The 144,179-nt window shown below is 36.2% G+C and overlaps 5 protein-coding genes and 1 long non-coding RNA gene across 10 annotated transcripts in view; 3 read left to right on the forward strand and 3 right to left on the reverse strand.

Moving 5' to 3' along the window:
• Nucleotides 1-20,380, forward strand: part of LOC127849137 (muscle-specific protein 300 kDa-like) — a 24,197-nt gene extending 3,817 nt beyond the window's left edge. Inside the window, exons 4-10 of the mRNA XM_052381857.1 lie at nucleotides 2,910-3,092; nucleotides 3,532-3,861; nucleotides 9,125-9,171; nucleotides 10,627-10,664; nucleotides 10,826-11,383; nucleotides 11,492-11,622; nucleotides 12,647-20,380. Coding sequence (XP_052237817.1) covers nucleotides 2,910-3,092; nucleotides 3,532-3,861; nucleotides 9,125-9,171; nucleotides 10,627-10,664; nucleotides 10,826-11,383; nucleotides 11,492-11,622; nucleotides 12,647-12,814 — 1,455 coding nt within the window. The 3' untranslated portion in view covers nucleotides 12,815-20,380. The remainder of the gene's footprint in view (nucleotides 1-2,909; nucleotides 3,093-3,531; nucleotides 3,862-9,124; nucleotides 9,172-10,626; nucleotides 10,665-10,825; nucleotides 11,384-11,491; nucleotides 11,623-12,646) is intronic.
• Nucleotides 20,381-23,779: 3,399 nt separating this feature from the next.
• Nucleotides 23,780-47,430, reverse strand: LOC127847654 (uncharacterized). The gene is made up of 5 exons (XM_052379707.1): nucleotides 47,266-47,430; nucleotides 35,921-36,127; nucleotides 33,046-33,141; nucleotides 30,515-30,619; nucleotides 23,780-27,225 (listed from the first exon to the last, which is right to left on the reverse strand). Exons 1-5 carry the CDS (start codon nucleotides 47,366-47,368, stop codon nucleotides 27,053-27,055), a joined length of 684 nt encoding a protein of 227 aa, XP_052235667.1. The 5' UTR covers nucleotides 47,369-47,430; the 3' UTR covers nucleotides 23,780-27,052.
• A 997-nt stretch (nucleotides 47,431-48,427) lies between these two features.
• Nucleotides 48,428-84,961, reverse strand: LOC127847648 (AP-3 complex subunit beta-2-like). Its single transcript, XM_052379689.1, has 23 exons — nucleotides 84,771-84,961; nucleotides 83,878-83,953; nucleotides 83,220-83,294; nucleotides 82,489-82,584; nucleotides 79,205-79,365; nucleotides 76,177-76,243; nucleotides 75,838-76,020; nucleotides 74,868-75,053; nucleotides 73,373-73,470; nucleotides 71,400-71,589; nucleotides 69,482-69,614; nucleotides 67,737-67,789; nucleotides 67,126-67,293; nucleotides 65,850-66,102; nucleotides 64,721-64,939; nucleotides 63,973-64,130; nucleotides 62,123-62,269; nucleotides 61,211-61,289; nucleotides 59,579-59,703; nucleotides 57,104-57,286; nucleotides 56,668-56,710; nucleotides 55,585-55,767; nucleotides 48,428-50,643 (listed from the first exon to the last, which is right to left on the reverse strand). Exons 1-23 carry the CDS (start codon nucleotides 84,899-84,901, stop codon nucleotides 50,357-50,359), a joined length of 3,294 nt encoding a protein of 1,097 aa, XP_052235649.1. The 5' UTR covers nucleotides 84,902-84,961; the 3' UTR covers nucleotides 48,428-50,356.
• A 16,609-nt stretch (nucleotides 84,962-101,570) lies between these two features.
• On the forward strand, nucleotides 101,571-102,439 carry LOC127847666 (uncharacterized). Its single transcript, XR_008034109.1, has 3 exons — nucleotides 101,571-101,622; nucleotides 102,076-102,161; nucleotides 102,394-102,439. It is a non-coding gene; the product is annotated as an uncharacterized LOC127847666 (long non-coding RNA).
• Nucleotides 102,440-102,441: 2 nt separating this feature from the next.
• Nucleotides 102,442-119,647, forward strand: LOC127849138 (mucin-5AC-like; the record flags this gene model as incomplete). The annotated part of the gene is made up of 4 exons (XM_052381858.1): nucleotides 102,442-102,886; nucleotides 108,978-109,114; nucleotides 109,722-110,006; nucleotides 119,183-119,647. Coding segments are annotated over 4 exons (1,332 nt in total), but the record flags the coding sequence as incomplete, so codon positions are not given.
• Nucleotides 119,648-137,553: 17,906 nt separating this feature from the next.
• LOC127847653 (uncharacterized) overlaps nucleotides 137,554-144,179 on the reverse strand; it is a 16,481-nt gene continuing 9,855 nt past the window's right edge. For 2 of the 5 annotated variants that reach the window (XM_052379706.1, XM_052379705.1), the window contains exons 2-5: nucleotides 142,121-142,447; nucleotides 141,199-141,525; nucleotides 139,925-140,041; nucleotides 137,554-139,431 (exon numbers count right to left, since the gene is read on the reverse strand). In XM_052379706.1, the coding sequence (XP_052235666.1) occupies nucleotides 139,340-139,431; nucleotides 139,925-140,041; nucleotides 141,199-141,525; nucleotides 142,121-142,447 (863 nt within the window). In that variant the 3' untranslated portion in view covers nucleotides 137,554-139,339. The remainder of the gene's footprint in view (nucleotides 139,432-139,924; nucleotides 140,042-141,198; nucleotides 141,526-142,120; nucleotides 142,448-144,179) is intronic. The other 3 variants (XR_008034102.1, XR_008034101.1, XR_008034103.1) reach the window with 3 other exon arrangements.

A 144,179-nucleotide genomic window follows, 5' to 3' on the forward strand; every position in this document is an offset into this window, starting at 1 on the left:
TGAAAGTGTTTTCTCACGATCTTTCCGTTACATGAAAAAAAATCTGTTTCTTTTATGCGTCTTTTTCAAGAAAATACTTTACATCATTCTGTTTCCCTTTCGCTAAAACGTTCTCCTTTCTCCCGTGGTGTGCAATACATTTCAAAACACAAAATGACGTCATTAGTATGACGAAATGACGTCATTATACCAGCAAATTCTCCAGTTAAACTCTTTTACCATGTAAATAAACGGTGAACAAAAATAAAAAAAATTGTTGGAATACGTGGAATGTCCGTTTTAATTCACTCGTGATCATAATATATATATATATAATTATTTATGATAATCTAAAAATCGAAAAGGTAGTTACGAAAATTTGTTATTTTCGACGGTGAAAATAACGATTTGTTTTTGTCCCCTACCGGTTTCACCGGAGGGGACTTCTGGTTTGCGCTCTGTCTGTCAGTCTGTCAGTCAGTCAGTCACACTTTTCTGGATCCTGCGATTACTTTAAAAGTTCTTTTTCATGAAACTTGAAACATGGATAGATGGCAATATGGACATTATGCACGTCATTTCATTTTGTTCCTTTATCAAAAATTCTGGTTGCTATGGCAACAAATAGACTAGAATTACTGCTGAAAATGGTGGTTTTCTGGATCCTGCAATAACTTCAAAAGTTCTGAATATTTTTTCATGAAACTTAGAACATGGATAGATGGCAATATGGACATTATGCACGTCATTTAATTTTGTTCCTAGGTCAAAAATTCTGGTTGCTATGGCAACAACAAAAATTCTGACAATGGTGAAATTTCTGACAATGGTGGAGCCGGTAGGGGACTATATTGCTTGGCAATAGTCTTGTTTTTACTGCTGTTATTTTACTGCAGAAATGTCGTATTTTATCATTAGGTATAAAACAATATATTTTTATCAGTTTATAACGTTATTTGGTAAGTTGTATTTGTTCCATTATATCAGTTATATGCAGGATATTGCTGTTTTTGGTATGATGGCCTGTTATAGCAACGTGTGATAATATGAGTGTTAACTTTCTTAACCCTTTCCTGCACAAAAGCAAACTAAAAATTAATGGCTTTATGCCAACAGCAAAAAGAACAGAATAGCCTGTGAGTAACAGGTTCAGGTTTTTTGCTTCTCATCAGTACTTACGTGTTGGAAAAGAAGCCTTTAAAATTTGAATATAATAAGTAAAGTCTTTAATTATACCCCCACAAACGAAGTTTATGGGGGGTATATAGGAGTGAACTTGTCTGTCTGTCGGTCGGTCGGTCTGTCGGTCTGTCTGTCGGTCCGTATTAAGTGTCCGCTCTCTAATTTAAGTAGTTTTCATCCGATCTTCACCAAACTTGGTCAGAAGTTGTATCTACATGATGTCTACGCCAAGTTTGAACATGGGCCTTGCCGGGTCAAAAACTAGGTCACGGGGTCACTTAGTGCGTTTTAAACATTCAGCATGTTGTCCGCTCTCTAATTCAAGTAGTCTTCATCCGATCTTCACCAAACTTGGTCAGAGGTTGTATCTAGATGATCTTAAGGCCAAGTTTGAGCATGGGCCTTGCCGGGTCAAAAACTAGGTCACGGGGTTACTTAGTGCGTTTTTTAACATTCAGCATGGTGTGCTCTTTCTTATTCAAGTAGTTTTCATCCGATCTTCACCAAACTTGGTCAGAAGTTTTATCTAGATGATCTGAAGGCCAAGTTCGAACATGGGCCTTGCCGGGTCAAAAACTAGGTCACAGGGTCATTTAGTACGTTTTAAACCTCACCATGTTGTCTGCTCTCTAATTCAAGTAGTTTTTATCCAATCTTCACCAAACTTGGTCAGAAGTTGTATCTTGATGATGTCTAGGTCAAGTTTGAATATGGGTCATGCCGGGTCAAAAACTAGGTCACGGGGTATCTTAGTGCGTTTTAAACCTCACCATGTTGTCCGCTCTCTAATTCAAGTAGTTTTCATCTAACCCTCATCAAACTAGGTCACAAGTTTTATCTAAATGATCTCTAGGACAAATTTGAACATGGGCCGTTCCGGGCCTTAAACTAGGTCACGGCCCGGGTCACTTAGTTCGTTTTTGAACATTCAGCATGGTGTCCGCTCTCTAATTCAAGTAGTTTACATCCGATCTGCACCAAACTTGGTCAGAAGTTTTATGGAGATGATCTTAAGGCCAATTTAGAACATGGGCCTTGCCGGGTAAAAAACTAGGTCAAGGGGTTACTTAGTGCGTTTTAAGAATTGAGCATGGTGTCCGCTGTTTTTTTGTGAAGACGATATGCAGAATATTATGTGTCAATGCGGCATCTGGGGGTAATGGTCACGTGTGTGACACAGCTCTAGTTCAATTTTTATTTTTTTAGTTTGGGAAACATGTTTGGCTCATTTTGAATTATTATTTTAGTAGCCTTTTCCCTTTCTCGATCAGAAGTAACCAGCATAAAGCCAGAACAGCCTGTGATTAACTTGCAGTCTATTCAGGTTTCATAGTGTTTGCTGCTCATCAGTATCTTAAGAGTTGGAAATGAAAGCTTGAATCTACAATGAAGTAAGGAAGGTTTTAAATCCAATTTGATTTTCTAAGGGACTACAAATGGGACAAAGTGTGTACCAGAGTTGTGAAGGGCTTAATGCATTTGCCTTCAATGTTGTCCCATATTAGCCTGTGCAATTTACACAGGCTTATCATGGTCAACACTTTCCACGTATTCGTTTTTGGTTTGAAGGAAGTCTCTTTCTAGCAAAAATCAAGTTAGGGGAAAAGTGATGTCCCTTATAAGCCTGTGCGGACTGCACAGGCTAGTCTGGGACGACACTTTACAAACATGCATTTATGCATGTTAAGGCTCATATGCAATTTATTTTCTATCTTTATGTAGATAGTTTCCTTTATATCTGAAATCAGGAACAAGTGGAGAAGTGTGAACAGAACATTGCGGACCATGAGAGCTACCTGCAGCGGTACAAGGAATGCCTAGAGTGGATAGAGTCACAGCAACAGGACCTTGAGGACTGTGTGGACATGCCCCAGGATAACGAGATGTTAGACGCTAAACTTACAACCATGAGTATGAGTACAACCTTCATAGTAATTCTAGGTGAATGTAATGGTCAAGCATCTGTTACTTTCTGCTGTGTGTCATCAAGTTCCCTGTACTGCATATGTTTGGAAATTAAAAAAAGATTAGATTGTGCAAAAATTATTTGACCACAAATCCAAATTGTTGAACAATATACACGTTTAACGTTTGTTTAACAATATACAAATGATAAGGTCAATCAGTTTATCAATTAAGTTTTACTAAATTTGTTTGGTGGTCTTAGATGTATGTACTGATTTGCCACAGTTACTGCTAGATTGACAATTTAAAAAAATCAGTGAAAAATGGCATTCAAGAACAAATCATTGAAACATTGTAGAAAAAAAATGTAGTCAAAAAAATCATACATTGGCCATTCTAATCAATTTTCTCAAGTTTTATGGTCTAAATTATCCACTTTTAATAATTGTTAATATTTCTCTGCAGACCCTGACTTCCTCTACCGACTCTGGTCTTGGGACTTTCAATTCTGCCCTCGAGTCCGGAGAACGACTTTACCCGAACACGTCCAACGAAGGCCGCGAGGCGATTTTCAATGACCTTCGCTCTCCGAGAGACAAGTGGGAATCCTTCAACGATAATCTGAACGAGACTCAACGAAAACTCGAGACCTTGAGAATGCAGTGGTCAACGTTTGATGAGAACTTTGAGCAACTCGAGTATTGGGTCGCTAAATCGGCGAAGCAGTTGAAGCATGAAGATTCCGAGCCAAAGATTACTCTTCAAGAGAAGAAGGCTGCATTGCAGCACTACAGGGTACTTGTTAATAATGAAGTTGTAGAGTATTGCGGTATTCCTCTTAAAGGAAAGTTACTTTTGGGGCTTTGTCTGATATTTTTGTGAAAAATTTCTTCTAATCAACAATTTAAACAGATTCATACATGGTTTTGGTTTAAATCAAGTTATACTACGTTAGCTGAATTACTTCTTAACATTTACCTACACTCTAAATTTGACTTTCAACCTAGAGATTTTTCTGTTCAACTTTTTTGTATAATTGTTTGTTTTAATGGGTGGGAAAATGTCTGTCTTTTCATTTGTTGGTGCTACGGTTGGTGTGAGTTAACCCACACTGGTATTTTCATATGACATCAATAATGCTTCCCACAAAGACTTCATTCTTGAATGTATATTGTTTTTGAACACTATCATAACATCTACATCAAATGACCTTATGTTTGCCATGACCTTAACCCACTTTACAGAAAGTATACATTCTTTGATAAACCAAACTGATGTGTTTTGCCAAACATCAATGCTACTTCCTATAACGCTTTAATGCTTGAATGAATGATTTCTTATAAAACTTTCTACACACCCACATCATCTGAAATCATTTTGACCTTGATATTGACCTACTAAATGCTTGGTTATCCCAAATTTACCATTTACCTACCATCAATTCTACTAATTTTAACACTTTGATGTTTCCATTCAACACATGGAGAGTATTCGCATAATGATCTGACCTCATTTTGACCTTGACCTGTTTAGCTAGACTCTTTCAAATGTGGAAATCTATCAATACTGATATGGCTTCCACCATAAGGCAGCTTCTTTTAAAACATGTCTTTAGTGAATTTGTTTGAGAATGGCCAAAGTTTTGATGGCTTTGGTCTTTTTATGCCCCCTTTCGAAGAAAAGGGGGCATATAGTGATCGGACTGTCCGTCTGTCTGTCCGTCCGTTGGTCCGTTAACATTTGCTCGAATACACTCTAGAGGCCACATTTCTTGTCCCATCTTCATGAAACTTGGTCAGAAGCTTTGTCCCAATGAAATCTCGGCCGACATTTCATGCCCAATCTTCATGTAACTTTGTCAAAATGTTTGTCTTAATGATATCTTGGTTGAGTTCAAAAGTGGTTCCGATCCGTTGAAAAACATGGCCGTCAGTGGGCGGGGCAGTTTTCCCTAATTTGGCTATAGAGAAACCTTGTAAACACTGCAGAAGTCACAATTTTTGCCCAATCATCATGAAAGTTGGTCAAAACATTGGTTTTATTGATTTCTCAGACGAGTTTGAAATTGGTCGGGATCGGTGAAAAAGCATGGCCGCCAAGGGGGGGGGGCATTTTTCTCTATATGTATATAGTGAAAACATGTGAACACAGTAGAAGTCACATTTTTGGCCCAATTTTCATGAAATTTGCTCAGAAACATTTGTTTCCTTGAAACGAGAGTTGAGTTCAAAAATGGTTCCGGTCAGTTGAATAACATGGCTGCTGGGAAGGGGGCAGTTTTCTCATTATGCCCCCCCCCTTTCGAAGAAGAGGGGGTATATTGTTTTGCTCATGTCGGTCCGTCCACCAGACGTTTCCGGATGATAACTCAAAAGCGCTTATGCCAAGGATCATGAAACTTCATAGGTTCATTGATCATGACTCGCAGATGACCCCTATTGATTTTCAGGTCACTAGGTCAATAGTAAAGGTCACGGTGACTCGAAAATTAATAGTAAAATGGTTTCCGAATGATAACTCAAGAACAATTATGCCTAGGATCATGAAAATTTATAGATACATTGACCATGACGCGCAGATGATCCCTATGTTGTTTTTGATTTTTATCGAGTGCACCGGGATTGTCTCCCATATGGCCATCGCCCCCAGAAAGACGTGTTAGTTGGTTACGGGGGATAGTGCAAGATACAGGAGACACCCAGTTCCAGAGGTGACCCTGGGTCTTTTAGTGCCCGGTGTATAGCACCTAGTACACTGCACCTCGGTTTAACGTCTCATGCGAAAGACGAGTTAGAAGGTTAGGTGCAGCGGGGGATCGAACCAGCGATCTCTGGATTGTGAAGCCAGTGTGTTACCACCAGACCACGGATCCGCTACCGAGATGATCCCTATTGATTTTCAGGTCACTAGGTCAAAGGTCAAGGTCACGGTGACCCAAAGCAGTTAAATGGTTTCCGGATGATAACTCAAGAACGCTTATGCCTAGGATCATAAAACATCATAGATACATTGATCATGTCTTGCAGATAACCCATATTGTTTTTCAGGTCACTAGGTCAAAGGTCAAGGTCACGATGACCCGAAATAGTAAAATGGTTTCCGGATGATAACTCAAGAACGCTTAGGCCTAGGATCATGAAACTTCAAAGGTACATTGATCATAACTCGTAGATGACCCCTATTGATTTTCAGGTCACTAGGTCAAAGGTCAAGGTCACGATGACCCGAAATAGTAAAATGGTTTCCGGATGATAACTCAAGAACGCTAAGGCCTAGGATCATGAAACTTAATAGGTACATGGATCATGACTCGTAGATGACCCCTATTGATTTTCAGGTCATTAGGTCAAAGGTCAAGGTCACGGTGACCCGAAATAGTAAAATGGTTTCCAGATGTTAATTCAAGAACGCTTATGCCTAGGATCATGAAACTTCATGGGTACATTGATCATGACTCGGAGATGACCCCTATTGATTTTCAGGTCACTATGTCAAAGGTCAAGGTCACGGTGACCTGAAATAGTAAAATGGTGTCTGGATGATAACTCAAGAACGCTTATGCCTAGGATCATGAAACATCATAGGTACAACGATCATGACTCGCAGATGACCCCTATTGATTTTCAGGTCACTAGGTCAAAGGTCAAGGTCACGGTGACCTGAAATAGTAAAATGGTTTCTGGATGATAACTCAAGAACGCGTATGTCTAGGTTCATGAAACTTCATAGGTATATTGATCATGACTCGCAGATGACCCCTATTGATTATCAGGTCACTAGGTCAAATGTCAAGGTCACAGTGCCAAAAAACGTTTTCACACAATGGTTAACGGTGACTTAACTTAGAAAAATTGTTTCCAGATGATAACTCAAGAATGCTTACGCCTAGGATCATGAAACTTCATAGGTACATTAATCATGACTTGCAGATGAAATAATGATGAAACTTGACCAGGATGTTTGTCTGGACAATATCTAGGTCAAGTTTGACATTTGGTAAAGATTGAATGAACCGACTCCTCTCAGGTGAGCGAACTAGGGCCATCTTGGCCCTCTTGTTTAATTAAATGTTTGATCACAGGCTTAATAAAACGATCGAGTCAATCACTTTTTGGTGTTACCGCACGTCTATTATAGACATTCACAGTTTGTTTTACATTACTAAATCGGACTTCCATAGCGTGGTAACGACTTGACACCTTTATGGCATGTTTAAGCCAGTTATCGATAATTGCGCGAGCAAAATGTCTGACACCGCTCGCGCTGTGCTGACTAGGTATTGTAATTTTCACGCTTCGGGCATCTTGAGAATTTAGACCGTCCGGTATACTCAATGTATTTTACGTTGAAAATGACCAAATTCACGGAGATATCCGTTCGGTTTCCGGTTTTGAGAGAGTTCGGTTTATTCAACATTTTTTAACAAAGAAATAGAAGGAGAAAATAGACTGGCCCGACCGTTCGGAATCAGGAGAGTTCCGGTATTCAGAGAGTCCGGTATTGGAAGAGTCTACTGTATAACAAAGATCAAGTGATGTTTTGTTTTATAAAAGAAGATCAATATTGATTTTCCAGTAGCTGTACATATTCTCATACTCATTTACTTTTTTATAACTGACTTTGATATATGATAACAATTCAACATATTTTATTTAATTATGCCAAAACTATTTTACAAAAACACAATCTCTTGAACAAATACGGTTGTTTTCAGTATCTAAAAGTGTTCTTGCTAAACAGATTGTAACAGTCATCCCCTATAAGATGCTTAGATGCTTATCTTATGATCTCAAATTTGGACAACAATTTGTTGAAACATGTACTTCCATTTTCTTTTGCTGATGCTCATTATTAAATTACTGTTCTCATATTACTTTTATCCAAAATAAGAGCTTTGTCGCAACGGGAAACAAATGTCTATTTAAAAAAAAAATCACACACACACAAAACTACTGATAGCGCATATATGTATACATCTGCTGAAACAGCAAACCTTTTCTTTTCACAAAATAATGTTAACAACCCTTTTTCCTGGATACGACGGTTGAGTTCAAAAATGGATTTGCTTCATCTAGTAACATGACCGCCGTGGGGGGGGGGGTCATTTTCCTTATATTTATATACTGAAAAAGCCTGTGAACACTCTAAAAGTCACATTTTTTGGCCAATCATCATGAAACTTGGTCAAAATATTGGTTGTATGTTGGATGAGTTTGAAAATGGTCGTGATCAGTGGAAAAACATTGCCACCAGGGGATGGGGCAGTTTTCTCTATATGCTTGTAAGAAGCATTTTCCTTATATATATTTTTTGTTTAATCTGGGTATTAAAATCATGGCCGCCAGAGTGGGTGGGGTAATTTTCTATATAGGCCTATTGTGAATACTTTGCAACACCTTATTTTTAAAGTCAGTCTTGTAATACTAATAACTTAAAATATTTGCTGAAGAGTTTTAATCTTTGTTTCTTTCCATCCAAGTCTCTCAGGTGAGCTACCCAGGGCCCTTTGGGGCCTTTTGTATTTATTAATTTATATTTATTTTTATTTTATGTTGTTTTTGTTTGTGTTTTTTTTTTCACCAAATGAATAAGAGTTCATGATTCCAAGATACGTATCACAAACATTATAATTGAGGACCATGTATTACTTTCCTCGGCATTATTGTGATTCCTTTAAAAATATCTAGACCACCATGTAGCTGTAAAATTGCCATTTTATTGCTATACGCATGTATCATGAGTGATCTGCAACTTTATTCATTTAAATGTTACTAAGTTTGAGTCCATGGAATAAACTTTGTATACATAAATGTTGCTCTTGTGAGCATTCTTCTTAAGAATTGTAAAGCTTTGCGTGTTTTAAGAGCCAGAACATACAGTTTTTTTAAGGAAGGAAGAAAGCGAAGTTTGCTTACGTCTCCGTCTGAGAAAACACATATATATATATATATATATATATATATATATATATATATATATATATATATATATATATATATATATATATATATTGCATACTTGTTCATGTTATATTGACCTAGTTGCTAATTTTTATCAGGTGACGTGTAATGAAGGCACAGATGGGCAGGAATATTTTCCGCAAGGGTATGTATATAAATACATTTTGGCTGGACTAATAATTTCAAGTATTCTGTATCTACCATTTAAATGCGGCTAGGATAACCTTCCGTCCATCATGTCTGACCGTTTCCCGTTCGTTTAAAAAACTTATTACTGCGAGTTCTCAATAACTGCTAAAAATACTCGGAAAAAAAGTATATCGGGACGTGTAAACAAATGTCTAAGATCGAGTTGGTGTTACTTAAAATAGAACAGAACAAACGTGGAATACTTAAAAAAACGTTCATAAGATAGTATAATGAAACTTGGTATATACTATAGGTTGGCTATTGGCGTGTTTGTCGAAATCTTCATCTGTTCATAGTTCTATCGTTTTGTCTGTCGGTAAAATAAAATAACTAGAAAAGTGTTATTTATAAAACTGTGCCACGCGATTTTTCAGAAAGTATTATACAGATTTTTGGAAGAAACTTAGTATAATAAAAGAAGAACCATTTTTGCACTCTGCAATACCGTTCGAATTTTTATCTTTATTCAAAGGTCAGGCCCTAGTCACATGAATATAACAAAACTGAATAATATAATAAATGGTCAATTTATGAGATATGATGATGAATCATGGTAACCACGTTTTAATATATGTGTGCATTTTGTCCGTCTGTGAATATGTTCTTCTGTTCACACATCCGTCCGTTTATCTGTGCGCTTAAAAATGCGATACGTTGAAACGTACGTCTAATACTATGATGAACATTAGTTTACATATAACAGTGAATGGCGGATTATGCGTGACTGTTCATTTATGAAAATATGTTTCAGGTAGGTTGTATAGAAATGGAATAACACAAAATAAGATATATGACTAGCAAAGTGATGGTAATAGGTTCAAACTTTCTTCGTCAGAGGCGAATCATGTAGGGAATGTTTCACGAATATTTATATTGATGTGCTACACGGATTTCGGATTGTAATATGAATCATTTTAGTGAATGAAGCTGTAAAGGTACATTCAAAGGTTTTGAACTTTTTAATTAATTTCGGTTTTCACTCAACAGGTATGGGCTACTGTATTGCGTGCAATACTTTCAATGAGATATTTATAATGTTTTGCTGCGTGGAAAAAACATCATACGACATGGACTCAATACATCGTTCCTGTGTACATATGTAAAGAAATATAAGGCTTATGTATTGTGCTGTTTTGTGCTGTTTTGTACTGTTTTGGCAATTGGTCACTTGCCTTAAATAAAGGACCAACTAATTGTGTATAATGAGAATTGAATACTGTTCCAGCAGCTGGAGTTTTCACTTCTTTATATATTGTAGAAAGATAGATCTGTAAAACGCAGCACTAAATTAAATAACATTCTGAATTTAATTGTTGGTCTTGAATAATTAAAATCACATTGTAAAAAATGCGTGTGGCTTTTGCTCTTAACCATAAGCAACATAAGACAAACGTGTGTGCATACTTTTCAGCAATAAGACCACAATCCTTTCTACTGGGTACTCAGAAAGTAAGTAAAGTCTTTATAATAATCAACACTTATAATAACTTATTCGTAATAATAACTTATTTTGTTTATATCAAAACAGTTGTATTTTTTTTTTCATAATCATGGAAATATATTCCAGATTACTTTTATCCTATTACATAAAATTTAAATCTATACTTCAGGTTGGGAATCAGTTGAATATATGGAATATCAATGTGACACTAGAAGGCTTCCGGCATTTTCATACAGCAAAAGTTTCATTAAAGGAATAGAAGCACGATGTATGAATGGTCTATCTGATATTGGTTTAATGAAACATGAGTCGTCCAAACTCTTTGCGATTGATGCCAATGTCTTCGTTCCATCGCGACAAAGCTTAACTCAAATTTTTGACACTATTGCTTTTGAAAAATGCAAAACTTGCGTTATAAAAATTCTTGAAAAATCCCTTTCTCCCACAAGACCATGCGTGTGGATTGTTGACTATGAACATTCAAATGAAGCGTGCAATAGTTTATACAAATACAACAGCTCGAACGAAATAATATGCCTTTTATTACTCGGAGATGCTGCAACAAGCCAAAAACTGTCTACACAACACAATGTGATTATCGCATACACATCTCACGATAACATACTTGACGCCATGGACGACTTGCTTGAAAGATTCGCATTCATGACCGTTAGACCATTGATGCATAGAATTAAGGAGAAATATAGAGCACAAGAAACAGTATCTGGTATGTAGTTATTTAGTAACTCACAACAGATATTGTATGCCGTTAACACTTGAAGTAAAGAAAACCTTGTTTGCTTTCTTGAAGTTTAGGCGTCCATTTTTGTTTCAGACAATGTCAATGAGGCGCTACACGATGTTTACGATTATGTACGCACGGCTTACGAGAAAAGCGCGGTACCATATGATGAGTGGCCAGAAATTCCAGAAGCGAATTGTAAATTTCCAGCAAACGTAGATGATGTATGCATATCAATCGATGTCATTCTATAGTTTACTAACAATTGTATCGATTCACGTATAATGTTATAGTTTAATATTATGTATTTTTGGTTACTGCAAATGTTTCAACCGATGTGTAGCTTAAGAGATACCAAGGAACAAAATAGGTTTAATGTGACTTTTTTCAAGATTTTGACTTTTGATTTTAAAAGCATTTTAAATTAAAAGCTTACGTTTATCAATAATACAAATTTACAAAAAGGTTCAACCATGATTCATGCCGATGTCTTTTGTATTAAAAGGCTATTCCTTAACGTCAAGGCCATCCGAACAGCAATGTTGCGCCATGCATTTGATGTTTTATGCAAGCGGTCCACGGTTGTTACAAAATATAACGAAAAAGCAATTGTTTCGTTCCGCTTTACAAACGACGAATACTCAAAAACATATTCATAGTATCATTATGTTAGTTGTATTCGAAATTATGTACAAATGTGTGTGACAGTCCGCTAGTTTGGTGGGTGTGCCTTATTTTCTCCGGCATTATAATCGTTATATTCCTTGTATACACCTGCAAAAATAGATTAGCTCTCTACAGCCATGACTTCTCTAATTAGCATGTATTTGCAGTATTGTTACAAGCATTTATATTTTTATCATTTTTAGCTCGGCTGTTTTCGGAGAAAACCCGAGGTATTGTCATAGCCAGCTGGTCGTCCGGCGTCTGCCGTCCGCCGTGCTAAAACCTTAACATTGGCTCTAAAATCAAAGTGCTTCCACCTACAACTTTGAAACTTCATATGTAGATGTGCATTGATGAGTTCTACACGCCACACCCATTTTTGGGTCACTTGGTCAAAGCTCAAGGTCACTGTGAACTCTAAAAAAATATTCTGACAAGCTTTCATTTATTTACAACCGCACCCGCAGCCGAGCGTTGGCGCCCGTAATGCGATGCTCTTGTTATCTAATTAATATAATCATAATTGCAGAATGTGTTTACAAAAAATATCTTTTACAAGTCTGGTATCAATATATTTTGTAGGTCGTTGAGTCCGTTATTAAAATACCTGGAGTGTTATCCTGTATTAAGAAACTGCAGCGACTCGAGATATATATCGACACATCTGTAGCTGTGGAAGGATTTTGCAAACAGTCTGTGCTACAAGTTTTGGATGGATACAACATTAAAAACGTATTATTTATGTACTGAAATTTAATTCCATTTTGTAATGCTGGATCTCCAATTTTGGATGGTTTAGGGACACTCGGGGGATTTGCCGATAAGTTTTCGTGCAATAATACTGCAAATAATCAAAAACAAATCAACTGCAAAGCTGTAAACAGTCGTACTCAGAATCCCAACTTGGTAGCACTTATTTCTAAGCATGTTGCTATGGTTTCACTTTTACGACAGAAGAAATCAAAGGCATCTCTAAAAGTGTCTGAAAAGGTTATTGGTTATATTGAACATCCTGATATTCTTCAACCTGCATGGCTAGATATAGTTCCTGTTGACGTTTTAGAAGATGTTCAAAAGGACTGTGTGACACAATTTAAAACCAAGGAGGGGTTATTAAAATTTGCCACTTTGAATGACAAGAACATTTGCAAAGGAGATCCTGTTCACATATGGGGGGCTGTGTCTTCGCCTGGGTTGGCTTATGTTCGTGAAAACGCTTACGGGAAAGATAAAAACAGACACATTATATTAACAAACTATAATGACGGAACTGTGTTTTGCCAACCCGGTGATAGTGGATCAATTGTTTGCAAAAGCGATCGCAAGGGCGTGGATTTGTACGCAATAGCAATGCTTGTTGGGGAGTTTATACCAATGCACACAGAGGAGTATACAACAGTCGAGGGAGATACACCAAAAACTGAAGAAACCCCATTAGAAGGAAATGGAAAGCAACAGCCACCATGTAAATTGAAAAAGAAAATTCAAAATACTACAGATCAAGCTCGTACCATAGATTCTGAAGTAAAACCTGACGATACCCAAACAGCTCAGAATATCGTCGAAAAATGTATACTACTGCGTTCTGACGACGTAAATGAGAATAAAACGGATACGGAAGAACATGCTAACATTAGTATTGAAAATCCTCAAGAAAAGAAGATAAAGCAGTCAAATATAACGGATGATTGTGCAAGTTCTAGCGATAACTCAAATATTTCGGAAGTCAAGACAGAAGTGCCAGACCAACAAAGACAGGGACAGTCGCTGTATTTAGCGCTCATACTTGGGAATGCGTTTCAAGAATTATCAAAAGTGAATGAGTCAAATTTTAGTCTATGTCAAGAAACAAAATAATTATTCACTCTTTATTAACACCGATACTTTGGTTCATGCATTTTCTGCAGAACTGACATCGATTTCTTGGAGTATAATTTGTAGCCATTAGTACTCGTAAAAACACACACACAAAACAACGTTTTTTTACTCTTGATAACCAATATTTTGAATATTTAACTTTCAGACTTTGTTCTTCTGTTTGCTAAGCACAAAAGATGCATTTTCGTATTTTATATATGTTTCTGTTAGCGTGTTTTTCACATTTAAAAAAAAAGTATTATAAACTTATAGATATGTATGTTACTAATTCAAATGCTGTTATCATTCATACATAAATTAAGCAAAATTAAGCACAACGATATACCTTCTAATTATGTATATAATGGTTAAATCCATATTATTTACATATTTTGTTTTGTGTATTCATGTATTACCAAATTGAATGATCATGTCAATGAACGTATTTTATTTTAGAGAAAATGTGTTTATATTTTATTAAACAAATGTTTAATTATCATATTCTGAATAAAAAAATTAAGCTTAAGTTATTTAACTATCATTATTTTGTTTAATTTTCTTATACTTATTGTCGTGCTCTCAATTTTAGGTGTAGATCTTTTTGATTTGACAGTCTGATAAATGGTTTACACGTTGCGTTACTATAATTTTTACATGTGTTATGTATTTTCTTAACAAAATATTGTATGTTCACCTGTGCACAGCATGCACATGGTTAGCTTCTGGAATCGCCTTTTGTCTGGCTTGCGGCATGCGTCATCCGCTGGGCGTCCAGCGTAATTTGTTTAATTCAAACGACATAACTCGTGAGAAAATTTAAGCGACAATTCAAATGCACCCATTCTTTAAAATTGCAAGGATTAAACATATGTTATTTTGTATAGTAGTCGTGTACTTCAATTGTTCAATTCAGTTTTTAAATTCAAAACCACGCCCAAGTGGACACACGATGTGTAAAGACTTTTAAAGGAACGTGAATAGTAAATACTTTTTGAAGTCATGTCTTAAACTACAAGTGAAACAGCTTTTATATTTGGTATCAACATCAGATATGAGTCTTTTAGGACGTGTGGGAAAAGCATGCCTCTTAGCATGAGCACTGACAAGCCCCAGGTATAACATGATTTATACAAACTTGCTTTGTTTTAGTAGTTCATAAGGAACAAATCGTTTACCCAAAAACCGCTTTGGTATGTAACATCAAATAGTGGTTATTTGCAAAGTTTGTTCAAATCATATCTCGGGAAGATTACAACTGGCAAAACCAAACAGGTCATATGATAGATAAAATCTGGTATGTACAATTATTGTCCATGGTTTGTATCGCATGTAACCAATAAAGCAGCGCCAAACATGGTTATCATCTCGGTCACTATGTTGGACGTGAAAAACATGTTTATCTCACTGGTCTTCACGTTGTAAGAGAACTCGATGGAAAACGTCAAAGATAAAAAAAAGTTACAGCAAACACAATGGTTATTATCGCGTGCAATCAATGCAACGGCAATAACAGGTGTCATTATTGCGGGTCACCCAGTAAGAATTGAAGACCGTGTGTTCATCGTGGGTCACCATGCCAGCAGCCCAAAATATAATCATCATTTTTACATTGTTTACTCGTGGTCTAAGAATATATTTTACATTTGTAAATCAAAACAGGTATTCTTTATTTTTCTTTAATTATAACTATTTAATTTCAACATGTGTTCCGTAGTTATTTCATGATCTAAATAAAGATTCCTGAGCGTGATTGGTGATGTAATACTGCTCCTTGGATAAATCCCACAGCGCGTTTCATGGTCAACCAACTCGAGGTAAACTTTCTTCGTTTCGCTCGTCAGTCTTAGTTGCCCTCTCTATTAGACAACGCGTTTATGGGCTGCGCGGTTTCCTTAGCTATGCTGAAAATCTTCGGTACATGACATTGAACTGTTAGAAACAAGTCACTGATGTAATATCAATGCAGCGTTCATGTCATCTTTACATGGTTACTCGGTTACTCTCGATGTAATGAATTGGTATTATCTTTTAACTTTTATTTTATTAACGTTAATCGTATTTCGACGTTGCTGCTTAATTGCATGCTATGTGCTAAATTAATTTTAGATATTTTGATACGCACAAATATTGTTCATAACATCTGACTTAAAAGTGTGTTCATAAACTCGTACAAATGTGTCACCTAATGACGCTGTTTATATTTTGATTCATTGATTTCTAAAACCGTATATCCAAATGCCATGTACTGCGCATGACTTTGTATTTTAACAGGTCTAGTGAAAATATTGTTCTGTTTAAAACTTTACATATACTGTAAAAATATGTCATTTTACACGTACTTTATTGACTGGTTTTGTGATTGTAAATAGTTCTTCGCTATTTTATTGTGTAATTTGTAAAAAAGATATAGGGTTGCAAATGTACATTTGCATTTAGTACTGTGTCATGTGTTGTTATGATAATTGATAATATGCTTTTCCAGTTTGATCATGTATCTAATTTAGTGACATTTTGATGTAAATAACAAGAAATGCGCTATTTCGAATTAACTAATACATACATAAAGGGTAATGAAGGCATACGCAATGTATATAGAATGTAAATGCCAAATATATAATATTTGTCAATAAATATAATAGTTATTATATTTTTCTATCTCAATGTAATGAAAGTGTTCTTTTGCTTCAAAGTGTAAAAATACTGCACACAAAAAAGTGTAACTGAACGCGTGGAACGCTGTATAGCCGAGTTGTTAAATGCTTGTCTCCTGTAGTTTTGACATGATTCATTGAGATCGTGTACCTTATTTATTGATTTCTGTTACACCATTATCGGTGTTTCGACAACCAATATAAAATAACGTATAAAAATGGAAAATTGTACATATACTGTAAACGCTTAAGTATAACTGGTTAGTTGGACATAAACGCGTCGTTACCATCAGTATGCAACTCAGTGATGAAATTGGTTTTTGTTTAATTTTTAAGATTTTGCATATAAAATATGTGCACGTCATTTCAAATTACCATGTAATGATGATGTATAAGATGTTTCTAGACGGTAGATTTCTTATTATAATCGAAAAAACAGTTAGTGTTTATAAATCATTTGTTTCTATATGTTTGCGATTTTAATGCATTTGAGATTAATATTTACTTTACTCAAGTCGATGAATGCTAATACAAGAATTAATTCAATTATATTGAGACATTTTTAAAGCGGTACAATGCCACTCATCAGTCGCTTTAGTCTTATTATTTAAAAGCTAAACAACATACCATTTTTAATCAACTAATTAATAGCTTAGAAGAAAACCCTATACCTCTAAGTGTAATACGGTGTGCGTTAATTCTAGAACTGTGATTCATGTTAAATCGCTGCATGTCCTTTGCAAATCGTAAGAAGAAAAAACATATTAATTTAGATACGAACTAATTGTATGTGCAATTGTTATCGGCAAAGGATTTAAGTTGTATCCCTATATTCTACATGTAATATGAATGTATGCGACATGTAAAGCATATTAATAAATTGTGGCTGAATATAATAACAAGCATACATTTTGTGTTTTAATCATTTTTGTTTGAATAGTGTGTGTTACTTGCCTGTTAATAATGCGTTAGGTCCGATCATTTACAATATGCGATTATAATTACAAGCATACATTTTGTGTTTTGAATCATTTTTGTTTGAAAAGTGTGTGTTACTTGCCTGTATATAATGCGTTAGGTCCGATCATTTGAAATATTTTGTCAAACTAGACAAAATTGTTTTTCGTTGGTATAAGTTCTAAAAATAATCCCTGTGCGCTACAATGCAATTTGGATTTCATATCTGTTTTCAAAGCAGCATTTAATCGAGCGTATTTTCAATTTATTATTGCGTTCCAAATGTCGGTTCGGCGATTTCTTATATAGTTATATTTACCGAAAGCTTCACAAAAGTTTCCACTGCATTTTTATTTATGCGTTCTAAATTTATGCGTTTTAAATTTATATTTTATAGAACAATTTGAAATTTATACGTGTTATCAGTGTATTGACAGTAATAATATCTGAAGCATATTGAAAATAACAACAAAGTCTGTTTAATTATTGTGTAACTAGATGCATGATGACAAGACATAACTGAATCGCAAACTGAGTGTTTGCTATAATTAATTATTATTAATGCCTGCAAGTACATACGGTTATACAGAATCATTTCCGGGCAAATTTACATTCGCAAAGTATGGGATGCTATACCTACGTCACACCGGACCGGCGTCCCTACTACGACAGAAAAGCCTTTTTTCTCTAATGAAAATATATTTAACCATCGGTCCGGGGTCCTGTTATATGTTTTCTTTGCGAGTCCGCATCGTTCTCTCCACCTCCTTAGCGTAAAATTGAACTGAATGAATGCACGCGCGTTAAAACTGTTATTTTAAGATTTAATTGTATTGCTGTGTAATGATATGTACTGTTACGACTGTTTGTGTCTGTAGATTGCGTAAAATGTGTTGTATTTTATTATCTTGTCAGCTCAAGCCATTCATAGCACATGAACAACTTTTTTAAAAATAATTAGGTCATATGTACCCAAATGGAATTGGAGGAATTTTTAATTGCGCATAATATATCGATGTAACGATAAAAAAGTGTGTGTGTGTGTGTGTGTGTGTGTGTGTTTGTGTGTGTGTGTTTTCAGAATAGATAAAACAATATCCATTTGTTTCGCTGTAATTTGTGTTTGGTAATTATATTGGATTCATACATTGTCGTTTTACCATTCCGATACGTACTTTGCATGAAAATTAATTGATGTTAAGAGTTGTTGACTGGTTGCATTATGAATTGATGGTTAATTAAGGCTTTGTTCCATTCAAGTCCACATTGATTTTTTACGCATAATTTGCTTGCCTTAAATTTGCATTGCTGTAATTCTGCTCTTACTACTTCCGTTACTCGGTTGGTCTACGCCAAGGGAAGGTAATGTCCCCTTTGCTCTTTTCTCTGTTTGTAGAGGATCTAGAGTTGTTTTACAACATAATATAGATTCTGGTTTAACTATAGACGATGTTTTACTTATATTACTCTTTTTCGCCGATAATATGGCCATATTGGGTAAAAATCATGAAGAAGACCATACCCATTTGGATAATCTGCTTTTATATTGTAATAATTGGGGCTTTGAAGTAAACACTTCAACAACTACAATTACGGTTTTCCGTAAGAGGGAACGTTAACGCAAAAATGAGGCATGGGCATACGATGGTCATAACATCGTAACAGTGAATAACTTTAAATTCTTAGGTACTGTTATACATTATACAGGTAGTTTCACGTTAAATCAAGAATATTTAGTAGGTAAAGCCCTTAAGGCTATGAATACTTTTCTCTACAAGTGTAAAATGTATGATCTAAAACCTACAATACGTTGTCAGTTCTTAGATGCATTTGTGGGTTCGATTCTTAACTATGCCTCCGTAATATGGGGTTTTACAAAGATAACAGAAATATAACGTATTCATTTAAAGTTTTGTAATAATGTTACAAGTACGACTCAACAGTTGTAACGCATGCGTTTACGGAGAGTAGGGTAGATACCCACTTTACATTAATCGTTTCATAAGAATATTGGTTTAAAATTAGATTGAGTAATCATATTATGCTCAATACTTTGTATACTATGAATGTTGAAGAGTGTCATAAATAACACATCAATTGGTTCTCACATATTAAACAGTTCTTAACCGATTATGGTTATGGATATGTGTTTAATAACCCTTACTATGTGTGTGTTACTTCTTTTATATGCCAGTTTAGAAATAGACTTATAGATACATTTAAACACGAATGGTATGGTACATTAAGTAACAGTCCTGTGTTAGACATGTTTTCTTTTAATTACAATAGTGTGTGATTCTTATTTTGATTTGTTACCAAGAAATTTGAGTATTCACTTAGTTAATTTAAGAATTTCTGTACAACAATACAGAGTCCAAACAGGGAGGTATGCCCGCAATAATACTCCTCTCAATGACATTTACTGTGTTTGTTTCAATAGTAGAGATATAGAAGATGAGTTTCACTTCGTTTGTATTTGTCCATCATTAGTGTTTTACGACAGAAATACCTAAAAGGTTATGTAAATGTAATTCCATCTGTGTTTTAAGGGCACTTTTCACGGTTTGGTAAATTGACAAAATTAAAAAAAAATGTTTCAAATCGGCAAAGTTTCGTGTTAGTTATGATATTTGTGAGGAAACTATACCATATAACCTTTATCACTTACAAATCTTTCTGTCATTATATGTTTAGGAAGTTTACTATATGCATTTTCTTCGTTTGTACTTTTTTTGCTTTTTTCATTTGTAATGAACTTTTTTGTATTGAAAACGTGACATGTTTACTTCTATACTATATGTATTAAGACGATGTACTTATTTATAAGTCTAAATAAAATGTCTGTTCTGTTCTGTCTGTTCTGTTGTATGAAACATATTTCATACTATATCTATTTAATTGTAGACGATATATTAAAAAGCATCAATATGTGTCCGCTTATACTAGGTAAAACATTTCTAAACCGGAAAGTGGATTATTAATCTATGTAAGATTTAATCAAAAGAAGTTTTCAATACGACCAACTTAGATCCCCACTGCGGGGGCGTCCTTTAGATCTTCCCCATAGACACCAAATTATGGTTCTAGGCCCAGGAAACAGATTCGAGAGCTTTTTATGAGTCAGTGGTTTACAGAACGCATCAGATATATATGAGTGGTTTACAGAACGCGTCAGATATATATGAGTTGTTTGCAAAAACATTGTAGACAAAGGCTTATATTATATACAGTATGAAGTTTCTGTGAATAAGTTATGCAGACATGCCACATACCAGATTTAATTTCAAGAATTATCTCGTGGTTTGCCTCAAGACGTGTAAGATCATACCGGTATATATATAGTGTAAATACAGATTTTGCTAGCCTGCTTTATTAGAATTCTTGAAATATCAAGTTTCTAAATATCTTGCAGAGGTTCTGCATTGATTCAATGTTTGATATCCATTAACTTGAGCATGCTTTATATATTCATGTAGTACTACTAGAGATATAAAAATTTTGTTCGGATTTTTCAACCAAATGTAGTTTTATTATTTTATGGATATATAAAGCTTTGCTACGCTCCCGTTTTTAGAGGTTGTGGGTGTGGAGGAGTTACATATTTTCGCATGTCCTCCCTTTTCTTCCTTCCGTCTGTCTGATTAATTGTTGCGAGCCTATCCTAAAATGTATTCGTGCTAAGAAAATTAAAACATGTAACCACCATAAAGAGTTGCAAACCTCTTTATACTTTTTGTTTTGCATTAGCAAAGTTAAGGCCCATTTGTCAGTAAAAAGACTGTGACATGTTTGAAACAGTTTGGCTTATGGATAGTTGAAATTTTAAAAGCGTACCTCTATATTTTACTTTCGACTTTTTGTCAACAGAATCTGAATTAGGGCCCTTTTTGGCAATTTAATTAGATATGAACGAGCATATGAACACATTTTCATATCTTGGTCTGGATTTATTCGATATAACCACAGTTAATGTACTTTTTTGCCAGAAAATGCCATTTTAACATGTCGCGTATATAATTTTCTAATTACGATATATGAACAATTTTCTTCGCCAAATCAACTTTTTATAACGTGTTCGGGCATTGCTTAAAAGGCTGAATGCGAGTCATATTTCAAATTCTCGTTCTTATAATTACTTCCGGTACCGCTTAAAAAGTTACAAACGATTAACATGCTCAAAACGACTTATGACATTCATTTTACCCTCCAATTCCTTTTTACAACCATTCCAGTACAGCTAAATTACAAATAATTATCAAAATTACTTCAAATAAGGTGGGCCGATCCTTAAGTATAGGAATAACAGGTTTTATCAAGTACATGTTGCACGAAGACAACAAGTGATGATCGATTTGTTTGACAATGAATTAAGCAATTCAGACCGTGGGGTTTAATTGTTCGACGAAGCTGTCTTCTTAGTTTCACGCCTCTGTAAACAAGAGCACCGCCTTGCGGGTGCAGACCGCTCATCTATTTTCTTTTTAAAGGTGAAGGGACTCTCATTTTCAATCACAAAGCAGGGAGGGGTGGAGTGAAGAGCGGTGCATTGTGTGGGGGTGTGGACATTTATTACATTTTCTTCCAAAAATGCGAAAAAAAGGAAAAAAAAATTGGGGGGGGGGGGATTCTTGGGTGCGATGGTTGGACGGTATTTCAAACATAAAATAATAAAAATAAATATTTGTGTTTTTTAACCGTTTCATAAAAAAAAATGGGGGGGGGGGTGAGGTAGGGGGGGTATAGTGTGAGGGTGTGGTGGTAATTTGTGAGATGATCTTAAAAAAAAAAAAAAAAAAAAAAATAGGGGGGGGGGGGATTCGGGTGGGGGGAGGGGGGGGGAGGGGGGGGTGGAGGGGGGATTCTTGGGTGCGATGGTTGGACGGTATTTAAAACATAAAATAATCAAAATAAATAGTTTTGTTTTTTAACCGTTTAAAAAAAATTGGGGAGGGGGGTGGGGGGGGGGGGGGGGTATAGTGTGAGGGTGTGGTGGTCATTTGTGAGATGATCTTAAAAAAAAAAAAAAAAAAAAAAAAAAATAGGGGGGGGGTTGGGGGGGGGGTTGGGGGGGGGGGGGCACGGGCAATGGTTTGGGTGGAGTCTATTGTGGTATGTCAGGTAAGAGTAGTTTTGTCAAAGTATCAATCAAATCTAATCATAAATAAAGAAGTTATGGCAATTTTAGAGAAATTTAATAATTTGACCTTGAGAGTCAAGGTCATTCAAAGGTCAAGGTAAAATTCAACTTGCCAGGTACAGTAACCTCATGATAGCATGAAAGTATTTGAAGTTTGAAAGCAATAGCCTTGATACTTAAGAAGTAAAGTGGATCGAAACACAAAATTTAACCATATATTCAAAGTTACTAAGTCAAAAAAGGGCCATAATTCCGTAAAAATGACATCCAGAGTTATGCAACTTGTCCTTTTACTGTACCCTTATGATAGTTTGCGAGTGTTCCAAGTATGATAGCAATATCTATGATACTTTAGGGGTAAAGTGGACCAAAACACAAAACTTAACCAAACTTTCAATTTTCTAAGTATAAAGGGCCCATAATTCCGTCCAAATGCCAGTCAGAGTTACATAACTTTGCCTGCACAGTCCCCTTACGGTAGTTAGTAAGTGTTGCAAGTATGAAAGCAATAGCTTTGATACTTAAGGAATAAAATGGACCTTAACACAAAACTTAACCAAAATTTTCAATTTTCTAAGTATAAAAAAGGCACATAATTCTGTCAAAATGCACGCCAGAGTTATCTTACTTTGCGTGCCCAGTCCCCTCATGATAGTAAGTAAGTGTACCAAGTTTGAATGCAATAGCATTGATACTTTCTGAAAAAAGTGGACCTAAACGCAAAACTTAACCAAAATTTTCAATTTTCTAAGTATAAAAAGGGCACATAATTCAGTCAAAATGCACGCCAGAGTTATCTAACTTTGCCTGCCCAGTCCCCTCATGATAGTAAGTAAGTGTACCAAGTTTGAATGCAATAGCATTGATACTTTCTGAGAAAAGTGGACCTAAACGCAAAACTTAACCGGACGCCGACGCCGACGCAGACGCCGACGCCGACGCAGACGCCGACGCAGACGCCGACGCCGACGCCAAGGTGATGACAATAGCTCATAATTTTTTTTCAAAAAATAGATGAGCTAATAAAAATAATATTAATCATTAGGCGCTTTAAGATACACATCGGCCCAAATGCTGTTGAGCAACGATGATACAATAGAAACCACCCTAATGCACGCTACACAAAGCTTTATTTCAAACTCATAACCATCAATATTTTAATCACAGCATCTTAAATGAATCAGGTTAACAAAAGATCCAGAGCAGTAGCTGTAAGATAGGTGTATAGATGCATTAGTAGATTTGAAAAAAAGGATCTATAACGTTTAGTCATTGTTTAGTACTGAATCGGCTTTCGTTTTATGGTGCTCAAAACTATTCATGTAATGCCTTTAAACAACGATTAATCTATGAATTTGTTCAATAATGGTAATAGAATATGCATACCAATAATGCTAAATACACTTAGGCTAAATGCTCTTTTCAAAGACAAATTCTGTTACGAAGCAAACATGTGTGAACTACATGTACCAAACAGCCATATAATGCTCGTCTGTTTAACCCTTTGCATGCTGGGAAATTTGTCGTCTGCTAAAATGTCATCTGCTGAATTTCTTAAATTAGCATTTTCTTCATTTTTTCTAAAGAATACTATCAGAATAGCAAACAGTTTGGATCCTGATGAGACGCCACGTTGTGTGGCGTCTCATCTGGATCCAAACTGTTTGCAAAGGCCTTCAAAATTCGGTTCCAGCACTGAAAGGGTTAATTAGATTATAATATCGGTAAAGTCACTTACAAAACATATTGGAAATTATGCAGGAACGGGAATGCCAGAGATAAACGCAAACATATAAACTTTCATTACATTAGAAAAGATAATTTATTTAAACAAATCATGTATTGATATTTAATCAAGAAAAATATTTATATGTATTAAATGAGCATTACATAAATTAAAGACTTCATGTAAAATGTGTAAACAGCATCTGAATATTTTCACCATCTACAAGCTCATCTTGAAATTATTTACATAAAAGGATAGTTATTAAAAGGCACTTTTATGTAATATAATAATATACTACGTTTGATTCGCATAAATATGTTGTGCAATTATAATACAAATATGTATGACTGTTAATAAAAAAATGTAAGTTCTGGTAAAGTATTAAAAAACGTTTCTAACATAAAAAGTCATCAACAAAACAGCTTATATTTAAAATTGGCACTTAAATATCATAATACTATTGAACTGTTTTAATATTTACTGGGACACTATCTGGTCTGTTGTATTATATACTAAAATTAAACCAGTATTTATGTATGATTAAGTATAGGAGCAAAATAATATGAAGTACACAAGCAAAATGCTTATAGTTTGAGAAAAACTAAATGTTCAAACACATGATAAATTCAAAATTAACAGTAAATAATCTTTTTTCTAAAACATGATAAAGAAATATATTTTAATGCCCATCTGAAGGCAAATAGTAAACCATCAAATGGTTAATAAGAACACTGCACACCCGCAATATTAATTAAATAAAAAAGTAACTCACATCATAGAAACAAGGAATGTCAGAGTACAAAGACGAACAGTACAAAATGTAATTTTATTAATTTAACAAGCAATTCATTGAATTGGTATCCCTGCCAAATTTCGTCATTGATTTCTATACACCCATGAAGTTTCATGTTGATATCTTATATAGTTTCAATTTGAGTGAGTTTCTGAGATAAAGCCCTGAAAAGTTTGTGACAGACGGACACGAAACGCCAATTCTATATCCCTTCGCCTTTGGCAGGGGTTTAAAAGCTGAAACGATAACTCAAGTCCCTTGACATTGAATTATAACCTTGACTTTAGCTGTTAACCTAGGGGCATAAGAATTGCACATCACTCATCTTATGGAATATGTATTCACATAAGTAGTATATACCCTCTAAAGAATAAAGGATACAAAATAAAGTCAATGACCTTTGACTTTAATTGTGACCTTGGCTTCACTCTGGTAAATGTATCTGACACATAATTTGGGTATGGTATTAACAATCAGAAGTAATATTAATTAACTCCATAGCAGTGAAGTTACAGAAAAGAATTTTTTTTATTTAATGTTACATTTTATAGTGACCTTTACTTTAACCTTGACCTTTAAACAAACAGCACAGAAGTTGTGTGGTTCACAACATATGGTACCATGAAAGGGAATTATTATCCACAGACATATTAAAATATTTTCTGACATTAATAGCAGCAACATAAAGTCATGACCTTTGACATTGAATATAGACCTAACCTTTCACATAAATAGAATCATCATAAAGTCCTGACCTTTGACCTTGAATATAGAACTAAACTTTCACATTTATAGCAGCATCATAAAGTCCTGGCCTTTGAACTTGAATATAGATCTAACATTTCAATAAGAAGCATGATAGCTCTATAGACACATGGGAACTCATTAAAACTTGTAAAAAAAAAATTCAGAGACATTCAAAAACTCAGAACAGAAACAAAACTTCATAACTTTCACCTTGTTTTGTGACCTTTACTTTTCTTCAAAGCGCATAGGCATCGCATAGAATGCATTGTCTGGTAATGCAGGATTATAATACACATACTTATAAAAAAATCCTTCCAGGCAGGTAAATGTAACAGAGCTGCAACTTAATCTGGTCATACGGATCACCCACCAGACACCCAGCCCTAGAAAGGCAGTGATACTACCTACATGCCCTCCTTCAGACGCAAAGCATTGATCAAGAGGTCAAGTTGAATTACTATTTTTCATGCATACCAGTTATTTCAAACAAGTATTAATAATTACCCTGATGTGTAAACAAAACACGCACAACAATAATCTTTTGCCTTTGGCAGACAGGATTTTATCAAAAACTACATGTAAAGTCAGAGTGTGCCATTTATTTCACTTAAAATATCACCTGAATATTAATTTGTTATAAAAACAACCTTAATTGAACTATAGACGTTTAATGAAATAGCAATGAATTATACAATCATTCGCAAAATGTTGTTTAAAAAAATTGCCTTTTTTTTTAAGTTAACATAATTTGGTGACATTATTTTTGCAAATAAATTCTGAAATTACAAGCCATGTTAAAAAAACAAAACTGCAATTGTTGTAATTTAAGTTGTTCTACCAGAATCTTGGCACTTGTTGGTTTTGATGGTAGCGTTTCCAAAATCATCAACAATAGAGCAGGCATAATAATATTTATATTGTAATAACTATTTACAAATATCAAGTCCAGATCTGAATTATCATGAAAAGAGACACGTTAAGAAAATAATCTAAAAAACAACACAGAAAAAAAACTAAATATTACTGAAGTGTTCTCCCTCCTTTATATAACGAACAACCTTCAAACCCCTTTTGACAATGTTCTTTACTCAGCATCATTTTTGGACAACATTTTATCTGATCAGAAAGGAACATCTTTGAGAGCATCCACGGACTTCAGGCTGCCCTTTGACCAGAGGAGAGGACCATCTGATGACCCCTGGGTGACCTTGACATTCGGAGGAATAGTGAAACATCCCAGATTTATCTCCTCGACCTTGATTTTGAATACCTCTGCCTCAATTGATGCGCATGCTGAAAAAGATACGATGGACTGTACCTTTGAAATTGCAAATATTTGTGTATAAGTGATTTAAAACAAGGGCTGTTTGTAAAACATGCATGCCCCCCATATGGGCCCTCCGTTGTAGTGACAGCCATTGTGTGAATATGTTTTTTGTTACTGTGACCTTGACCTTTGACCTAGTGACCTGAAAATCTATAGGGGTCATCTGCGGGTCACAATCAATGTACCTATGAAGTGTCATGATCCTAGGCAAAAGCGTTCTTGAGTTATTATCCGAAAATCATTTTACTATTTCGGGTCATCGTGACCTTGACCTTTGACCTGGTGACCTCAAAATCAATAGGGGTCATCTGCAAGTCATGATCAATCTACCGATGAAGTTTCATGATCCTAGGCATATGCGTTCTTGAGATATCATCCGAAAACCATTTTACTATTTCGGGTCACCGTGACCTTCACCTTTCACCTAGTGACCTCAAAATCAATAGGGGTCATCGACGAGTCATGATCAATGTACCAATGAAGTTTCATTATCCTAGGCCTAATTGTTCTTGAGTTATCATCCGGAAACCATTTTACTATTTCGGGTCATCGTGACCTTGACCTTTGACCTAGTGACCTGAAAATCAATAGGGGTCATCTGCAAGTCATGATCAATCTACCCATGAAGTTTCATGATCCTAGGCGTATGTGTTCTTGAGTTATCATTCAAAAACCATTTTACTATTTCGGGTCACCGTGACCTTGACCTTTGACCTAGTGACCACAAAATCAATAGGGGTCATCTGCGAGTCATGATCAATGTGCCTATGAAGTTTTATGATCCTAGGCCCAAGCGTTCTTGAGTTATCGTCTGACAACCACCTGGTGGACGGACCGACAGACAGACCGACCGACAGACCGATGGACCGACAGACGGACATGAGCAAAGCAATATACCCCCTCTTCTTCGAAGGGGGGCATAATAACAGAGCCATGATCAGAGGGCGTAATCACATTACAAACAAGATGACGACGCCCATGCCAAGACAGTTATTTTTCGCCATTTTATGCCCTTTATTACTTGTATTAATTTTCTAAATGCCACTCACTTTCCAGCCATATCAGCAAAAACCTGATTAGCTTTATTTTGTATTAATATTCCCTTTTTTTCTCAACTTTACTTGCTGCGAATTTTCTTAGACAGAGCTGATATTTAGTGAAACCCAATATCTTTCTGATATTGCTGGAAAATGAGTGGCATTTTAACAATTAATAAAAGTAATAAAGGGTATAAAAAAGAAGAAAACAAGCAAATTTGTTGAATTGATATCCCCTGCCAATATGCTTCTGGACACAAAAGTGTTATATTTGACACTCAAAAAAGCATTTTTTCAAAATACAAAAGGCCATAACTCCGTTATTAACAGATGTTGTACAATGCCATTCTCTTATCCATATATATATACTCATACAAAGTTTCAATGAAATTCCCCAAAGCACTTCCAAGATATGGCTCCGGTCACACAAAAAGCATTTTTTCAAGATACAAAGGGCTATTACTCTGTTATTAACAGATAGTGTACAATGTCATTTGACATGCATCATCTTCTTATCCATATATATACTCATACCAAGTTTCAATGAAATCCGCCAAAGCACTTAAAAGATATGGCTCCGGACGGACGGACAACGCCAAAACAATATCCCTCCGCCTATGGCAGGGGATAAAAACAGTCGAGGCATGGATGTCACCATCTTGTTTGTCACCTGATTACACCCTCTTATGATGGCCTGGTACACATATGTAAAGCACACCTAAGTACTCAAGGTTCACTTTTGAAACTACATGATCCAGATTCCAACTTAACATTTATGGTCTATATATGCATTTTTACTAAGTTTCATCAAGATTAAGTCCTAAATGTGGCCTCTAGATTCTACATTGCTAAAAAGATTTTTGTGAAAATTGATCTTTGACCTTGTTGTTTGATTAACATGACCAAGATATGAACTCTGTCTAAACATTGTCAAGATAAACATTCTGTCTCAGTTTCATCAAGATTGATTCACAAATATGGCCTTTCTAAGATTTGAGCTGTAATCTAGTTGTTGGTACCACTTAACCCAGATATTAATCAGTAAAGATGCTGTCAAGATAATAATGAGAACATTTTTATCAAGATGATTTTTAATATGTGGCCTCTACAGTAGAGCAATAGCGAAAGAAATTTAATTCAAAAATGCACAACAACAGACGGCAGACATAGTCTAACCACAAAAGCTCATCTTGAGCCCTTTGAGCTCAGGTTAGCTAAAATCAACCACTTGGTACACAATTTCAAAATAAACAAGATATGTGTTTGTCAGAAACACTATGTCCCCTTCTGCGCCGCTTTGAAGCTATATATTTGACCTTTGACCTTGAATGATGACCTTGACCTTTCACCACTCAAAATGTGCAGCTCCATGAGATACACATGCATGCAAAATATGAAGTTGCTATCTTCAATATTGCAAAACTTATGGCAAAATGTTATCATTTAGTTGCCGATCTTTTTATGACTGACATAAAACTTCGGACTTGAACGTTCATGGGATATTTGATGTCATGGTTAAGGGGACCCATGAATATCCACAACAAATAAGTGTTAGATGAATATGATTGGTTTCATGGTAATACGGTGTATTAACCCCAAAAATGAAGGCTGTGCAAGTATATTATTCCCAAAATGTAAGGTTATGCCAGAATATTATTCCCAAAATGGAAGGCTATGTAAGTATATTTTTCCCAAAATGGAAGGTTATGCTAGTATATTATTCCCTAAATCTAGGGCTGTGCTAATTTCCAAAGCATTAAAAAAGCCATGTAATTATTTTGTAGCCACCATTATTGTATTAAAGATCAACGTTCTCGACCTGTGTTGTAACAAAAAATGATTTGTGCACATATCCCAATAATTATAAAACTTGATTATTTTCAGATTCAACAATTAATGTCAAACTGAAAAAAGTGCTTGATCTTAACTTTTATTTATATCACAACATGTCTGTTAGAATTGCATATCATTTATCAAAAGAATAAATCAAACCCTGCATGCCGCAGTGGTTTAGTGAATACTGTTTCCACCTAGTGATATGGAGGTCAAAAGTTTGATCCCCACTGTGAAAGTGTTCTTAATATTTCTCCATAGACACCAAGTTCTGGTTCTTTTCCCAGGAAACAGACTTGAGAGCATTTCAAATAGGCCTGAGGCTTTCTATGCAATCGAGCTAAAATAAAAAGGTTAAGAAAACACACACAAAAAACGTGCATACCACTGAAGGACCTGGGGGTGACTGTGATCTGGCTGAGACGGATACACAGACTGGCATACTCCTTTAGGTAGGGAACATCCACACACAGGGGTGGTGGGTTGCGGGCTGAAATAGACGAAGTCAAGAAGGTTAGGTTCATCCACACACAGGGGTGGGTAAAGTGGGGATGCGGGCTGAAATAGACGAAGTCAAGAAGGTATACATCCACACACAGGGGTGGGTAGAGTGGGGGTGCTGGGCCGGGCTGAAAAAGACAAAGTCAAGAAGGTAAGGTACATCCAAACACAGGGGTGGAGGGTTGCAAACTGAAATAGAGCAAGTCAAGAAGGTGAGGTACATCCAAACACAGAGGTGGAGGGTTGCAAGCTGAAATAGAGGAAGTCAAGAAGGTGAGGTACATCCAAACACAGGGGTGGAGGGTTGCAAGCTGAAATAGAGGAAGTCAAGAAGGTGAGGTACATCCAAACAGGGGTGGAGGGTTGCAAGCTGAAATAGGGCAAGTCAAGAAGGTGAGGTACATCCAAACACAGGGGTGGAGGGTTGCAAACTGAAATAGAGCAAGTCAAGAAGGTGAGGTACATCCAAACACTGAGGTGGAGGGTTGCAAGCTGAAATAGAGCAAGTCAAGAAGGTGAGGTGCATCCAAACACAGGGGTGGAGGGTTGCAAACTGAAATAGAGCAAGTCAACAAGGTGAGGTACATCCAAACACAGAGGTGGAGGGTTGCAAGCTGAAATAGAGGAAGTCAAGAAAGTGAGGTACATCCAAACACAGGGGTGGAGGGTTGCAAACTGAAATAATGCAAGTCAAGAAGGTGAGGTACATCCAAACACAGAGGTGGAGTGTTGCAAGCTGAAATAAAGCAAGTCAAGAAGGTGAGGTACATCCAAACACAGGGGTGGAGGGTTGCAAACTGAAATAGAGCAAGTCAAGAAGGTGAGGTGCATCCAAACACTGAGGTGGAGAGTTGCAAGCTGAAATAGAGCAAGTCAAGAAGGTGAGGTGCATCCAAACACAGAGGTGAAGGGTGGCAAGCTGAAATAGAGCAAGTCAAGAAGGTGAGCCTCAGAGGTACATCCAAACACAGGGGTGGAGGGTTGCAAACTGAAATAGAGATAGAGTAAGTCAAGAAGGTGAGGTACATCCAAACACAGAGGTGGAGGGTTGCAAGCTGAAATAGAGCAAGTCAAGAAGGTGAGGTGCATCCAAACACAGAGGTGGAGGGTTGCAAGCTGAAATAGAACAAGTCAAGAAGGTGAGCCTCAGAGGTACATCCAAACACAGGGGTGGAGGGTTGCAAACTGAAATAGAGATAGAGTAAGTCAAGAAGGTGAGGTACATCCAAACACAGAGGTGGAGGGTTGCAAGCTGAAATAGAGTAAGTCAAGAAGGTGAGGTACATCCAAACACAGAGGTGGAGGGTTGCAAGCTGAAATAGAGCAAGTCAAGAAGGTGAGGTACATCCAAACACAGAGGTGGAGGATTGCAAGCTGAAATAGAGCAAGTCAAGAAGGTGAGGTGCATCCAAACACTGAGGTGGAGGGTTGCAAGCTGATATAGAGCAAGTCAAGAAGGTGAGGTACATCCAAACACAGGGGTGGAGGGTTGCAAACTGAAATAGAGCAAGTCAAGAAGGTGAGGTACATCCAAAAACTGAGGTGGAGGGTTGCAAGCTGAAATAGAGCAAGTCAAGAAGGTGAGGTACATCCAAACACTGAGGTGGAGGGTTGCAAGCTGATATAGAGCAAGTCAAGAAGGTGAGGTACATCCAAACACAGGGGTGGAGGGTTGCAAACTGAAATAGAGCAAGTCAAGAAGGTGAGGTACATCCAAAAACTGAGGTGGAGGGTTGCAAGCTGAAATAGAGCAAGTCAAGAAGGTGAGGTACATCCAAACACTGAGGTGGAGGGTTGCAAGCTGAAATAGTGCAAGTAAAGAAGGTTAGGTACATCCAAACACAGGGGTTGCGGGACAAAATAGAGCAAGTCAAGAAGGTGAGGTACATCCAAACACAGGGGTGGAGGGTGTTGGGCTGAAATAGAGCAAGACAAGAAGGTAAGGTACTTCTAAACAAAGGGGTTGGTAGGGGGGTTATGGGCTGAAATAGAGGAAGTAAAAAAAGATACTGCACATCCACACACTGGAAAGGGCGTGTGGGGGTAGGGGGCTCAAATAGAGGAAGTCAAAATGGTAAGGTTCATCCACACACTAAGGGGGGGGGGGGGGCTGAAATAGGCAAGTCAGTCACATTCTGAGCTCCAGATATGACAGGTTCGGTTGTTATAGCATTTATTCTAAAACAATAGTACAATATTAAATAGATGGTATGGGCAATTAAGTCTGGTGAATATGTTAGTTAAACTAAGTAATTTAGACCAGATAGTAAGGTAAAAAGCATAGAATTGTTGAAGTGCAAAAAGTTAACTTGTGATGATTGAGAGACTAGCTTGTGAATCCTAGCTTACTAACAAAAGTTCCTGAAATAGTCTCCTGTGCATTGGATTATTCACTTAACACAAACCAGTACTTACCAGACACAGTTTCGTTGATGATGGTTTTACCATCCACAGTCAGAGTAGCAGATATCCCATACTCAGGTGCAGGCAGATATGACACATTCACGCACACTGGAAACAAAACATCATACCTTTAAAAAGCAAATTCGTTGAATTGATATCCCCCACCTTTTCCTCATTTATATCTACACACCTATTAAATTTAATGTCGAAATCTAATATAGTTTTTGAGATATAGCCATAAAAATTTTGTGACAGACAGACGGACGGACTGACGAACAGACAACACCAAAACTATATCCCTCAACCTTTGGTGGGGAATAAAAAAACAAACTTGATATGCTTAGAAATTACTACAAGAGCTGTCAGAGGACAGCGCGCTCGACTATTCAAGTGCTTGACAGTATAACGTAAGCCATCATGGAGAAGGGGGGGGGGTATAATATGGGTGTGTGATCATTTAATAGATGATCTTGCAAAAATAAGAAAAAAAAAATTGACAGGGGGGGGGGAGTTGGGGGGAGAGGGGGGTATAATTTGGGCGTGTGATCATTAAATTTTAATAGATGATCTTGAAAAAATAATATAAAAAAAATTGGGGGGGGGGGGGGGTTGGGGGGAGTTCTGGGGAGCGTGAGGGATGGTTTGGGTCGAATGCATTGTCGTATGTAAGGTAAGTGTTGTTTTGTCAAACTTTAACATAGATTAATCAATAATATGCATATTCTAAGTATAAAAGGGGCAATAATTCTGTCAAAATGCTTGATACAGTTGTCTGCTCTTGTTTATATGTGTGGGGTCATGATTGTTGACAAGTATGCAAAATATGAAAGCAATATGTCAAGGGAAACAGGAAATATTTGGGGAAGTATGCAAACTTTAACATAGATTTATCAATATTATAATATACATATTCTAAGTATAAAAGGGGCCTTAATTCTGTAAAATGCTTCATACAATTTTCTTCTCTTGTTTATAGGTTGGGGTTATGATCCTAAACAAGTACGCACAGGGCCCTCAATCTATCAAATCTGCCGCCGAATTTCGGTGGCAGTCCCCCACCTGAAAAGTATACTTTTTTCCCCTTTTTGGGGGAAAAATTCCCCCTAAAAAAAAAAAAAAAAAAAAAAATTTTTTTTTTTTTTTTTTTTAATAGTAAGATGTGTCTCATATTATATCTCAGTTCTATTTCAATTTAATCTTTTCAAACATACTAAATTATGAAAAATGCAATGAATATAGACAGTAATTATAGTGCAAACATGTACAAATGAAATAATGAGAGAGTAAGTAAAAAAATGCCCTAAGAAGGTAAATGCCGCGAAAATTCCCCCTCTTAAGGGCAGCGGACCCCTTCCCCCAAAGTAGTGTGAGGGCCCTGACGCAAAATATGAAAGCAATATGTCAAAGGACATTGAAAATATTTGGGGTATATGCAAACTTTAACATTTGCACGCAAACGGACACGGGAACGGCAACGCCGGGGTGAGTAGGATAGCTCCACTATATATATTTCATATATAATAGTCGAGCTAAAAATGTTTGTTTTTATCTTCTTTCAAAAGATATTAAACGGTTTTCTTGTTTTTAATGCACTTTACCCAGATTTAAACCCCACCTAGATACTGTACAGGTAAACATTCTCACCAAGTTTAATAAGAATTAAGTAAAAAGAGTGCCATCTAGAGTTTTTTTCAGGTTTGTCTCAAATTTGACCTGATGCTCTAGTTTTTTATGAATGTGACCCAGATTCCAATAAGGCCTACATGTTTGTCAGATAAACATTCTGACTATGTTTCATTACAAATGAGAAACAAATCTGGCATTTTGGGGATAGCAGGTGTTTCCTAAGATCTTATCTTGTGATCTAGTGTTTTGACCCAAAATAAAACTCAGCTTACATTATGTGTCTTGATAAAAAATCTTACCAGGTATCATCAAGATTGAGTCAGTCACACATGACATGTAGCCTTTAAGGTGGTTACAAGATTTTTCTAAGATTTGACCTTGTGCCCTAGTTTTTTAATGCACTTGACCCAGATTCAAACTTGGCCAAGAAATTGTCAAGATAAACTTTATTATCAAGTTTCATCAAGAATAAGTAATAAGTCTGGCATCTGCAGGAAGAATACAATTTTACTAAGATTTGACCATATGACCTAGTTTTTAAACATGTGTCAATAAGATTCAAACTCAGCCTCAACATTGTCAATATCTACATTCTTACAAAGTTGTTCATCAAGTTTGAGTTATAAATGTGACCGTTAGAATGATTACCAGGTCTTCCTAAAAGTTGACCTGATCACATTCACAGAATAATGACTGCGCAGAATAAACAGTTTCTCTATTTTGTTTTCTGCCAATGCTGCTTTTCATTGAAAAAATGATAAGGTAAACACAAAACACCACAAGTGAGAACACAAGTACTATTTTCAAACACTAAAGATGGAGCATTCAAAGTTCACCATATACATCTGGCTTTTATTTTGTTTTTTGTTTTTCAGATTTTTCAGTTGTTTTTCAAACCACAGCAGTCTATTAAGTGACAACTGCCTATTTGAATGTGAGGTATAGGGAAAATGGATGCACAAATAATTTAATGACCAATCACTTAACAAGTAGTTGGGTCGGGAATCAAAACCTCAATCATCTGATTTATTATCTCTACCAATTGTGCTAGCCTGCCAAACCACAGGTGGCAATTCTTCAATCAAAGCTTTATTGACAAATTACCAACTATAACTTCAGAGGACAAAAATAACACAAAGTTGCATTAACTTTCCTTCAACGAATAGCCTTACATGGACAAAAATGTAGAGTGTTACATACCGTATTATAATTTGGCAACCAGTAAATGTTATAGAGAAGAAATAAATAAACATATAAGTGCCTGTATCATCCAGATGTATGACATCCCACTTAAGATCTGCACAGCAACCACAGTTGTATCCACTGCATACGCAAGAGCTTCCATTGGCCTGCACACTTTGAAATGATTCGAAATTCCTCACATACTTGTTCACATCCCCTTCGCGGACTGATTGAATCTCTCTTAAAACTTTCTGGCTGAATAAGTTTTCAACTCTCTTGGAATCAACTGCAAAGATTCATTGGATGATGTTTAATTCTCAGCAAAACAAGATATTGGGTTAAATAAAGGCATATGCCCATAAAAGAAGCCCTGGCTTATTGGCCAATAAGAACAAGCTTATGTCCCAAAATTAGGTCCATGTCAAGCTGAAGGTTAAAATTAGTTCTGGTGATGTGGCTCTGTTGAGTTTTATTGTAGCATACAAGCAAGAATCAAAGCTTTGAGAAATGTGGTGTTTATTTATGGTTAACAAGAGCTGTCACCATAGGATGACTTATGCCCCCTATAAACCCTTGATAATTGTTATGAGCTTTTTTTGAAACCTAAACGCAGATTTCGAAACCTAAACGCGGACCCTAAGTTCAAGGTCACAGGGGTCAAAATTTGTGTGCGTATGGAAAGGCCTTGTCCGTATACGTATGCATACCAAAATGAAGGTTATATCTCAAGGGACATAGAAGTTATGAGCATTTTTCAAAACCTAAACGCAGATTTCGAAACCTAAATGCGGACCCTTAGTTCAAGGTCAAGGTCACAGGGGTTAAAATTTGTGTGCGTATGCAAAGGCCTTGTCCATATACACATGCATACCAAATATGAAGGTTATATCTCAAGGGACATAGAAGTTATGAGCATTTTTCGAAACCTAAACGCACAGGGATCGACAAATCTACTCGCCCGCTCGCAATGACGAGTAGAAATCGGTTCCGGACGAGTTAATACTACGGCAGCGCTCGTCCTGCATGGCGAGTGGCATTTTTGGCCGAAAAGATTAAAATTCAAGTTTTAAAACATTTTTGCCAAACAAAACAGCGTTTAATCTGTGATTTAAAATTTACCAGATGTGGATTATTGCACACTGCGCTATTAAAATGAAAAAAAAAGAGTTAAAAGTGTGTTAAAACAGATTATTAACTTTATTGAAGTTCATGAGTTAACAATAACAGTTCTATTTTATACCCAATAGAAAATCACAATAAAACATATTAGTTACTGATTTTTTTTCAATAAATTGCAGGGCAAGTACATATTTCAGCAGGGCAAGTGGAATTCTTAGCTACTTGCCCTGCAGGGCAAGTTGCTGAAAAACAATTTGTCGATCCCTGACGCAGATTTCAAAACCTAAACTCGGACCCTAAGTTCAAGGTCAAGGTCAGAGGGGTAAAAAAATTTGTGTGCATGGAAAGGCCTTGTCCATATACACATGCATACCAAATATGAAGGTTATATCTCAAGGGACATAGAAGTTATGAGTATTTTTCAAAACCTAAACGCAGATTTCGAAACCTAAATGCGGACCCTAAGTTCAAGGTCAAGGTCACAGGGGTAAAAAAATGTGTGTGCATGGAAAGGCCTTGTCTATATACACATGCATACCAAATATGAAGGTTATATCTCAAGGGACATAGAAGTCATGAGCATTTTTAGAAACCTAAACGCAGATTTCGAAACTTAAACATGGACCCTAAGTTCTAGGTCAAGGTCACAGTGGTCAAAATTTGTGTGCCTATGGAAAGGCCTTGTCCATATACACATGCATACCAAATATGAAGGTTATATCTTAAAGGACATAGAAGTTATGAGCATTTTTCGAAACCTAAACGCAAAGTGTGACGGAAAGACGGACAGACAGACAGATAGACAGTCCGATCACTATATGCCCCCTTTTCTTCGAAAGGAGGCATACAAATCAGGGCCTCAAAGTATCAGGCCCAATGAAAAAAGTACCGGTATACATTTTTTCCAAATGAGACCTAAACATTCCCTATTAAAGAATTCCAAAAACTGATTTAGCTCATCTCCAGTCCATCTCGACAAGTTACACCTTATTGAATATAATATTTAAAACACTTTTGTTCTCATTTTTGAAGCATTTGTAAGCAAATAACACTTATTTCCCAATTTGGGTCAAAACACTAACCCTATTACAAAAATGGTAAAAAAACAACAACACTGATCTTCAATGAAACACCTCATATTGGGTTGAGCCAAATGTCCAAAGGTGTGTTGATAACTATCAAGGACATCATCCAAGTATAAAATCTTTGCAGGAAGCATTATTGATGCAGTGTTTTTTCCACCAGTTTGAGAACGGGTTGGAAAACAAATTAGGAAACTTATAGTCACTAGTGTTGCTGTTGTTTGTGCTTAATGCTTCAAAATCTTGTATGTGTGTTCAATATTGTATTAACTTAGATTCAAATTATAGAGCTGTATGGGAACTAAATGTTGAGATTTAAAAACAAGAGGGCCAACATGGCCCTAGTTCGCTCACCTGAGAGGAGTGGAGAAGATTTTTCAATTCAATGTTGTAAATATTTAATCGGTGCCCACCATTTTTATTGATAATATCACTGTGTAAAATAGTGGGTGGAGTAAACATGATGAAAAACACCGAAATAAGGAGAAGAACATTTAAATATAGGGATTTCTTGTATGAATCTTCATTTGTAAGGTAATATAAGATGATTAAACCATCAAACTCGAAACCATGTTGTTTGTATTCGTCAAATATTCGGTTCGGGAGGTGGTGAATAACGAATACAATTTGTCCACAGCCGTATTCGAGTAATTCGAATGTATCATTACAGCCCTAATCTAAGGGCAATAATTATGGCATTAATTATGTGATTTTGCTAATCATCAATTTTGACTGAGATCTTTCAGCATCTTTCATAAAGAATGCTTGAGAAGTGTGAATGCTAGAGTGTTTACAAACCAAATGTGGACAAACGGATGGCGGTCGATTCTAAAACCTCACCTGAGCAATCAGGTGAGCTAAAAAGTGTGTTTCACCGATCTGAACCATTTTCCAACTAGTCCGAGAAATCAATAAACCAATGTATTGACTAAATTTCAGAATGATTAGGCAAAAAATTAGACTTCTACCGTGTTCGATCACAAGGTTTCCCTCTAGTCACATAAGGAAAACTGCCCCCCCCTGGCCCCATTGTTTTTTTACTAATCGGGACCATTTGCAACCTCATCTGAGATATATATAAAACCAATCCGACATTTCCCCAAGTTTCATGATGATTGGGCAAAAAATGTGACTTGTAGAGTGTTCACAAGCTTTTTTTTTTAATATTTAAATTCTGGTCATTAGTTGCTGAAAAATAGCCCTGACAAAAATTTTGCACGGACAGACGAAGCGGCGACTATATGCTCCCCCAAAAATAAATTTTGGGGGAGCATAAAAATTATCTCCTGTCTATTAAATGCGGTGAGTAGCATCAATTTTCGAGAAGAAATTGAACATGGATAGTCAGGTCAATGTTGCTATTTGAAACAAACTGCGACTCTATTTATACACTCAGAAGAAAACATATTGCATTGTTAAACAAATACATTCACGTCATTATAACGTTTCATAAAAGAGTAGTTTTATTTTAACTCTTAATTTCTTTCAACTTACACAAATTATAAAAAATGTCTGGAAAATACTCTTGTACAGTGTAAAATCAACTCCATTTACTGACCCCCAATACAGGCCTGGTACATACGCACATGCACACACAAAACTGTTTTGTTTACATTCACTCGTAGAATAACAAACCTGGATGTATCATAACATTTTCATGACATTTATTAGTAACGATCTCCGGTCTTTTCTCCCCCTGGACGTTTCTCCCCTGGTCTTTTCTCCTCCCAAAGCCTAGACTTTTCTTTTTTTATTATCTGTATATTTAGGTAGGAGAAAATGAAGTATGTGATTGAAGAATGGTTAATGAAGGAGCAATTTAGTTATACCAATAAATGTTGGTGTTGTTATTGCGTAATTAGTGAGTAGTGTTATTATTAATTAATTAATTTTTGATAATATCATATGCTTTTTAATACTAAAAATATGTCTTGGTATAGATCTAACTTCTAAAATTGTATTATTACAATTTTTAATTCTTCGTATTTTTTCTTCATTTAAATTATAATTTAATACAGAATATTATTTAATTAAAAAAATGTCTTGGCACAGATCTAACTTCTAAGATGATATTATAACATTTTTAAACATTCATATGTTTATTCTTTATTTAAATTATTATTTCATCCAAAAATGTCTTGGTGCAGATATAACTTCTGAAATTATATTATTGTAACAATTTTGACACATTTATAGTTTTTTTTATTCATTTTAATTAATATTTATTACAAAAAAAAATTATTGAAACTTTCATTACATGTTTTTCAAAACTAAAATAGATTTTGCTGTATACCATTATATTATGAGTAAAAATTGATGATTTGAAATAAAATAAATTAATTAGTAATTGTGTTGTGTTTCTGTTTAACATATATTTAAACTTCCATTAAATGTTTTACAAAACTAAAAATTATTTTTATGTATACCATGATATAGTGAATAAAAATTGATGATTTGAAATAAATAAAATAAATTAATTATTAATTGTGTTGTGTTTCTGTTTATGTTTTATGATCAGTTAAAAATGAGCTAATATGTTGATTGGCACATTCTTTCAAATAATCAAGGACAACGCATTCCAATGGATGACACATTCCACCCATGTAATATATGCAAGAATTTTTTACAAGAATGTCTTAGGGATTCACACCTGACCATTTCCACATCCTGTCCATATCCTGCCCAGTCCCAGTGTCATGAAACAAGTTCATTTTGATTTGACTTTCATTGCTTAATGATTATTTTAAAATTTTATATTTTACAATTTGGAAATATTTATATTAAATTCAAAATTAATAATCAATATTCAAAATTTGGGTTGCTACACATTTAAATCACACACTTATTTTAGCAATTTATTTCAATTTGCTATCATTTATTGTGTGATCTAAATCTTAAGCAGGTAAACTTGGAAAAAAAATTAATTCACTTCAATAATTTAGTAACTTTTTACATTTTGTACATAAAAACTTTGGCATTAGTAAATAAAATAGCTTAGAATATGTTTAAAATAAATGTACATACTTAATTCAAATTAATGTATGAATTTATTTTCAAATATAATTCTTAGTTATTTTATTGTTAATAATTTTTAACTACCGATATTGGCTTATAAGTCTAAATGTTCAAAAATAAAAAAATATACTTAAGTCCTCAAGTGGATTTTTTTTCAGAAATGCAAATAAGTTTTTTGTTTACATTTGAGTCTGGTTATGTAGTATCAATTTTATCTAAATATTATATAAAACAAGATGTGTTTGTGAAACACAATGTCCCCCTATATGACGTTTGACCTTGAAGGATGACCTTGAATTTGACACTTCACCACTCAAAATGTGCAGCTCCATGAGATACACATGCATTTCAAATATAAATTTGCTAGCTTCAATATTGAAGAAGTGACATTACATGAGCAATTTTGACCCATATATTTGACCTTAAAGGATGACCTTGACCTTGACCTTTCACCACTCAAAATGTGCAGCTCCATGAGATACACATGCATGCCAAATATCAAGTTGCTATCTTCAATATTGCAAAAGTATTCATATAATAAGCGATATGGACCACATATATTTGACCTCTGACCTTGAAGGATGACCTTCACCTTTCACCACTCAAAATGTGCAGCTCCATGAGATACACATGCATGCCAAATATCAAGTTGCTATCTTTAATATTGCAAAAGTACTCATAAAATGAGCGATTTTGTCCACATAATTTTGACCTCTGACCTTGAAGGATGACCTTGACCTTGATCTTTCACCTCTAAAAATGTGCAGCTACATGAGATACACATGTATGCAAAATATCAGGTTGCTATCTTGAAATACTGCAAAAGTGTACATTAAATGAGCGATTTTGACCCATATATTTTACCTTTGACCTTGAAGGATGACCTTGACCTTTCACCACTCAAAATGTGCAGCTCCATGAGATACATATGCATGCCAAATATCAAGTTGCTATCTTCAATATTGCAAAAGTTATTGCAAATGTTAAAGTTGGCGCAAACCAACCTACAGACCAACCAACCAACCAACCAACAGACCAACCAACCAACAGACCAACCAACCAACAGACAGGGCAAAAACAATATGTCCCCCACTACTATAGTGGGGGACATAAAAAAAAGATACAACATAAAAATACTCAATTTCAATTAAATGCAAAGACTGTTTTAATAAATTTAACATTATAATGTCGAAATGACATAAACACTATTTCATTGACAAATAATGAAAATGAAGAAAACTTCCTTTCTCTATTGATGAGCTTGATTGCTCACTAATTGAATTAACATTGATAATTCAATCAGTGACTAATCAAGTTTATCAATAGAGGTGTTAAAAGTAGCAGATTAATCCCCCAGTATGAAATATGCTGGGAGGAGAAAAGACTAGGGTATTAGGAGGAGAAAAGACTAGGGGGAGAAATGTCCAAGAGGGAGAAAAGACAGGGGGAGAAAAGACCAGGGGGAGAAAAGACTAGGGGGAGAAATGTCCAAGAGGGAGAAAAGACCAGGGGGAGAAAAGACCTTACAGCTTAGTAACAAAGTAATCCAAGAAATTCCCTATATTTTGACTGAGAAATACGTGCGAACCATTTGGCTGCAAAATCTGAGAGTTATTGACTCTTTGATAAAAGCTTCAACTTCTCAGGTCATCAAATCAGTATATTTCCTATATTTTTAAGTAAGGATATTTATCTGATGTTTGATGGATTTGCTGGGAATGCATCCGTAAAATGTGTTTTTTAATGTATTAGCCTCTACACCTATAAGTGTGTGCACCTTAAACTTCAAAGGCATATATTTCATGAAAAAATCATTTAACAATAACTAAACTTGATATATACTTTATTAATTATTTTTTTAACAAATTACGAGTGAAATATGTAGGTTTTCAGATAATAATAATAGAGTTGCGTACCTTTAATGATTCAAGTACATCGTAGTCTGCGTCACACAGAATTACCCTATAAGATCGTGCACTGATTTTGATGACGTCATAGCGAGGTCCTGGGATGTGTTTATAGTAACCAATATATGTTTTTGTGAATATGTGTTTACTTGTATTAAATATGTGTTGTTTTAGATATATTTCGTGAATAAATTGTATTGAACAGAATGGTTTCAGGCTTTTTCCGCCCCATGCCACGGGTCCGAAATTCGGCCCCATTCCCAATGCAAATCTGGTTGTTTTTTTCCCAAATGAAAAAAAAATCCCAATTAATAAAAAAAAAAATTTTTTTTTTTTTTTTTTTTTTTTTTTTACCCTTAAAATATATAAGTTGACCTGATCCGGTGTAGAAAATAGAAAGTATTGCATAATTAAATTATCTGTTGCCTTGAATTTGCTTTAAAAACTGTAAAATATGTTAATGATTATTTAAGACTTTCCTTATTTTCCTCAATTGCTCCTCGCGATTTTTTTCACCTAAAAACAGCCAAGCCTTTTCCCCAAATTCAGATTAAAAAACCTGCCCTTATCACACATGTTCATAATATTTTGTAAAATTTTAATAATAAGTTATCCAAATAGTCATTATTTACCAGTTAACGGCTTCTTTGAAATATAAGAAACACTATTTACATGCGATAATTTTTCCCAATTGAGCCAATTTTGCGATTAATTTTTTTCCCAAAATAGGGGTTTTCACGCCGCGAAATTCCCAAAATTCCAGTGTGGCGTTTTCACAAAATGGAGCGGAAAAAGCCTGGGTTTAAACAAAACTGGTTTTCAAAAAAACAAAATATGAACTGTGATAAGTTATCATAACTGTATTCAGAGGTCTAGATAAAGTGTATTTACTAACGGAAAATAGCTAAATAAAATTCTATTCACAATTAGGGCATAAAAAGCTGTCACCCATTCTAATGACAGTTGTTTTGTGACAAAATCCCAAATGGACGCAGTAAGAACATTTATCAAAATAAGCCCAGGTCACGATCTTAACATATGGTCTCGTGTCATCATTTGGTGGGTAAAATTTATCGCATACACAGCAAACTTTAATTATATTGTTATGCAAAGTACTCATAACAGAGAGCACAATACAAAATTTGAGATGGGCCTCTTAGTGAAACTACCCTTACAAAATTTTACATCAAACATTGACAAACATGGCCGAGTCCGTCTGGTGAAAGATTTTATACATTGTCTATGGGAAGGAGGTCAGAAAAACGGTCAATTTATATCATATTTATTTTTTTTCCTCATGATTGTTGTCTTATTGGCTGTGGAAATTCTCACGTTACATAAGTGAACAGTTTTCGGGCACATGCGTTCGAATGTTGCTTAGAAGTTTATGTCATAAAAAAATACACGATCTTATAGGGCTGCACAAAGTTATTGAGATTGCGACATTATTTTAAGGGAGACAACTCTGGGTGGATTTAGTGAGGTCTGGTTCTGTGTTGAAGCAATTATAATTTCCCAATAATTTGCAGATATAACTTATATGGTATATATGGTATGATATTTTTTGTAATATTTTAGTCATCCTTAATTGGTTGTGTGTTGGGCTATCCCAATTAACTACCCGTCATGGCAGATTTGTTCAAAAGAAGACAAGTATCAATGTATGAAGAATTGTTGAATTCTTGTTGACTTGTTATTTGGCGTAGCGAACCTCTGCGCATCAGTTTCCTGCTCAGGTCAGTCTACGACCTGCTACCTTCACCAGCAAACCTGCACAGATGGGGAAAACGTGACGACCGAACCTGCCAACTTTGCGGAAAGATAGGCACGCTAGAACATACACTATCAACTTGCCAGACAGCCCTTACACAAGGAAGATACAGGTGGAGACACGACAAGGTCCTCTAAGAACTGGCAGACATAGTGGAAAGGGAGAGGCGAAAGAAGAGGACTGTGAAAGAGACCGGGAAGATGCAGTTTGTAAAGGAAGGGGAAACCATCAAGAAGCCGCAGTCGCAAGCAGCATCGATCCTAGATCGTGCGCAGTCATGGGAGATGGTTGTTGACCTGAAACGGAGGCTGGTTTTCCCAAGTGTAGTTCAGACAACACAACGCCCCGACATGGTGATCTGGTCGGCAAAGGACAAGTGTCTGGTGATGGTTGAACTCACAGTTCCTTGGGAGTCGCGCTGTGATGAGGCAATGGAGAGGAAAACGGCAAAATATGCTGATCTGCAGAGGGAATGCAAGGAGAAGGGGTGGCACACATGGCTATTCCCAGTGGAGGTCGGCGTCCGAGGCTTTCCGTCAAAGTCTCTCTGGAGACTTTTCACTAAACTTGGCCTGACAGGAAGAGACAGAAAGCAAGCGGTCAACAGACTTGGGGATGCAGCGAAGAGAGCATCGAGATGGCTTTGGCTAAGGAGAGAAGAGAGAAGCTGGCAGCCGTCTACTGACACGTAGGGAATTGATCAACCCCTGCGGACCCACCACCAGGAGAATGTATCAAGATTAATGGGTCGAAACATTCAGTGATCGGTGGCTCTCGACTGAGGATGTCAGTTGTCCAGCAGTTTAACGACTGTTTACATCTCGTTATTGCTCTTACAGTCTTGACGCTAACCCCTAGCCAGACAGCTCGAAGCTAGTGATATGTATTAAATTTGGGCTATTAAAATTTCCTGATTCATATAGTCGGGCTAGTGGGTATTTTTATCTGTTCTATTAAAGCATAAAGATTCAGGCTGCCGTTAGTTGTTCAAAAATGCTAAAGTGAAGACTGCTTGTATATGCTGGTAAGTCTGAGACATTCCAACCAACAAGCAATAACTGTGACAGTCCAAATACTTTCTCATTTAAGTGTATGTGCAGGAGCTTGTGTGTGTGTTTGGTACAAGCTCCTCTCAAAAACTGATTCACTATTTAGTTTTTAACCTAATAGAAGTAAAACCTGACTGTTAAATGAATACTATCATTGTAAAATTTTGTTGTTGGGATGAAATATTATAAACTGTAATCTCTATGATTAACACAGAAAACATTAACCGAAAGCTTATTTTTGTTGATGTAGCAGAGCCAAAAGACCTGGAAGTATAGATGGTTAATGGGTGATGTTCCTTATGATAGTACTAGTAGGTACTAGTTGGTTTGTCTTTTTGGATACATCTACCCGGTAATAGTATTTATTTTTTTTTCATTAATAAAATGGGGTTTACGTAGTAGTCCTGCTCAGTGGTTGAATCTTCAGGAAATTTTAACATCAGCACATAGTTACAATGTATTTGATACATGTATGCCGGTGACCCTCAACTGCAATTTTGGTAACAGACAGGGTAGCCTAAGTCGTAATTATATCTAAGAGATGAACCCGAGTGGAAGCTTAAACTTACCAACCCATGAGTGAGTCAGAGATCAGCACTCTACCTGTTTAACTGGCCGGGGTAAGCTTGGAATTGTGGACTTACTTTTGCTTAATAATGATCTTAAATACTATTATAGTTGTCAACAAGAGATTTGTATGTATTTTAAAAGCACAACAAGTTAGGCTTTCAACAGAAGTAATAAAAATATATAGATTATTATACAATTTATAAATTTAACAATAAAGTAGTCTTATGTTTACTGAAATGTGCAAATACATGTACCAATTGGTTTTTATTTCTGAAAATTTAGAAAAATGAGCTAATATAATAAAACATGTTTATTTTTAATTAGTAGGTGTGTTTAAATTAACTTGCACTCAAAAATTATAAGTCTGGGGTTGTTTTAATTTCTGACACTTCAGCACACAGTACAGTAACATGAGTAAGGTATGATCTTATTATTTTTGTCAGTACCGGTAGTTAATTACGTAGTTCTTCTTGAATGCTCTGAGCTTTTATGAGTACATACGTACAGCTCATACCCGGATATCCGGAGGGTCAATAGCTGGGAGTTGGATTATTGCAACTAGTTTATTACAATGATACTGAACTATTATCGAGAAGATTCAAGATGGTCGTTGAACGTTATAATAAAAATTATGATTGTTTTTATTAGTAATAAATCGGCAATTTATCTCTTTTATTCGATTTATAGTCAATATAGCGGATAGGTAAGGTGTCTACTGTAGAGCTGTCAGAACCCCGCCCCCCTCCCGAACCCGTAATCTCGGCAGTCTCGTTACGCGTAATTTAACAGTGTCAAAAGCATGATTAGGAATAGAGGAATCATCACATCCAGTTTGAAGGACAAAGTTGCTGTTTTTAACAGTTTTCTTAAAACTTTTCGCGTTACAAGTTGTGAAAAAATACTTTACTTACCTTTGAACTCGTTGTTTATGTTCGTCAATGAGTTCAAGGCGTCTACTGGTAAAATTACATTGATAAATACCAACAAAACCAAAGCGAAAGTTGTCGACTCCATTTTCCTCACTCGAAAGCTACTTCCGGTATCGCAATATAGGCTACACGACACTAAAAATTAATGAACACGTAGGTAACACATTACCATCTGAACTTTACCAATTTATATTATTCTAACTATTTAATTTTTGTTTTAAATTGTACATATATTGAAATGAAAAATATATAATTTCTTACGATATTAAGCCTGTGTTGTGTTCTTTTTTTTCTGTGGCCACTGTGCAATCTATTTGTTAAATAATTTTGAAATATATTGAGCAGGGTCTCTCATGTACGTGGCATTGGTATTGACACCCATATTCGGCATGTTAAAACTTTGACAGTTTTATAATAGATTTAGCACAAAGTCTGTCATAATTGTATGAATTAAACATGACATACTTTCAAATGTTAAATCATCAAAACTTTATCGTCATATCAATCATTAAGAAACATCAAACATTAAAACTTTTGAATATTTAACAACATTAACTGTCAAGCTCTACTTAAGGGTTATTTAAAGTGAACATGTCACACTCACAGAGTGATGGGAAGGTCTAGAACGATGGTCGCGGTGGTGTAGTGGATGAGGTGTCCGCCCAGCGATCAGGAGTTTGTGGGATCGCTCCCTACTCGTGGAGCGTTCTCATTATCTCCTCCATAGACACCAAGTACTGGTTCTTCCCAGGAAACGGACTCGAAAATGTCCATATCTGCCTATAATGTTCTAAAGGGCGCATGGCAGTATACATAGATAGATAAATGACGATTAGGACAAATCTTTCTAAAATGTATTATTCATTGTCCTCAGGATTTTGCAAGTTTTTTTTATCACTGTAAGACTGTCGCAAAATATTCACAACTTTATTTTGTGTTGTTTTGTCAAACATTTGATTTAAAGTAGGAAGTTAAAATCTGTTGAGTGTTCGATAAATGGCTGGACACATTATGGCATTATCCAAAGGTTGATGCAAGAAGAAATAGTAACTAAGTCCAATCGAAAAGGTACTCAATGACGGTTATAGAAACAACCAAATGGAAGGTGTTTTGTATTACTATGCATAAACAAAACTCAAAACAATTTCATTTAAAATAGAATTTATTAAATACTTATACAGTGATTGGATTGGTCCACATAATGTATATAATTAGTTAAAATTTTGATAATTTAACAACTTACTAATTAACACATTTAAGTAGATGAAAAGTATGTAACCAATTAGTTTTCAGTACTGTAATCAAAATGAGTATACCTTATACAGCCAACCATCATAAACACATTTTATCATAAATATGAACGTTCAATTATGAAGCACTTTGGACAAATTAAATATTGCACAATAAACAAAATAACTCTCACAATTAATTAACATTTTCTGAACAATTTGTGTTAAAAGCATCAGGCATATAGTTTTAAACCATACCCAATGGAGAAGAACCCAATAAGATCGTGATCTTTCGTTCTAATCCTTTTTTGGAATAACATGACTCAGTTGTAACTGTATATGTTATCGAATGTTTACAATGTTTGTTCATTAAATAAAATATTTTAAAACTAAACCGTGCAAAATCATTCAACAATAGTTTTTCTAATGAAGAGAATAATATTCTAAAACCCAGATTTTAACGACTATTGTTTTGGTAACAAGTGATAACAGGGGAACAATACCTTATTATGCTAACAGAGGCTGAGAGACACTGTCAAGATGTATCAATACATTATAAGAATAGTTAAACTAGATAAATGAAGTTAATACCTGATTGTGCATTTGAAACAATTAACCCAAAATTAAATTTCTATTACTATCTCATCTCATTTGGTTAAACAGATGTATTGTAGTTATTTCCATAATGTCATTAAATAAAAGTAGAACTGACTATTAAGTATGAATTTATACACATCAAAATAATTCACACATGCACTAGACTTCAGAAATATTGACTGCAATTCACAAAGCATTGATATTTTGCAGAATTTCTCACAAAATGTCAAAAGTAATGACGTTTGAAAAGAGCTTTGATATAATTTTAATACTACACAATACATTGGAGCATCTCTACATAAGTATTATGATCACAAGACTAGAAATCTTTAGAACTGCAACAACTTCTGCATAAATGAATCCACTTAAATGTGAACAGACGACTCTTCCTTTAAAACGGGTCATTGAATAAATCCATGTTGATATTCACACAATATTTGAAAAACAATTAGATGTTTGCAGCACAAAACATCAAAAGCTATCACAATTTTCGAATGCATTAGATTTAAAAGCTGCAACGAAAAAAAATTTGGCAATAGGTCGTACAAAATTATTCCTTTCTTATGAAAAACATTTTATCATTAATATGCTCAAAAACACTTGGTACAAACCAAATAATAGTATCATCTACACATGCATTGTTGAATCAAGTAGTGTTACCACTTTAATACACAGTATCAAATACAGAAATGATGCAAACAAATTAACACTAAGAAATAAGATGTTAATTAGATACAATTTCCTCACATTCCTTTCAATTAACTACTTTGTCCCTTGTTCTTAGAGAACTGGGCATAATGCCTGAGTGGACACTGTCCCCCTGTGCAGTCTCCTTAGACTAAACATTCCTTCTGGACTTTCATTTAACCCTTTCAGTGCGGGAACTGAATTTTGAAGGCCTTTGCAAACAGTTTGGATCCAGATGAGACGCCACAGAACGTGGCGTCTCATCAGGATCCAAACTGTTTGCTATTATGATAGTATTCTTTGAAACAAATCAAAGAAAATGCTAATTTAAGAAATTCAGCAGACGACATTTTAGCAGAAGACAAATTTCCCAGCATTCAAAAGGTTAAGTAAGACCTCCTTGAAATAAAAGAATACCATAAAAGATGAAAGTGTCGTACCGCATTAGCCTGTGCACAGGGTAATCAGGGATGACACTTAACGCATGAATTAATCCCAGTTTTCCCAGGACATGGCTCATATATAGGCTGCTGCATTAAGTCAATAATTTGTATAATTTGCTATCCCTCCAGTGACCCTTTCACGTCTTTCATCAACATTGCGCCTATCACCATTTTCTCACAATTGGTTGTAAGTTTAGCAGCCCCGTTTTTAGTATCCACGGAAATGAGCACCAGAGTTTGAGTTGCCAGGGTCCGAGCAGCGAATAAGAATTTATTTTCTTCTGCAGACGGCACTTGTAGAACATTGGCAACTTTAAGAACTGCTGTGACTATTGACTTCATGTCACTTTTATCTGCGGGAAGTTTCACTTTTGTTGAGTTCTCATTCATTCCAGCCAGTTTACCTGAAAGACATTATTACGGGCATAATGTGATTATATAACAACAACAACAACAAAATTAAGCTACAAATAAGCTTCTAGCCTCAAGCAAATGATCAAGCAAATGGTAATTCTTCAGGTATTCAGGTTTACATGTACACCTGCAAAAAACAGCAACATTATTTCGAGCATAATTATTTCAATATAAAATACATGTGAAAATAAAACAAGAGGGCCAAGATGGCCCTAGTTTGCTCACCTGGGAGGACTCAATTCATTTAATCTTTACCAAATGTAAAACTTGACCTAGATATTGTCCAGACAAACATCCTGGTCAAGTTTCATCATTATTCAACCAAAACTCTGGCGTATGGAGTGTTTTTGTTTTTGTGAGATTTTACCTGGTGACCTATATTTTGAGTTGACCAAACATCAAACTTTGCTTACAGAAATATATGTATTGACCAAGATTCATAAAATCTGAAACAAAATTGTGACCTCTAGAGTGTTTACAAGGATTTTGTATCATATAATGAACATTTGGACAATCTAAGGGCACTAATTATGGCATTAATTATGTGATTTTGCTCGTTATCAAACTTGACCTAGATCTTTCAGCAACTTTCATTAAGAATGCTTGAGAAGTGTGAATGCTAGAGTGTTTACAAATCAAATGTGGATGAACAGACAGCGGACAAAGACCAATTCTAAAACCTCACCCGAGCAGTCAGGTGAGCTAAAAAGTGTGTTTCACCGATCTGAGCCATTTTCCAACTTGTCCGAGAAATCAATAAAACCAATGTATTGACTAAGTTTCACGATGATTAGGCAAAAAATTAGACTTCTATAGGGTTCGATCACAAGGTTTCTCTCTAGTAACATAAGGAAAACTGCACCCCCCCCCCTGGCGGCCATGTTTTTTTAACGGATCGGGACCATTTGCGAACTCATCTGAGATATATATAAAACCAATCATTTCACCAAGTTTCATGATGATTGGGCAAACAATGTGACTTCTGGAGTGTTCACAAGCCTTTTAACTATATAAATACAAGGAAAACTGCCCGTCCCCCTGGCAACCATATTTTTAAACGGACCGGAACCATTTTCGAACTCAACTCTCATATCAAGGAAACAAATGTTCTGACCAAATTTAATGAAAATTGGGCCAAAAATGTGACTTCTAGAGTGTTCACATGTTTTCACTATATACATATAGTCTATATAGAGCTAAATGCCCGGCCAACTGGTGGCCATGTTTTTTCACTGATCTGGACCATTTTTGAACTCGTTCAATAAAACCAATATTTTGTCCCACTTTCATGATGATTGGGCAAAAATTGTGACTTCTAGTGTGTTTACAAGGTTTCTCTATAGCCAAATAAGGAAAACTGCCCCGCCTACTGGCGGCAATGTTTTTGAACGGACCAGAAACACTTTTGAACTCAACCAACATATCATTAAGACAAACATTTTGACAAAGTTACATGAAGATTGGTCATGAAATGTGACTTCTACAGTGTTTGCAAGGTTTTTCTCTAGTTTTTGACCCAGCATGACCCAGTTTCCAACCCCATTGAGATATCATTGGGACAAAGCTTCTGACCCAGTTTCATGAAGATCGGAAAAGAAATGTGCCTTCTAGAAAATACACTGCATTATTATGAAAACATTTACATACCAAGGGGAGTAACTACTGTAAACTTAAATGCAAAATTTAGAAGAGTTGTCTTGCTAGTTACATGACCTTAATTCATGATGGTTTACAAGCCTTTTTACTATATAAATATAAGGAAAACTGCCCGTCCCCCTGGCAACTATGTTTTTCAATGGACCAGAACCATTTTCGAACTTAACTCTCATTTCAAGGAAACAAATGTTCTGACCAAATTTCATGAAAATTGGGCAAAAAATGTGACTTCTAGAGTGTTCACATGTTTTCACTATATACATATAGAGCAAAATGCCCTGCCCAATGGTGGCCATGTTTTTTCACTTATCTGGACCATTTTCGTACTCGTCTGGGAAATCAATAAAAACAAAGTTTTGACCAACTTTCATGATGATTGGGCAAAAATTGTGACTTCTAGAGTGTTTACAAGGTTTCTCTGTAGCCAAATAAGGAAAACTGCCCCGCCCACTGGCGGCCATGTTTTTCAACGGACCGGAACCACTTTTGAACTCAACCAACATATCATTAAGACAAACATTTTGACAAAGTTACATGAAGATTGGGCATGAAATGTGACTTCTACAGTGTTTACAAGTTTTTTCCTTTTTTTGACCTAGTGACCGAATTTTTGACCCGGCACGACCTAGTTTAGAACTGGACCGAGATTTCATTATGACAAAGCTTCTGACCAAGTTTCATGAAGATCAGACAATAAATGTGGCTTCTAGAATGTTTACGAACAAATGTGGACGGACGGACAGACGACGGACAAAGACCGGTCACAAAAGCTCACCTGAGCAATCAGGTGAGCCAAAAAAAGGTTATTACGGGCATGTGATGTGAATCCTGAAAGTCACAGGCATAATTGATTCCATTTACAATTTAAAAGCGGATGGTGCATTAAACAATTTTTTTTATAAATCCCATTGTCATTTAAAGATATGTTTTCAAGGAACTGTTTGTACACGGTATAACAATATGACAGGTCAGCTTCAGCTGATCCAGTTAAAACTGATTTAGGAATATTAAATAATGTGGGGCCAGGGCACATAATCACCAAACAATTCTTTGACTGAAGTTAAAAGAACAGACTTTGAACCAATACATTTTACTTCAGACTTTGAATTGATGTGTGCTATCAATGGAGCTTATGTCCTCAGCACACTGTTCTAAATGAACAGTGATGAAATTTGAAGTGTCAAATGCCAAGTTTTACTAAATAAGAAAGAATCTTTTTAAACATTATAATTTCAAGAATATTCTTCATTGTACGACTTATTAAGTCAAATAATTAGTTGGTTTATGAAGGCCTAGATGTAATAACTGAAATCACAATTTTCATTTAAAGATATGTTTCTAATGAACTGTCAACACTATTATAAAAATATGACATTTCAAGTATCCAGACAATTGCTTCCACGGACAATCACTCTTTTGCTGATTTTGAACAGGGCGGACGTTCGCTCCTACTTTGTTTTGACAACCTGCACAGTCGCTCCTACATTATTTTGACAACCTGGACGATCGCTCCTACATTATTTTGACAACCCGGACAGTCGCTCCTACATTATTTTGACAACCTGGACGATCGCTCCTACATCATTTTGACAACCTTGACAATCGCTCCTACATTATTTTGACAACCCGGACAGTTGCTCTTACATTATTTTGACAACCCAGACAGTCGCTCCTACATTATTTTGACAACCCGTACAGTCGCTCCTACATTATTTTGACAACCTGGACAGTCGTTCCTACATTATTTTGACAACCCGTACAGTCGCTCCTACATTATTTTGACAACCTGCACAGTCGCTCCTACATTATTTTGACAACCTGGACGATCGCTCCTACATTATTTTGACAACCTGGACGATCGCTCCAACATTATTTTGACAACCCGGACAGTTGCTCCTACATTATTTTGACAACCTGGACGATCGCTCCTACATTATTTTGACAACCCGTACAGTCGCTCCTACATTATTTTGACAACCCGTACAGTCGCTCCTACATTATTTTGACAACCTGGACGATCGCTCCTACATTATTTTGACAACCTGGACGATCGCTCCAACATTATTTTGACAACCCGGACAGTTGCTCCTACATTATTTTGACAACCTGGACGATCGCTCCTACATTATTTTGACAACCCGTACAGTCGCTCCTACATTATTTTGACAACCCGTACAGTCGCTCCTACATTATTTTGACAACCTGGACGATCGCTCCTACATTATTTTGACAACCTGGACGATCGCTCCTACATTATTTTGACAACCCGGACAATCGCTCCTACATTATTTTGACAACCTGGACAATCGCTCCTACATTATTTTGACAACCCGGACAGTCGCTCCTACATTATTTTGACAACCCGGACAGTCGCTCCTACATTATTTTGACAACCCGGACAGTTGCTCCTACATTATTTTGACAACCTGGACAGTTGCTCCTACATTATTTTGACAACCTGGACAGTCACTGCTACATTATTTTGACAACCCGGACAGTCGCTCCGACATTATTTTGACAACCCGGACAGTCGCTCCAACATTCTTATAACACCACGGCCATTGGTTCATACAATTAGATACAATTCTTCAGAGTGTTGGGCATAATATTCGTCTCGGGAACTAGAATGTGTTGTGAATAATCATTATTGACTTGTATGCATCCAGCTGTGTGTATAAATATACATAAAGGTTTCTTTTCGTTTTAATGTGTTTTGTTTTGCATATTTTATTGTGTTTATATGTATATAAATGTTAATACATGTATTTGCATATTTCCTTTCTATACATCCATGTGCATAATATCATAAATACAAGTTAATTAAAGACCAACATTTCCATTTCTCCTGCCGTTTTGATATTTTATTCGCTTCGCAAAATCGTCACTTATTCCAATAAATATAATTTACGAAATAATGTCTCTGATAGGAATTACGTACGAACAATTGTCCAGGTTGTCAAAATAATGTAGTAGCGATTGTTCAGGTTGTCAAAATATTGTAGGAGTGACTCTCCGGGTTGTCAAAATATTGTAGGAGTGATTGTCCAGGTTGTCAAAATAATGTAGTAGCGATTGTCCGAGTTGTCAAAATAATGTAGGAGCAACTGTCTCCACCTTGTCAAAATAAGCGTGGGAGCGATTGCCCGTGGGAGCGATTGTCCAGGATTCAACATTTTAGCTTAGACTGACTTACTCCTGCAAAAACAGACTAAAGAATATTCCAGAAAGTGAGCCCAGATGTCATTACTCAACCCCCCCCCCCCCCCCATTCTCACCCTGCTCTTTAATGAACTCCTTCTCATGCATGTTGTATGGCTGCAAGATCTCCCCCACAGGTGCCGTGATCTTGACATTGTATTTCTTCTCCTCGGTGATGACCTCGAAGGTCGCTGGCTGGGTTGTATCGTTAAAGTTCACACCCATCAGCACTGATGTGGAATTCTTGGTGGCTAAGGCAGCTGTACGGAAAGATGAGATTCAATAGGCTTTCTTTAAGACTGTACCAGGAATTTTATACATGCAATGTGACTGTATATTTCATAAGTTAGTCCCTGGCTATGGCACACCTTGGAAGATAAGAAAGGATCTCAATGCCTGATTTTGTTGACAAAATATCATTGCCTGATTTTGTTGAAAAGATTCTATTGCCTGATTTTACTGACAAGATTTTATTGCCTGATTTTACTGACAAGATTTCATTGCCTGATTTTGTTGACAAGATTTCATTGCCTGATTTTACTGACAAGATTTCATTGCCTAATTTTGTTGACAAGATTTCATTGCCTGATTTTATTGACAAGATTTCTTTGCCTGATTTTGTTCACAAGATTTCATTGCCTGATTTTGTTGACAAGATTTCATTGCCTGATTTTGTTCACAAGATTTCATTGCCTGATTTTGTTCACAAGATTTCATTGCCTGATTTGGTTGACCCCTTTATCACTCAAATACGCACTTTAAAGAATTAAGAAAAGTCCCTTAGAAAAATCTTATTTAATTTGAGACCAATCTTACAACATTCAAACTGTAAAGATTTCATTTCATACTCAAAGTAAACATCATAAAACCTGAACAGCCTGCATATTACTCACAGGCTGTTCATGTTTTATGCTGTTTGCATAGAGCCATTTTCACTTTTCTTCCGAGGGGGAAAAGGTTAAGATTAAACCTGGAATTTTTTACTCGGTAAATTTTTACAAACAGTATGCCGTGTAAAATAGTAAAAATTACAGAACAAAGTCCATTCCTACAGGGCTGAAAAGTAACTGAACATGATCACAACCCAGTATAATTGCTGAAAGCACTGTGCTTAAAATCCTTAAAATCAGAATTGAAGCAAGCAAAATCAAAAGCCTTACCAATTTCAGGGAAGTCTTGTACCTCCATATCAGGTTGGATTTTCTGAAGAAAAAGTTTCAAACTTCAATATTCATAATTAAAACACTATCCTTAAAAGTAGTGCCTAAAACACTTGAGCCTAAGCTACATGTATGTATGGAAGTGTACTTATGATTCCCCCCCCCCAAAAAAAAAAACAACACCAAGTACTGGTTCTACTATGGAAACAAACTTGCGAGTGTCTAAATCAGCCTTAGGCTTTCAATGCAATCAAGCAAAAGGAGTTTTAAGGAATTTTCTTTTTGAAGGGAGTAAATATACATGTAGCTTCTAATCCATTAGTGTTTTTTAATCTGAATACCTAGTCTAAGTTCTCCACTATTCACGATTTGCAGTAACCCTAAGTGTCTGCATTATCCATATACATATAACAACTCTAAGTACTCATGTACTCACCTTCTGTCCTATCCTGATATTGGACACTATACTTTCACTGCTGTTAGTGAACGTGAGCTCAATGGAGACCATTTTTGGAGTGAATATGGATATTGTTCGGGTGAATTTGTATGTGATGCCCAGGCCATCGCCTGACAATTTATTCAATAACTCGTACGTCTTTCCCTGGACTTGTGGTGTGAACTAGAAAAATGAAAGATAAACTAAGATTTGTTTACGCTTAAAGCACTGTAAAAAGCTTTCGTAGCTGTTTATTTATCAATTGATTACATCAATATTTTTTTTGATTATATAATAGAAAAGCAATCTAAGCAATTAAAAGGCTTTACAAACAACTTTTATCTAAAAAAAAATGTGATGAATTACTATGAAGTAAAAGCTTAAGTGACATATATTCTGATAAGTTGTAAAAAATTTTATGTACAAAGAGGTTGCACAAAAATTACACTAAAAATGTGTGAAAATAATTCCAAAATCAGAGACAAGGAAGCCAAGGCTTTCAGTGTGCCAAAGTTAAAAACAAGAGCACCGCCTTGCGGGTGCAGACCGCTCATCTATTTTCTTTTTAAAGGTGAAGGGACTCTCATTTTCAATCACAAAGGAGGGAGGAGTGGAGTGAAGAGGGGTGTATAGTGTGGGGTTGTGGACATTTATTACATTATCTTCCAAAAAAGCGAAAAAAAAAAAAAAAAAAAAAAAAAATCCGGGGGGGGGGGGGGGTTGGGGGGGGGCGATGGGGGGGGGGTTTGGGTGCGATGGTTGGACGGTATTTCAAACATAACCATTTTTAAAAAAAAAATGGGGGGGGGTATAGTGTGAGGGTGTGGTGGTAATTTGTGAGATGATCTTAAAAAAAAAAAAAAAAAAAAAAAAAAAAAAAAAAAATTAGGGGGGGGGGTGGGGTGGGGTGGGGGGGGGGGGGGTATAGTGTGAGGGTGTGGTGGTCATTTGTGAGATGATCTTAAAAAAAAAAAAAAAAAAAAAAAAAAAAAAAATAGGGGGGGGGGAGGGGGGGGAGGGGGGGAGGGGGGGGAGGGGACGGCACGGGGGATGGTTTGGGTGGAGTCTATTGTGGTATGTCAGGTAAGAGTAGTTTCATCAAAGTATCAATCAAATCTAATCATAAATAAAGAAGTTATGGCAATTTTAGCAAAATTTAATAATTTGACCTTGAGAGTCAAGGTCATTCAAAGGTCAAAGTAAAATTAAAGTTGCCAGGTACAGTAACCTCATGATAGCATGTAAGTATTTGAAGTTTGAAAGCAATAGCCTTGATACTTAAGAAGTAAAGTGGATCGAAACACAAAATTTAACCATATATTAAAAGTTACTAAGTCAAAAAAGGGCCATAATTCCGTAACAATGACAACCAGAGTTATGCAACTTGTCCTTTTACTGTACCCTTATGATAGTTTGTGAGTGTTCCAAGTATGAAAGCAATATCTATGATACTTTAGGGGTAAAGTGGACCAAAACATAAATCTTAACCAAATTTTCAATTTTCTAAGTATAAAGGGCCCATAATTCCGTTCAAATGCCAGTCAGAGTTACATAACTTTGCCTGCACGGTCCCCTTATGATAGTTCATAAATCTTGCAAGTATGAAAGCAATAGCTTTGATACTGTAGGAATAAAGTGGACCTAAACACAAAACTTAATCAAATTTTCAATTTTCTAAGTATAAAAAGGGCACATAATTCTGTCAAAATGCCAGTCAGAGTTACATTACTTTGCCTGCACAGTCCCCTTATGATAGTTAGTAAGTGTTGCAAGTATGAAAGCAATAGCTTTAATGCTTAAGGAATAAAATGGACCTAAACACAAAACTTAACCAAAATTGTCAATTTTCTAAGTATAAAAAGGGCACATAATTCTGTCAAAATGCATGCCAGAGTTATCTAAATTTGCCTGCCCAGTCCCCTCATGATAGTAAGTAAGTGTACCAAGTTTGAATGCAATAGCATTGATACTTACTGAGAAAAGTGGAACTAAACGCAAAACTTAACCAAAATTTTCAATTTTTTAAGTATAAAAAGGGCACATAATTCTGTCAAAATGCACGCCAGAGTTATCTAACTTTGCCTGCCCAGTCCCCTCATGATAGTAAGTAAGTGTACCAAGTTTGAATGCAATAGCATTGATACTTTCTGAGAAAAGTGGACCTAAACGCAAAACTTAACCGGACGCCGACGCCAACGCCAACGCCAACGCCAACGCCAACGCCGACGCCGAGGTGATGACAATAGCTCATAATTTTTTTTCAAAAAATAGATGAGCTAAAAAAGTATATCAACGACAATTTTGGGGGTTTACATTTTTACTTATTTGTCTTTTTTTTACCATTTTAACCTTGACATACATAACCAGTGTGTTGACAGCACCTTTTATCGCATAAGCAAATCACAAAAAGCTCTCCAGAAATTAAATATAAACTTCAAATAATATTAGGCTATAAAATCACATAATGAAACTCACCATTTGCGCTGAAGGTGTTGCTGCCTTAGGCTTGGACGTCTGGTCAAGACTTAGGGCACTCATTGGGGTCAAAAGGTCACCAGCCCCTGACCCTGGCATTGCACTCGAGGTCATCGGTGGTAGCACTGAAAATACATGAGACCGTACAGAGATATGATTAGAAAGCAGTCAGCAGAATCAGCAGTAAAGCATGGCAGTCTTGACTTTGTATACGAGCCTTGCTCTTTTAAAAATTGAGCTCAGTGCATGAGCATAAAGTGTTGCTCCAGATTAGCCTGCGCAGTCAGCACAGGCTTCATCACCAAACCTCAGATACTGATGAGCAGCAAACAGCATAAAACCTGAACAGACTGTGAGTTACTCGCAGGCTGTTCTGGTTTTATGCTGTTTGCACATAGCAATTTTCACTTTGATTCTGAGTGGGAAAGGGTTAAACAAACAATAACATAAAAGCAGAAAGTGTTGTCCCTGAAAGCCTACGCGGACTGTCCCTGAAAGCCTACGCGGACTGTCCCTGAAAGCCTACGCGGACTGCTCATTACACTCATGTATTAAGCCCAGTTTTCCCAGAATGCTGCACATATGGCATGAGATTACTAACATGTCTATGGCTCTCCAACATTAACCTTCTATGACCATTATTCATTATTACATTAAAGTAACAATATTAACAAAATAACAGTTGTATTACAACAACTGCAATACTTGTTAAGATTTCTCACAGTAATTTTTTTTTTTAACTTTCATTATTGTATACAAAACACACAGTATTATGACAATAGACCCTTTTAACATTACAGATAGTAACTAAAATAGCAGTAAGTGCCCATCATGAAGTACTGGTGTATTCCTCAATGATTCCATTAACAATAACGCTTATCTGCTATAACCATTATTATATTCATTTGCACATCGTTTGATTTAAGAAAAAATAAATTTTACATACAAAATTTTCCTTGCTTCAATATTAGTCATACCAAGAGAATAATTTCAATGATTTACACTTAAAATAATAATGTTTATGAATATTTTTTTGAGTTCTTATAAAAATACTACAGGATTGATGTTCGACTAGATGTTTGACTTGGTCTTGATCGATGAGGTACTCAGATGGTTTGCCACCATGTTAACTCGATAAGAAAACCAACTGCTGTCTCACAAAAGGCACAAAACACATAAGGATTAGAGGACGTTTTTTGTATTAGAGAATGAGAGCATCGTTCTGCTTGAGATGATGAGAGCATCTTTTCAATTTAGATGATGAGAGCATCTTTTTGTTTTAGAGGATGAGAGCATCTTTTTGTATTAGAGGATGAGAGCATCTTTTTACTTGAGATGATGAGAGCATCTTTTTGTATTAGAGGATGATAGCATCTTTTTACTTGAGATTATGAGAGCATCTTTGTGTATTAGAGGATGAGGGAATCTTTTTGTAATAGAGGATTAGAGCATCTTTTTACTTGATTGGATGAGAACATATTTTGTTAAAGAGGATTATAGCATCTTCTTTGTTTAGAGGATGAGAGCATCTTTTGCTTGAGAGGAGGAGAGCACCATTTTGTTTTAGAGGATGAGAGCATCTTTTTGCTTGACAGGCTTTGTCATATTGTTTCATCAGTTCTGTTTTCTCACCATCTCCCAAGTCCAGTAACAGGTCAAGATCCTGAGGTTTACTAGGTGGCGACTTCTGTTGGGCCTTCTTCAAGGGCTCCTGCAAAAACAAGTAACAAGCATAATTTGTCTGAAATACCGGGAAGCCTATGCCTGCAAAACAGTACAAGTATGGGGTTAAAATGCTGCTCTCTAAGAAAAAGATAAATACTATCAAAGCATACAATAAAACTGTGAAAGATTAACTAGACTATTCTTAACAAAATGTACTTAACAAACACAAAGCACAAATGGTGATCAGTATTTGTTATCACAAAAACAACAAGACTTTTGCCAAGCAATATATGTCCTCTACCAGCTCCACCAATGACAGAAATTCCACAATTGTCAGAATTTATTTAGTTTTTATTTTTTTATTTGTTGCCATAGCAATCAGAATGTTAAACGTAGGAACAAAATGAAATGATGTGCATAATGTCCATATTGCCATCTATCAATGTTTCAAGTTTCATGAAAAAATATGAAGAACTTTTAAAATTATCGCAGGATCCAGAAAAGTGTGACGCACAGACAGACAGACAGACTGACAGACAGAGCGCAAACCATAAGTCCCCTCCAGTGAAATCGGTAGGGGACAACAACACATATTTCCCAACTTCAGTAAAAACAAACCAATTTTTGCAATCCAAAGCAACCCAGCCTCATTCCCAATCTGCAAAAAACACACTGCATTTAATTCAGGGGCGTGATTTATGAACCACCTCAGGGAAGGAAAATACACTACCCCTCCCCCTCTTTAAAGGGTTCAACTTAACTCTTCATTTGTATATAGATCCTGCACACTTAATAATTACTTTTAACATAACTTTGACATTGAAAGAGAGGAAATCAGCTGAAAGGAGGAAAAATTACACCCCTATGATAATAACCAACCTGTTTGGGTTTTTTCTTGACTTCTGGTTCACTTTCAGAGGTCGACTCCTCAGAGCTTTCTTCATCTGAATCCTCAGTGCCGCTGTTACTTTTCACAGCAGGCCTCGTCACTGCCACTTTCTGAGTGGGCTTTTTCTGTGGAGTTGACTGAAAAGATGATACTGATAAGTTGACTGAAAAGATGACATTAATGAGCTGACTGAAAAGATAATACTGATAGTTGACTTAAAAGATGACACTGATAGTTGACTGAAAAGATGACATGTATGAGTTGACTGAAAAGATGATACTGATAGTTGACTTAAAAGATGACACTGATAGTTGACTGAAAAGAAAACACATATGAGTTGACTGGAAAGATGACACTGATGAGTTGACTGATAAGATTACAATTATGAGTTGACTGAAAAGATGACACTGATCATTTAACTGAAAAGATGACACTTATGAGTTGACTTTAAAGATGATACTGATCAGTTGACTGAAAAGATGAAACTGATGCATTGACTGAAAAGATGACACTTATGAGTTGACTGAATATATGATAATTATGAGTTAACTGAAAAGATGACATGGATGAGATGACTGAAAAGATGACACTTATGAGTTGACTGAAAAGATGAAACTGATGAATTGACTTTAAAGATGATACTGATGAGTTGACTGAAAAGATGACACTGATGAGTTGACTGAAAAGATGACACTTATGAGTTGACTGAAAAGATGACACTGATGAGTTGACTGAAAAGATGACACTGATGAGTAGACTGAAAAGATGACACTGATGAGTTGACTGAAAAGATGACAATTATGAGTAGACTGAAAAGATGACACTGATGAGTCGACTGAAAAGATGACATTGATAAGCTTACTGAAAAGATGACACTGATGATTTGACTGAAAAGATTACAATAATTGGTTGACTGAAAAGATGACACTGATGGGTTGACTGAAAAGATGATACTGATAAGTTTACTGAAACAAGAGCACCGCATAACGGGAGGTCACAGTGACAATGACCTTTGACCTAGTGACCCCAAAATGGGTGTGATGTGTAGAACTCATCAAGGTGCATCTACATATGAAGTTTCAAAGTTGTAGGTGGAAGCACTTTGATTTTAGAGCCAATGTAAAGGTTTTAGCACGACGCGGACGGCGGACGACGAGCTGGCAATCACAATACCTCGGGTTTTCTCCAAAAACAGCTGAGCAAAAAATGACACTGATAAGTTGACTGATAAGTTGACTGAAAAGATGACACTGATAAGTTGACTGAAAAAATGACACTGATGAGTTGACTGAATAAATGATAGACATAAATAAAAGCACAAAATAATCAGATTTACAATGACCTCAAAATCGACTCTGGACGGCTAAAATCCGGATATCTGGATAATTGACACCCCTGCATTTAAGCCCCTCTAAAACAATTTACCCCGTATAATGTGAAGTTTGGTGAAGATTCAGTGGAATATGAATAAGATAAGAGATCCGAAATGGAAAATTTTGCATTTTTGGGTAACCCTTTCCCACTTAAATGCAAAGTGAAAATGGCTATATGCAAACAGCATAAAACCAGAACAGCCTACGAGCAACTTGCAGTCTGTTCAGATTTTATGCTGTTTGCTGCTCATCAGTATCTATGGGTTGGAAATGAAGCCTTTAAAACTTGAATCTACTAAGAAAGGTCTTGAATTAAATATAACTTTCTAAGAGACTACAAATGCGTCAAAATACGTATTTAAGGGGTAAAGGGTTGAACAAATGGCAATAACTCTGACGTGTAGGTGCAATTAGACTGGTCATCATTATCGATTGCAGCCACTAATTAGTTTTTTATCTCCCTTTACCTTGTCATCACTGTCCTCAGAGGAATCTGTGACGTCATCAGAAGAATCTTCTTCCGTATCCTCACTGTCCGAGTCGCTCTCTGCTTCACTCCCTGTCTTATCCTCATCTGAATCATCACCTGAGTCTTCCTCATCATCACTGTCTTCGTCTGAACTCTCTGTTACTCAAGTAAGATTTTATGTTATAGACAAATTTATTCTTAGACACAAAAGACTGACATTTCATATATGAAACTTTTACTTCCTGTCATAAGCCTCTTCTTCTGAACTCTCTGTTACATCGAGTTAGATTTTATATAATGAAAAAGTTTACTCCTACACAAATGAGCGCCATTTTTTGCATAAAACATTGACTTGTAGTTTTCGAAGAACCATTAAAAAATGCATGGATATGATGCAGATTTGTAAACTATTGCTAAACATTTCTTGTATTTTTAGATTGTCATTACTTGGTAGAACACGTCAAAAAGACCAAAAGACAAGCTGAATATTCATGGTAATACATGTTGAAGGCTTATTGTATGCGTCTTCAGTAGCAAAGGTTGACACACAAATAAGGGTTTAAGTCAAAACTGAGAATATCACAAACATGTTAAACCCTTACGCAGACTCTCAATAACAATCATATATTTCGTGTGTAGCCTGCGACATAAAAATCTCAGACACATACATGGAATGTACATTGGAAATATAATCCCATCTGTTTTGAGCATATGGTAAAAAAAAAAGATGTTATGTTTTCACTTACCATCTGCGCCGGAGGTCTCAGAGCTCGAATAGAACGCCTTCTCCTTCTTTGGTTTGCCTTTCTTTGTCAGCGGCGTCTTCTCGGTCCAGGGCATGACCACCTCGACATTCCTCACTGCTGGGTCAGGGGCCACTTCTGGCCATTCAGGGAGCTGCTGGTACCCGGTTGCTCTGCTATTGATCATGTGAGAAAGGGTACCGAGCTGGTACTGATCGCGGTCTGAAAACAGAGATGTGAGACAGGGATCCAAGCTGGTATTGGTCATGATCTGAAAACAGGGGCATCTTGCAGAAAAAAGCTAAGATTAGAATGAATGCAGGTCATTCACTGGTGCTTATAATGATCATAAAACAGAGGCATAATGTAGAAAATGATGACAGTGGGACAGGGTAGCGAGATGAAAATAGAGGCACAATGCACACAAAATTGCTATGATAATAATGTCTGCAGGGTAGAAGACTGGTGCTGGTTATGACCAGGAAATAAATGTGGTACTGGTCATTATATACAATTTTTATTGGATGAAACAAGAAAATCCAAACACAAATATTTTACTCAACAAGGGACAATATTGTCACAAAAGCTGGTTTTCAATCTGAAAAAAGTCTGATAAAGGGAGACAACTCAAACTGAACTGATTGTTTATAATTAACCCCCTTTGTTTCAAAATAAATCTATTTTTAGTTGTGGCGACCCTGACCTTGGAGATATTGACATAATTCTTTCGTGTGACACACCGTCCCATGATGGTGAACAAATGTGCCAAATGATTTTAAAATCTCACAATGAATGACATAGTTATGGCCCGGACAAGCTAATTAATGCCCATTTTTGACCTTTGAACTCAAAGTGTGACCATGACCTTGGAGATAGTGACGTCATTCTTTCGCGTGACACACCTTCTAATGATGGTGAACAAATATGCCAAATGATTTTAAAATCTCACAATGAACGATAAAGTTATGGCCCAGACAAGCTTATTCCGCCCGCCGACATTCGCCAATCTAATAACCAGTTTTTTCCTTCAGTAAACCTGGTTAAATATTTGCAACCAGCTGTTATGGAAAAGGCATTTCGGAAAAATAATAAAGCAAATTAAATAACTTTTCCGTCATACCACCAAACTGACCTTTAAACTTCGACTCCAGAACTGGCGCAGGCTTAGTTGCGAGGAAAATCTTCTTGGCATGCTTGGCCAGGATCCCTTTCTCCCCTGAAGGCAACACTAGCTGGCGGAGGAACCGTGAGCGGTCACGAATGTCGTAGTTCTGATCGTACTTGGCGAGGTTGAACACGTACTGACATAGAAGCTTGGTCTGCTTGCTGTTGGTTATGACCAGTTTGGCACCGAGATTGAGAATCTGCAGCTTTACTATGTCCTCCTGCAATCCAGGTCAATCATAAATAGTTCCTTTACCTCTTAGATATGTATTTTGACGCATTTGTAGTCCCTTAGAACGTTAAATTTAATTAAAGACCTTTATTACTAGATTTAAGTTTTAAAGGCCTCATTTCAAACTCTGAGAAACTGATGAGCAGCAAACAGCATAAAACCTGAACAGACTGCGAGTGACTTGCAGGCTGTTTTGATTTTATGCTGTTTGCACATAGCCATTGTCACTTGGCTTCTGAATGGGAAAGGTTTAATTGAATCCTTTTAATTTTAGCTCAATTGCAGAGAAAGCCTAAGGTTTATTGAAACAATCTCAAGTCAGGTTCCTGAGTAGAACCAGTTCTTGGTGTCTTTGGGGGAGATTTAAAGAACGCTCCCACAAGCCTTGAAGTGGGATCGAACCTGTGACCTTTTTGTTGCTAGGCACACCATATTCACTACCACCTTTTTGTTGCTAGGCACACCATATTCACTACCACCTTTTTGTTGCTAGGCACACCATATTCACTACCACCTTTTTTTTGCCAGGCACACAATATTCACTACCACCGTTTTGTTGCTAGGCACACAATATTCACTACCACCTTATTAAATCACAATTACACTGTCTGTCTTCTTTGGTTTTATTACATGTTTGGTTAACATGTCCATAAAAGCTCTGCTACACTCAAAATTATTTAATCAATTTTCATAACAAATTAGTTGTCGCCACTTTTTCTTTATGTAAAAACCATCTAACCTTATTATAAATGACAATTATTTACGAAAGCTTACAACTAAATTAATGCCATTGGCTATATTATTACTTTAATTGCTATGATTTCCAATAATCACACAAATTTGTTACTTCATAACTCTTAATATGCTTTCTTTTTTATATAATTAACATTTTGATAAACAATACAGGTGAACTAAATAATCAAATAATGTTAACATTGTTGTAACTGTACTAAGTTGATTAGTAGATTCCTATTTCTCTATGCAAACTCAACCACACATGCTTTATCCTTACCTCTTGTATGAAGGTCTTGGCCATCTTTCTCAGCACATCAGGGGCTATTTTGGGCACGCGGTCGCTATACTCGCCTATCAACCAGAGAATGCTGGCCCGCGCCATGGGAACAGTGATGTTGTCGACCATACGGGCCATGTGCACGATGATGTCTTTGTGGGTTGATGTCTAGAAAAAATCAAACAATTGTATAAATTGCTTTGTTAATTGAGTTTCATTTGGCGTAAACTGGGCTGTATGCATGTGTGCAAAAAGCCATCCCAGAGTAGCCTGTGCAGTCTGCGTACAGACGGACAATGCAAATTATATCTCCCTCCTCCTTTGGCGATGGATAATATTAAATGATATAAATAATGTTTTACTTACCTGTTTTGAATATATTTGCCCAAATAAATTTGAAAATCTGTAAAAGCAGTAAAAAGAACACGCTTTTGTTTATTTTTGTCCTGAAAATCATTTTGATATTTGGAAATAGCAAAAAAGGGCTCTATAAACCAATTTTACAAAAAAGTAATGAGTGGATATTCTTTTGTTATATTATTTCCGAACATTTATTTATCACTGATTTTTTTTAACAACGAAAAGAATATAAAATAGAACAGAGAACCAACCTGCATTTGTAGTAACTTCTTGATGACAACAACACTTTCTGCTACCACACTCTCTGAAACATACAACATAAACAATTTACATAGAAATGGATGTAGCATATGAGTGAACAACGTAGGTACAGATACATGTACTGTATATTTAAACAAGATGTGTTTGTGAAACACTATGTCCCCCCCATATATTTGACCTTTGACCTTGAAGGATGACATTGACCTTGACCTTTCACCACTCAAAATGTGCAGCTCCATGTGATACACATGCATGCCAAATATCAAGTTGCTATCTTCAATATTGCAAAAGTTATGGCAAATGTTAAATTTTGACACAAACAAACCAACAAACAGACAGGGCAAAAACAATATATCCCCCAGTATATAACAAGACACCGTCGGAGACAGGTGATACTCCCCAAAGGTTTTTTTTGTCACAATATTGCACTATATATGCAGACAAGGCTATTGTCAAGCAATATGGTCCCCTACCGGCTCCACCATTGTCAGAAATTCCAACATTTTCAGATTTTGTTTTGATTTTTTTTGGTTGCCATAGCAACCACAGTTTTTGACGTAGGAACAAAATGAAATGACATGCATAATGTCCATATTGCCATCTATCCATGTTGCAAGTTTCATGAAAAAATATTAAGAACTTTTAAAGTTATCGCAAGATCCAGAAAAGTGTACAGGATCCACCATTTTCAGCAGTATTTCTAGTCTATTTGTTGCCATAGCAACCAAAATTATTGACGTAGAAACAAAATGAAATGACGTGCATAATCTCCATATTGCCATCTGTCCATGTTTCAAGTTTCATGAAACAAAATATGAAGAACTTTTAAAGTTATCGTAGGATCCAGAAAAGTGTGACAGACTGACGGACTGACGGACACACAGAGCGAAAACCATAAGTCCCCTCCAGTGAAACCGGTAGGGGACAATAAAAGGAAACCTCTTGAGGGGCATAACTTTGTACAAAATAATATGATGGATGGTTTAGCAACTTAAAAATTTCAAAGGGCCTTAACTCTCTTAATAAATCATCTAACCAGAACCCACAAATAACATGCGCATCTCCTCAAGGTAGTTAAGCTTCCCATAAAGCTTCATTGAATTCCAGTCAGTAGTTGGGAGGACATGAATTGCACTATATGTACAGTTAATGGAAAATTTCAAAGGGCCATAACTCTGTGAAAAATCATCCGACCAGAACCCGCTGATAATATGCACATCTCCTGGTAGTGAAGCTTCCCATAAAGTTTCATTGAATTCCGGTCATTAGTTGCTGAGAAATAGCCCAGACAAAAATTGTGCACGGACGGAAGGACACACGGACAGACGAAGCATCGACTATATGTTCCCCCCAAAAATTTTGGGGGAGCATAAAAAACTGTAAAATTTGACACATTTGTTTAATAATTATCTTACTGTATGCTTATAACCTGCAAAAGAACACAAACCCCTTCACATTATTAGTTCAGTGGTTTAATTATGCTTCAAAGCAGGCACATGATTCACAAAAGAAGGAAGGGAATTTATGTTTCTCTTAAGTAGGCAAGTCATGTTCAATTTAACAAAAAAAATAAAACAAGATATTTATCTGCCTCTCGGTATAAAAAGAAAGACCTTTGTATTAAAAGAAAGTTCCTGTCATATTTCAACATTTCATTATTTATACAGGATACCCTTGAGCTTTCAATCAGGGCTCTTCTAAGAGACAGACGCTCATCAGCACATGGAACGCATACCGTCTCTGTTAGACATGAGCAGGACAAGACCATTCAGGCAGGTATCTGTGACCTCTGCAATGTTGCTGGCACAGCGACCAATGGCTTGTATAGTGGCCGCTGCAAACTCCTTGTCTGGGCTTGTCACAAACGTCTGGAAGATTAAAGTAATGAGAATAATGGCTCTATACTATTCTTCCACTTTGCTAGTATGATGTACACAGTCAAGCTGAACTGATAAATGAAAACAATAAATACCACCATGCAAAGACACCAGTTTTCAACTTTTTACCAATTACTTTAATTGAATTTAATTAACTGCAAAAGCAAGGTCTGCATCAAAGCCACCAGTGCACACAATTACATCACAATACCTCCATCCAAGTTTAAAGAATTGAGCAGAAACCAATTATCATTTTTTAAGAACTGGACACTAGTTGCCCAAAATAAATGCAAAGCATGTAAAGCATGTAAGCTACCCACAACTATAATTAAAGCACAAAACCTCCATCCAAACTTAAGTTATCAAGCAGAAACTTTATCTCTTACTTTAGTAAGTGACCTTGCCCCAACTGGTCTCAAATGCAGTCCCAACTTAGACCAGCCTGTAACAATCCTACACAAATGATTTCAGTACAATATCTCCACCCTTACTGCAGTTATTGAACGTAAACTTTTATGATTGTTTAAGATACATTGACCTTGAATCCACTGGCCCCAAATATAACCCCAAGCTAGATCTGCATGTCAGCTAGAGATATAAGATGTTGGATGTAACCTGAATTTCCTTAATTTACTTTGTATAATTAGCGGCATAATTCTGCAGGTCAGCGTTGCAGGACTTCCAAATAAACAAGTATGGAAACTCCTGGACTTTCAAACTTGCCGTAATTGAGATCTATCATGGAAGGCTGAGCATTTGGAGAAAAACAAGAGATGTGTTCATCAGAAACACAATGCCCCTACTGCGCCGCTTTGAAATAAAAATTTATTTGACCTTGAAGGATGACCTTGACCTTCCACCACTCAAAAGGTGAAGCTTCATGAGATACACATGCATGCCAAATATCAAGTTGCTATCTTCAATATTGCAAAAGTTATGGCCAACATTAAAGTTTTTTTTCGGACGGACGGACAGACTGACATACTGACGGACAGTTCAACTGCTATATGCCACCCTACCGGAGGCATAATAAAAGTTATCTATTAACCTGTTTTTTTCGTAAATTTGGGTGTAAATACTTACTGGAGAGTTCCTGTCATTAATCAAATTCTAAAAATATGCTATATATAAATTATGATCTGCTCAGGATTGTGTCCCCTACTTCACATTGTAATTTTACCTGGAGCTCCCTGACAATGGTGGGGACGTAAGTCTCGGTTGCGAGGCTGGTCAGTATCTCCAGCTTCAGTAGATTTACGTGGGTTGGGTCGATGGAGCTCACGTAGAAAAGGGACTTTCACGCATGTGCGTCAAGTGTTGACCCAGATTAGGCTGTGCAGCCTGCACAGGCTAACTAGGGACAACACTTTCCGCTTTAATTGTATTTTTTTGTTAAAAGGAAAAAAGTTCTTGATGAAAAGCCATCAGCAAATGTAGTCCCAAAGAAGATTGCACAGGCTAGTCTGGGATCACATTTACGCATTATGCATTAAACTCACTTTTCATGGAGCGAGGCTCATATCTTAGTGATAAAATGTGTCGTGTTCTGAGAAAATTGGGCTTAATGCATCCGCACAGGCTAATCAGGGACAACACTTCCCACTTTTATGATATTTTAAGTTTAAAAGAAGTCGCTACTTACCAAAAATCATGTTTAAGCGGAAAGTGTCGTCCCTGATTAGCCTGTGCGGACTGCACAGGCTAATCTGGGACAACACTTTACGAACATGCATTATGCCCAGTTTTCTCAGAACAAGACACAAGTTATAGTCTCACCTGAAGCTCCCTGAGAATGGTGGAGATGTTTGTCTCGGTGGCGAGGCTGGTCAAGATCTCCAGCTTTAGTAGCTTCACGTGGGTTGGATCGTTGGAGCGAACGTAGAAACTCTTGAGGAACTGCTCAAACATGCCCCGCTGCTTGATTGACATCGTCGCGATGTTGCTTAGAACTACGTACTGAACTTCTCTGAAAAATCAACAGAGGAATATAGAGTTTTTATCCAATTTTCATGCTAATATCTATAACATAAAACTGTAAGAAAAACATACCCCGCTGCTTGATGGATAATGTCGCGATGTTGGTTGGCACCCAGGGGTTTTTTTTGACAAAGGGGAAGACGCTGGATGCTAGGTGAAAGGGGAAAAAAGATTGCAAAAGAGACATTTGGGTAAAAACTAAAAACTGTTTTAATCAATGTCTATAACTCATCTTCTCTGATTTCAGTTTTTTTCACCACTGTCTGGAAAAAAAGCTAAAAAAAAATTGGCCCCCTTCCCAATCAAATCTAGATGAAATTTTTCCCAATTACAACAAGGAAGTTTTCTGTCAAAATCATAAAAAAAACGTTAACAAACACTAATGACATTTAGAGTGACTTCCCTTTATCTATTACGTTATATAGCATGCACTTTACGACTCAGATGTAAGCATGTTTAGTTTGAGGATTCTTCTATCAACATTTACGGAAATAAAGTGCGAAATGATCTGCATGACTTTGCAAAAATTAACAGGAACCTCAAACTACACATTCTAATCCAACTCCGAAGACGCTTATTTCTATTTTAACGTGTTTTCGCGACCAACGCAAATGAGCTAGTATTGCGATGGATAATTAAGCAAAGAAAATTAACAATAATAAATTTGATGCTTAAATAAATGCTACTAAAGATGTTTTGGTGAAAAATTATATTATTGGAGGGGAAATTGAATTTGTGGGGAAAAAAAATCTGGTAGGGGAAGACGCCGACTATCGGCGTCACTTTCTTAGTAAAAAAAAAACCCTGGCACCACATACTGAACTTCTCTACATACAATTGTTTTGTTGAGTAAAATAATGACTATGTAGTCTATTTGTACGAACAAACTTTAATAAAGCCTATTTAGGCAAAATCTATCAGAAATTAGTGAAAAATATTTTGTAAATTGATTTTTGGATACAAAACTGAGTATTCTTTACAAAAAAAAACAGAGAAATTTTCAGTTTAAATCCTATAATCATGTTAATATTGATGAAATTACTCCTAGGATAAACTTGGCGGTGTTTCCGTTTTCTATCCTCTAGAAAAAAAACACAAACTTTTAGGAGTGTTATCAATAATAGGATAATAAAAATTAACAGGATGAAATTACAGTTGAGAAAATGTTGGACATACAGAGGCAATCGCATACCGGTAAACTAAAAGCAAAACGTTCATAATTCGGATACACTTACAGGGAATATGTAATAGATTGTTTAACCTTACAACATCTTGATAAAACTTATGGGGAAGATGTCAGAAACTAAATAAACTTACAAGGAAGATCTCGTGAAGCGAAGTGGATAAACTAATGGTTCAGATTTAACAAATCAAATAAACTTACACAGAAGATTTCAGAAACTGTATAACCTTTCAAGGATATACATATCAATTCAATTAAATAACAGGGAAGATCTCATCAACTACATAAACTTTAAAAAAAAGTTCATTAATTGATTAACTTTAAAAAGAAGATGTCATCAACTGGAAAAACATATGGGGAAGATCTCAGAAACTGCATAAACTTATGGTGAAGACATCAAATAAATAAACTGACTAAGAGATCTAAGTAATCTGGTTCACTTACTGGAAAGATTTCATCACATGGATAAACTAAAAAACAAGATCTACTCCAGTTAAACTTTTGGGGACAATCACATCAAAGAGATAAAGTTCAAGGGATTCAAATAAATAAGAAACTGGAGAACAAATCAGCAAGAAGGTAAACTTACGGAGATGATCTCAGCAATCTGATAAGAGATTTAGCCACCACAATCACTTCAGAGCGTGGGGCACAGTGGTGGTACAGCTGGGCCACAGCCATCACAACCTGAAGCAGGATGGGATGAGTCTTATATTGGAAGCAGTGATGTTGTCAACAATCCGAGCAATGTGAACAATATGTCCTTGTGGGTCGATGTCTGAGACATTGCAACAATTGTTTGATTTCTTTTGCTATTTGATGTCCCCAGAAAATGTTAATTTATTTAAATTTACTTTAGAAGACCTGTACTGTAAAGAAGCAAGATTTTCACAGTAAATATATTTAAGACTTCATACAAATTAAAAGATATCCAAATCACACAGTAAATACCTTATAAGTTCTAATATAGTCAATTCATAGGTTTGAATCAATATTCACTCTCTTACCAAAAATAAATACAACATCTTACATTAAGAATTTAACTGTCAATGTGTTATTATTTACACTAAGTTATAACCTATTTATTCTTGCTCAATTGCATCAAAAGCCTAAGGCTCATTTGAAACGCTCTTGGGACTAGAACCAGTACTTGGTGTCTTTGTGGGAGATTTAAAGAACGCTCCCAGTGTCGAGATTCGAACCCATGACCTCCCAATCGCTAGGCAGACACCATATCCACTACACCACAGTAACCCGTGACCTCCCAATCGCTAGGCAGACATCCTACATTAGATCGTTTTCACTTATCTATCAATGTGAGAAATGATAGGTACACAACAGTGGGAGGTTTCTAGTTTTATATGCAGAATACAGAATTTAACATTTTACAACTCAAATACGCGTGGCCAAGTGTTGTCTAGGATCATTTTCTATGGAGATGAGGTATTGCAAATGTACAGTTATTTCCAGGATTCTGAAATTTGAAGTATGATTTGTTATCATTAGATCACCCCATGCAATGCTTATGGTGGGCAATTGTAGTTTTTTGTTGTCCATAGTCATTATTGTCATCAACAATTACCAATCTTTATGAAACTTGGTCACCACATTTGAAGAAACAAAGTTTACGTAAATTAAAACTAGGTAAAATGTGTTCAAAAAGTTAGTTACCTGATCAAAGAACGACATCCACAGTTATGTACTTAATATACTATGAATTATCACAGACAGATTCAACAATTTCATTTTAACAATAAGGAGACAAAAGCGTTAACAGTTTATATCTGACAGCTAAATGATTTTATAGATGCAAACTCTTTGTTTCACATTAATGTGTGCTTTGAATGCCAAGTATGCTTTATCCTGCATTTAAATATACATAGGGGCAAGCCTAGCCATGTAAACCTTTCTTAAACTCGACAGATAAATTTAGGCACACAAAGACGCTTACATAATTATAATACTGAATTCTTAAGTTTTGCTGTCCATGAGAGGTTTACACTGGCGCAGACTCAATATGAATTATCATATTGTATTTCATTTTTAACAATTTAAGGAGACAAAAGCATGGTCAGCACACTCACTGCAGCGTTTCTGCTGTTTAGGAGAGGTTTACACTGGCGCAGAATCAGTCGATGGTCCGCGTCCATGATGTAAGGCTTGTGTTTCTGCTTCCCGTCCCCAGCCCCCGTCTCCTCCTTATCCTCCTGGTCTTCTTCCTCCGACTTCTCTGACTCATAAAAGGGCTTCTCAGTGTCCCCAGCAGGATCCTGAAAAAATGCGAGACAATTTTATTGGTGAATGCAATCAGTTCATAGCCGTATAAACACAGCACATACCAATTCAAGAGCATGTCAAGGGAATGCAATTAACAGAATTAAGTTTACTTACGGACATGTTATATAAGGGTGTTATATTTGAAGTCAAAGTATTGCTAAAACAAAATGAGTATTAATTATTCAGGGCCCTCAATCTATTAAATCTGCGACGGCAGTCCCCCACCTGAAAAGTATACTTTTTTCCCCTTTTGGGGGGAAAAATTCCCCCTAAAAAAAGAAACGCCGCGAAAATTCCCCCTCCTAAGGGCTGCGACCCCTTCCCCCAAAGTAGTGTGAGGGCGCTGCTATTACTTCTTCTATTAAATACCTTTTAGCCATTCCAATAAAAAGATAAAAACAGCAACAAAAAATAGAAGCATGGAGACAATAGCAACATTGTCTTTATTAACTGATTGCCATTGAAGTGAGTCGCACTCAAAAAAGTGGGCTTTAGGCATGCGCGTTAAGTGTCGTCCAAGACTTCAACATAAAAAGGTTAAAACCCCTGACATTCTCAAACTCATATTAGCCACTATTGATGAGAACGGTCGTAGTAGGGGTAGTGGAGAAGCATGAAAAACTGTGTGAGTGAAACACAATGCCTCTGCCTTGTAACTTTCTTATATCAATGGACAAGAAAAAAAAAGGAAGTCATGCGGGTAGACTCACACACCATAAATCAGGTGAGTATCTGAGAGGGTCTCCGAGACAAATCTGGAACATTAAAATCACATACCCCAGTGTTAGGGTTGAGGAACTGCGTGCGTGCGTATCGGGTGAGCATGTTGATGATGACGACCTGACCCCATTCCTCCACATCCACGAGAAGGTTGCACAGTTTGCGGTAGTTCTTGTGTATCAGGTCGATACGCTCCGGGCACAACTCCTCGAATGCTTGAATTGCACTGCCAGCAACCAACTATATGGAGGAAAACAACTGATGTGTTGTGATACATGAGCAGAGTTATGAGAAAACTGGGCTTAATGCCTGTGGGTTAAGTGTCATCCCAGATAAGCCTCTGCAGTCCGCACATTTAAGGCCAAACTATACTTTTAAGTAAAAATATTCACTTACTGTTGTCTTGTCTGCCAGGAGTTTCTCTATCACTTCCACCAGCTGGTCCTTTTGTTCAGGATCAATACTATAAAAAACAGTTAAAATAAATATGGATGGAGAATTTAACATATTAACAAGCAAATTCGCTGAATTGATATCCCATGCCCAATTAATCTTTGTTTATGGATAGGAGCAAATCAACTGATGTACAATATAATAAAACAAAATGAAGTATAGGGTAACTATTTTTATGCAAGGCAATACTCCTCATAGATATCTTTACATCCATAAAGTTTCATTTGGAAATCTTGTATCTTATCTGCGAAAAAGCCCTGGGGCCCGTCTTATCAAACATCGTACGACATTCTCACCTTACGATGCAATTTTTGAAGCGCCATATATACCTTACCATCAAATATATTTGAATAAAATATTACTTTTGTTGAACATTTCCATTCATTTCTAAATAAGCTGTCAAATATCTAATATATAACATACAGATCATAATCACTTTTATTTTAAAATTAAAAAAATTCAATCATAAGTTTACAATGTCGTACGATCTTTGATAAGACGGACCCATGAAATGTAACATCATACGAAATCAGTGTAAGCTTATCGTTCTTAAGCATTGCCATTCTCCTAATGGATATCAATACAACCATGAAGTCACATGTTGAAATCATGTATGGTAACTGAGATATGGCCCTGAAAGGTTACATCATACAAAAAAACAACTCCAATTCTATATCCCTCTGCATTTTTTTTGGAAGGGGGGGGGGGGGGGCGGGATAGATATGCTATGTTCAAAGATGGAATATGCTATGTTCAAAGATGGAATATGCTATGTTCAACGATGGAATATGCTATGTTCAAAGACGGAATACTGCTACGATCAGTCACAGTCCAAAGTAAACAATAAGATCAATGTGAAGTGAAGCCATACAGTCAAAGTGAGGTTATTTGGTCTCTGCCAAAGTGTGGCTAGTAGGTCTATTCCAAATTGAAGCCATACGGTCAATGTCAAAGTGTGGCTATTAGGTCTATGCCAAAAAGTGGCTATTAGGTCTATGCCAAAGTGAAGCCATAGGGTCAATATCAAAGTGTGGCTATTAGGTCTATGCCAAAGTGAAGCCATATGGTCAATATCAAAGTGTGGCTATTAGGTCTTTGCAAAAGTGAAGCCATACGGTCAATGCCAAAGTGTGGCTATTAGGTCTATGCCAAAGTGTGGCTATTAGGTCTATGCCAAAGTGTGGCTATTAGGTCTATGCCAAAGTGTGGCTATTAGGTCTTTGCAAAAGTGAAGCCATACGGTCAATGTCAAAGTGTGGCTATTAGGTCTATGCCAAAGTGTGGCTATTAGGTCTATGCCAAAGTGTGGCTATTAGGTCTATGCGAAAGTGTTGCTATAAGGTCTATGCAAAAGTGAAGCCATACGGTCAATGTCAAAGTGTGGCTATTAGGTCTATGCCAAAGTGTGGCTATTAGGTCTATGCAAAAGTGAAGCCATTCCGTCAATGTCAAAGTGTGGCTATTAGGTCTATGTGAAAGTGTTGCTATAAGGTCTATGCAAAAGTGAAGCCATACGGTCAATGTCAAAATGTGGCTATTAGGTCTATGTCAAAGTGAAGTCATACGGTCAATGTCAAAATGTGGCTATTAGGTCTATGCAAAAGTGAAGCCATACGGTCGATGTCAAAATGTGGCTTTTAGGTCTATGCCAAAGTGAAGCCATAGGGTCATTGTCAAAGTGTGGCCATTAGGTCTATGCCAAAGTGAAGCCATATGGTTGATGTCAAAGTGTGGCTATTAGGTCTATGTAAAAGTGATGCCATAATGTCAATGTCAAAATGTGGCTATTAGGTCTATGCCAAAGTGAAGCCATAATATCAATGTCAAAGTGAAGCCATATGGTCAATGTCAAAGTGTGGCTATTAGGTCTATACCAAAGTGTGGCTATTAGGTCTATGCAAAATTGAAGCCATAGGGTCAATGTCAAAGTGTGGCTATTAGGTCTATACCAAAGTGAAGTCATAAAGTCAATTTCAAAGAGAAGCCATAAGGTCATTGTCAAAGTTAGGCAATTAGGTCTAGGTCATTGTCAAAGTGAGGCTATTAGGTCTATGTCAAAGTAAATCTTTAAGATCAATATCACAGTCAAGCCATAAGGTCAATGTCAAAGTGAAGCCATAAGGTCGATTTCAAAGGGACGCCATAAGGTCAATGTCAAAGTGAAGTTGTAGCGTTAATGTCAAAGTGAGGCTATAAGAACTATGTAAAAGTGAGGCTATAAGGTCTTGGTCAAAGTGAAGCTAATAAGATTAATGTTAAAGTGAAGCTATAAATTCATGGCAAAGTCGAGATATAAGGTAAATGTCAAAGTGAATTTTGAAGGTAACTGGCAAAGTAAAGCTATAAAGTAAATTTCAAAGTGAACTTTTGAGTTCAATGTCAAAGTAATGCTAAAGATATTGGGGTCACAAGCTATCTGGCTACAATGTCAAAGTGAGGATATAATATAAGTGTAAGAAAAATTAAGTTATAGAAGTCATTTTCAAAGAGAAGAATAAGCCCAGAGGCAAAGTGAAAATATAAGGTCAATAAACACAGTTCAAGAGTATAAAGACGCTATAAGTTCAATGGTAAAATGACTCTAGATAAGGTAAATGTAACAGCAAAGCTAAAAGGTCAGAGTGATGCTATGAGGTTACTTAACAAGTGAAGTTTCAAAGTCAAGATGATGCTATGGGGTGAATTAACAAGTGAAGTTTCAAGGTCAAGATGATGCTATGGGGTGAATTAACAAGTGAAGTTTCAAGGTCAAAATGATGCTATGAAGTAAAGTAAAAAGCGAAGTTTCAAGGTCAAGGTGATACTATGAGGTGAATTAACAAGTGAAGTTTCAAGGTCAAGGTGATGCTATGAAGTAAAGTAAAAAGTGAAGTTTCAAGGTCAAGGTGATGCTATGAGGTGAGGTAACAAGTGAAGTTACAAGGTCAAGGTCAAAGTAAAGCTATATTCCAGGAAATCTGCTACCATTTACCTGTAGAGTTTAGGAATGGCGTGTGCGGCAGTTTTTCTCACATACGGTGACATATCCATCACTGCCTCCTTGATTGACAGCATCATAATCGGTGCAATCATCTGAACCCGAATATTGGACAGGACACGTAGGGCACTGGCTCGAATCAACTGGTTAGGGTCCTGTAACAAAAATTGCATAATGGAATAGTAAGGGAAGAAAAACGTTGTACATGTATTATATGCAGGTTTTGTTGTCTGCTGTAGTTTTGTGTATTTTTTTCTACACAATTTAAAAAGTACAATATCATTTGTACATGTATTACCCAAAACCCTAGCCACCCCCCCCCCAAATAAAAAGGAAAAAAAGCTATTGTTTTGGTAAGGTCACAATTTCAATGGATTCCTTGTTAAATTTCAAATTCAATTTTTTTTTACAATGACACAAAAAACAATTACATACATGTATTAACATAATTGTATTGTCATTTGGTTAACAGTCGGGTTTGCGCCTACTTCTGCTAATACCTGTTCGACATAATAGCAGCTAACTTTCAGTTCACATAATGTGCACAGACTTTGGAAACCTTAAAAAGCAAACTGGTAAATACCTACATCAAAACTCAAAACTTAAATAAGACAAGGGCTGTTTGTAAAACACGCATGCCCCCCAAATGGGCTGTCAGTTGAACCGGTAGTGGCTTCAGGTCACTGTGACCTTGAACTTTGACCTAGAGTCCTGAAAATCAATATGGATCATCTGTCGGTCATGACCCATGAACTTTCCTGATCCTAACCCTAAGCATTCGTGAGCTATCATCCAGAAACCATTTTACTGTTTAAAGTCACTGTGACCTTGACCTTTGATCTAGAGTACTGAAAATCTATAGGGGTCATCTGTCAGTCATGACCAATGTCCCTATGAACTTTCCTGATCCCAGGCTTAAGCGTTCTTGAGTTATCATCAGGAAACCATTTTAGTGCTTCGAGTCACTGTGACCTTGACCTTTGACCTAGTGACCTGAAAATCAATAGGGGTCATCTGCCAGTCATGATCAATGTACCTATGAAGTTTCATGATCCTAGGTGTAAGCATTCGTGAGTTATCATCCGGAAACCATTTTACTATTTCGAGTCACCGTGACCTTTACCTTTGACCTAGTGACCTGAAAATCAATAGGGGTCATCTGCCAGTATTGATCAATGTACCTATGAAGTTTCATGATCCTAGGCGTAAGCATTCTTGAGTTATCATCCAGAAACTATTTTACTATTTCGAGTCACCGTGACCATAACATTTGACCTAGTTACCTGAAAATCAATAGGGATCATCTGCCAGTCATGATCAATGTACCTATGAAGTTTCATGATCCTTGGCCTAAGCGTTCTTGAGTTATCATCTGAAAACCATTTTACTATTTCGAGTCACCGTGGCCTTTACCTTTGACCTAGTGACCTGAAAATCAATAAGGGTCATCTGCCAGTATTGATCAATGTACCTATGAAGTTTCATGATCCTAGGTGTAAGCATTCGTGAGTTATCATCCGGAAACCATGTTACTGTTTCAAGTCACTGTGACCTTGACCTTTGACCTAGTGACCTGAAAATCAATAGGGGTCATCTGCCAGTCATGATCAATGTACCTATGAAGTTTCATGATCCTTGGCGTAAGCATTCTAGTAGAATCTGATGTTCAAAGTGACTTATGATTGGAACATTACGATCATAATATTTTACAAGGGTGGGGGGGATTAAAATTAAAATTTGTAAAAGTAAGGTTTAATAAATTTTAAAAGACTCATAACTTTAAAGCTGTCATAGAATTTATCAGCGTAACAAATGTGAAAAACAAAAAATAATGTTCCTAAAGAATAATGTAAAATATGTTTTTATAAGATATAAGTGAGTTTTGACAAGACATTTAATAATTATTTTTTCTCAGAGAGGCAAATTTGAGAGTTTAAATGTAGTTCCTGAAGATATAATATAATTTAAAGGCAGACTAAACTTGTGCAAAGGTTTGACTTTTTTCAATCACACTTACTTATACAAATCAAAACTTTGTGATTTGATGGATTTTTGAAGTTAATTTACATTACATGTTTGGTTAGCATATTCTTCAGTATTACAACAGTGAACCCTTTCACTATTTAAACATAATATAATACATGAATTAGCATCAACCAGTGCTCCAGCTAGGCGCAAATGGAAGGGCGCCCTCCCCTGCCCTTCTGAAGCCCCGCCCTACCTTTTTATCTATAAAAAATATAAATAATTTTTTTTTTGACGTATGATAATTTATAAATCTTTTCTTTCATTGTTATTAATTTATTCCTCATTGTAGACATTTTATTTGAATGGTTTAATAGTAATGGGATTAATATATACTAACAATTATTAATAACATGTAAATTAATATGCAACAGGGAGCATTCCAGATACGCCCGCGCACTCTAAAGTGCCCTTTTGCCAAAATAGCCCCCCGTGTTCTTTTCAAATCCTAGCTGCAGCACTGCATCAGCATAACGCATTGCATTGTGTTTGCAGATTTCTGTTTTCCAATGTTTTGAACTGCTTGCATTGGTTTAAAAGTACGCACACACACGCCCTAAAACCCAAAATCCTGCACATGGAATTAAGCCCTGCTCAGGAAAAATGTGGCTTAATGCATGTGCATTAAGTGTCATCCCAGATTAACCTGTGTCATCTGCATGTGCTTATCAGGGTCGACACTATCGGCTATTATGTTATTTTTCGTTTAAAGGCAGGCAACCTTCTCTTCGGAAAATCCTGTTTAAAGCAGAAAGTGGCGGAGGGCACAGGCTAATAGGAAACAACACTTGACACACGTGCATTATACATGATTGTTTTTCCCACAATGTGCAGGTAAGGAATTACGGGCAACCATCTTAAGATTTTTGGTTGCCCAGCTTAAGACTAACGAGTCCAGTACCATGCACATGTAGTGTCATGTGTATACTTATACTTTCTTTAAATAAAGTAATAGATAACTACATGTATACAACAACATTGCTTACATGACACTTTCTGTGTATTATGTCTTAACATGAGTCTGAGTTGAATCATTTCCTTGGCCTTTATAAATTAAAATTATAAAACTAATTATTAATCAACAGTTGCCAAATTTATTAAATGTTGAATTGCACTGAATTATTTCAAGCTTAAACAACCAAGTTGCCAGGGTGGACTACCATCTTTTGAATATAGGTCGCCTGGGCCAAAATCTACCGGCCCCCGGGCTCACAGGCAACCACTAATTTCCATCCCAGGTGTGACTGAATTACCTTAAGAGCCCTCTGGAATGTGCTGATAGACAGGAGAGCCAGGTCTTGCTGTTCTTCAGCATACCTCGTCAGATACACATAGACCAGTTTCTTCACCTAGATATCATTAAGCAAGTGAAAAATACAGGGAAACAAAGAAAGTTTTACAGCGCAAACAACATTCAATCTGTTTTATTAGTGGCTTTTTAGTGGAATATAGGATTGTAATAGAAACAAAATAAATTTTACCACATCAGATACACATAGACCAGATTTTCACCTGGGGATCATAATACAAGGGAAAAATAAAGTAACAGCAGTAAACTTCAAAACATGATACAAATTAAATCTGTTTTATTGTATGCAATTATCTATTTATTTTATATTGAATATTATTTCAACTTTTTTGTTATATTCATTAGTTTTATATCTTTTTTAAATTATCTTTTATATTATTTATCACATTAAATGGAATATAGAATTGATTCATTAAAAAAAAGCCATTTCAGGGGCGAAAAATGCAATATTTGTCCATATAGTATATCCGTCTACCGGTTACTCAGTTACTTTTTATTGATATGTATTCTTTGATCTGAATAATATCAACTGAATACATCAACATATACATGGTTGATCAGCTATTCTAAAGAGCCAGAATTCTTTCCTGAATTATCCATGGAAACTTTCCACAAAACTAACATATACTCATTTAGCTTCTCATATAATAAAGTAAATGTCATAAATGTCATTACCTCTAAGTTTTTAGAAACTACATTTTTCACAACAGCTGGAAACAGTTCCGATGCATCTTTTCCTTTTGCTATCATCTGAAAGACAGTCATTTCATCGCATGATGTTCAGATATCAATGTGTATTTCAAATATACATTATCAAGATGTGTCAATATGGCATGTATGCCTCCACTTTCTTTTTGTGTTTCAACACAGTTTTTGTCATCAACCAGCTGTTTATGGCTTAATATAATATTTGAAGACTTGACCGTTTAGGTAGTGAGACAAATATAACAGGTGACAAGTTGTATTATTATGGATTGAATTCGTCCCAATCCTTTTTAAACAATCAATAAATGGCAAACTTATGGCCGAGACAAGAATTTTCTAACTGGCAAAATTTTAATTTTGACTTAAAAATGTGACTTATGTCTTTAGGTAGGGAGATTCGTCTTATAATGGTTTGCATTAACGACACAATATTTCAAAAATAAAAATCTGGCAATATATGGCAAAGTAACAGCTAAGAAAAGAATTTTCAAGCAATTTTATTCCCTTACAACAACAACTTTAATAAAGAAAAGAAAGAAAGGTCATCATCTGGGTTTTATATTGTTGACAATTTGAAGATTAATGTTTAAATAGACAAGAATTGCCAGTGTCTAAGTCTGTAACTTACACCAACTATCCTTTTCATGGCATCTAATTTCTGTGAATCTTTGTTGCTGTCAAGCATAACCTTCAGGTCATCATGCCTAAAATTAAACATAAACAATGTAAGCACAGCAGCATTTAGGTGTGGAATAAATCCACTATGAATATGCAGCGAAACCCTTCATAAAAGATGTTACATCACAAATATTTTTTAAATAAACGATAATTAGTCGTATTAATATATTTGCTTTTTTTCCCAAATGTGTATAGTCTGTAAACATCAAAACAATTAATTGTGTTGATAGTCTCAAACTGCTATCTTGAAAATTGTGGTTCTTCTTGAGCTGTGGATTCTGATTGGCTGTCTGAATTTCAAGTTTGCATGCTAAATATAATCTTAAAACTGACATTTCAGGGGAGATTTATTTCTTGTGAAGAAATGTAGACAGACAATGTAGTATGGAGAATACTCATAGATAAACAAAGTTTTGTTACTTAAAAACCCTATATGAGCAAAACATTAATAATGAAATATTTTATAAGAATGTATCGTGTTATGATGAATTACGATCTTTACCTTTAACTTTTATTTTTTAACAACAAACCAAAGGTTACGGAGTCAAAACTTTTTCTGCAATAACTGCATCATATGTAAACGTTCTATCAAGGGATATCGCATAATATTAATAATTTATACCCGCGTCTCAAAAAGAACCCACAACTCCACAATAACCCGGTATGGTCTTAACGTCTTAACATCGTTTCACAACAATGACATACATAAATACAATGCAATGAGTGTCTAACTGTGCTCATTAATTCGAAGAGATCACTAAATGAAACCTAAAAAATTAAAAAGTAAAACCAATTTTAAAAATATCACATGATTATATTCCCCACCCACTCCCAACGCATTACTTTTTATAATCATTGTTGAAAAAGCTACTGCTGGCTGGGTCTACCGCGGTGTCAGCCTCCCCACTTCCGGTAGACGACGGTGGTCTCTCATTGTAGCCGCTAGACGCCTGGAAGCCTCCGTTTGCAGCCATTTGTAGGCAAAACTCGAAAAAAATACACCGCCAGCTGTCAAACTCCGACTTACTTCCGGCGTGAAGTGTAACCAATTAGGTTATAACAAACTAAATCCTATTCCATTAAAGATTTTTGTTCAAAAACATACTTATATGATATATTCTATAATTGGAGTTGCTACCTAGTTTTCGGGCAAAATATTGCTTGATAACCATGTATAAAGCCATTAATATCATGATAAAATAATGTGTAGAAAGTACATTATATCCCTTATTCTCATAGCATCGGCCTTCCTCAAAATATCGTGACTTTAACCAAAAAAAATAAAGAGATCTGGAAAGAAAGTGTCTTCGCTTTTTTAGAAGTTATGATTTATTTGATGGTTATCCATGACTATAAAGACGACCATTCTCATGATTTCCGATGTTCATTGGAAAAAAGCTCGTGTTTATTCCAGGGTGATGCTATGTTTCGTTTTTCCATTACGATACTTTAAATTAAGAACAAGCCCATGATGTGCATAGTAGCAAAATTACTACAGGGAGCTAAGTGTTGGAAGTATTTCGACAAAAAAAAATCGATCAACATGCAGTTTTCGTTGTTATGTCCTAGAATACACATTTATCTATAGATATAAATATAAAACATGCGTGTTTTTGTATTTGTTCACTTCCAAAATTCGTACGTATTCATTAAGAGGACCAATACTACGGGTAAACATGCTAATGCTTTCAATAAAAAGTAACTCAGCCAAACAATTTAATTTGATTTCTTGATGAAAAAAATGCTATTTTACATCTTCCAAGCCGTTAGAACTTATTTTATTAACTTGGTTTGTGGTATTTTAGCGTCATGAAATCAAACCTGCCTAGGTCGCTTTGACATTGCGGATATGGTACTGTCGCCTGGCCATCATCATCAGCAGCAGCAGCAGCAACAGCAGCAGCAGCAGCATCATCATCATCATCATCATCATCAATCCCTTAACCGGTGTAGCCGTTGGGAGAGATGACGGACGACGATTCAGAAATCCTCCTCAAGTCAGGTCTGCTGTGTGCTGCTGAGAGTAATTCATCTATGGGAAGGGATGTGTATTTTTTAACATTATCCATCTAGCGTTTTTTTCTGACGGCCTCGACGTTGACCTGCTTCTAGAGTGCCCTGTAGAACAGTCTTGCACAGAGAGACGTGCCTGGTGACGTGTCAAAACCAAGCCAAGCCTCGTCGTTTGATGGTCACCAGTAGGGGCTCTTATGGACCAACAAGTCTTGCAGTCATGTTCCGGACGTAATCGTTTGTCTTGTGCTCCGTATAAGACTTCGGAGCAGTCTTTGGAGACCTTTATGTTCAAATGCCTGTATCCTGCGTTCTGCGTGAAGCGTCCAGGTCTCGCAGCCGCAGAGTAGGATGGAGACTACGAGGAAATTGTAGAGCCTGTACTTGGTGGGGGAGATGATGGAACTGCTTGTCCAAAACCTACCATGGCACTTCTTATTGGGACCTCAGCGGTATTGGTACCATCCTTGGCCAGATTTACGCCCAAGTACTTCAAGCTGGTCACTTCTTCTAGATTCTCGCCGTTTATGGTGATCTCTGTTCTGGTGTTGGTCGTGCTGCTCTTCGACTTCTCCGTGCTGACCTCCATCCTGTATGCTCTAGCTTATTTATAGTCTGTGGGTATCTTGAAGTTCACTGCTAGTGCCACCAGTGAGGTCAATATCATCAGCGAATCTCAAGTTGGATATACTCTTGTTATATTGTCCAGTTTCATAAGACCAATATACAATGGCAATCCAATCCAAGATTTAAAGGAACGCATGTTTGTTGGAGCAGCATCCGGTTACCACATGCAGCGTAAAATAATTATAGTAGCTTTCTCCCAAGGACCATTTAAACTTAAGGCACTGATTCGGTACTGTTCTTAAGAGCTCCGCAGCTGTCATATTTTGGTCCCGCGGGTGGTATTCTCTCAGGACTGGGCTTGCAGCAACCTAGTATTCAACTACGCGTTGGTTTTCTGTCAACTGTTCACAGATTTCGTTGTTGGTGTAATGAAATGAATTTACCAACAAAGCTGTATTATTAATAGTAAGTACAGAGTACACAAAACTTTTAAGAAAAAATATACTACTGCCTCTTTGTGGACTATCGAAAAGCATATGAATGTATACATAGGAGCAGCGTTTGGTACAAGCTAATTAAAGCAGGAATGGCCGGATAATTACTATCTGTTTCAAGGTCAAAGTATTTAGTTAAACTTCGTGTAAAACATTTACGAACATTTTTTAATAGCAATTTCAGATTTTTGTATGGTAATATAACCTCTCCGATCTGTTGCTCTCCCTTTCGAAATGCAATTACGAGACAATACAGATGTGGTATTAATATTGACCAAACCGCTTGTTTTGTTTATTACTGTTCGCCGACGACACAGTGCACGTGACGGAATCTAAAGACGGCTTACACAACTCCCTTAACTGTCTACTTTGTGATTGTTAAAAACGGAACCCAACAATGAATACCGAAAAAAAACCGCTTAGGTCATGATCTTTTAAAAAGGGGGAGAATAAGTGTACACGACAAATGGTCTTATAATTACCAGGAACTTAAGATAATTAACTCGTTTAACACTTCCTGGGTTGTGATTACCAGCGGTGGGTCATTCGCTCTAACTACGAAACCACTGGCGGGGAAAGGATTGCCATTATTATATTCACTAATGTATTTAATTAAGTTTAACAAAGTACCTCTAAATGTACAGTTTAACCTATTTGACGCTTATGCTGTATCTGTCTTAAATAGCTGTTCAGAAGTTTGGTTTCATGATCAAGCAGATACTTAAGAAAGAGAACACAAACGTTTTGGGTAAATGGGTTCTTAATGTTTAACCATTTACGAATGCTCTTTTCATTGTATAGCGCATCGCGTCGATTTCCATAGTACATCGAAAGATATATTATAATTATTATTAGTACATGCATTTTAAAGATTCGCCCTGGTAAAGAGAACATTGTATTTTGCATACCATTTTGAATGATGATTTAAATATCATACATGTACAAAATTCTCGTACAAAGAGTGACTCACAGTTAAGCTTTATACTTCAATCATCTGGTTTAAATGAAATATGGCTATATCCTCACTCCATTAAAAAAAGAAACATGAATCCCAAAGCTACTAACTCGACAGAAATTTAACTTTGACTTATCTACCTGGCTTATTTAAATTGGAAATCTTCGATGGGTATATGAATAAGTTTGCTTTTCTGATTTAAAGGTTTCACTTAAATTCAAAAGGTTTATAATGTATGGTGTTCTTTTTGCCTTCGCTCAGTTATTTTTTCATATATAGAGGTTCTCATGTTAAAGGTCAGAGTTACCATTACATCCCGCAAAGCAGCAAAGTTCTTGCTCCATCATTGCTTTTCGGGTTTCACTTGCTTTTAGCTATTGAACCTTAACAATGCGAGAACTTTTGAAAAAAAAGCAAATATAAGCCATTTAGATATTTCAGAATACATAGATACATCGGCATATTGAAATCGTTCGGCAATATAATGTAGCAAGGCAGGATAGAACAGGTACTCTCTGCGATCTAAATGGTATTGAAGACGAATTTCACTAGGGTTTTTTAGTGAAAATATACATGTGTCTACTCGAAAAGAACATATTCAAAACACACGCATATGCTTACATATATTTGTTGAATGCAAAGCGAAAAATAAACAACTGCATGTATGCACAAAATTCGCAACATACTGTCATTAAACCTTTAGATTAAGAGCCATATTAATTATGCAGTTTAAAAATTATACATCTTGGAGTACTCAAACTGTTCAAATACCATAGCCTTGTTGAATGTTTTTGTTATGGTACCTTTTAGATGCATGTGTATGTTCTTTACAACAAAATATTGAATACTTTGTTCTATTGATGCTGTAGTAATTATGTCGCTTTTGTTTTCTAAACCGTACGCTATTATTTAATTTCTTACAATGAAGTATATCTTTATAGATCATCTTATCAACGTATATAAAGACAGCTACGGAAACGTATATGGTACACCACAATAATGTGGTCATGCCGGAATATTTCATGTCGACTTTCTGTGAAATAACATGGTATGTCGACATAGTTTTGTAGCTTTTCCCATCTTAATTCTACTCGTCATAACGACATTAAGTTGAAGTCTCGACGTAAATGTTTCCGCCTTTTCCCGAAAATATATTTGGTCGACATGATCTAAGTCGACAAATCTACATAATTTTTGGCGTCATGCTCTTGCGAAAATGACTTGCCATCATAGTTTTAGTCGACACGATGAGTTATTTTTTTCGCCATGACACCTTGTATATCATGTCGTCGTAGAATTTTGACATCATAACTTTATTGCAACATTGGTTCCGGCGTCGAACAGATTTCTAGTTTCTGGTATATTCTTTCGAAACACGCAAAACCTCAGACAGTCCATTTTTACAGCTGGAATGCTTGGTATAAAGGTAAAAATAGCATACACTGTTTGCAAACAATAAATACTAATGTGTTCGTTGGATTTTTTGAGCTTTAAGAGAGCTTAAATCTCAATTGATTCATTTAGATATTTCTCTTCTACTAATACATGCAAAACGTGTGTTTAACGACTCACAACTTTTTTATATTGCAGATTTGCGTGTCAGTGGCACTGATATATGTTGACTCATCGTTAGCTGTACTTTCAAATCAAGAAAGGGATGTTTTGATTTCGCGTTTTTCACATACAGAGCTATACGCGTCCGGATATATGTGGAGTTTTGCTTTTCCTACACAACATTGCTCTCAGTTAGGGTCAACTGAAACGGCTACTGCGTAGGTTAGGGCTCAAAAGACGCAACGCGTCGTCTCCTCTTCCAGACGTTAAACGAGCGATTCGTTCAGTATATAAAAGAGGGATGGATGAATGTGGTTATAAAACTATATGGAAACTGGTCAACACAACCACAAATGTCAAAGTAACCCAAGAAACAACAAGATGTGTATTGAAGATAATGATCCCGAGGGTGTTGCTTTCAGGTCTGCACATCGCCTGCGACGAAAAGAGTCTATACCAATAAAGGTCCTAATTTTACTATACACATTAATGGGTATGTTAAGCTAAAGCCTTTTGGAATTGCTATACACGGGATGGTTGGTGGATTTTTCAGATGCATATAATGGCTGGAGGCATGTTATTCGAATAACGACCCTCGAATTATCGCGGGCTTCTTTGTTAACGTTTTGAAACGGATTGGTCGCGTTCCAAGTCTGGTTCGTGGCGATGCAGGGACAGAAAACGTTTGGGCACGGGCTATGCAGACAGCGTTTAGGTTTAATGACAGAGATAACATTTCTGGAATGAACAGTTACATGAATGGGAGATTCACTGGCAATCAAAGAATTGAACATTTTTGGGTGAATTTACGAGTCAGTTTTACTGAAGGAACTATTTTAAGGATATGGTAGACAGCGGCTTGCTTCGGATTGATGATCCTGTGCATTTAGAATGCTTGAGATTCTGTTTTATACCATTAATACAACGTGATCTGAACTCTTTCACCCATCTATGGAATTCTCATCGGATTCGGCAGCAAAGACATGTGGGAGCACCAAATAGGATACCGATTTTAATGTACTATCAGCCTGAGGCGTATGTTACCCGAAATTTTTCATTTCGGCTTCCTTGCGATTTGGAAACCATTGATCGTATTCAAGAGAAATACTTTGTAAGGACCAGTTTGGGTGTAAAGATGACTTCATACCCGCCCTAGAACATGTGTGTGAAATGCAGCGGGAGCAACTGCCAATTCCTGAATCGATTGAAAGTGCGACTTCTTTGTTCTTGGCCTTGACTGAAATATTGGATGGTTACTAATTACATAAGGAAAAAAATTTGCTTAAAAAAGTAGTAATATTTTGCAAATTTAATCGTTAAGTTAGTTTAGTTCAAGTGAGTTTCGTTTCGAGTTTTATTTACAATGTGTCGTTAAGCAACACACAATTGATATTCTTGTTATTGGAATTGATCATGACGTAGAAAACTTTTTTTTTTCTTTGTTAAATACATTCACTCATATTGTTGTACATATTTACAGACATTGCAAACTTGGTAAAAACAGATTAATCATGTTCTTCATTTAATTGTTAGTTTGCAAAAGAATGAATGAAACGTCACTAACTGTTTGAAAACATGGCGGTAATTTAGTTATGAAATCTTTGTTAATTGTGGAATGATCCTTTCAAAATATGGTTCTTTCAAAAGATTTATTAACATTTCTTTTCAAACTTCAATATATTAAACGAAATGACTGTTGTTAATCTTATATTTAATATTTACACGGGCGCAAATATATGATATGTTTACTTTGTATTTTCTTACTTGAATTTCTGTTCCTGAAACTCTAGTGTACATGTATAAAGTACATGTTTCAAATAAATGTTCATACTGAAATGCGATCTCCATTTCTTTTAATGGTCAAATGATTCGTTTATGAGGAAATGGAAAATTATACAAATGTGACACAAAATTGGGCTATTTGTAGATCAATTTTAGGGCTAGTTAATGTGATCGGTCTTTCTTCGTCGTCCGTCAAAATTTTCACTAAAGCGAAATCACCTACTCAGCTGTGTCAATAATACCAAAACATGAACTGTCTTCAAAGCTAGTAAGGTTGTAGTTTGCTTTTATTTCCATATTATGTCCACTTCGCACTTTATTTATCAAAATATTTTCAACAAGAGCTGTGTTTATGAAACACAATGCCCCCTACTGCGCCGGTTTAAAGCCATATATTTTACCTTTGACCTTGAATGATGACCTTGACCTTTCACCACTCAAAATGTGCAGCTCCATGAGATACGCATGTATGCCAAATATCGAGTTGCTGTCTTTAATATTGCAAATTTTGACCCTTGACCTTGAAGGATGACCTTGACCTTTCACCACTCAAAATGTGCAGCTCCATGAGATACACATGCATGCCAAATATCCAGTTACTATCTTCAATATTACAAAAGTTATGGGCAATGTTTAAGTTTTCGGACGGACGAACGAACGGACGGACGGACGAACAGACAGACTGACTGACGAACAGACAGACGGACAGTTAAAAAACTATATGCCACCCTTCAGGGGCATAGAAAAGTTAAAGTTTTCGGACGGACAGACGCCATATATTTGACCTTGAAGGATGACCTTGACCTTCACATTATACCACTAAAAATGTTCAGATCCTTGAGTCACACATGCATGCAAAATATCAAGTTGATATCTTGAATTATGAAAAAGTTATGGCGAATTTTAATGTTTTTGGACGGACGGACATACGCCATATATTTGACATCTGACCTTGAAGGATGACCTTGACCTTCACCTTTCACAACTAAAATGTGCAGTTCCATGGTATGCACATGTATGCCAAATATCAAGTTGCTATGTTCAATATTGAAAAAGTTATGGCCATTAAAAATTTTGGACGGACGGACTGACGGCATATAGCAGTTGACTGACTGACGGACTGTTCAACTGCTATATGCCACCCTACCGGGGGCATACACATTTTAATATTTGTTTACGAGCCCGAATAGTTTTATATGAGTTGTGATACACTTACCCTTTGACTTGCTCGGTCTATGTTCTGACCCTTTATATATAAACTCAACCGGATTATTAATGTGTTATTGAAAGCGAATTATGCATTTGATCGCCAATTATACGTGCAGTCATCATTGTAAAACGACAAAAATGCACGGCGAATATAAAAGTAACGCTTGACTTTAATGGCATTTTATTTTTCTTGCAGTTGGTTACATAATTACAATTGCCCTATGTTTCACTAGTGTAAATTATTCTGATTGGCTATAGTATATCATTTGACTTGGCTTTAATATTCAATGAAGCGAGCTGCCTCCACGAAGCGCACGAGGAAATCAAGCGTGGGACTACTTGGATTTATGATGCCACGTGCGACATGTACACAGTCGAAATGGAGGCGCTTGCTAATTTCATGCACCAATAAATCCCAAATTATATTGTCTTTTAGCCAAACCATTGAAAACATATGCACATGCAGAGTGATAATTGTAATTACATATAGAAGGATTGAAACACTCGTTTCTTTGCTTCATTGATGTAAGTAGGTTAGTTTTGGTTTTTAATTCGGCTTTATGCAAATTAGTTCCTCACAAAAACATGCACATTTTCAACTAGAGACAACTAAACATCCTACATTTAAAAGACCGGAAAGCGCGTTCAAGATAACACTTTAATAGCTACAGTGAAGCATCAAGCAGATACTATAATGGTGAGCATTAAAATCCGATTCAATAAAAACTTTATTCAGAATTAACAAAAGTTGAGCTTTAAATCTTCGCATAGAAGCTGATAATTTAAATTATAAATCTCTAATTCTAAATATCAAATTTAAAAAGCTGATTTATAAAACAACATAACAGCTAATGAGTTTCCGTCTGTTCTTCAGTATTTATTCAGAAAAAGTAAGACAAATGAAAACAAAGTTAAGAACATGTCCTTAAACAACAAAAACAAGTTACACAAACAAGAGGGCTAAGAGGCCCTGGGTCGCTCACCTGAGGGAATGAGGTGAAAAGAAAGACGATCGAATTAAACTCGTGTGCAAATAATTCAGAACATTTATATGACAAAGGCTGACTTCAAGTCAAGTTAAAGGTCTTCCAAAGTATTAAATATAAGCATATATACAAAATTACCCGACCCCCTGGTAGACATGGTTTTAAAAACTGATTGACCATAACCATTTTACAATACAAAAGTATCAAGGAAACATACGCTTTGACCAAAGTTCATGAAGATTGGGCTAGAAATGCAACTTCTAGAGTTTTCACATGTTTACATTATAAACAAAAATAGAAAACTGCCCCACCCCCTGGCGGCCAATTTTTTTCCCCACCTATCAGTACCAATTTCGAACTTGTCTGAAAATTCAATTATACCTATTTTGTGACTAAGTTTCATAATGATTGGCAAAAAAAGTGTTCACATATCCGGAAAACTGCCCCGACCATGGCGACCATGTTTTCAACCGACCAGAACCATTTTCGAATGACCTTGTTTTCGACCCAACATGACCAGTTTAGAACTCAGTTGAGGTATGACTTGGACCAATGTTCTGACAAAGTTTCATGAAGATCGGACCTGAAATGCGGTCTCTAGTGTTCACAAGGCAAAGGTTCACGACGGACACAGGTCGATCAAATATCACCATGAGCACTAAAGTGCTTATATGAGCTAAACACTGGGCAGCCAATTTGTTGACAAAGGCATTGAAAGGACCAAAAGCTGTTGAAGGACGGAGCGCTCTATTTTTCCGTCACGTACGTATACGTATGTATGTATGTATGTATGTATGTGTGTGTGTGTGTGTGTGTGTGTGTGTGTGTGTGTGTGTGTGTGTGCGTGCGTGCGTGTGTGTGTGTGTGTGCGTGCGTGCGTGCGTGTGTGCGTGTGCGTGTGCGTGTGTATGTATGTATGTATGTATGTATGTATGTATGTATGTATGTATGTATGTATGTATGTATGTATGTATGTATGTATGTATGTATGTATGTATGTATGTATGTATGTATGTATGTATGTATGTATGTATGTATGTATGTATGTATGTATGTATGTATGTATGTATGTATGTATGTATGTATGTATGTATGTATGTATGTATGTATGTATGTATGCATGTATGTATGTCGTACGTACGTACGTACGCACGCATGCACGCACACACGCATGCATGCATGCATGCATGTATGTAGTACGTATGTACATATGTGACCATATGAGCATCTTGGTACTTCTATATGTTTTAATACAAATTCAATTAGTCGCTGCTGAGTGCTGAAACCTAAAAAAACATTTGAACGTCAATCATTTGGAGAAAAATATATCATAAACATAAAAAACACTCTTGGTAATAACTCATCGAATCAGAATGATTACATTGACATGAATAACAGAGTTTTGTACTTTCATTCAAATGTTTTGAGAATTATGGAAAAGGTTAAGGTTGAATAAAGAATAGCTGTCTCCATAGGATGAAATATGTCCCTGAAAAATGCTTTGATAGAAGTTATTAGTATTTTTCGAAACCTAAACGCTGATTTTGAAACCTAAACGCGGACTCTAAGTTCAAGGTCAAGGTCAAGTCAAAGGGGTCAAAAATTGTGTGCGTATGCTAAGGTCTTGTCCATATACACATGCACACCAAATATGAAGGTTACATCTAAAACATAGAAGTTATGAGCATTTTTTGAAACCCTAACGCAGATTTTGAAACCCAAACGTGGACCCTAAGTTCAAGGTCAAGGTTAAAGGGGTCAAAATGTGTGTGCGTATAGAAACGCCTTGTACATATACACATGCATACCAAATATGAAGGTTACATCTGAAGCGACATAGAAGTAATGAGCATTTTTCAAAAAAGTATGACGGACAGTCCGATCACTATATGCCCTCCTTCGGGGCAATAAAAAATACAAAAAAAAAACAACAAACATTTGGCCTCCATCATTTGGAGAATAATATATCATAAACATAAAACTTTATCCTTGAAATGATATCCCTGCCAAATAAATTGTGTTTATGGATAGGTGTAGAACTAAAAGAAAAGGTATAAGTAAAGGGTTGTGCCTTTCCTCAATTTGTTTTTTAAACTCATTTGTACCTATGATGGGTTTGCATCAATAAACTGCAGTTATTACAGATTCTCTTGGTGCATATCAAAGGAATGACTTAATAATGAATCAAATTAATGACCTTTGACCTCAATGTGTGACCTTAACCTTAGACACTAGGATTATGGGTGTTGAATGTGAAGCACCCCCAGATGATTGAGAACAACCATGGCAAGTTTCATAGCTCTGACTCATGTGTTAATGGAGATAAAGCTCTAAACTTATATTACAAAGCATTTTTTTTTCAAGATAACAAGGGCCATTACTCCATTATTAACAGATGGCGTACAATGCAATTTGGCGTGCATCATCCTCTTATACATATATATACTCATACCAAGTTTCAATAAAATCCGCCACAGCACTTCCAAGGTATGGCTCCGGACACAAAAGTGCCGACGGACGGAAGGACGGACGGACGGACAGCGCCAAACAATATCCCGCCGCCTATGGCGGGGGATAACAAAATCAAGATTAACAAAAGACATATCATGTTTAAACTTTAAAAAAAATGTCCCTCATTTGGTTTATCTAAAAGAACTGAACAAAAGTGTCACTATATATGTAAAAGCCATACAGCACTAGTGATTGGATGAATCGTGCTAAACGTACTGAAGAACGCTCAATAGAACATTTGCGTTAAAAACTGAACTAAAAATGAGTAAAAATAAACAAAACAATATAGCACAATAAAAACTGAACTAAAATGTTATTTCACAGTAAGTCGATATAAACTAATCCGGCATGACCATATTATTTGGGTACCATATACGCTTCCATAATTTTTAAACAACGCCATTTGTCCACATATATTATATCGACTCCTTTAGTTATATCGCCATGTCAACATTATGTTACTTGTAAGTCATCAAGATATATACCGTCATACAGTAAACAACACAGAAATAGTTAAATTAACAAGACGGATAAAGGTTAAAATATCGTCAGAGATTTAGGCTCTTATGCCAACGTGCGGGTTGTTAAAGTCTTGACAACTTATCTTATGTCGACAAATCAACATAGTTTTAGGCGTCATGCTATTTTGAAAATGACTTGCCATCGGAGTTTTAGTCGACATGATGAGTTATTTTTGACGACATGACACCTTTTTCATATCATGCCGTCATATAATGTTGACATCATCACAGTATCAGGGTGTACCATATACGTTTCCATACAGCAATATGTTCACAACATAATTATCCCGAGGCGACACCTTGTATAAACATGCGACAACATTCCGCACCCAAGTCACTGCCCTAGAGTCTGCATTATAGTTTTGACACGCTTTCAAATCTTTAATTCACATTTTGTCATTTCATGGATTTAATTATACTTGACCGCATCAGCTATGCTCCGTTTTCAAGTTGATTGCCTTTTTATACACTGACATTATGGGCGGAGTGTTTAGGTAAACACCAATAATTAATGCGGCTTTCTTAAGCTATTAAAACGCTTAGTGTTACATCGGTGACATTTAATTTCAATACGTTATTGTAGCGAAAACTGAGCTAGCGTTAAGATTTTTATTTTTTTTAAAGAAGGCAAATTTGTTAGTTTGGCCGACAGATTGTCGAAATTGTATCGTCTTATACATAAAATTCGTCTTCTTCGTCGATCGTTCACATAAGTATTACACTGCTAATCGGACGCAGCAGGGGTTTAGGAATCGGCATTTAATTGATGCGCGCAAAAACAAACGAATGTGTTCGCATCTCAACGGTTATTTCTTACGCTATCCTATCCGCGCATCAATTGACTGACATCGTCAAAGAGACAAGTACAGCCGAGATGTCATCGTTAAAATGAACAGTTGGGGGGAGTAATGCGAAATTAAATTTGTGACATGATAGGTTTTACATTAATTTAAATTGTAATCTTGTGATGAATTTAATACGGGTGCTGTGTTATGAACATAATCGTTTATCAAGTATGCATTAAATTTTATAACCTTGTAGCATAAGTTTCGTGTTCGTATTTGAATGCAGTCTTTTACTTCCAAACTGTGTGCAATTATAGAAATGTAACTCTAGTACATTTATGAGACAAAATTATTAAAGTGAAATAAAACGCCTGCACATTAGCGCCTCTAATAATCCACCCATTAATCAGTCTACAAAATAACAAGATAAGGACCTATATGCTGAACATACTTGGACTACTATTGCAATGGACAACGTAAGTACATGATTAATACTTTTCATTTAGGTATGCTTTGGTTTGGTTTGAATCTATACAGTCTCAAAGTAAGTTTAAATATTACTAGTATATCATATGCAAAAAAGAATTTTGTTTTGAAATCTACTGGAGTGTATTGACAATCAAAAGCATATAATTGCATCGAGTAGATTTCTGTTGTGTTCACATAATTTTGTAATAGAAAGAGGAGGATTTAACCCATTTATGCCTAGCGTCTAGAAAAAAGGCCTTTGCAAACAGCGTAGACCCAGATGAAACGCCGCATGCGGCGTCTCATCAGGGTCTGCGCTGTTTGCTTAAATGAATTTCTGTAAGAAATATTATAAATATAGAAATACATTTACTAGACATCCCTAATTTTGGAAATAAATTGATCCAATTTAGAAGGAAGGGAGAGTCCACTAGGCATAAATGGGTTAATAATATTAACGTCGATGATCGTAAGTGTATAGAATGTACCACAGTGAATCTGAATATTATTTTCTATAATTTTCATTTTCCAATTTATATAGATCTGAGGTTAAAAATAAAAAACAACAACATAAGGCTATCATTTAACACATGAATTATTTCGAAAAAAATATGCCGCCAAAGTCTGTAAAACGTATCCGTACACTATCGAAAGTATCAATTTTGTAATGTTTAAACGAAAAGATATTACTGTTTCTGTTGCTTCTTAGTTGTTTAAAATTCCTTTATATTATATACAAATGCTTTTATTTTGCTTTTGTGTGTGTTTTTATTATCTATATCATCTATCGTTAGACATTATGTGTATGCTACGAATTACTTTTCTATACTTATGGGATAGTAATAATCACTATTGCATACATTAACTCTCTGTATAGCCGAACTTCATTTTCCGGTGTAGATCTTTATGTATTTATGATATTATTTATTTTGCCAAAAGCATGTAATGCCGACACTGCGAAAAAATAAACCATAAACAGTATAATTATTTACTTGCATCATATATCAGCGTTTTAATTATATAACTGTCTTTTTTGTTATTATTATTATTATTATTATTATTATTATTATTATTATTATTATTATTTGTATTATTATTATTATTATTATTATTATTATTATTATTATTATTATTATTATTATTATTATTGTTATTAATTAATTAATTTATTTATTTATTTATTCACTTTTTTCATATTATTTTTTTTTTAAAGATCAATTACTAACATGTTTGCACTTTTGGCAATAAGAGTTCGACCGGAAAAGTATTTTATTGAACTGTCGCGTTGTTCAAGATCAATGTTTTGCTTAAATTATATGGGGTTTTTTGTTTGTGTTTTGTTTTCAGACTTTATCATAACTTTTGTACAATGTATTATTCCGCTCTTACAGATTCGACGAGCAATGAAGTGGTTCCTTGCAGGCGTTGTCTTAATTTCAGCAGGTCAAATACATATGTTTGTTTTTGTATAACAAGGGGTCGAAAATGTTATGTTCAGTTCACGCTTCTCTTACAAAATAGTTAATATGCAATTTAATAATATAACTATTTGCATACATTTGGTAATATACCAGTGAATATTATATAATGATAACAAAAACAATCACATTCACAGTCATGTAAAGGCATTGGAATGAAAAGGTAATGGAAGCTGACAGACATACAGAAAGACGAAAGGACGAACCGACCGACCGACCGACCGTCAGACAGACAGACAGACCGACCGACCGACCGACCGACAGATTGACTGACTGACTAATTCATTAATTATTTCAATAACTCATTCATTCATTCATTAATTCATTTATTAATTGAATTCAATTCATTTATTCATTCGCTCATTAATTCATTCATTCTTTCATTCGTTTATTCATTCGCTTAGTCTCTCAATCAGTAAGTCATATATTCATTCATAAATTCATTCATTCATTCATTCATTCATTCATTCATTCATTCATTCATTCATTCATTCATTCATTCATTCATTCATTCATACGTTCATTCATTCATTCATTCATTCATTCATTCATTCATTCATTCATTCATTCATTCATTCATTCATTTATTCATTCATTCATTCATTCATACATTCGTTTATTTATTTATTCATTGATCTGTTCAAGCATTGTAATATCCTTTACAAATTTTTGTTGTTGGTTAAACTCCTTATCACGTGTGTATGAAATAGACAAATTATTTCATATATCGTATTTAATAAATATAGCAAGTACAGATTTGAAGATGCGCATTTAATAGAATTTGATACTTGGTTTCAATCATCGGCCATATGACAAACACCCCGTGTATCGCCCTGTCAGATCTCTGTCAGTACGCTGTTCTCTTTTGGTTGACAAGCCGGTCAATGTTGACGACATACATGTACTTTCTAAATCAATAGCGATTTCACGTTAAGCAGTTTACGGTCTTGCAAAGGCAGTGACTCGTTTTGTTAAAGGGACTGTCAACCACGAATGACGAAAAAAGAAAAGTTAAAAAAACTGTATTTGTTTACTGGCGTTATTTAAAGTTAACTGGTAGTTACCTGGTAGACATACCCAGTAAAATTTATTACCAAATATACCGAAAATATGAAAACTTAACAACTTTTTTCAAGTATTGTAGTATACCAGTCGTGATATTTTAATCAATATAAACTAATAATTTTAAAATAATACGGTATTTTACAACTTTTCTTTTCGCCGTCGTCGTGGTTGACAGTCCCATTAAAGATCAAGCGTATTCAATATGTCAGTTTGATTTATCACACTGTAGTATATTTTTTTAAGCTTGCAGTTTAACAACTTATATCTAGCAATGCTGGCAGTTTAACAACTTATATCTAGCAATGCTGGCAGTTTAACAACTTATATCAAACAGTATAAACTTATTTTAGATGTAGTACAATCAAAATGACACATATTTTCTAAAAAGCTTTAAAAATTTAATGCTATATTGTTTAAGGCTAAGCAGACTGAAGCAAAACTTTTTACAATATCATTTTTTATAGTTATGCATAAGAAATTTGTATTCATAAATCATAATTGATTTATTCAACAAATACTACATTGGCTATAAATCAAAGCGTTTATTTTGATATCAGATTCTACGAATGCACTGCCAAGATAAGTTTTTTTTCTATCCAAACATTAAGATCAATATAATGTAAATATCAAGTTGGATTATCATATTTTGTTTCCTCAATGTTAATACAGTTCTTTGAAACAAGATTTCGTAACAACACTATCAATTAACGATAAATAGTTGATAATTGAAGAATTCACCCTGTCTGTCTGTCTGTCTGTCTGTCTGTCTGTCTGTCTGTCTGTCTGTCTGTCTGTCTGTCTGTCTGTCTGTCTGTCTGTCTGTCTGTCTGTCTGTCTGTCTGTCTGTCTGTCTGTCTGTCTGTCTGTCTGTCTGTCTGTCTGTCTGTCTGTCTGTCTGTCTGTCTGTCTGTCTGTCTGTCTGTTTGTCTGTCTGTCTGTATGTCTGTATTGTCGTTCAGTTAACGAATCAATCAAGGAATGAATTTATAAATGATGATTTAATTGAACAATGAAACAATAAATCAATTAATCAATCTATCGGTTGGTAGTTAAGCCAATTAATCAATAAATCAAATAGTCAGTATTAATCAATAAATCAAAAAGTCAGTTACCAAATCAATAATAAGCTGCACATTATATATTATTTGTATTTGTTCCAGTGCAGGGATGCGATGACGATCCAGCGTTTGTAAAAGACGGAAAGACTTGCGCAGCACTTATTTCTAGCGCCGCACGCCATTGCTATGACGTCACAGTGGAGAGTGCGTGTTGCGCTTCCTGTGCAACTGTAGAGAGAGAAGTCCAGGGTACTTAGTCGGGTTATTCGTCCTAACTGTTATATTAAACAACATTGATTGTATATGCAAAAAATATATGAAACATAAAAATGTAGCATATACCCAGCACAGTGTCTATAACCTTGCTATCGATCTGTCCGTATATAAAATAAGTAATAAACTGTTTCAAGAAGTTCTTCTGTAAAATTGAGAATGAAACTATTTTAATGTTGTTTCAACGATCGAATTTCTATATTTGTGTTTCATTGGGCTTTTGTATACCAATAGAAGTACACATACGTCATTGCCTCACTTCAACCGTGTTAGCATTTGACCTAAAAATTCCATCCCAAGAAAAGCTTTTCTAAACTTAATCAACGCAAGCATGCCCTTTACGACAATGAAGAACGTGCATAAATTGCTTACCTTTTATATATGCTGAAAATGTGCATTTATGCACGCATTATGTTTAATCATGTCTAGGTTGTGAATATGGCGATCGGACAACGGGATGCGTGTTATTCCTCTGCCCTTCTATTGTGAATCCTGCTGACTGCTGCCAAACCTGCGTGCGTACCCACGAATCATTTACTTGTTTCAAAACACTTTGTTTTTTTGTACAATATTGAAATAACATGACTAAATAAGTTAACCAAGGAAGTAGATCGATAAATAAAATATGTAATATATAAATAAATAAATAAATAATAATATAATACTATATGAAATATTTAGTATTAAAAAAATAAAATAAATGAATTTACATTATTAATTAATTAATTGCCTATTCACAAACGGCAGACGATAACAACAACCCAGGCGCCCACAACAAATCAGGCGTCAATAACAACCCAGGCGTCCACAACGCAGGCGCCCACAACCAGTCAGGCGCCCACAACAACTCAGGCACCCACAACAACTCAGGCACCCACAACAACTCAGGCGCCCACAACAACTCAGGCGCCCACAACAACTCAGGCGCCCACAACAACTCAGGCGCCCACAACAACTCAGGCGCCAACAAACAGTCAAGCGCCCACAAGCAGTCAGGCGCCCACAACAACTCAGGCGCCAATAACAAATCAGGCGCCAAACAACACTCAGGCGCAAACGGTAACCCAGGCACAAAATACAACCATTTTGCCACCAACCACTCAATTGAACAACCAATCTACTGAAAATCAGACTTTTACTGAGGTGTCAATTACAACTGTGCCAACAACAGCACAAGAAAACAGTACAGTAACCTCTACGGATATTTCTGGTCAGCGAGGCAGTCTCATATCAGATGAAGGTAAGATCTTCCCTATTTAATAATAATTAAGGAAGAAGTAATATATTTTATGAGTCTTACTTACAGATGTATGGATTGTTTGAAGTATGTTTGAAGTATGAAGTATGAGTTCGCTTTAACCAAATAAGTTCCGCAACTGAAAAGCCTCATTGTTCAAAAACCGAGAAACAACTTTTGTTATTATACCATTAAACACGCCTTGCAATCATATAATTGTTAAAGATTACACATACACAAAATATAATTGTGCAAGGGTCGTTGTTTAATTTCTTTGTCATTTATATCAGAAAAGTTTGGAATCTGTAAGAGAAAGTCCGCCTTTTCAATTTGACAATCGGTAATCAGGTAACCTATAATTTAAATTATATATGCAATTTCACACATTGCATGCATTAAGATTACACCGTTGTGCAAACTGAAATTACATGATTGGGAAAAAATTAAATATTACGTGTCCATACAATTGTGGTTGCGAAATCCTTCGTTTCGATGCTTCAAAACGGAGTTACGAGAGAGCCCGAATGTCATTAATACAACCCGTTTACTATTCGACCTGGTAGGTTTAAATGTGAAACACCAGACATTGTTCACAATAATCTTTCTTCGGAATGACATGAGCTAAAGTTTTTAAATACAAACACCAAACCGGGGTACAAAACTCAATTTAAAATCACATACCGCTTTAACTATTTTTATCTGATCGAAACTACCATTTGTGCACAAAATGTGTATGCGTTGCAAGTGCAAGAAGATTATAGTAGGTTTTCCAAAAATAGTCGAGATCCGGATTAAAACTCTTTAACTAAGATACGATCTACTGCCTTCACTTAGATGTTGAGAGGTTAAGAGTACGAATTAATCGTTTTGCATAGTAAAGTAAATAGCCCGTTTATAGCTGTGCACAAACGAACAAGTATTTTTTTTTGTACTCGATATTGAAAAAATTAGGTTCTTGTAACGGAAAAGGCGCGCATTATTCCAACTTATTATCTTTTGATGTACAATGAATGTGTCTGATGCGAGTGATACGCTAAGACGTATGTTTTCACTTTAACCAAATAATTTGCCTCGAATGATATACATGGCTATAAAGTGGGTTACAAATACATCTTTAACCGAGGGAAGCGCTCTCTTTTCACCGTAGCAATGTATGTGTTCACAATAAGTAGAACATAAGATACCTACACAGCTTTTTAAACAGTTTAAAGCGGAGCTGATTTGAATTCACGCTCTAACCAAAAATGAAGTAAATAAACCGCGTGCTATGGTCACATACTGAAGTTGTATAACGTTACACAATTGACCACTCACCAAGAAAGAGATCGATTACTCAACGTAGTGTTTTTAGTTGTTCGCGTTAGCGAGGGAGTTTTCAATTCAGTCTGCTGTAAACAACGCTTAGAACGATAACCCCTGCATCTGCTGCATCCGCGCAAAGTTGTCTTCTCACAGAAATCAAATACTTCATTGTTTTTAGGTGTAATTACTTTCTAGCTTGTTTTCGTTGTGATAACAGTTTGTTATCATTTCCTTATTGAAAGCCGAGATTAAGTATATCTGGCATTTGTTAGAAAAACATTTTGTCCTGATCAAAGCCTGAATCTGAGATAACAGCGACAATTTGTGGAAACTTAGCGAACATTTATTTTAAAGAATAATTTTGTCGCACATATTGTAAACTTGTTAACTTGATTTTATGAACTTCAATTCACTATTTAATTTAAAAGAAGTTATATATTAACCCCTGTTCTCACAAGGCTGCGACTTTACGACGATCATCCCGATCAAGCCAAGATCTGAACAAGGTTTGGATCGGGACGGATCGAGGCCAATTGGAGTCTAAATCGAACAATTTGACAAAGTATGGTCTTCATTTTTACTTTTTTTCTTTTTCTTCTTGTTTCTTGTTGGCCACGATCCCGCTTCGCCTGTTTTGAGCATGTTCAAAGTAAGCGTGGCGAGAGCGTAGAGCTCTCCGATCATGCATACTTGACCGCGATCATACTGCGCTTATGAAGACTCCACTACGTTTCTCCGGCGATTTGTCACGATCGGCAACGTTTTCGGCCACGCTTGATCGTAGTAGAAGCGGCGTCTATGTGTGAACGGGGGGGGGGGGGGTAATTAAATTGAACTTCGTTCATATGGAATGTTCTATTTTCTATATACTAAGTTTAGATAGAAATATAGGAATAAACACATTTATAAGTTCACAAGGTTGTAGCACTATTGATTTTGTTCTCTGTAAAAGTAATATGTTTCCATTGATTCATACGTTTGAAGATTTAGATCCTAATATTTTATCAGACCACTGTGTAGTTAAATTTAGTATTGAATGTAAAACTGAGATTGAGACATATCCTAATAGTAATAGCCATATGGAAAATGATACCAAAAAGCTACCATACACTTATAAATGGGATAATGAAAAGACAATGGATTATATTAATTCATTTAATTGTAAAGATGTAATAAATACCATTGAAACTATTAGTGGCTGTATAGATCAAACCCAAAACAGTGATTCATTGGATAATTATTTATCCCAAGTTTGCGATGTAATTGAAAACATAACCTCACCATTATTTAAAAAAAGCTTGTTGACAATACAAAGTTTGTTGATAAAAACAATATTTTTAATGCTGCCTATGTTGATAATGAATGTAAGTATTAAAAAAAATGTTATTATATAAATCTTTATATGTACAGACATTATCCATCGGAGGAAAATAGACAAAGCATGGTAGAATCTAGGAGCCTTTATAAAAGTACAATTAGGAAAAAGAAATATGCTTATGATAAAAATCAAACAACGAAATTAGAAATGCAAGATTTATAAATGCAAAACTTTACTAGAAAATGTTAAAGAATAATGCATGCAAAGATAATAAGCAAGATATAAGTAGTAGGGGTTTTTTAAACTATTTTAAATCAATTAATGACCCTAATTCTAGATTCTAGATCAAGCTGATGAAGATGTTTTGTTTTATCAGGACTGGCACTTAAATGGAAAATTAAATATAATGATTACTGCGTTAAATGTAGCATTTACTGATGAAGAAATTATAAGTGCTTGTAAGCAAATTCATAATGGTGAATCAGGTGGCCCTGATTATCTGCTTAATGAGATGTTGTTTTTTAATTTGGAATAAGTAGTAAAAGTTTCTTAAAAGTTGTTTGTAATTTGTTTAATAAATTCGTTGAATATGGACATTTTCCTGAAGTGTGGTGTGAGGGGTTTATTGTTCCATTACATAAAAAGGTGATAAACAGGATGTTAATAATTACAGAGGGATAACATTATTAGGTACATTGCAAGATTCAGGTAAAATATGGGAACTGTTGATAATTACACGGTGTAATTAATTATTTATTAAATGAACAAAAAAGATTGTATGCCGTATTTGTTGATTACACCAAAGCGTTCGAATATTTGGTGATGGTTTTAACTGTTGAAGCTAGGCGTTAGAGGAAAAATGCTTGATATCATACAATCTATGTATACAATTTGAGATCAAGAATACAATTTGGCAATACAATAAGTAATGAAGATTTTTCCTATTTTCAGGAGTAAGACAATGAGAATCATTATCACCTTTTCTATTTTGTATATATTTTAACGACCTAGAGGAACATTATATGTTAAATGGTTTTAAAGGAATAGATATTGGTATGCTAAAATTATTTTTGTTGTTATATGCAGATGACATTGTAATTATGGCAGAACTGAGGATGAACTAATGAAAGGTTTGTATTTGTTAGAGGAATATTGGGACAGGTGGGAATTATGTGCTTACACAAATAAAACAAAGGTTATGTTTTTTTAAAAGGGGGACAACTTAGGAAGGATATTAATTTTTTTTCAAAGACCAAGCATTAGAAATTGTTGAATCATTTACATACTTAGTAATTGTATTCACTACATGAGGATCTTTTGCAAATACCTTTGAAACAATTGCAGGTCAAGCCTAAAAGGCTGTTTTTAAGCTTAACTCATATTTAATGAATTGTCCAACGTTATTAATACTTACCAAATTAGCGTTGTTTGATCAGCTTTTTTTACCAATTTTAAATTATAGGTCAGAAATATGGGACTTAAAGGGGCCTTTTCACAGATTTTGGCATGTTTTGAAGTTTGTCATTAAATGCTTTATATTGATAAATGTTAACATTGGATATAAAAAGCTCCAGTAAAAAATAAAGAATAAAATTAAAAAAGGTAACCCTAAGCAGAGCTCGAACCACTGACCCCTGGAGTCTTGGGGTAAAAAGTCTCTCACTTAGACCACTCGGCCATCCGTCCGGATACAATGAGAGGTGTGTTTTATAGTTTATATAACCAATCCTCGTCGTTTCACAAAATATAACGACAACAACAGAACTTTCCACCAATGAGTTCAGGGCAGACATGGCGAAAGACCGTGACAATTTACAGGCCAGACTGACCTAGATTAGGAGAACTAATTTACAGGCCAGTTGTTTATTTCACAGGCCTCAATTTTAATTGTTTAATCCTGGAGGGACATTGCATAATAAATTCAAAAAGTGAATGTTAACATGTGTTTGATTAATGAATGGTCAAAATTAGTGTGAAGAGACAACAACAGAACTTTCCACCAATGAGTTCAGGGCAGACATGGCGAAAGACCGTTACAATTTACAGGCCAGACTGGCCTACGAGGAAAACTAATTTACAGGCCAGTTGTTTATTTCACAGGCCTCAATTTTAATTGTTTAATCCTGGAGGGACATTGCATGATAAATTCAAAAAGTGAATGTTAACATGTGTTTGATTAATGAATGGTCAAAATTAGTGTGAAGAGCCTAATTCGAAAAAATAAATTAAGTGATTTTTTCAGTTGGGGAAAAATATTAACACATATTAACATCCATACATTATTGAGTTTTATCGACATATTTAACACAGATTTATTAATATATTAAACACTTTTACCTTTTATTATCTTCCATGTCACTAACATGCCATAACAGTATAGAGTGACAAACATAAATTTGAAAGGCGTGTGTTCATTTTCAACCTTTAACAAGTAAAAATGAATATAACAAGAGAGAAGGCAAACGCTTAATTCTTTGTATTCTATAACTTTTAAATAACGCATGTTTACGTTGATATGCCGAACTGTTTTGACTATTGTTATTGGATTTGAAATAACGGCGAGCATGATATACATGTATTACACACTTTTATGTTTTGAGACGATGTATTTATGTATAAGTCTTAATAAAATGTTTGTTCTGTTATGCTATGTTCTGTTCACAGCGATGGATCAATTACCTGTTGCTTTTGCTGTTGTTTATATCCCTACGCCCCCATTAAAAAAGAAAAATAATTGCTTCGGCGCTACATTTTCAGCTGGAATGAAGATACTGTTTGAAGTTTCATGTGTGAAAAATGACGTCATGAGCAATTGAGCTTCTGATTTTATTCTTTCGTTTCAGATTTTGATATGTCTTGGTACAAACATTTGCTTTTTTGTTTTATAGTTTGAACTTATTGTAAAAACGGTAGGATTTGAATAACGCTGAAATAAATATATTGTTTCTGAACATCTTTTTAAGATCCAGTGAGGAGTTTAAAACATAATTCGCTGGAAAAAATGCTTCTATTACATTTCCTTTCTCAGTGCGACGTATATTAAGTAAAGCATAGTGGGTCAAACTGTTGGAAAGACGTACATATACACATAATAGGATTCCGATTTCGATATTCCCCTTCCCTTCTCTTGCACGATTGTATGTTAACACGTGCACACTCGTTAGTATCATGTATACGGCGCAAGGGCACATGTTCAAAACATAAACGGGATCTTGTCTATGCGATTACAATTTTACAATAAGTTGTTCCGTCTTTCTGAGGTTGTCAATATTTTCGTTTATTTTGCCTAGAACAATTACTTAGTTCTCAAATGGAGAACAAAATTGTATCCGCCTGAAGCTCAAACGGTTTCCAAAGTACAATAGAACCTTTTGTATTAAGCATCAATACAGCAATACTTTCGTCTTTTCAGAACTTTTTTCTGATGGCTATTTTAGCAGTGCCCTAAGTAGACCGCTTTGATTTGTTTTCTAGAGCTTGCCATCATCCTCGTGGGCATTGTCGCCGGTTTGATTTTCATATTTACCCTGGTTGCTCTGGTTTCGTGGTGTATACGTGCGAGCAGAAATGACTATTGGCGCCACCAGAAGCGCCATCGACGCCATGCAAAGGTATTTGTTCATGTTGTACGCACTTGTTAGTGTTCAAATCTTTTTAAGCGTAAACTTTGGTGTACAAGTGTATCCTTAATTAATTAGAGAATTTAAACTATTCATATTTTTCATGCAAAATCGTTTTTAAACGCAGTCAAATTTGGTCAGCCTTTGTTAGTTTGTAGGTGTTCTAAACAGGTTTCTCGTAAAGGAAAGCCATACAAAAGAATAAACTACAACTTAAATTTGAAAAATAAGAGAAAAATAACATGAATATATAATACCATTAAATTGTTCAGTTCGTTTGCCTACCAAAATGTTTTAATATTGTTCTTTTTTTGTTCTGATGTAATTGTACGCAACAAGCAGTTAGCTAAAAGACCAGGCGTATACTATGGGCATAAACAATGAAAAAGACTGCACGATCAACAAAATATGGTTGCCTTTAGCTGCGACGGATGAGAGTCAACTATAGAAACTTCATTTAGTTTGTTATTTTTGTTAGCTATGTTTATATTCTCCAGCAGCAAAATAACCTCACCGATATAATCTCGACCGATGACAGGGTAATACACAAACTGGTTTACGTTGATCACAGCGTTAGCTATATATTTTACTATTTCAGCATAATGGGAACCACATCGAGTACGACAACGACGCTTACGTGGACCCTTCAAACAGCATCTACGTGCCGTATGCAGGCCCGCCGACGTTCACTTCCGGGATCAACACGTCGGCGTCAGCCGCCTCGGAACCCTACCGAGTCATAACAGCGTTCTCGAGTCAGCCATGCACACCGTACATGTTCAACCAAAGGACCGGTGAATATGAACAAGGAGACCACCGTAGACCGTACCATTCTCTCGATTACGTGACCTCATCAGACGAGTCCGTGGATTGGTACAGATCGGTACCGAATATAAAGCTACCCCGCCCGTATATAAAGCTACCCCGCCCGTACTATAGTTAATAGATTCCCCCAAAACGCAAGACCTCATCAACATAAACAATCTTTAATTAACCCATTTATGCCTAGCGTCCTGAAAAAAGGACATTGCAAACAGCGTAGACCCAGATGAGACGCCGCATGATGCGGCGTCTCATCTGGGTCTACGCTGTTTGCTTAAAGGAATTGTAGTAAGTAATATTTTAAATATAGAAATAAATATACTTGACATCCCTAATTTTTTAAATAAATTGATCCAATTTAAAAGGATGGGAGAGTCCACTACGCATAAATGGGTTAATAACTAAATAGCTGAAACTTTGCGGCTTAGTTTCAATATTTATCCCAAATTTCGTGAGTGTAGAAAGCTAGTTAAGTAGGTATACTGGGACTCACTCTTGGTCTTCACATAATACATCCTATGGCTTGGAAAGACCTCAGTAACTTTGAAACCCACATACACTATATATAACGTAGAACGGTTTTATGGCTTGTTGTTTAGATGATCTGTGTATTGTTGCACGAAGGGTGTTTCATGATTTGGAGAGAAGTCTTCAATGTATTGCACTTTTAAAATGTATCTTGTATCAATGTTTCAACAATGTATACAGAAACTTGTTTAGAAATGTTTACTTATAGCTGAATAATTAATGAGAAAAATGTTTGACACATCTAAAATATAAATACTGTCGTCATGCCGATGGGTACGTGTTCACTTTTTTGGTGCAATGAGCACATCGGTATAGAATTATACAATGATATTAATGTATTATTAGGTAATAAAGACCGTACAAGTAACTTTCTCGACCACTTTGTTTTGAACATTTCGAAGAAGACAGTGCAATTCTCAACAATAGCAACTTGCTTGTTTAAGTAATGAAAGTATTGTTTATTGTGTAATTAATACATTGTTGTTCCATGGTAACTACTTTATACGCTGGTACAAACAAGCATGATTAAATATATATATATAATAAGTATGTTTGTTTTTATAACATTGATACGAACAAATCGCATACTTTGGCGTATTATGCTCGTTTGCATTGAACGATTTATTCTACTATTGTTCAGTAATTCACTTCGAAAAAATGAGTATTCCAACTTAATCACGTGCATATGTATGGAGATACAAATGTTCATTTGTTTCCATATATTCGACGTCATTCATAAGAAATGTAGTATTAGTACAATCAATGCACCGGTATGTGTAATAAATGCTTTTATTAATGTATACTGCTACAATCTTTAAAATACTCAAAGCGTATACTGTTCATTCTTTCCCTTAGCGTTGGAAAATTCAGATTTGTGGTCTTAAAGCCTTAACTCAAGCAGCAGAGGTGAAATGCTATATTGTCCATTAGACTTTAAGAAACTCAGAGCTGTAGTTAAGAGCCAAAACGAAATGAATCCATACAACATCGTAGAACTGTTAATCTGGACGTACGTTTGTTCGCAAGACACATGTTTACAATTTTCTGCTTTAATTAAAAACGGCTGTCACGAAGACATACATTAAATACATTTAATACATACGTTTAAATAGGTAAATACATGTAGCGTATTCGATTTTCGAGTTGTGTGCAACGCAAGTAAAACCCTACTCAAACCAGGCCCCGTGTTCACAAAACATTTTTTGCAATTGAAAATCGATTTTGCTTGTCATTGAAAATGAATTTCCATTGTAGTTGTTAGGCAAAAAAGAAAATCGATGTCAGTTAAAATCGATTTTCGATTGCAAAATCGTTTTGTGAACACGGGGCCAGGGCGGCGCTCTAGGGGCGTCCAGGATACACGCAAAACGTCGAAATGCGCGCTGCGCGGTCGCTGGTGGCGCCGTGCAAATACCTGAAACGCCACATCGCGGCGATTATATTGAGCAATTTAAAATCATGGGTCGCGGCTTTGAGTTTTCATATGTCGCTAGGGAACGCGTTGGAGAAGCCGTAACGTGGTTTGATTCTTAGTGTCCTGTGTCCCATGGCATGTACATATATGTCGAAAATGGAGGACTAGGTAACCGTGTCTACCTTTGTATTGCCTTTCTTCGTCATGCTGTTGAAGCGCCGAACGAAACTATCAAATTTTGACATTATAATTTGTTAAAATTTAAAATTCAGATCATGATATGCGCCGTTAGTGCATGCGTCATGACAACGCCGTATGCTCCTTTAGGCAACGTCTAGTGGGCGGTGAGAACACATTTAATGCTGTGGTGTTTTCCGTAAGGACACGATAAGGACGTTGCTAAGATGCCGTGAGTCCGTTTAATGATACACATTGGCCCTTTGTTAATATTTTGCAACAATCGATCAACTAGATGAAAATGTTTTTTTCTCCAAAGCTTTGATACACACGGGCTTAGTCTGGGTGTGGTGTCAATGATGTCTTTCAAACAGCTAAACCAGGTCTCATAGGTAGTCACTATTCTGTCCAGAAACAAGACTCTTGTTTCGTTCATCGATGCAAAACTGACGATGAACAACAGTTCATGTGTGTAATCATTTTTTATTCTTGTTCCATACAATGGTTCATACCGCTTATATATCTTTCCGTTAAAACACAATAACATCAAGGTAGAGCAGTTCATGCCAGATATGAAACAACGGCAAGCATTAAATATGTTACATCAGAGACGACCAATGTGACCACGGGGTACAGCAATGCTGTAGTGTACCAGGTGTCCGTACACATTCCGGACGAAAACATGTATGACACAAAAAAGGCGTTCAAACCGTATGTCGGAAATATGAGATTTGATACAGTGTCGTGTTGATTCTTCAATACCGGCGAAAGGCTTCCGACAGTATGCACACAATGCGTGGTTGGTATTCGGAAAGCGTTTTGACTTCGGTGAGAAACATGTACATGAAAATCGACATTCGTATAAAACCGTGTGCACAGCATATGAAAAGCGTACACAAGTAAGATAAATACAATCATATTTAACTTGGCCATATTTAGTTCTCCGTTTTCACGATCATAAAAAGTGTAGGAATAACGTAATGATACTGCTGTCCATATTTAAATAAGCGATATATAGATTGAGTAATTTACAAAACAGCAGTTTGAAAACCTTATACGCGGATGAATACGTGTAATGCATACAGAGATGGAGTTAGACCGTGTGACATTGAAAAAAAAATCATTTTGAAAAATGGATGATACAAACATCATAAAAAATGCAATGTTTATAAACAAAAGTAATTTTATCCCACCTATATATGAGGAAAATCGAAAAGGAGAATATACCGATGATTTTAATTTCACTGCGTTCTTGCAGTGAAAAACTTAGCCTTAAGGTTTTTATTTAAAATAAAACGATAACCATTTTTGTTAGTTTGGTCGACATAATGTCGAAATCGGATCTTCTTATACATGAACTTCGTATTCTTCATCGATCTTTTGCATTACTTTTAAACTGCTAAACCGACACAGACGTGCATTGGGAATTTGCACTTGGTTGGTGCGCGCAAAAACAAACGAATGTTTTCGCCCCTCAACGGAGAATTCCTACGTTATCCTTTTTTCGCATCAATTGACTTACATCGACAAAGTTACAAGTACAGACGAGACATGATCGTTAAAATGAAATGGAATGTGACATTATATTTGTGACATGATAGGTTTTACATACATTAAAATTGTAATCTGGTGCGAATTTAATACGGGTGCTGTGTTATGCACATATATAGAATAATAGGTTAGTGTTGATTATAGATCAGGTTTATCATGCGAGACTAAGAAAACAAAAAGCACGAGCCTGGGCGAGTGCTTTTTCGTTTACGTGCCGAGCATGATACACCTGATCTATAATCAGCACTAACCTATTTTTCTATTTATCCCCCTTTTTTATTCAGTAAACCTTTTTATTTTAACAAAATAAGTTTTCATGAGTGTTTGTCGTACTTTGATAATGACTGTAGTGTAACCAAGGTCAGTGTATTACTCCGCGTTCCAAAAATAACCGCTGATCAAATTGTCATTTAAAAAAATCAGAATATCGTTCTGTGACAAAGAGTCGTGCGTTATTCATAACAATGTTATTCATATTGAATTGCAATTCTAAAAGTTGTATAACATCAATATAACATTTAGTTGTTATATATAAGGAACTACATTTGTACACAACGTAGCCAAACACCACACCCAATTCACTTTCAAAATTCAAACTATCAACTAGAACACGAGGTGCAAAATATTTTCTTCTTTGTTACAATATAGTTCGTGACGAAATAACAATAATAACCTGGATTTAAGCTTATTATACACATTAAAATTTTGAATGTGGAAAGTGGCACCAAAGAATTGTGAGGCAAAGTTGTTCGAACGAAAGAAAGACATTTGCTGATGAAGTGACTGGGTGGAGCGAACATCAAGATCAACTTTTTCAACGGTAGACAGTGGTTGTGCTGGCTGCATTTTGGCCTTTTCGGCCATAGTTTGAGTGCATGAAGGTGAACAAGAGGAAATGGTTTGGTTGTTACATTTACTGGGATAGAATGTTGGAACACTTTTGCTGCTGTTCAACAGATATGGCGGAATAATTGGTTATGGGCTGGACATTTTTGTGCCCTGTTATGGCCATGATTTCAGTGGTTCGAATGTTTGCATTTCGAAGTTTTTTGACCAGGAATTTGCCAACTGAGTGGTTTGTTATTCTCTTGTGCTCGGGAAATCCGGCGTCTTTTGCCATGGCCTTCAGCATCTGACCTAGCTTGTTGACACCCAATTTTTGACACAAGAACCACTGTGATGCAGTGTCAATTGTGCGTATTGCCACGTAGAAAGGGTGCAGATCTGAAGAAAAATCAGATTGACGCATATTCGAGTAAAGCTTGTAAATTAACACAGGATTTCTTGGTCCAGAAGTGCTGAACATCTTGTGAGACACTTGTCTTATGTCAGCGATGTTCTCTCCTGTGCGTGTTTTTGTTTGGCGTTCGTGTAACTTGAGATACTCCACACCATTCGAGTCTACACGGAGGCGAACGTCTCCCCACCTAACAAGATACAAGAATCTTTATTTTATGTCAGATATGAACAACAATAAAAGACAGCATTTAAGTTGAAGCGGATGTACTGTGTGAAATGGGGTGAAAAATAATGAGAAAAATTGGTACGTATAATGTGTTTGTGTGTTAAAAAAGTTTCTTACCGCACATTGTATTGCTCCATGGTTCCTCGCAAGCCAAAATGAAGGCAGTTGATCATCTAGATTTTATTTAACAAGGCCTTCGGAGAAACATCCCCTTCTCCCAGAGCAGATCGATGTCGGTATCACTCAGCGGATGGGCCTCCCTAGGAAGGTTTCCCTTACCATAAATCGGTGTTATACTGTTTCATTTAACTTTTCGACTATATTTTTTAATTCAGATTTTTTTTTAGTATTCTATCTTTCGTAGACTTACAGTATTACTGTTTAATGTGACTTTTCGACTTTTTTATTAATTGCAACTTTATGTCGCCAGCCTAATAGTTTCGTACAGACTACACTTGGATTTTTTCCAAATGTTGTCATAAATGATACGTTTTCTGTTCAATATGTTATTTTGGCAATTTCTTTTAATTATAACCGTTCATCTTAATTTGACCTGTTTCTTAAGACTTTTTTTCTTTGCATTGTAGTTGTCTTTTGTGAGTGTAAATTGGACTTCAGTCCCTGTCATGACTGAACATCCATAGCGATGTCGTTTTAGGTACCTGTCAACACTAGCAATGATGCCACGGAGGGAGCTTGGTTCAAAATCTGTGCCATTTGACTTTTTAAGGAACAACAGGAAAGTGGCCAAATACTCATCAAGAAGAGTTGGTTCTATGTGATGGATTTCTTTTGATTCAGCTTTTGACATTAGAAACGTTTTAAATTTGTTTATGTCAGACAAGGTCTTTGCTACAGTCTTTTTATTTTCATTTTGGACAATGAAATCATCAACATCAGTGAGGTTAACATCTGAGAACTCTTTATTGTCAGGCTAGTCTGGAATTGGATTTAAAGTTGAGGGGATGGCATTGCTACTAGATGGTGCATCAGAACCAAAGTTACTACTGGGGCTGGTTTCATTCTCAGTTGTCAATATAATCTCATTTGTAAACAAACTAGATGAATCAAACCAATATTGTTCCTGGAACTGGCTTAGTGTTAATTCCATTGTTTCATCTGCTTGTTGCACATTTTCATTATTAAATTCATCCCAAATTAATGAGAAATTGGCTTTGTTAAATTCGTCAGACATTTTGAGGTGTTACAATTTCGCAGACGATTGTTTTCTATAGTCAAAGGTTGGCAACTCGAACTGACTCCGTCAAGGGGAGCAACAGCAACAGAACCTATTTGCAACATAGTGTTAAATTTACCTAATACTAGAAGTGTAATGACAATAAATGACAACAAACACGTTTTTTACTACATTTATTTGTTTTAAGGTCATTAAGATTGACAAACATTTGAGATTGTTTTTATTTTTGATGCTCTTGGCAAATACAGGTGACGAGGTGCGTGGGGAAAAAGTAGTCGTCATTGATGACGTCATTGCGTACCGTTAATTATAGCCGTGCCGTTGATTATAGCCGAAATTTAATAAACACGGCTTTAATCAACCGAATTCGCTGTAAAGGTGGGATAAAATCGTTTATCAAATGTGTATTAAATTGTATTACCTTCTAACATCAGTTTTGGGTTCGTATTTGAATGCAGTCTTTAACTAAAAAACTGTGTGCAAGGATAGAGATGGAACGTTAGTACATTAATGAGACACAAATTATAAAAGTGAAATAAATCGCCTACACATTAGTGACTTTAATCATCCACCCATTAATCAGTTTACAAAATAACAAGATAAGGAACTATTTGCTGAACATACTTGGTCTAACATTGTTATGAACAACGTAAGTACAGGATTAATACAAATAATTCCTATTTATTTATGTATTTATTTACATCATCTATCAGCATTTTTTGTATAATTCGCATTATTATTATTATTATTATTATTATTATTATTATTATTATTATTATTATTATTATTTATCATTTATTTATTTTTCATAATTTTATTATTATGCATTTTATAATTATTATTATAGAACACATATTGCATGTAGAATAACTTACATGTATGCACTTTTGGCAATTAGAGATCGACCGCAAACGTTTTTTTAAACTGTTTTTTGTTTGCGTTTTGTTTTCTGACTTTATATTAATTTTTTTACATTGTATTATTGCGCTTTTACATATTCGACAAGCACTGAAGTGGTTCCTGGCAGGCGTTGTCACAATTTTAGCAGGTCACAATACATTTTTTTGTTTTGGTAGAACACGTACTGGAAAATATTGTGTTAAGTTCACGCTTCTCTCATAAAATAGTAAATACGCAATGTCTATATATTTTATCAGTATATTTAATTTTAACGCAGAATAATTGGCATACATTTGGTAATATACAAGTGGATATAATTATAACAAAACAATCATTTTAACAGTTATGGAAGCAGACATACGAACATAAAGACAGAAGGACGAAAGAATAGACAAACAGATTGACAGACATGCGGGCGAGCGCAAGGTCGGTTAAACGTTCGAGCGGTCGGAAGGACGGACGGACATACATACATGCATGCCGACAGACAGACAGTCAGATAGACAGACAGACAGACAGACAGACAGACACACACACAGACACACAGACGGACAGACAGAAAGACAGACAGACAGACCGACAGACAAACAGACTGGCAGGTTGACATAAAGACAGGCAGGTTGACATTAAGACAGACAGGCAGGCAGTCATGCAGGCATGCATAAATGAATGTAAGCATTAAGGCAGTAAGACAGACAGACTGACAGACAGACAGACAGACAGACAGACAGACAGACAGACAGACAAAATGAAGATATCATATTTAACATTTTCTTGCTGAATACTTCAATTATCAAATTTTTATCGGAATTTGACAAAGTGTTGTTGTGAAATCTTCTTTCAAATAACTGTATTGAAATTGAGGAATTAAAACACAACTATGAAAGTTTATTTATCGGAAAGCATTGCTAAATGTTTATCTAGACCTTAATTTTTTATCTAATTGTTGAATAAATCAATCATGATTTATTAATACGAAATCTCAAAGTTACCTTTTCACGCTTAAGTAATTTGACATCATTGAAAAAAATGTTCTAGTTTTGCAAATTTTTGTTTTATTTATGATACTTGCAAGGAAACAGTAATACTTAACATTTACGATGCTCTAAAATATCCTAAATATGCATGTTTTGAGGATTTAAAAACCATTAAATTATAAAGCGTTACAACGTGAAACGATTGAATAATTTTGAGAGTTCTGCTGTTATCGTTAGGTTTTCTTACATTACGTAGATTGCATATTTACAGTATTAAATTGACGACTAACTGTTAACTGACGGAGATCTGACAGGGCGATACATGGGTTATTTGTCAGCTTATGGTCGATGATTGAAACCAAGTATCAAATTTTATTTAGGGCGCATTTTCATATCTGTACATGCTTTACCTATTTAATACGATTTAACTTACAGTATATGACATAATTTGTCTGTTTCGTAAACGCTTGATAAGGTCGTTTAACCAGACAATTAATTTCAAAAGGATATTACCATGCTTAAACAGATGATTGACTGACTGACTTACTGACTGACTGAAAAAATAGGAAGTTAACAAATCAATTATAAGGTTCCAATTATCTTTTTTATTCACTCCAGTCCATGGATGCGTTGAAAACGATCAAATTGTTGATTACCACTATGGGGAAGGTTGCGTGGATTTTTTTTTTAAACCAGTATCTTCTTATGCAAAGACGGTGGATTTGAGGAAATCTGTTGCGCTACCTGTGGTAATGTAGAGGAAGACGTTCCAGGTACTATGACGCATTAAGCATAATAGAACACTGATTGTATATGCACTACATTTATAAAATAGAATTAAAATGTAGCATCAACCCAGCCTAGTGTCGATTATCTTCCTATTGAACTGTCCGTATATTGATTAAGTTACATCTTAATGCCGAAAGTGTTTCAAGAATATTTTATTCGCCATGTTTAAATCATTATGAAACTATATAATTTTTTCAAAGAGGCACCCACAACAACCCAGGCGCCCACCACAACCCAGGCAGCCACAACAAACCAGGCGCCCACAACAACCCAGGCAGCCACAACAAACCAGGCGCCCACAACAACCAAGGCGCCCACAACAACCCAGGCATCCACAACAACTCAGGCACCCACAATAACCCAGGTACCCACAACAACCCAGGAACCCACAATAACCAAGGCGCCAGCAACAACCCAGGCATCCACAACAACCCAGGCATCCACAACAACCCAGGCGCCCACAACAACCCAGGCACCCACAACAACCCAAGCATCCACAACAACAAAGGTGCCCACAACAACCCAGGCATCCACAACAACTCAGGCGCCCAAAACAACCCAGGCATCCACAACAACCCAGGCACCCACAACAACCAAGGCGCCCACAACAACCCAGGTATCCACAACAACCCAGGTACCCACAACAACCCAGGCAGTCACAACAACCCCGGCATTGACAACAACCAATGCTTTACCCAAATAAGTATCGAAACTGAAAAACCACATTGATTTTCAATATTGTTCAAAAACCGAGACATTACTTTCGCCCTTGTTATTTTAACATTAAACACGCTTTACAAACATATGATTGTAAAAGATTACACATAACCAAAATATAATTGTGCGAATGTTTCAAGGTTCGTTGTTAAATTTCTTTGTCATCTAAGTTTGGAATCTGTAACAGAAAGCCCGCTTTTTCAATTTGACAATCGGTCATCAGGTAACCTATACTTTAAATAATTTATGTATATGCATGTTCACACTTTGCATGCATTAAGATTTCATCGTTGTGCAAACTTAAATTACATACTTAAGAAAAATAAATAATACGTGTCCATCCAATTGTGGTTGCAAAATCCTTCATGTCTGATGCTTAAAAACGAAGTTACGCGAGATCCCGAATGTCATTTATGCAACCCGTGTACCATTGGACCTGGTAGGTTTAAATGTGAAACACCAGCCCTAATTTACAATAATCTATCTTCGGAATGACATGAGCTTTGAAATACAAACACCAATCTGGGGTACATATATCAATTTAATGACATGCCGCGTTAACTATATTTATCTGATCGAAACTACCATTTGTGCAGAACAATGTGTCTGCGTTGCTTGTACCAGATGATTAAAGAAGGTTTTCCCCAAAAAAGGCGAGATCCGGATTAACACTCTTAAGTAGGATACGATCTACTGCCCTCACTTAGATGTTGAGAGGTTATGATTACGAAACAATCGTTTTACATTGTAAAGTAAATTGCCCGTTTATAGCTGTTTTTATTAACGAACTAGTATTTGATTTTTTTACTTGATATTGACTTAATTCGGCTCAAAACGGAAGGGCGCACTACACTCGGTTGATAATGTTTTTGTTTACATATTTTTCAAGTTGTCTGTCATTCGAGGCGAATGATACGCAAGGACGGCAGTTATGTTTTTACTTTAGCAAAATGATTTCCCTCGAATGATAGACAATACATTTGGCGGCAAAAACATCTATAAGCGGGGTATCACTCTCTTTTCGCCGTAGAAATATATTGTTAAGCAAAAAAAGTTGAAAATAAAGTACACAGCTGAAAGGGGAGGAAATTTTACATCTCCCGCTAATAAAAACAGAAGTTAAACAAATGTGTGATATTGTCACATACTGAAGATCTATAACGTTACGCAAATAATCACTCGCCAAATAAGCGATCGCTCTCTCCACTTAGTGTTCTTATATTAAACGATCAATCCTTTATCACGACAATTGTTATTACCGTACCATATGGCAATACATTCTAGTTTGATTGACAGCTGGATGTGGCAGGTTACTTTAAAATTTGAATAATTTCTGTGGCGTGTGTCTAGGTTGTACGGATGATATCTATATATCCGCTATTGTATCAATTTCTCATTCTTTATTTGACACATTATGGTGCGGCATGCGGGCTGATAAATGACATTTACGAACATAATTTCGATCAACAAAGTTAGTATGAAAACATTCAAATATTTAGTAAATTGTATTTAGCCAAGCGATAACATTAAAATCGTTATAAAAACGTGCATGTAGATCAACAAAACGTGACATTCGACTGATACTTTTAGTAATTTTACTTCATGATTTATATTTGCCTGACTGAAATATACATAAGGATATTATTCCCGAATTAATATCAACAATCCGCTAAAAATAGAACCCACGTGATCTTAACCATTATCACGTGGTTTAAAACCTCAAAACTTCAAAACATGGTTGCCTTTAACTGCAACGGATGACCGTCAACTATACAAACTACTTTTAGTTGTTAATCTTTGTTTGCTATGTTTCACTATGTCAGCATCAATATAACCGCAACGATAAACTCTCGATGGATTACATGGTAATACATAAACAGCTTTACGTTTTTCACAGCGTTGGCTGTATATTTCAATATTTCAGGATCATAAGAACCACATCGAGTACGACAACGACGCTTATATGGACCCCTTCCAACAGCATTTACGTGCCGTATGCAGGCCCGCCAACGCTCACTTCCGGAATCAACACGTCGGCATCGGCCGCCTTGGACAAGGATACCACCGTAGACCGTACCGTTCTCTCGATCACGTATTCTCATCTGACGAGTCCGTGGATTGGTTCATATCGGTATACCGAATAAAAAGCTACCCCGTCCGTACTATAGATAATAATATTTCCCCACAACGCAAGACCTCATCAAAATAGAAAATCTTTCAGTTATAACTAAATAGCTCGAACTTGCGGCTTTCTTTCAAAATTTGTCCCAAATTTCGTGAGTCTAGAAAGCTAATTAGGAAGAAGTACTGAAACACACTCTTCACATAAAACAGCCTATTGCGTGGATGGACCTTATACACTTCAAAAAACACAGACACTATATATAAAATAAAACGGTGTTATGGCTTGTTGTTTAGATGATCTGTGTATCGTTGCATCAAGGATTTTTGGGGAACAATTCAATTTACTGCACCTTTATAAATTTATCTTGTATCAATGTATCGACAATGTATAATAAAGTGTAAAGATACATTTACTTATATCTGATTTATCTATAAGAAAAATGTTCCGATATATCTAACAGATAATTTTCTAGAACGATTCGGAAGACTAACTGGTTGTGCGAATAGCAAATCGATGTAAAAGTAACGCACAATTAAATTATGTCGTCATACCGATGATTCTGTGTTCGCTTTCTCGGTGCATTGGACAAATCGGTATAGAATTATAAAATGACACTAATGAATTACAAGTTAATAAAAAACGTACAAGCAAGCACAAGATCAGTTTCGTGACCACTTTGTTTTGAACATTTTGAGAAATACAGTGCAATTCTAAACAGTAGAAACCTGCTTGTATAATAAAATGAAAGTATCGCTTATATTGTAATTAATAAATTGTTGTTCCATGATAACTATTTTATACACTGGTACAAAACCATTATGATATGTTTTTAATAGATATTTAAGTTTCTTTTTAGACATTGTTTCGAACAAACTGCATAAGTTGGTGTATTGTACATCGTTTTTTCATACATCGATTGAACGGTGTTTGATCAAATTGTTGATTTATTGACATTGGACAACATTGAGATTTCCTACTTCATCACAGACATATGTATGAAGATGAAAACTTTTAAGCATTTTTCATACATTCGACGTTATTCATATGAAATGTTGTATTATATTGAAAAATAAATGAAGCGGCATGTGTTATATATGATTTTATTATCAACTTGATTATGTTCATGGCATCGTATACTGCACTAATATCTATATAATGTATCTAAAGCCACATTTGTAAGAATGTTATCAATAAACCAAATACAAATTCTTGGGCGAAATATGTTTGTAATCTGTTGCAGACCTTAGGATTTCAATATGCACGGCTAAACCAAGATGAAGGTGATGAAAAGTGTTTTTATCCATGGTAAAGTCTAGATTAAATGATACATTTATCCAAAATTAGATGATAGAACTTAATGATTTTTTAAGAGCAATACGTTACAGGTAGTTTTGTAAATTTTAATTGCAGCCTTACTTAAAACTGTTAGAATGAATAGGCTTAGATCGTATTTTTTGTAGTTTATTGGTTTTATCTCATTGATAAGAAATCGAATCAGCAAGATGGAATACACCTGAAACTATACATGTTCAAGATAGAAAATGCAACATTGCAATAATCATAAGAACAAATATATATTTTTTTATTAGAATGTTTCTTATATGATGATATAAGGAAAAAGTATATAAATAAATATAACTAGAAAATACCAAACATGATAAAATGTATTGAATTCATGCATTCAGATACTACAAAGTACCAACATAATGTATAGCTATGTATATGTACATAAGTTTTTTGTCAAAGAAATCTGTATAAATATTATTAAGCTTTATTGTATATAATTCTTTACTCAAACTTGACTTCTCGCTCTCTTGTTGATTCTTATTTGTTGATTTTGATGTTATCGTTATAGCATTGTTAAATAGATTCTAAATGCTGAAATCCAATTGCCCTAGACCTTTTCATGTATTGATTCTTTATTTAACATCTTATGAAATTCAATACTGATAACACGTAATGCCTTTATATATGTTACTATGTTTTGATCATGTATACTCATGGACTGTATGTATATTGTGTATACTGAATAAACCAATAAACCGATATTAAAAATGCACCACATATAATGTTCATTCTTTCCCTTAGCGTGGAAAAATTGGCACCGCAAAATTCGCATGTTCTTGTTCGTCTTTTGAAAACGCAAGTTAGAATTGTGGTTTAGAAGCCCTAACTCAGGTAGCAGAGGCCAAATGATATATTGTCCGTCAAAATTTAACGATTTCAGAGCTGTAAATAAGATATCAAAAACATGTTCATACAACTTAGTAAAAACTGTTCATCATGACGAACGGACGAACGTTTACTGGTAAAATATTGATTTTGTTAAAAACGGTTAAAACCGACACATACTATTACATATGTTCAACGACGTTAGGCGCTAGCTGTTTCAATTTTCCATAAAGTGAAACGCAAGTAAAACACGGTCGCATCTGGGCGGCGCTTGAGTGGTGCTCCCGGGTTGTTAAAAAATCGTGCCATAGGCGGAGGGATATTGTTTTGGCGTTGTCCATCCGTCCGTTCGTCTTTTCGCCCGCCCGTCCGTCCGTCCGGAGCCAAATCTTAAAAGTGTTTTGGCGGATTTCATTGAAACTTGGTATGAGTATATATATTGATAAGAGGATGTTGCACACCAAATGGCAGTGTACACCATCTGTTAATAACAGACTTATGGCCCTTTGTATCTTGCAAAAATTCTTTTTAATATAAGCTTAGAGCTTTTACTCCATGTACACATGAGCCAGAGCCATGAAACTTGCCATATTTGTTCTCAATTATCTGGGGGTGCTTCACATTCAACACTCATAATCTTAGGGCATAAAGTCAAAGTCACACATTGAGGTCAAAGGTCAAACATTTGATGAATTATTCGTTATTAAGTCATTCCTTTACTATGCATCAAGGTATTCTGTAATAACTGTCCACAATTGTTCTTCATTATGTAGATGCGTGTCAAATATAAGATCCAGGTTGCTATGGCCATAGTCAAAGTCACACACAACGGTTAAAATCACACATTTTTATTAAATATGCCTTATTTGGTAAGAATTCTACCATACTAAAATGGATTCTCAAAATGTCCTGATGTAATTGTTCTTAATTATCAGACACAAACCTTCACTTACACCTTTTCTTTAAGTTCTAAACCCATCCATAAACAAACTTTATTTGGCTGGGGATATAAATTCAACGAATTTGCTTTTTAATTTTTAATTTTTAATAATCAGATTATGATATACGTCGTAGGTATATGCACCATGACCACGCTGTGTGCACACAACGGCAACATTTAATGCGCGGTGAAAACACATTGAATGCTGTGATGTTTTTTGTAAGAACACGATAAGGACGTTATTAGGATGCTGTAATTTTGTCTTATTATACACTATTTCTCTTCTTATTTATATTTCGCGGCGACCACCTGTTGCTCTGACAGAATATCAAAACGCCCAACAACGATGTGACCTCGGTGTCCGGTGTTACTGGCCCATACAAATGTCCTTGATTACCAACAAGTAACACTCAGTAAAGATTACCAATAAGAAGCACTTATTAATAATTATAAAGCCTATCAAATTGGACTTTTTGTCACTACAATCTCTTCTCTTCATCATAATCAGAATATAAAGAGTTATTCAACACTCTTATATTAATAAAGCTCAAGTTAAATAAATATAAATGTATATCAATTAAAAACGCACATGTGTACGACTGACTGCATACTTTGACATCTGATATATATCGTTCTTTATAAGTTGTATTTGTCAGAAGTGTTAAATTGCCCATGTCGCAAAAATAAACAAGTTTTATTGGCTCAAAATCAAAGACAACATATCGTTGCAATAAACGATGAAATCATTTGACAGTTAACGGTGCATTAAAACTTTACGAAATAAAAGTATATTAGCTTGGACGAAATATGCAACAAAGTTATCGCACTTTGATAACCTTGCTGTGTTCACATTTTTCAAAATGTTCTCCTATCAAAGTTAGGAATGATATGAAATAAGGGTTGCTATTGTGCCTTCCTAGCATTTGCCTCTGCTTAAAGGTAAATTTCAAAGAAAATCCACAGTCAATATATTTAGCGCTATTTACATTGAAACATGATTAAATTATCGGGTACAAAATGTTTTAGTGTTGTGTTTATCATAAAAAGGATGATTTTGTTGACTTTTATGATCGTTACTTACAAACCGATGATTCGCTTATCTCCCCTATTTTGTGACGTCCCACTTCTACAAGCATTCTTCGCGTCTGCCATTTTAGAAGATAAGCGATAGCTAAATTTCAAACTTTTTTAACGTGGACTGTGTAATTAAAAGATCGCGCTCCAGTTTGTTTAAGGAGTAATAATTGACATATCGTCCGTCTTGAAGGAAAGCCACACAAGATATGAAAGTCAATACCTCCACTTTACTTTCAACTGGCAGCTTTCTCTCTCTGATCTTTTTCAGTACGCTCTTTAGCCATGGAGAGACGATGCCAGTGCACTTGGAGGAATGACACAGCTTCCTTTTCTGTTGTGTTAGAACTAAATTTTGCATTGCCGCACCTTCACGTTCGAATTCACTGTCATTGTCAGGTATATCTGTCAAAAACCAAAAGCCGTAATTGTACTCCCAATTCAATCCCACATTACGGTTTGCATCGTAAGTCCTTATTGTTGGGAAGTCAAACCATTTATTCCGCTCTGAATTGCCTCGTCTACATTGACATTCATTTTCAGCATTAACTGTTTTATTGCTACGAATACAAAATTCCACTTAAACTTTTTGGCTGTTGATAACATTTTCACAAGATCTGGTACACTGATTCCGCCCACTTTATGTTTATTGCCGACTCCAGTGTTTACTCTCAGTCGAAGAACAAATTGCTAAAATGGAAAATACACTTTGCCATTGACATGGGAGTCTCTAAGCAGGATCTCTATCAAACGAGAACCTAACACCAACTGACTACCGCCTATCAAGTTGTAAAAGCCACTGTTGCTCTGGATCTTTCTTTGTAAAACTTCTTTGTAAACTCTCGTTTTTACAAAATATATTCACAGGGGGCAATATTCTATCGTCCAAACAACAAGAGCCGATGTCTTTTAAACACAGGAAACCTTTCTGATCCGTCAGGCAGCGTGTTGGGTACTGAATCCATTGGCGGAGATTCTTTGAATATTGATTAGAAAGGCAACACAGCGGACGTCCCCACAATAGCTTCTCAACGGCCAGTTCGGTCTGGTATACGTCCAATGTCAACGTGTGTTACCAGTTCCTTTGCCTGAACGAAACGCACCGTTCAATATCTTGCAAAGGTACAGGCCTATGACCCTTAGCAGTTTCAACGTACAAGCATGTCGTCAATACGGCAGGATCATTGCCTGCTTCTCAAGCAGCTCTTCAAGACGGTCTACGCGTATAAACTCTGCTCCACTGCACCAGCCCGCTTACCAATACTCACTACAAACTCTAATCTGCATACTTCTCTATCAATTTGAAAAAAAATATTTTCTATTTCAGACAGGTATAAGGACGCATCAGAATACTGGTTTTTCTGAGCTACATCTGTCAAAATACCCTCGAGCATGATCACGGACGCAGACATCGGATGTACTCTTGCCTTAGGATAGCGGTGCGGCAAGTCGCTGTACAACTGAACAAACCGGATGCTCTGTGGAAAAGTACATACGGCCCTCAATTCAGAACTTATATTCAACCGCGATGTGGTCAGAGCTGAATGCACATTCGATGAATGAGTACGCCGTCGATATTGTACAGTTGAACCACCCGACACCTTTTTTACGCCTTCTCAAGACCAGAACAGAGCAATTTCAAAATTTTTAAGGATATGACTTTGGTTGCCTGGCAAAACGAGCATTCTCCGAGCATCATCAATATTATTCATTGCTATTGTCTCAAGATCAATTCTTTGAGCTAAACGGCTTTGTGTGGTAAAGTCATATATGGATCTCCATTCGCGAGGTTCTGTAATAAATCCAAGCCAAGTCTCAAAAACTCCATCATAAATTATCTGATTTCTAAAAGTGTCTTTAAGCACCATACAATTGTTGTGATTATAACAGGAGAGATTCATTTGTTTATTTATGACGGGATCAAACCGACGCAAACTCCGAACACCTAGTGGCAATATTTCAAAATGGCGAAAATCATATCTTAGACCTGTTCTTATATTTAACCACTCAATCGTCATCCCATCTATATCTGATCTATTGTGCAGTTCCTCCTGATTAACAACTTTTTTTTTTTGGGGGGGGGGCTGTGGTTCTTACAGATAAGTGATTGTCTTGTTTCAAAAATCTTTCGACACTAATGTTACGATTTCCAGGACTCGGCAAAGCTTCGCGAATTTTCAAGAGCAGTATCAATCAATAACACCGTCTCAACCTCATCCTCTTCTTCGCTAACGAATTCCTCTACCCTCGAATACATAGTATCCTGCAGTTGAAAGAGCGGAGTAAGCTTAAGCCACAGAGTATTCCTGAAAAAAGGATGCGTAAACCAGCAAAAGAGTTCATTCCAGAATAATAGTTTAAAAACAGAAAAACGTAGGAGAGAGAGAGTAAACCCCTCCTAAAAAAGCACGGATACCTCAACGCAGAGTTGACTCCAAGAAGACAGCAAACCCCAGTAAGAGGGCAAGTGCACACAAAAGTAAACCCCAGATAAAAAAGAGTACCCTTCAGAGAAAGAGTAAACCCTATAAACCCTAGACAAAGGCTATGGTACTCCTAAAATAAGAGAACTTTAGAAGAAGTGTAAACGTAAGTAAGAGCAAACCTTACCTTACCTACAAATTGGGTAAAGACTCCAATCCCTACTCCTTCACTTGCATTGCTATCTGAGAGAGTAGACCTATATATTAATGAATTTGGCATTTGAACAACCATTTTGTCATAGTGAAAGCAACATTGAGGCATTAAATGCATCTATCTATTACAATATATACACAGACACATTTTCTATGTGAGCCCCCTAATGAAATAATGTTTTTTTATAATGATAAATAACAACAGACACATATGTTGTAATGTATTTCAAGAAAGTAACCATAAATCTTGATAAAAAGGAATGTCAAGAACCTGTTGTTATATTGCAAGCATAATTAGAGCATAATATGCATGTATCTATTATTATTTGGGCACAAACAATTTTACTGTGTGTGATCCCTACATAAAATTGCTGAATTTTTAATATTTGGTACCAGTCGACACACATTTACAAGTCTATTTAATTTATTTTGGCATATGCATTAATAAAAATGACATCATATGAACCTGTAGTCATCGTACAAGCAACATTGAAGCATAAAATGCATTCATCTATTATTATAATGGCACAAACAATTTTAACATGCGAGCACACAACATAAAAAACAATGTGTATGAGATTTGTTTGATCAGGCTTAATTATTTATTTGGTGTTATTTATTTTGTAGTATACCTCTCTATTTTGGGCTAAATCTGAACTTGAAGATGTTAAATTTCATCATTGTGTGTCAGAAACATTATTTAGGTTTTTCCTGGAGTTTACTCGGAGTAAACTCGAACCCGAACCCTAACCCTAACCCAAGGCACACTCTTTTTAAAAATATATTCAATTTTTTCAATATATTCAATTTTATCATCAATTCCCACCCTAGCCCATGCCTGGAGGTCAATCTGAGTTCAATCTGAGTAACTCTGAATTTACCTTCTTTTAAATTAATTTCTTCATTATATGTCAAAAAATTTATTCGTGGTTTCCGTGGAGTTAACTCCGAGTAAACTCTGACTGAACCCTTTTAATTTTATTATGTTTAATGTAATTTTTCTGAACCTTCAACTTATTCAAAACCTGTTAAAATGCACGACAATACAATAAAAATGCATAAATCATGCAGCTACTCACATTTTAAGAAATAGATTCGAATAACCTCACAATTATATATTCTCAGATAAATTGTATGCCCAATCACAATTTATCATGTACTATATTCTATCAAACAAACACCTACAAAACTTTAAACAAAATCTGCCCAAAACATTTTTGGTATAAACATTAAATAAAACAATAGTAGTAGTAGTAGTAGTAGTAGTAGTAGTAGTAGTAGCAGTAGTAGTAGTAGTAGTAGTAGTAATAGTAGTAGTAATAGTAGAAGTAGAAGTAGTAGTAGAAGTAGTAGTAGTACTGGCAGTAGAAGTAGCAATTGTAGTAGAAATGGTAGTAGTAGTAGTAGCAGTAGTAGTAGTAGTAGTAGTAGTAGTAGCAGTAGTAGTAGTAGTAGTAGTAGTAGTAGTAGAAGTAGTAGTAGTAGTAGTAGTAGTAGTAGTAGTAGTAGTAGTAGTAGTAGTAGTAGTAGTAGTAGTAGTAGTAGTAGTAGTAGTAGTAGTAGTAGTAGTAGTAGTAGTAGTAGTAGTAGTAGTAGTAGTAGTAGTAGCAGTAGTAGTAGTAGTAGTAGTAGTAGTAGTAGTAGTAGTAGTAGTAGTAGTAGAAGTATTAGTAGTAGAAGTAGTAGCAGCAGTAGCAGTAGTAGTAGTAGTAGTAGTAGTAGTAGTAGTAGTAGTAGTAGTAGTAGTAGTAGTAGTAGTAGTAGTAGTAGTAGTAGTAGTAGTAGTAGTAGTAGTAGTAGTAGTAGTAGTAGTAGTAGTAGTAGTAGTAGTAGTAGTAGTAATAGTAGTAGTAGTAGTAGTAGTAGTAGTAGTAGTAGTAGTAGTAGTAGTAGTAGTAGTAGTAGTAGTAGTAGTTGTAGTAGTAGTAGTAGTAGTAGTAGTCGTAGTAGTAGTAGTAGTAGTAGTAGTAGACGTTGTTGTTGTTGTTGTAACAATAATAATAATAATTATTAAATAATAATAATTATTATAAGTAGTAGTAGTATTATAAGAATACTAATAATAACAATAAATAATAATAATAATAATAATAATAATAATAATAATAATAATAAAAATATAATAATAATAATTCTTATTATTATTTATTATTATTATTATTATTATTTCTTATTATTATTATTATATTATTATTATTATTATTATTATTATTATTATTATAATAATAATAATATAATAATAATAATAAAACCAATCAAACGAATTATTAATTTCACGTGATGGCCATATTAAGATGGAAACTCATTTTGGCACTTGTATTAGCTTGTAACATTTTAAATACAGTGTATGTCATTGTAATATGCCTGGTTTTAGTTGAGGAGTTGATGTTAAATGTTGAGTCAGAATTTTTTCAAGGAGGCCCTGCATGTCTGTGTATTATGCCGGGGTGTGGTCAGGCAGTTAGTGAGAAGTGTCATATCGGACTAGATTTTTTGTTAGGCTTCAAAATTAGTATATTCGCATATTTATATAAGCAACATGCTGCCATATTTGATAGTCTTTTATATTTAACGTGGCATAAAAACAATATATTGTATATGCTTTACAATGGGGCCTTATATGTCTATGTACTATGCATGTTTATAGTCAGGGACTTGGTGACAAGTGTTCAATTAGTACAGAATTACAGTCGTAAAAGGCATTTCTTGGTAAACTTTAAAATAATTAAATTGACATGTGTTAATCAGCATATCACGTACTATAAGCACTGTTATGCTTGTCTGTACGTGTGTTCTTGGAAAATAATAAATATAAGTTATGCTATGGTCTAATCATGCTCAAGGGGAGATAACAAAGATAGCCTATATATAGTTTCGTTCATGTAAAAATATGCTATTCTGGGGTGCATTGTCGTAAAACGTATTAAAACAAAATCGATTTTTATTACGGATTTGCATACATAATTTTACAAAAACATGTATATCCCAAATTCCATAAGTATCGGAGACAAAAAAAATCCTACTAAATTTACAAAAGCTTCTTTCATTTCGAATAAACACGCATTTATTATACTAAATTATTTACAAGCAATCCGAATGAATAAAACTACATAATACATTAACCAATAAAAAGTGGTTTATATGACGTAATGATCATCTGAGGTATAATCGTCTCTCGTAAAAAGCGGCCTTGGTTAGGGTAAGGGTAAGTGTTAGGGTATAGGCTTTTTCAAAGCATATACCCTAACCCTTACCCTGACCAAAATGCTAACCCTAACCCTAACCATTACTCTAACCCTTACCCTTACCCTTACCCGGGTCATGCATTCGCCAAGTTCGCTTGCCCGTCTCGATGCCGTCGTTTCTGGTGAAAGTGATGCTGAATATACGCTTACGGGGGTCCGTATTTGTCCCGTTACCCTATAATGTGCGTCTTCCGCACCACTTATGTCCCCGAGTATGTGCCCGAAATCGATGAAACTTGACAGACTTGTGTGGCCCGGTGGGCCAAGCATGCGCCAAGTTCGCGGGCCCGTGTTAGGCTTCAAATTTAGTATATTCTAGTATTTATATAAGCAACATGCTTCCATATTTGATAGTAAAAGTGATGCGGAAAAAACGTTTACGGGCCCGTATTGGCCCCGTTACCCTATAATGGGCATCTTCCGCACAACTTATCTCCCCGAGTATGTGCCCGAAATCAATGAAACTTGGTAGACTTGTGTGGCCCGGTGAGCCAGGCATGCGCCAATTTCGAGGGCCCGTCTCAGTTCCGTCGTTTCCGGAGAAAGTGATGCGGAATATACGCTTACGGGCCCGTAATGGCCCTGTTACTCTATAATGGGCGTCTTCCGCACCACTTATCTCCCCGAGTGTGTGCCCGAAATCGATGAAACTTGGCACACTTGTGTGGCCAGGTGGGCCACAAATGCACCGCATTCGAGAGCCCGTCTCGGTGCCGTTGTTTCCGGTGAAAGTGAAAGTGAAGCTCAATATACGCTTACGGGCCCGTATTTGCCCCGTTGCCCCCTAATGGGCGTTTTCCGCACCACTTATCTCCCCCCCTGAGTATGTGTCCGAAATCGATGAAACATGGCAGACCAGTATTGGCCCCGTTAGCCTATAATGGGCGTCTTCCGCACCACAAATCGCCCCGAGTATGTGCCCGAAATCGATGCATTTTGGAAGACTTGAGTGGCCGGAAGGCCAGCATTCGCCATCTCGGTGCCGTCGTTTCCGGTGAAAGTGATGCGGAATAGGCTCGCGGATCCGTATTGACCCCTTTACCCTATAATGGGCGTGTTTCACACTGTCACCGGAAACCACGGCAACGAGACGGGGCATCGAACTTGGCGCATGCGTGGCCCAATGGGCCACACCACACAAGTCTGCCAAGTTTCATCGATTTGGGGCACATACTCGTGGAGATAAGTGGTGCGAAGCCGCCCAATATATGGTAACGGGGCCACTACTGGCCCGTAAGTGTATATTCCGCATCACTGTCACCGGAAACGACGGCAGAAAGACTCGCCCGCGGACTTGACGCATGCATGGCCGACCGGGCCATACAAGTCTGCCAAATTTCATCGAATTCGGGCACATACTCGGGGTGATAATTGGTGCGGAAGACGCCTATTATTGGGTAAATGGGCCAAATACGATTCCATAAGCGTATTTTCCGCATCACTGTCACCGGAAACGACGGCACCGAGACGGGCCTGCGAACTTGGCACATGCGTGGATTACCAGGCCACAGAAGTCGGCAAAGGTTCATTGGTTTCCAGTACATACTCGTGGAGATAAGTGGTGCGGAAGACGCCCATTAAAGGGTAACGGCGCCAATACGGGCCCGTAAGCGTATATTCCGCATCACTGTCACCGGAAACGACGGCACCGAGAGGGGCCCGCGAACATGGCGCATGCTTGGCCCACCGGGCAACACAACTCTGCCAAGTTTCATCGATTTCGGGCACATATTCGGGTAGATAAATGGTGCGGAAGACGCCCAATATATGTTAAAGGGGCCAATTCGGGCCCTAAGCGTATATTCCGCAACACTGTAACCGTAAACGACGGCACCGAGACGAGCCCATGAACTTTGCGCATGCCTGGCCTACCTGTCCACACACGTCTGCCAAGTTTCATCGATTTCGGGCACATACTCGGGGAGTTAAGTAGTGCGGAAGACGCCCATTTTAGGGAAACGGGGCAAATAAGGGCCCGTAAGGGTATATTCCCTTTTCACTGTCACCGGAAACGACGGCATCGAGACGGACCCGCGAATTTGGCGCAGGCTTGGCCCACCGGGCCACAAAAGTCTCCAAGTTTAATCGATTTCGGGCATATACTCGGAGATATAATTGTTTCGGAAGACGCCCATTATAAGGTAACGGGGCCAAAACGGGACTGTAAGCGTATATTCCGCATCAATATCACCGGAAACGACAGCGCCGAGACGGGCTCGCGAACTTGGCGCATGCGTGGCTCAACGGGCCACACAAGTCTGCCAAGTTTTATCGATTTTGGGCACATACTCGGGGAGATAAATGGTGCGGAAGACGCCAATTATAGGGTAACTGGGCCAATACTGGCACGTAAGCGTATATTCCGCATCACTGTCACCGAAAACGACGGCAGCAAGACTCGCCAGCTAACTTGGCGCATGCGTGGCCTACCGGGCCACACAAGTCTTCCAAATTCCATCGATTTTTCGCACATACTCGGGGATATAATTGGTGCTGAAGACGCCCATTATAGGGTAACTGGGCCAATTTGGTACCTTAAGCGTATATTCTGCATCACTGTCACCGGAACGACGGCACCGAGACGGGCCCGCGAACTTAGAGCTTGGTTGGCTTACCAGGCCGCACAAGTCTGCCAAGTTTCATCAATTTCGGGCACATACTCGGGAAAAAGTGGTGCAGAAGACACCCATTTAAGAATTACGGCGCAAATACGGGCCCATAAGCGTATATTCCGCATCACTTTCACCGGAAACAACGGCACCGTGACGGGCCCTCGAACTTGGCGCATGCGTGGCCCACTAGGCCACACAAGTCAGCCAAGTTTTATCGATTTCGGGAATATACTCGGTGAGAATAGGGTAACGGGGCCAATACGGGCCCGTACGCGTATAGTCCGCATTACTGTCACCGGAAACGATGGCACCGAGACTATCCCGCGAACTTGGCGCATGCGTGGCACATTGGGCCACATAAGCCTGCCAAGTTTCATTAATTTCGGGAACATACTCGGGGAGATAGTGGTGCGCAAGACGCCCATTATAGGGTAATGTGGCCAATACGGGCCCGTAAGCGTATATTCCGCATCATTGATACCGGAAACGACGGCAGTAAGACTCGTCCGCAAACATGGCGCATGCGTGACCCACCGCGCAACACAAGTCTGTCAAGTTTCATCAATTTCTGGCACATATTCGGGTAGATAATTGGTGCGGAAGACGCCCATTATAGAGTAATGAGGCCAATACGGGCCCGTAAGCGTATATTCAGCATCATTGTCACCGATAACGAAAGCAAGGAGACGGACACACGAACTATGCTCATACGTGGCCCACAGGGTCACACAATTCTGCCAAGTTTCATCGATTTCGGGCACATATTTCGGGAGATAAGTGGTGCGGATGACGCCCATTATAGGGTTACGGGGCAAATACGAGCCCGTAAACGTATATTCCGCATCACTGTCACCGGAAACGACGGCACCGAGACGGGCCCGCGAGCTTGGCGCATTCGTTGCCCACCAAACACCACAAGTCTGTCAAGTTTCATCGATTTTGGGCACATACTCGGGGAGATAAGTTTTGCGGAAGACGCCCGTAATAGGGTAACGGGGCCATTACGGGCCAGTAAGCTTATATTCCGCATCACTGTCACCGGAAAGGACGGCACCGAGACGGGCCCGCGAACTTGGCGCATGAGTGGCCCACTGGGCCACACAAGTCTGACAAGTTTCATCGATTTCGGGCACATATTCCGGGAGATAAGTGGTGCGGATGACGCCCATTATAGGGTAACGGGGCCAATACGAGCCCGTAAACGTATATTCCAAATCACTGTCACCGGAAACGACGGCACCGAGACGGGCCCGCGAACTTGGCGCATTCGTTGCACACCAAACACCACGAGTCTGTCAAGTTTCATCGATTTCGGGCACATACTCGGGGAGATAAGTTTTGCAGAAGACGCCCATTATAGGGAAACGGGGCCAATACGGGCCCGTAAACGTATATTCTGCATCACTGTCACCGGAAAGGACGGCACCGAGACGGGCCAACGAACTTGGCGCATTTGTTGCTCACCGGGCACCACAAGTCTGTCAAGTTTCATCGATTTTGGGCACATACTCGGGGATATAAGTGGTGCGGAAGACGCCCATTATAGGGTAACGAGGCCAATACGGGCCCGTAAGCGTATATTCCGCATCACTGTCACCGGAAACGACGGCAACGAGACGGGCCCGCGAACTTTGCGCATGCTTGTCGTGATCAGTTTGTTGTCGGACGTGGTAAGGCATTAATATATAACGACGAGCAGTTTGATATCGAGATGCGATAAATTGAGAATGTTATGTCCGTAACATTTGAAACATAACCTTGTTTGAAAATAAATCATAACAACTAAATCACCAATTACTAATAGAGGCGTGGTCTGTCATTAGGTCAGTCATAATAAGGCGTGATCAGTTGTTATCGGACGTGGTAAGGCATTTATTTATAATGACGAGCAGTTTGATATCGAGAAGCGATACATTAAGAATGTTATGTCCTTACATTTGAAACACAGCCTTGTTTGAAAATTAATCACTAAAATAAATCACCAATTACTAATAGTGGCGTGGTCTGTCATTAGGTCAGTCATAATAAGGCGTGATCAGTTGTTGTCGGACGTGGTTAGGCTTTTATTTATAACGACGAGAAAATTGATATCGAGAAGCGATACATTGATAATGTTATGTCCGTATCATTTGAAACATAGCCTTGTTTAAAAATAAATCACAACAACTAAATCACCAATTACTAATGGAGGCTTGGTCTGTCATTAGGTTAGTCATAATAAGGCATGGTCAGATGTTATCGGACGTGGTAAAGCATTTATTTATAACGACCAGCAGTATGATATCGAAAACAATGCATTTAGAAGGTTATGTCCTAACATTTGAAACATAGTCTTGTTTGAAAATAAATCACTAAAATAAATCACCAATTACTAATAGAGGCGTGGTCTGTCATTAGGTCAGTCATAATAAGGCGTGATCAGTTGTTGTCGGACGTGGTAAGGCTTTTATTTATAACGACGAGACGTTTGATATCGAGAAGCGATACATTGATAATGTTATGTCCGTATCATTTGAAACATAGCCTTGTTTGAAAATAAATCACAGCAACTATATCACCAATTACTAATGGAGGCGTGGTCTGTCATTAGGTCAGTCATAATAAGGCGTGATCAGTTGTTATCGGACGTGGGAAGGCATTTTATATAACGACGAGCAGTTTGATATCGAGAAGTGATACTTTTAGAATGTAATATCCTAAACATTGGAAACATAGCCTTGCTTGAAAATAAATCACAACAACTAAATCAGCCATTATTAATGGAGGCGTGATCTCCCATTAGGACAGTCATAATAAGGCGTGATTAGTTGTTATCGGACGTGGTAAGGCATTGGTCACCTGCCTTAAATAAAGGACCAACTAATTGTATATAATAAGAATTCAATACTGCTCAAGCTGCTGGAGTTTCACTTCTTTATATGATATTTATGAATAACGACGAGCAGTTTGATATCGAGAAGCGCTACATTGAGAATATTATGTCCGTAACATTTGAAACATAGCATTGTTTGAAAATAAATCACACCATTAATAACTAATTACTAATGGAGGCGTGGTCTGTAATTAGGGCAGTCATAATAAGACGTGATCAGTTGTTATCGGACGTGGTAAGGTATTTATTTATAACGACGAGCAGTTTGATATCGAGAAACGATACATTTAGTATGTAATGTCCGTAACATTTGAAACATAGCCTTGTTTGAAAATGAATCACAACAACTAAATCACCAATTACTAATGGAGGCGTGGTCTGTCATTAGGTCAGTAATAATAAGGCGTGATCAGTTGTTATCGGACGTGTTAAGGGATTTATTTATAACGACGAGCAGTTTGATATCGAAAAGCGATACATTGAGAATGTTGTGTCGGTAACATTTGAAACATAGCCTTGTTTGACAATAAATCACAACAAATAAATCACCAATTACTAATGGGGGCGTGGTCTGTCATTAGGTCAGTCATAATAAGGCGTCATCAGTTGTTTTCGGACGTTGTAAGGCAGGTATTTATAACGACGAGCAGTTTGATATCGAGAAGCAATACATTGAGCATGTTATGTCCGTAACCTTTGAAACATAGCCCTGTTTGAAAATAAATCACAACATCTAGATAACAAATAACTAATGGAGGCTTGGTCTGTCATTAGGTCAGTCATAATAAGGCGTGATCAGTCGACTAGCAGTTTTATATCAAGAAGCGATACATTGAAAATGTTATGTCCGTGACATTTGAAACATAGCCTTGTTTGAAAATAAATCACAACAACTATATCTAATTACTAATGGAGGCGTGGTCTGTCATTAGGTCAGTCATAGTAAGGCGTGATCAGTTGTTATCGGACGAGGTAAGGCATTTATTTATAACGACGAGCAGTTTGATATCGAGAAGCAATACATTGAGAATGTTATGTCCGTAACATTTGAAACAAAGCCTTGTTTGAAAATAAATCACAACAACTATATCACCAATTACTAATGGGGGCGTGGTCTGTCATTAGTCCAGTCATAGTAAGGCGTGATCAGTTGTTATCGAACGTTGTAAGGCATTTATTTAATACGATGAGCAGTTTGATATCGAGAAATGATACATATTGTTTTTTTTTGGGGGGGGGGGTTGTATTGTGTAAGCCTAAAGTTAATGGAGCATCACATTAATTAAGAACATTAATTCATGAGGTACATTACACACATAATAACTACACAAAAACGTATACCTCCTAATACACGTTTTGATTTGGCATAAACCATTGTAGCGGCACACTGACATGGGAGGTTATGGCGACGGAAATGTATTTAATAGATTTAACTTAAAGTCATCTTTTTTCACAAGTGATTTGCTGTTCACGTATTTGCTTCATTTGTATAACACGCTTAAAGCCTCTTTACTACTCAAAATCAACGAATATTGCGTATAATATTTTTTAAAATAAAGTTAATAAATTAAAAATCAGTGTTCAATATAGCAATTGCCGAAATTTCAACGCCAGATGTGGTCTGGTAACAAGATGTTTATAGATATGAAAAGCACGTTTTTATTTTTTATGACACAATTAATTTCATTCTAGTTTCCCGCAAATATATCTATTCATACGACACAAGAACACTTAAATCCTATCATTTAGTTTTCATGTGTCGTACGAATAGATATCAGTGCGAGAAATTTAAATGGAAGTTATTGTGAAACGAACAATTAAAAACATGCATTTTGTATCTACAATCATCTATGTTACCAAAACACATCTGGCTTTGACATTTTGGATTTTGCTATAACGAACGTAGAGTTTTTATTGTGTAACTTTATTTTACGAAATACGTTACGAAATTTCCGTTGATTTTAGTATAAATGGGGCTTTAACGTAAAATAGTTACTATCGACTAATCTTCAATTTCATGATATGCATTATTTATGCTTTTAACTTGGGTCGTCGACGAATCAGGAACCAGGTCCAGGTTATCACTGCGATTATCTTAAAAATAAATTTTATTGATAATAAAAATGTAAACCACCATTATTTAATAAGATACAAAATACTCTTTTTTATTTTTGTAGTACAATATATATTGAATGCATGTTAATGTACAAGGTTAGTGTTCGTGTTTCGTATGAAAAGATATCGTTGCGGGCGGGAAATTAAAAGAATTTTGTATCTCGTTAAATCTATGTTATCAGGCCACATCTAGATTTGAAATTAGTGCTATTGCTATAAGGAACACTGATTGGTATGGGTAAACTTTATTTTACGAACTATTATACGAAATATTCGTTGACATTTAGTGTTAATGCGGCTTTGAAAAATTAATAGCAACGCACATAATCAACGTACTGTTGATTATTCATCATGTATTTTACGTAAGCACTCGTAATCCAAGTTTCATTGAGATATAATTAACATGCATAACAAGCATACTTCCAGAAAAACTCATAGTGTACAACAAACTGAGAATGTGAGATATATATACCGTTTTCTCTACGCTTCCATATGGTGACCATAACAACGCTGATTATAAGTACACCAACAGCGCCACCAACCGAGCCAGCAATCACTGCTATTTGGGCACTATTTCCTCTTGGCAATTCTTAAAATAAAATATTACTTGAATTTACTATATAATCTATATAAACGCTTTGGGGCAATTGTAAAAAAGTTATCTTTTCTATTGTTAAGAAATATTTCAATTTTTAGACGATTTTCACGACATAGTAAGCAAGGTTCCAAAACAAGGCATACACTTCCGTCCGGAGATAATGTATATTTAAATTATGTTGTTGCTTTGGCAATAAAGCAGTTGGACAAATATTTCACCTGTTTGTACCTTTTTTTGCCTAGTCTACGTTGCTATATGCTAAAGTTAATGCAAGTTGTATAGTTCTGCTGTTGTATGGAAAACGAGAAATGTGCAACACTGACGCAATATAATGTCATATATTCATCGATTCATCACATAATAATTGAATAATTTTTATATTGTATTTTAAAATTGACTGTACTGCATCCAAGTATATCTTGGATCAACGTCAATATATATTTATGCAGAGAAACTACATGACAATATGTCATAGGCAAGCATTATGGGCAATATTAAAATAGGTAAAGTAGAAACGAGGACTACTAGAATCGTAAAATTAACAGCATCCGGATAAACATTGTCATTCGATCACCCGTACATGTTGTTGCTAGACAAAAGCACACACTGTTCCAAAAAAGAGTATTCGTTAAATAAATTACCTCTATGTAAAAGTTGCCTTAATAAACACTAAAACTAAGATTCACACTGGTTATATAGTTTCTAGTAATACTGAGCAGGATAGGGACACTTCATTTATGTTGAAATAAACATTTTTATTAAAATGTAAAACATCCTGGAATATGCAGTACATAAGATTTGGAGTCAGGTGCATTATTCACAATACAAGCAGTTTGTTAATAAAATAATATCATAGAAACTTCAACTCGCAGATAAGTGTGTTTCAATCGTTAACCAATCCGAGACTCAACATATACTTAATTACAATACTTCACGTCTAAACCTGACTCCCCTCTAAACCTAATTTTCATTATGATACATGGGATGTCCGTTTTAAGGGGTTTCCAGTATATGACATTACTCTGCGTCAGTGTCAATCATATGCATAAAATCCATCGACATATATGTTGAGCTAGCTAGATGTAAACAAACAAACGTTTTATATGCAACATGTATAAATGAATAAGTAAATATGGTGTCATGAATACCTGGCAATTCTAATGTCAGAATGTTGCTTTTTATTACAGTACCATCCGAAGCTCTAATAGAGCACGCCCATTGGTCACCAACGTTAGACCTGTTCAAGTTCCTAAGTGTACATGTGTGCACTGTGTATGTACACGTACAGTCGGTCAGATAAGCTGGATTCGTTGAGATATTCAGGCAGTCTCCTCCGTTTGCTTGCGCGCTCAGAGCTATTTCTCCATTATGCCACCACAAGACAATTGGGTAATTGTCATGGTGGCAAGTCAGATGTGGTGAGTGACCAGCTGACAAGTCTGTCGTGTCTGCATAAAGGGTCACCGATTTGGCAGCTGAATGATGGTAAAAAATGCAATAAAATAGTATTTATTGTTTTAAAGCCCCGTCAACACTCAAAATCAACAAATATTTCTTAAAACATTTCGTAAAAGACAGTTATCCCATAAAACATTAGTGTTCCTTATATCAATAGCCAAAATTCCAACGCTAGATGTGTTCTCGTCACATAGAATTAGCAAGATACAAAATAATTTAGTTTTATTTTTTTGTAGTACAATATACTCCATTTTAATTTCTCGCAACGATATTTATTCATATGACAAAGGAACACTAAATAGTTACAATAACATGTGTTGAATATATTGTACCATAAACTAATGAAAAATAGCATTTTGTATCTTGTTACGATTCTAAGTCTGTGTAAGCAGACCATATCTAGCAATGAAATTTTGCCTATTGCTATAAGGAATACTGAGCGTTTATGTGTACATATATTTTATGAAATATTTTACGAACTTTTCGTTGATGTTGAGAGCTAATGGGGCTTTGATGAAATACAATCATATAAACTTTAACTCGAAGATAAGTGTGTTTCAATTGTTAACTATTCAGAGACTCAACATATACTAAATATAGTGTCATAAATACCTGGCAATGTTAATATCAGAATGTTACTTTTTATAACAGTACCATTCCAATCGCTAATAGAGCATGCCCATTGGTCACCAACGTTAGACGAGGACAAGTACTTAAGTGTGCATGAGTGCACTGACTTTGTACAGATACAGTCGGCCAGATAATCTGGATTCGTTGGGCTATTCATGCAGTCTTCTCCGTTTACTCGCGAGCTCAGAGCTATTTTTCCATTTAGCCACCACGAGACGAGTGGGTCGTAGTAATGTTGACAGGTGAGATGTGGTGGGTGACCAGCTGACAGGTCTGTCGTGTCTGCATAAAGGGTCACTGCTTGCGCAGCTGAATAATTGTCAAAATTGCAATAGAATTGTATTTATATTTAAAGCCCCATTTACACTCAAAATTAACGAATATTTCGTTAAATAAAGTTAACCCTTAAAATCATTGTTCCTTGCAGCAAAAGCCAAAATTTAAACGCTAGATGAAGTCTGGTAACATAGATTTAACAAGATACATTATTTTGCTCTTTTTTATTTATTTTTTGTGGTATAATATAGTCAACTTATGTTCATGTACCATGTTAGTGTGTGAGTGTCGTATAATTATATATCACTGCGGAAAATTAAAATGGAAAATATTGTACCATTCAAAGAATAAAAAAGAGCAATTTGTATCATGTTAAATCTATCTTACCAGACCACATCTAGCGTTGAAAGTTTGGTTATTGCTCTATGGAACACTGATTTTGTATTGGTCAACATTATTTTACGAAATATTCGTTGATTTTGAATGTTAATTGCGTTTTAAAAGGATTCTATGTGCTCTCTATAGTTTGAATTGTATGCGTTTTATACACTATTTATTTGTGTACTTTACGATACAATAAATTGAGCAATTAAGCACCCCCAAAAATAAAACAGTTATGCAAACACCTCATGAGTTAAATTTCACATTTGTATGGATTATGTAATTATACTAAGTGACGCAGTCGAGGAAAATACCGATGAGCAAAGAAAGGCCTTCATAATACTTGTTTTGAGTAAATTTGCTCAAATTACTTATCACCAAATATGTTTCAGTAATAAGGCACATGGCGATAACAAACATACATGTTCATTACACTCATTTGTTTCAAGCCAAACACCTTGAAATTAAATACATGTTAATCAATACATATAGATGCAATTTGAAAGTGTGCATTATTGTCATTAGATCTAAATTTAATTCATAGTTAGCAAGCAATTTATTTTTTTTTAAACGGTACCGCTTTTAAAACCAAAAGTAGGATTTCTATTCGTAAACCTCCATTTCGGCAAACTGTCAAATAATGATGAGAAATTGGGTGAAATATTTGGGTTTTCTTTATGTACGAAATATTGACAAGTATATCAGTGGCTAGTATGCATGACGGTCAAAAGATTAAATATTTGGATCTGGTGTATGTTTAACAACAAAGGGGTTACAATGTTGTTGACACAAGCCTTAGGCTGTATTTGCATTATTTATTGGTATCACAATGCTGTTTAACGTGTGCATACTTGAATAGTGACTTCTCCAGTAGGTTGAAATTCAGCCAATGAGAAATAAACACGCATAGAACACTGACCAATGGGATTCATAACTGAGTTGCACGGGGCAGATGTTAGAGGGAAACACGGAGTTAGCGTTTAGACCTAGAGGTGGATAGTTGGAAAAAGACACAATCATGTAGCAATCACAACGTATTTGCATAACCGAAATATTAGTTAAGTCAGACATTAAATTGGACTAGAAACTGATACATGGTGTTGTTGAATATTTTATCCTACATTATACAGAGAAATCAACATAAAAGAGAGGGACCGACTTGTCCCATGCGTGACACGAGAAAATGGTACAGTCCACTCTCGTTATCTCGAAGTCGGCGGGAACAAGAAAAAATATCGAGATAACGAAAGTTCGAGATATCCGATTAGGCGTTTTCAAAGAAAAAATGAGACGAAAATTTACCTTGTTTTTTAACACCTAAATACCTGCTAAGTGGTCTAACTAAAGCCGTCATCGTGTGGCATAATACTCACTACCTGATATA

This window comes from Dreissena polymorpha, chromosome 10, assembly GCF_020536995.1.
Source record: "Dreissena polymorpha isolate Duluth1 chromosome 10, UMN_Dpol_1.0, whole genome shotgun sequence".
Classification (NCBI taxonomy): domain Eukaryota; kingdom Metazoa; phylum Mollusca; class Bivalvia; order Myida; family Dreissenidae; genus Dreissena; species Dreissena polymorpha.

Excerpts from the sequence above, each read along its gene's own strand:
- LOC127847654 (XM_052379707.1), bottom strand. The coding sequence starts at position 47,368 with ATGGAGTCGACAACTTTCGCTTTGGTTTTGTTGGTATTTATCAATGTA. Across the intron at positions 33,142-35,920 it reads CATACATCTGGATGATACAG|TGTGCGTGAATGTGTCATAT; the intron begins GCACTTATATGT and ends TTTTGTTTCCAG. Across the intron at positions 30,620-33,045 it reads CATCAACGAAACTGTGTCTG|CCCGCAACCCACCACCCCTG; the intron begins GTAAGTACTGGT and ends CGTCTATTTCAG.
- LOC127847648 (XM_052379689.1), bottom strand. The coding sequence starts at position 84,901 with ATGGCTGCAAACGGAGGCTTCCAGGCGTCTAGCGGCTACAATGAGAGA. Across the intron at positions 83,954-84,770 it reads TTCAACAATGATTATAAAAA|GCATGATGACCTGAAGGTTA; the intron begins GTAATGCGTTGG and ends GTTTAATTTTAG. Across the intron at positions 50,644-55,584 it reads GGAGTTCATTAAAGAGCAGG|GTAAACTGGCTGGAATGAAT; the intron begins GTGAGAATGGGG and ends AATGTCTTTCAG.